Below are 122,469 nucleotides of genomic sequence, written 5' to 3' on the forward strand. Positions count from 1 at the left end.
CTTTAGGCTCATCCTCGGCGCTGTTCTCTCCTCTCTCTCCTTCTCTTTCCCTCTCTCTTTCTGCCTCTCTCACTGCCTCTCACCTCCTCTTTCTTCTTTTTTTTCTTCTAAAGTCGCTGACCGGTACCGCTCATTACCCCGAACGTGCCCGTTTCCCTGGAGATTAGCGCGTCTCTCTCTCTCTCTCTCTCTCTCTCTCTCTCTCTCTCTCTCTCTCTCTCTCTCTCTCTCTCTCTCTCTCTCTCTCTCTCTCTCTCTCTCTCTCTTTAATCCCCCCTCTCTCACTCCCTCCCTCCGGCAAGGTAACTGCTGCGTACTGACGTCACGACATCAATCCGCCCGAGCCAGCCCCACTGTGTATGTGTGTGTGTGTGTGTGTGTATGTGTGTGTGTGTGGTGACACTCCGGCACATGCGCCGTGTGCAGGAGTGTTCAGTGTGGTTTTTAAAGAGTGTCTGGTGAGTCAGGTCTTAGGCAAATCAGGAATGACTGGAACTTGAATACGAAGCGCTTTTATCTGTTCATTTGAGTCTTCATCCAGAGGAGGAGGAGGAGAAGAAGTGGGGGGGGGTTAGTGGTGGGGGCGGGGGGTGGTGTGGGGCGGGTGATGACAGGAAGGGAATCTCCTCTGAGTGGGTGGAACAGGGAAAAATCCTCAGCATGTGTATGTGACTGTGACTGCATGATCTCTGGACTGGTTTGAGCAGCAGTCTGAGTCAGAAATCTGAAATGTGTAGATTTGAAATCTGATGTGTTCTAAACCTCCACCTTTCCCTTCAACCTGTTAACCTGCAGGGTTATGATTCAGCCATAGGAGAGTGAGGAGGTGCGTGGACCCACATCATGCCCCTTGCAGTCTAAGGGGTGGGATTCCCAGTTTGTAACATGTCCTTCTTAAGATGGAATTGAAAGCTGTTTTTTTAGGATGTCCCACAGGTGTCATTTCTGGAGTGTCCTCACAATGTTCCAAGAATGTCCCCCATGCTATTACAGTCAGTGTGCAAAGCACCCCCTTGGTATTCAGGGGTCCCATGTTGGCTGGCTACTCCAGTGCTAGCTGGCTGCTAACATAGTGGCATTGATGTTAGCTTCAATGGCGAAAAAGGTTTGACTTAACAATTCTTCTTCTAGAAATGCTCATTTCTAGATACGTAATGCAGCCTTCCATACGATAACTGAGATCTTACACATATCAGTTTGGGAAATGAGTAACAATTCACTCTTTCCATCAAACTCCTGGGAAGTTTTCCAGGGCATAGTTGCAGTTGCTAAGCTATGAAGGACCAACTGGGTGAACCAGTCTGCTACAATGCCACCCTGAGGAAGAGCAGTCCTGCAGCTCTAGTTAGTCACAAATACACAAAGACAAAAGCTCAAGTGGGTAAAGCAAGCTGAACAACGATAGATTAATGCCATAATTGAATTTTCCAAGGACTTCCAGAATGTGGATTTTTTAACATTCAAAGGGTCCAAGAGGTTAATTAGAGGGTCCCAGACCCCCTTCTTTTTACTTTGATCACAGTAAATCTTTACAGAATGTATTTTGACTCATGCATGTAACTTTAGTTGCATGAAACTAAATTGCGCTTGAGTTGCATAATGTAAAGCATCCTGAAACTCATATCAAACATAGTCAAAATAGTTGCAAGAGTGTAACGGCATAGATTGAATCAAAAAGCTCACGGAAAAAATGAACAAGAAAGGCTTTACTGATGGGGATGTAATCCGAGATCATAGTCACAAAGCAGGCATGGGTCAAAACCCAAAAACTCAGCCAGAAAACAAACATAATCATAAGCAAACAATCCAAAGGGCGAGGCAGAATACAGTGAGATAACCAAAGGCAGACAATCCAAAGGGTTAAGCAAAAAAGGAAATTGGAATAAACAGGCAAAAAGGTCATAAACAAAAAGGCAGAAACAATGAAAATGCTCAGTAGGCTGATAACAATTCAATACTTTGCAATCTGTGTAAGCTAAAGCCTGGGCTTATAAACTATACTAAAGATATCACATCACCTAAGGCACAGGTGGCCCGTATTAGTATTCAGGAGAGTGAGAGCAGTGATTGGAGCGTGAAGGCAGATCAGAGGTTGCAGGAGTCATGTGATCTCCCAGAGGAGTCTGGGAGATGGAGTCCAAGTGAGTTTCAGAGCCAGGACAACCACTACACCCAACCCCGCCAACGGACAGGAAGTGAACCAAGGAGCGCTTTCCATCTTTCCATGGGCAATCCCTAGGGTGAGGAGCAGAGTGTTGACTGTGGAAGTCCAATCACTGCTCTCACTCTCCTGAATACTAATATGGGTCACCTGTGCCTTAGGATGTCTCATGCAGACACCCAACACTGCTCCTCTGGGCCGTATCCCTCCCAGTCTACGAAGTACTGTAGGTTACCTCCTCGTCTCCAGGAGTCCAGCAGTCTGCGAGTCTGGTATAGCCTCATCCAACAGCCCTGTAACGACAGGTTTAAGGAGAGATGCATGAAATGAGTGAGATATTCTGAAACGAGGGGGTAAATCTACTCATTTTACTTCATTTATTCTTTTAAGCGGGCGGCACGGTGGCGTGGTGGGTAGCGCTGTCGCCTCACAGCGAGGAGGGCCTGGGTTCGATTCCCCGGCCGGGTGACCAGGGTCCTCTCTGTGTGGAGTTTGCATGTTCTCCCCGTGTCTGCGTGGGTTTCCTCCGGGTTCTCCGGTTTCCTCCCACAGTCCAAAGACATGCAGTCAGGCCAATTGGACGTGCTAAATTGCCCCTAGGTGTGAGTGTGTGAGTGTGTGAGTGTCTGTCTGTCTGTCTGTCTGTCTGTCTGTCTGCCTGCCCCATCTGTCTGGCGACCCATCCGGGGTGTATCCTGCCTTCCGCCCGAAGACTGCTGGGATAGGCTCCAGCACCCCCCCGCGACCCTGACGGAGAAGCGGCTTAGAATATGGATGGATGGATGGCTGAAAAAAACACTACAGGATAGAGTTTCAGAGGAGAACCGGAGCACTGTGATAGAACAGCACCTACTCCTGTGTCTGAAGCGCCCACCTCTACTACAAATGCCTCTGAAGGGTCAGGGTGTTTTAGAATTGGGGCTGTTCCGTCCAACTTAGTTTCTTAGGAGTACCTTTTAGTAGAGAAGTTAGGGGCACTGCAAGACTACTGAAGTTTCGGATGAATCACTGGACAACTGGACTACTGCTTCTACTTTATGATCATGCATTATGACACCTTGCAAACTTATTATATACCCTAAGAAGAATGCTGATTAAAGGTGAAACTCACACTTTTTACCCTATGATGTATTTACCTAGCATGTCTAAGGACCTCACTAATGAAGGCCTGAAAAACAGAGGGGGTGATAGAGAGGCCGAAAGGCATAAGCAAGTATTCATAGTGCCCCCTAGTGATAACAAACGCAGTCTTCCATTCTTCTCCTTCTCATATACAAATAAAGTTCTATGCACTTCTAAGGTCGAGTTTAGTTGAAGGTCGAGGAATTAATTTAATTGTTCTAAGGCTACGGGCACTATCGGGAGAGGATAAGGGTATGTCTTGGTAAACTGATTAAGGGCTCAATAGTCTATACAAGGGCGTAAACCACCATCTTTTTTTCTTTATGAAGAAAAAACTGGAAGAAATGGGGGATGTTGACGGCCTAATAAACCCCTGTTCAAATGCCTCTTAGATATACGTGTTTAGGGCTTTCTGATCCTCTTGGGTCAGTGGGTAGACTCTTGCTTTGGGCAAAACAGGATTCTCTATAAGGTCAATAGCACAGTCATAGGGTCTGTATGGGGGCAGCTTAGTAGCATTACTCTTACTAAAAACCTCTTAAAGATCTGCATATTCAGGTGGGATGTTACAGGTGTTATCAGTGTTGGGACTCTCAACGAAAGGAGACAGGGCTGAGATAGAGGGGCAAGTAATGAACAAGCTAATGCAAAAGTCTGACCATTTTAATATTTCATGCTCTGACCAAGAAATCAAGGGGTTATCTTTCTCAAGCCAAGGGAGTCCTAAAATTAAATCAAATTCGAAATTTTCAAGTTTTGATGGAGAGCGATGTTCTCCAGATGTACGGGTTTAGTCATCTTGGTAATGGTTCCTGCACCAACTGGTCCTCCGTCCAAGGCAGCCACCCGTAGTGCTGTGGTCAGGGATTCCACTGGAATTTGTAGCTGTTCTACCAGGCATGCATGGATAAAATTTCCTTCGGCACCAGAGTATATGAGAGCTGAAACGAGAGTAGAATCGGGATGACAGCATATATTGACTGGCAACAAAAATGATCTTGAAACCAACCCCTTTGTGGGAACACTCATCACATTAGCGCGTGGAGTATATCTAGGGGTCGGCGCCTTTTGTCTGGGTGGTCGGGCTCGGCATTCACGGAGGCGATGACCAGCATTCCCACAGTACAAACATAAGTTATTTCACAGGTGGCGGAGTCTCTCTTCTTCAGATAAGTGTGAAGAATCACATTGCATCGGTTCTTCGGTTTCTTTGTGTTCAACAGGTTATTGTATAGTTATCGTCACGACAGGCTAGTTTGTTCAAAATGTCCAAATTAAGTCCTCGATGAAACATGATGAGTAACGCAGCTTCATTCCACCCACTGCTGGTGCCTAGTGTATGGAATTCTAGTGAATATTCCACTACTGAGCCATTAGCTTGGCGGATTTTAGAAAGTAACTCCCCACTAACCTTTCCTTCATAAGGATGCTTGAAAACAGTTCTAAATTCTCTAATAAACTGGGAGTAAGTGAGGCCATGTATGTGAGACCAGCTGGCTGTAGCAGTGATTGGATTGTGAAGGCAGGTCAGAGGTTGTAGGAGTCATGTGATCTCCCAGAGGAGTCTGGGAGATGGAGTCCAAGTGAGTGCCAGAGCCTGAGGGATGCCTGACAAAAAGCCACAACTTCGTGAAGTCAATTTCATGAAACAGCCAATCAAGATGGTGCTAATTTGTTACACCATTGCATCGAACGATATACATAATGTTTAGTGGGTGGCTAAAGTTGGTCATTTATTATATCAGTTTTCTGAACCATGAAAACAAATACCAGTTTCCCAAAGCTAACATTTCAGTAACCAGCTGCATTTACTAGCCAGCAAACACCAACATCCATTTAATAGGGTGCATGTGCCACTTTTTATTTTTCTTTCTAGCTTGTTTTTATTGTTACATACATAGCTGCATGAATTTTTTCTTTTCCCGATGCTGCTAATTTTACACAGAGCTCAGATTTATTTGAGGTTCAAAGGATGAAAGTTATTACATGAGGTGAGACTGGGACAAAGTCTATGATGAACCTGATTTAGGACAGAATAAGTGAGACCTCAATGGCTACTTAACACAGTAATTTTCAACAGCTTAACATTTACACTGCAGGTGCATTTCAAATATATGGCCCCATAACTGGAGGATCAGGCAGGATGCCTAGTCCTGGGGATGCTCCAGAAGTAGCCCCCCAAGACCTGACAGACAATCTCCAGCCGGACAGAGAACTTTTCAAGACATTTATCATTTCTTCTTTGACTTTATTGACAACTGAATACGGATTTTGCACTCCAATACTATTCAGCTGGATAAATGTAAATACATGTTGTTTGGTTTACACGTTCCATGTATCTCACGCTTTTTCATATTGGTATGTAGACCTCTGTACCAGAAATGCTCTTGGAGCATATTCTGCCCTTCAGGTATTATGTCTAATCATAAAATAATATACCTGCATGCACTTCTGCACTTTTAACAGGTCAACATTTTTTTGTGAAGTTAAATACTAGGTAACCATCAGTGGTAAGCAGTAGGGGTTGCACAGACTTGTCGACTAGTGAAACATTACTGCTCGGCCATGACATTTTAAACTTGATGTTGACTAGACACTAGCTGGTCACTTTATTATGACACTGACATAACATGGACGCCTCAGAGAGGACAACAAGTGAGGAGCCCGCTGATCTCGGGGTCTGTATCCCTGGGTTCCTGAAGGCTAGCGATGCGATCAAGGGCTCATTGGAAAGAGCACATCTCTCTCTGCTGACCTGTGGAGTTTGGCTTTCTCCACTGATCTACAGTGTTTCAGATACTGAAGAGTGTTTTCTCTGGTGTCCTGAAGACTACAATGTCATGTGTCGTTGGAGAGGGGGCATAACATCCTATAATCCTGTAATATTTGAATTGGTTACTCTTTTTTTCACCAACTTGTGGCACTATAAAGTTCCCTGGCACTCCAGACCTCTGCCAAGTGCAAGGATGTCAGACACAAATTTACAAGATTCTGGTGCCCATCATTGTGGAGTCAAGTTTCATCTCAATTTTAAAACTCGGAATTTTTACATTGCTTGCTGTACATAAAAAAAATCCCTTATCCTGTGGTTTTCCTGTGATAAGTCCTTTTGCATGTCAGTCAAATAGCCTCTTCCTGTCAGTAGGTGGCTGTCAACCTGATCGATGAACCCCACCAGATCCTTGGTCTGTCCCAGAGTCCACACTTGCTTTTTGCTGTTTTGCTTAAATGTAGACTAAATAGACATATCATCTGAACCGATCCAAAGTGAGTAAGCCCTCATTAAGACCACACGGATGCAGATATGTACCATATCTTCATGGCGTTAACATTCTACCATGATACTTCTGAAAGTGTGAGATATAAACGTAGTCCAATACCGCTTTGATGAATCAGGTAAGTGTGAATTTAGCATAGTCACACTGTGCTTTTGGTAAAGGCAGGCCTTCTGGCTTACAAGACTAGGACTGGAGCTACAACCTGTTCAGATGATCTTCAGGAGGTTCTGTGCTTTAGATAAATAGTCCCCATGAGAGTTTGTAAGTCTTGTGTTCTAGGAAGGTGAAGACTTTAGTTCTCCCTCAGTGAATCTATACAGGATGTCCAAGACATACTTTAATGAATGACCGTGACATTCTTCCATTGTCCAGGCATTCATTAAAACAGGTAAAGGAGGGTGAAGTCCCCCCCTTGAGAAACAAGTATGCTGTCTGTCTCACTGGTGGCTGTATTGATTAATGCATGTTGGGGCTAACTGGGCTCTATTTTTAAATGCTATTGATCTGCAATACAAAGAAAAGTTTGAAAAGTCCAACGCCAGCAGTCCTGTTTTAGACCTCCAGTCTGGATCATCGATTCTAAATGCGCTCACACATACACACCCCCCACTTAACTCAGTTTCCAGGCGATGACATTTTGCTGTTTCAAAGGTGTATGAAGATGTCTGTAAACATCATCGAGTTACATATTCTTTCGTAGCAACCGGAGCAAGTTGTAGTTAGTCCTGTCAGTTATGGTTTTAGTCATTTTGTAAAAATGTTCTTTATAATAAAGTATATTTTTAGTCCTAACATACTGATTAACTAACATACTTTAGTCCAACTGGCTCAATTGTCAATTAGCTTTAGACGACAAAAATATTTTTCTAACTGTAACAGAACAAGTCATTTCAACACATTTTCAAATTTTCTCTCACATATATACAGTACTGTCCAAAAGTCAGAGATCACCCTTTCATTTACTTACTATTTCCTGTTACCAGTCAAAACAGTACAAATTGTTCATTATCAGTGTCAGAAAAAAAAAATATATATATACATGTGACAGAAAATTACACAAACATATTGTTTTTTCAGTATTTCGTGTGTCCACTCTGCTTTTATTACAGCTTCCATTCTTTCCATTAGACTTAGATTTTTCCACACCTCCAGAGTTCAGTCTTAGAAGTTGGTTGCATTTTCTGTTTCTCTCAATCCAAGTAATCCCAATTGCAAATTTCAACTCATCAGTCGATCAGCCCTTACTCCAAGATGTGGAAATTGCCATTTATTGCTGGGAGAACTTTTTTGCATCCTAAATGCATCATTAAATGCCTTTTTTTAAATCTAATTGAAAAACAGCATAAATAGTTTTTCTTTGTATAATCAACCAATAAATGCTAAAATTCAGTGCATTTCTTGCTTACAATATAATCAAAGCATTTGAAGACCTGAAAGCTAGACTTGATTTCTTAGAAACTTTATCTTTACTTTACATCAGGGGTCTTAAACTTTAACTAAAAGAATTCAAATTCTGCTTGTTGCAAACAACAGTAGTTGATTGTTGAAAGTAAATCTCAGTCTTCCTTCAGCCTAGGGCTTTTCATTACAGACCTGTTATATTGGGGAAAGCCCTATAGACATTTATACATGTTGATAAAGTACATGTGAAAAACACTGCTGTAATTTTTATTTAAATCATGCTGTTCCTCACTGTTACTGGTTGGCAGTTTTGATCTAAGCCAACAATTTGCCACGTCCCAATAACAAAATCTAGCTAATTTCACTATAAAACGAGTATATCATAAAAATAAATAATAGGTATGTAACTTGCCTTGGAGGTCCAGCACAATGCTAAACCTAAGCTATTCATTTAAGAGCATGTGCACTACTCAGTTCATTCATCCCTCCAAAGAGTTCACTAATTCTCAGACTAATAACTGGTTTATCACAATGATTTATCAGTCTACTCAGGCTATAGCAGGAACTTCAGTGTTTGTGAAGAAGCTGTTTTAAAATTCTTCTTTAGAGGAAGCTTTTACACACTGATTTTAAAATGGTTAATAAACAAGTAGCGATGGTGTTTCTTCATAAGATATTATACGGGTCATTGACATGACATACATTTTTTGTGATCAAGTCCATTATTTATCTGTGGCATAGGTAAAAATGTTCAGCAACATATATTTTATATGAAGCGATTTTCAGTGTCACCCATTCATAATTCATTTAGTGTATTTGTCCTCAAAACTCTAAAAATGTCAGGTGGTGCAACTGTCTAAACATATATGTTGATTAAGTAAACATACATAAGTATATGAATTAAGATTTGAGTCATTGTTAGAATGGTTCAGTTTACCATGTCAGGTGTTGTGACCATGAAAATGTGAAATTATGTTTATTTATTTGAAAAATTTTGAACTCAAGATAAAGGACAAAGGTTTCTATGGGTGTCTAAGCAGATGCCGGCTTGATTTGAAACTAGTCTGAAAAGTCAGGTGGCACAACCAGTAAATATCAAATGGTGCAACCAGACCATAAATGAAATATGCATGACATACATTGTTAAAAATACAAGTATCCATGTCCTTTTTACTAAAATTTCTAAAATTCATCCTTCACTATGTGATCTACACTGTCAAAAAATGTTCAGTTTCTGTGTCTATACTTTTGCATTACATATATTTATATTTAGATAACTAGTTCACAATGATTGGCTGACATTATCAGGCCAGCTATGCGGTCAAGTCGCATTGACCAACATGTTAAACTATAGTGGATATTTTAAACTGAGCCCACTGACTTAATATTTCCAGCAATAAACACACCATCATCAAATCATATAAATGACATTAAGTAGGCTACATATGCAAACGAATCCCAGGTTTATTTAGACAGTGAAACACCGCTTTTATTACAGATTATGGAGTTTCTCTGAAGTTCCAAACACATGACATCCTGACAGCCATTACCACGGAGACAGAGTGAGCAGATCCTGCTGCAGCACCATGACTCTCCATTGGCTGAACAGGTTGTAAGTTGGACTTCAACAAAAACTGTGCACAGTTTTCCTGTAAAAGTAGTTCAGAGTTCTGAACCGTCAACCCCATTTTGTCTCCATGACTCCCAGAACTGGGTCCTGTTTCTCCCCCTGCTTACACCACATCTCAGATGTCCGGTTTTGGTGTTCTAGTGCACAGTTGAGATGTAAACAGAGTTATTCAGAGTGGTTTGGTGTGAAATACTCTGTTCTAGATAAAACTCAGAACTGTTCACAATGGTGGTGATAGGAACCAGACACCCACCTTTCAGTTTCATGTTGGAGGGGTGCATGAAGGGTGTTCTAAGGCGAGATAGTCCCATATGAAAATGTATTTTTTTTAGATTTTCCACTGCTGTACCATCATCCTAGTTACGTAGAAAAACTCAGAAGATGTGTAGTTTCACTGGTGGTTTTGGAAAGTAAACCAAATGGCCACATTTGAGTTGTAGGCATAGCAACCCCTGGTTCTTATCACCACTACTGTAAAGAAATCTGAATCTCTGCGATGAACCCTTTCACACCAAAACACTCTGAACGACTCAGTTTATATCGCAACCACTGAATTATACAGACATTCTGAAAAATGGGTGGAATTCAACCTCAGAAATGGTGGTGCATCACTGGTATTTGGGTTCAGACCAAAATGTCTCTACTTGGCAGAGCATGGATGTGTCAACTGTGCTCCATTTCACCTACCAGTAATCAAAGTACAGAGATTTCAGAAGTGCTCCAAAATGCTATGCTGGTGCTCAACGTGCGTGTCTGTAAGTGAGGCCCCTGCAAGCAGTAGCTAAAGTACAGTACACACTGTACGTGTGTGCAGGGATTGAGGGGTCATAACCTTTGACCATGGCGTATGATCTCAAATCTGGAGCTCAGCAAAGTCCTCCTGAGAGCACACACACACACTCAGCTAGCAGGGAGAGAGGATTTCCTCTGTTTAAACACTCTGAGAGAGCGTATGTGAGAGAGAAACAGTGAAAACAAAACTAAAACACTTGAAAGGGATTTTGGTTTGACCCCCAAACGCAGAAGAAAATCGCGCTCATACATAAACAGTGAAAGAGAAGAGAGACGGGATTCTAAAGGGGAAGTGTAATAAAGCTGGAGAGAGAAAAACAGAGAAAGATATGTACCTAGAAACATAACTAAAAAAAAGCTGCAAGAAAGAAACGGCATCTGTTCTGTACAGTAGAGATAAAACAAATCCCGTGTGTGTGTGTGCGTGTGTGTGTGTGTGTGTGTAGTTAAAGATAAAGGCTTTGTTAGCATAGAATTAGTCTAACAAAGTGTTGGGAACAAAAAGGAGGGTAATTAGTGGATTACAAACAGAGGCCAGCTGCATCCAGAGAATGAGGGAGAAGGAAGAAGAAAAGAGGGACTTGACTAAAAGTAGAAATACTTTTAGTAAAATACACACGAATAAAGTAAATTTGCTCTATTAATATGTTTAGTTGAATTCAAGTTCAAATGTATTTGTTTGCAAATGTACTTAAAGCTGCACTATGTAAGTTTCCGTTAATGTAATGTATGTTTCCATTTAATTTGAAAGAAACACTCATGAGAACAAGATCAAAGTCACGGTGCCTGTGCGCTGCTTTCAGGGGCGTTTTTCGAAACACGTTATCGGCCTTTACGCATTAACGTCACAGGCTCAAATAAGAGGGCCTGGTTCGGTGTTTAGGTCTCAAAAGCAAAATCAAAATTATACTGATGAAGATCTGATGAGTCCAGGACATCCTTCACAAAGTTTTGACTAAGTTCTCTTTGAATTTTCGTTAACCTGCTTGCAATCATCAGGTTCATCAGCTCGGGGAAGGGCTCTGAAGCACAGACAGCTTGCTATTATAATTTCCACCACAGAGGTCTCCAGATCTCCAAGTCTTACATTTCTCCTCTTGTGTCTTCAGTTTAGGAAATATGTAAAATTTCACTCGTCATCCAAAGTCTCCTGGGATATCGGTAGGGCTGGGAAATATGACAGCGTTTATCACTATTGTAATAAATTATGACACAGTATTATTTCCTGAGTATATGGATGAGATCAGTACTTTCCAGCTGCATGTTTAATTGCATAGAGAAAGGAATTAGGCCTGTTTTATTGGATTTAGAGCAATACAGTCTGTGAAATGTTGAATTCAAATCAGCTTTTGATACAAAATATGTACCTGTGACATCATGTATGGTGAAAACATTTTGAAATATTATGATATTACTTTTTGCCGCATTCCCCAGCTCTAGATATCTGGTATCAGATTTTAAAATCCCTGACGTTACAGCTTTTTCTTCAATTCTGAAAGATTGTAAGAGTTGTATCACATTTGTTTGCATGTTATGGAAGAAAACTAGTGTTAACCCCACAAAATGTTGCAGGTAGTGAAGTAGGATACTTTACTGTGGAATGTAATGGAGTAAAAGTAAAATTAGAAGTACTTTAATAAAGTAAATATAGATTGTAAAGATAGAAGTAGTCAAGTGCTCAATACACGTATTTCATTACTGTCCACCACAGGAGAAATTCACTTGCAAGAGAATTTAATTTCTAATCTGATTTAAACCACACAGTCAGCTAATATCAGAGGAGAGCAGAGTGTTCAACACACAGAGTCACCACTCCTTCAGAGAATATGTGTGTGTGTGTGTGTGTGTGTGTGTCAGGAACTGGTGTCTCTTTGAGTCTGTGTCCCTGGCCTTGTGAGATATGTTTCCTCCCTAGGGCAGAGTGGAAGTGCATTATGGCTTGTGTGTATATGTATGTGTGTGTGTGGGTGTGGGTGTTCGTTCATCATTGTTGTTCACACAATTCAATGAATGAAATATTCAACATTCACCCTACATGATCAGTTTTTTAACAATATGGGCACAGATAAATCTAATGTATTGCATATTTAATAGTTTGATGTTAATTGTTTGAGGCTGTCTGGTATTTTTGTAATTGTGATTGCTGTTTGGGAGTAGAACAGAGATAACAGATACATCCCCATGCTTAACAGGTGACAAGGTGTTCTTTTCATCAAATGCTGCTCCTTTTTTGCTAAACATGCTTTGGTGATTATGGGCAAAGAGTCTTGCTCAGTCTTCCTCAAGCTGTGCACCTCAAAGAGAGAGACTGAAAGGAGTCCCACTGTTGCTGCTGCTGCTGCTGTTGGCCCCTGTGGCCCCGGATTTGACACTGTGAAGAGTTCTGCTGTTCCCAGGAGGAGGATGCAGAACTGTTCGGGCAAGAGTTGGGACAGAAATCAGTTTGGACAAACGTGACACTACACGGGCCCACTGCTACCACACCAGCTGGGGCAGCCTCTGGATGACAAGATGCTGTATTGTGTGTGTGAGAAGCCAGTGCCCGGGAAGTGTGTGTGGCAGTTGCTGGTAACCCTGCAGCCTGAGGAAGATGGTGCTGAGTGAATGCAGCGGAGTGACTGGTGTGGTGCACTTCAGCATGGGCAAGATGCTGAAGCAGTTATAGCAGGGGTTCTACTAGCCAGCTTGATGCGCAGATGTGGAGCTATATGTCCGTTGTTGCAACCTGTGCAAAGAAGCACTCCACTCCAGTCACACGCTCAGCTTCAGAGTCTCCGCTGCAGCACACTGATGGAAAGGGTTGCCATGGACGTCCTTGTTTACTGACAAGGGTCTTCTGAAGATCCATTACAAAAGCATGGCGGTTTTAATACAGTGTTGTATGAGGGGTCAAAGAATTTCTCTGAATTCTCTGAATCTTTTAATAATGTTATGGACTGGAGATCATAAAATTCCTATATTCCTTCCTTGTGTGTGTGTGTGTGTGTGTGTGTGTGTGTGTGATGTTTAAACTTCCCACCAACTTCTCTCTATCGCCCATGGTGAAGGTGTGGACTACTCCAGATAAGATAAGGCGAGAGTAGATCGACCCGCTGTAGCTTTGAGGACAGCCAAGTATTTGACAGCGAAGGTGTCCAATCCCAGCCAAAAGGAAGTGGCCCCTCCGAAACAGGAAAAGGAAATGAAGAGTGTTTGTGAACGGATGTAGGAAGGATTGTGACATCTCTGATAGAGCTGCTGTGTATGTGTGAGTGTGTGTGCATTTAGCTCTTTGTGGGGACCAAATGTCCACAAATTGATGGAAAACAAAATTTTGTAGGGACATTTCAAAACTAAGTTCTAAAATAGTTTCTTTTACACGCTGCTGTAAGAGCTGGATTTGCTGGAGCTACAGCAGCATTCAACACAGTAATACAGAAGTCAAAGGAAAAAGCCCAGGAATTCCAATATCTGTGTTTAAATTCACTCAGCCACTGCGGATTTAACTCAGTTACTGCCGTATTTCACTCAGCCACTGCAGATTTAACTCAGTTACTGTCGTATTTCACTCGGCCACTGCGGATTTAACTCAGTTACTGCCGTATTTCACTCAGCCACTGCAGATTTAACTCAGTTACTGCCGTATTTCACTCAGCCACTGCAGATCTAACTCAGTTACTGCCGTATTTCACTCAGCCACTGCAGATTTAACTCAGTTACTGCCGTATTTCACTCAGCCACTGCAGATTTAACTCAGTTACTGCCGTATTTCACTCAGCCACTGCAGATTTAACTCAGTTACTGCCGTATTTCACTCAGCCACTGCAGATTTAACTCAGTTACTGTCGTATTTCACTCAGCCACTGCGGATCTAACTCAGTTACTGCCGTATTTCACTCAGCCACTGCAGATTTAACTCAGTTACTGCCGTATTTCACTCAGCCACTGCAGATTTAACTCAGTTACTGCCGTATTTCTCTCAGCCACTGCAGATTTAACTCAGTTACTGCCGTATTTCACTCAGCCACTGCAGATTTAACTCAGTTACTGTCGTATTTCACTCAGCCACTGCGGATTTAACTCAGTTACTGCCGTATTTCACTCAGCCACTGCGGATTTAACTCAGTTACTGCCGTATTTCACTCAGCCACTGCGGATTTAACTCAGTTACTGTCGTATTTCACTCAGCCACTGCAGATTTAACTCAGTTACTGCCGTATTTCACTCAGCCACTGCGGATTTAACTCAGTTACTGCCGTATTTCACTCAGCCACTGCAGATTTAACTCAGTTACTGCCGTATTTCACTCAGCCACTGCAGATTTAACTCAGTTACTGCCGTATTTCACTCAGCCGCTGCAGATTTAACTCAGTTACTGCCGTATTTCACTCAGCCGCTGCAGATTTAACTCAGTTACTGCCGTATTTCACTCAGCCACTGCAGATTTAACTCAGTTACTGCCGTATTTCACTCAGCCACTGCGGATTTAACTCAGTCACTGCCGTATTTCACTCAGCCACTGCGGATTTAACTCAGTTACTGCCGTATTTCACTCAGCCACTGCGGATTTAACTCAGTTACTGCCGTATTTCACTCAGCCACTGCAGATTTAACTCAGTTACTGCCGTATTTCACTCAGCCACTGCAGATTTAACTCAGTTACTGCCGTATTTCACTCAGCCACTGCAGATTTAACTCAGTTACTGCCGTATTTCTCTCAGCCACTGCAGATTTAACTCAGTTACTGCCGTATTTCACTCAGCCGCTGCAGATTTAACTCAGTCACTGCCGTATTTCACTCAGCCACTGCAGATTTAACTCAGTTACTGCCGTATTTCACTCAGCCGCTGCAGATTTAACTCAGTTACTGCCGTATTTCACTCAGCCACTGCAGATTTAACTCAGTTACTGCCGTATTTCACTCAGCCACTGCGGATTTAACTCAGTTACTGCCGTATTTCACTCAGCCACTGCAGATTTAACTCAGTCACTGCAGATTTAACTCAGTTACTGCCGTATTTCACTCAGCCACTGCAGATCTAACTCAGTTACTGCCGTATTTCACTCAGCCACTGCAGATTTAACTCAGTTACTGCCGTATTTCACTCAGCCACTGCAGATTTAACTCAGTTACTGCCGTATTTCACTCAGCCACTGCAGATTTAACTCAGTTACTGCCGTATTTCACTCAGCCACTGCGGATTTAACTCAGTTACTGCCGTATTTCACTCAGCCGCTGCAGATTTAACTCAGTTACTGCCGTATTTCACTCAGCCACTGCAGATTTAACTCAGTTACTGCCGTATTTCACTCAGCCGCTGCAGATTTAACTCAGTTACTGCCGTATTTCACTCAGCCACTGCGGATTTAACTCAGTTACTGCCGTATTTCACTCAGCCACTGCAGATCTAACTCAGTTACTGCCGTATTTCACTCAGCCACTGCAGATTTAACTCAGTTACTGCCGTATTTCACTCAGCCGCTGCAGATTTAACTCAGTTACTGCCGTATTTCACTCAGCCACTGCGGATTTAACTCAGTTACTGTCGTATTTCACTCAGCCACTGCGGATTTAACTCAGTTACTGCCGTATTTCACTCAGCCATTGCAGATTTAACTCAGTTACTGTCGTATTTCACTCAGCCACTGCAGATTTAACTCAGTTACTGTCGTATTTCACTCAGCCACTGCAGATTTAACTCAGTTACTGTCGTATTTCACTCAGCCACTGCGGATTTAACTCAGTTACTGTCGTATTTCACTCAGCCACTGCAGATTTAACTCAGTTACTGTCGTATTTCACTCAGCCACTGCAGATTTAACTCAGTTACTGTCGTATTTCACTCAGCCACTGCGGATTTAACTCAGTTACTGCCGTATTTCACTCAGCCGCTGCAGATTTAACTCAGTCACTGCCGTATTTCACTCAGCCATTGCAGATCTAACTCAGTTACTGCCGTATTTCACTCAGCCATTGCAGATCTAACTCAGTTACTGTCGTATTTCACTCAGCCATTGCAGATCTAACTCAGTTACTGCCGTATTTCACTCAGCCGCTGCGGATTTAACTCAGTTACTGCCGTATTTCACTCAGCCACTGCAGATTTAACTCAGTTACTGCCGTATTTCACTCAGCCACTGCAGATTTAACTCAGTCACTGCCGTATTTCACTCAGCCACTGCAGATCTAACTCAGTTACTGCCGTATTTCACTCAGCCACTGCAGATCTAACTCAGTTACTGCCGTATTTCACTCAGCCACTGCAGATTTAACTCAGTTACTGCCGTATTTCACTCAGCCACTGCAGATTTAACTCAGTTACTGCCGTATTTCACTCAGCCACTGCAGATTTAACTCAGTTACTGCCGTATTTCACTCAGCCACTGCGGATCTAACTCAGTTACTGCCGTATTTCACTCGGCCACTGCGGATTTAACTCAGTTACTGCCGTATTTCACTCAGCCACTGCGGATCTAACTCAGTTACTGCCGTATTTCACTCGGCCACTGCGGATTTAACTCAGTTACTGCCGTATTTCACTCAGCCACTGCAGATCTAACTTAGTTACTGCCGTATTTCACTCAGCCACTGCAGATCTAACTCAGTTACTGCCGTATTTCACTCAGCCACTGCAGATTTAACTCAGTCACTGCAGATTTAACTCAGTTACTGCCGTATTTCACTCAGCCGCTGCAGATTTAACTCAGTTACTGCCGTATTTCACTCAGCCGCTGCAGATTTAACTCAGTTACTGCCGTATTTCACTCAGCCACTGCGGATTTAACACAGTTACTGCCGTATTTCACTCAGCCACTGCAGATCTAACTCAGTTACTGCCGTATTTCACTCAGCCACTGCAGATTTAACTCAGTTACTGCCGTATTTCACTCAGCCACTGCAGATTTAACTCAGTTACTGCCGTATTTCACTCAGCCACTGCGGATTTAACTCAGTTACTGTCGTATTTCACTCAGCCACTGCAGATTTAACTCAGTTACTGCCGTATTTCACTCAGCCACTGCAGATTTAACTCAGTTACTGCCGTATTTCACTCAGCCACTGCGGATTTAACTCAGTTACTGCCGTATTTCACTCAGCCACTGCAGATTTAACTCAGTTACTGCCGTATTTCACTCAGCCACTGCAGATTTAACTCAGTTACTGTCGTATTTCACTCAGCCACTGCAGATTTAACTCAGTTACTGCCGTATTTCACTCAGCCGCTGCAGATTTAACTCAGTTACTGCCGTATTTCACTCAGCCACTGCAGATTTAACTCAGTCACTGCAGATTTAACTCAGTTACTGCCGTATTTCACTCAGCCACTGCAGATTTAACTCAGTTACTGCCGTATTTCACTCAGCCACTGCAGATTTAACTCAGTTACTGCCGTATTTCACTCAGCCACTGCAGATTTAACTCAGTTACTGCCGTATTTCACTCAGCCACTGCAGATTTAACTCAGTCACTGCAGATTTAACTCAGTTACTGCCGTATTTCACTCAGTCACTGCAGATTTAACTCAGTTACTGCCGTATTTCACTCAGCCACTGCAGATTTAACTCAGTCACTGCAGATTTAACTCGGTTACTGCCGTATTTCACTCAGCCACTGCAGATTTAACTCAGTTACTGCCGTATTTCACTCAGCCACTGCAGATCTAACTCAGTTACTGCCGTATTTCACTCAGCCACTGCGGATTTAACTCAGTTACTGCCGTATTTCACTCAGCCACTGCGGATTTAACTCAGTTACTGCCGTATTTCACTCAGCCACTGCGGATTTAACTCAGTCACTGCCGTATTTCACTCAGCCACTGCAGATTTAACTCAGTTACTGCCGTATTTCACTCAGCCACTGCGGATTTAACTCAGTTACTGCCGTATTTCACTCAGCCACTGCAGATTTAACTCAGTTACTGCCGTATTTCACTCAGCCACTGCAGATTTAACTCAGTTACTGCCGTATTTCACTCAGCCACTGCAGATCTAACTCAGTTACTGCCGTATTTCACTCAGCCACTGCGGATTTAACTCAGTTACTGCCGTATTTCACTCAGCCACTGCGGATTTAACTCAGTTACTGCCGTATTTCACTCAGCCACTGCGGATTTAACTCAGTCACTGCCGTATTTCACTCAGCCACTGCAGATCTAACTCAGTTACTGCCGTATTTCACTCAGCCACTGCAGATTTAACTCAGTTACTGCCGTATTTCACTCAGCCATTGCAGATTTAACTCAGTTACTGCCGTATTTCACTCAGCCATTGCAGATCTAACTCAGTTACTGCCGTATTTCACTCAGCCACTGCAGATTTAACTCAGTTACTGCCGTATTTCACTCAGCCACTGCAGATTTAACTCAGTTACTGCCGTATTTCACTCAGCCACTGCAGATTTAACTCAGTTACTGCCGTATTTCACTCAGCCACTGCAGATTTAACTCAGTTACTGCCGTATTTCACTCAGCCACTGCAGATTTAACTCAGTTACTGCCGTATTTCACTCAGCCACTGCAGATTTAACTCAGTTACTGCCGTATTTCACTCAGCCACTGCAGATTTAACTCAGTTACTGCCGTATTTCACTCAGCCACTGCAGATTTAACTCAGTCACTGCAGATTTAACTCAGTTACTGCCGTATTTCACTCAGCCATTGCAGATCTAACTCAGTTACTGCCGTATTTCACTCAGCCACTGCAGATTTAACTCAGTCACTGCAGATTTAACTCAGTTACTGCCGTATTTCACTCAGCCACTGCAGATCTAACTCAGTTACTGCCGTATTTCACTCAGCCACTGCAGATTTAACTCAGTTACTGCCGTATTTCACTCAGCCACTGCAGATTTAACTCAGTTACTGCAGATTTAACTCAGTTACTGCCGTATTTCACTCAGCCACTGCAGATTTAACTCAGTTACTGTCGTATTTCACTCAGCCACTGCAGATTTAACTCAGTTACTGCCGTATTTCACTCAGCCACTGCAGATTTAACTCAGTTACTGCCGTATTTCACTCAGCCACTGCAGATTTAACTCAGTTACTGCCGTATTTCACTCAGCCACTGCAGATTTAACTCAGTTACTGTCGTATTTCACTCAGCCACTGCGGATTTAACTCAGTTACTGCCGTATTTCACTCAGCCACTGCAGATTTAACTCAGTTACTGCCGTATTTCACTCAGCCACTGCAGATTTAACTCAGTTACTGCCGTATTTCACTCAGCCACTGCAGATTTAACTCAGTCACTGCCGTATTTCACTCAGCCATTGCAGATTTAACTCAGTTACTGCCGTATTTCACTCAGCCACTGCAGATCTAACTCAGTTACTGCCGTATTTCACTCAGCCACTGCAGATTTAACTCAGTTACTGCCGTATTTCACTCAGCCACTGCAGATTTAACTCAGTTACTGCCGTATTTCACTCAGCCACTGCAGATTTAACTCAGTTACTGCAGATTTAACTCAGTTACTGCCGTATTTCACTCAGCCACTGCAGATTTAACTCAGTTACTGCCGTATTTCACTCAGCCACTGCAGATTTAACTCAGCCACTGCAGATTTAACTCAGCCACTGCAGATTTAACTCAGTTACTGCCGTATTTCACTCAGCCACTGCAGATTTAACTCAGTTACTGCCGTATTTCACTCAGCCACTGCAGATTTAACTCAGCCACTGCAGATTTAACTCAGTTACTGCCGTATTTCACTCAGCCACTGCAGATTTAACTCAGCCACTGCAGATCTAACTCAGTTACTGCCGTATTTCACTCAGCCACTGCAGATTTAACTCAGTTACTGCCGTATTTCACTCAGCCACTGCAGATCTAACTCAGTTACTGCCGTATTTCACTCAGCCACTGCAGATTTAACTCAGTTACTGCCGTATTTCACTCAGCCACTGCAGATTTAACTCAGTTACTGCCGTATTTCACTCAGCCACTGCAGATTTAACTCAGTTACTGCCGTATTTCACTCAGCCGCTGCAGATTTAACTCAGTTACTGCCGTATTTCACTCAGCCACTGCAGATTTAACTCAGTTACTGCCGTATTTCACTCAGCCACTGCAGATTTAACTCAGTTACTGCCGTATTTCACTCAGCCACTGCGGATTTAACTCAGTTACTGCCGTATTTCACTCAGCCACTGCAGATTTAACTCAGTTACTGCCGTATTTCACTCAGCCGCTGCAGATTTAACTCAGTTACTGCCGTATTTCACTCAGCCACTGCAGATTTAACTCAGTTACTGCCGTATTTCACTCAGCCACTGCGGATTTAACTCAGTTACTGCCGTATTTCACTCAGCCACTGCAGATTTAACTCAGTTACTGTCGTATTTCACTCAGCCACTGCAGATTTAACTCAGTTACTGCCGTATTTCACTCAGCCACTGCAGATTTAACTCAGTTACTGCCGTATTTCACTCAGCCGCTGCAGATTTAACTCAGTTACTGCCGTATTTCACTCAGCCACTGCAGATTTAACTCAGTTACTGCCGTATTTCACTCAGCCACTGCAGATTTAACTCAGTTACTGCCGTATTTCACTCAGCCGCTGCAGATTTAACTCAGTTACTGCCGTATTTCACTCAGCCACTGCAGATTTAACTCAGTTACTGCCGTATTTCACTCAGCCGCTGCAGATTTAACTCAGTTACTGCCGTATTTCACTCAGCCACTGCGGATTTAACTCAGTTACTGCCGTATTTCACTCAGCCACTGCGGATTTAACTCAGCCACTGCAGATTTAACTCAGTTACTGCCGTATTTCACTCAGCCGCTGCAGATTTAACTCAGTTACTGCCGTATTTCACTCAGCCACTGCAGATTTAACTCAGTTACTGCCGTATTTCACTCAGCCACTGCAGATTTAACTCAGTTACTGCCGTATTTCACTCAGCCGCTGCAGATTTAACTCAGTTACTGCCGTATTTCACTCAGCCACTGCAGATTTAACTCAGTTACTGCCGTATTTCACTCAGCCACTGCAGATTTAACTCAGTTACTGCCGTATTTCACTCAGCCACTGCGGATTTAACTCAGTTACTGCCGTATTTCACTCAGCCACTGCGGATTTAACTCAGTTACTGCCGTATTTCACTCAGCCACTGCAGATTTAACTCAGTTACTGCCGTATTTCACTCAGCCACTGCAGATTTAACTCAGTTACTGCCGTATTTCACTCAGCCACTGCAGATTTAACTCAGTTACTGCCGTATTTCACTCAGCCACTGCAGATTTAACTCAGTTACTGCCGTATTTCACTCAGCCACTGCGGATTTAACCCAGTTGCTGCCATATTTAACTTAGCTGTACTGTATTAAATACTGTATTTTTACTGATTGACAGGGTTGCGGGACAAAAACGATTCTTAGATTCATCGCCATGCAGACGTGAACGATTCTGAATTCATTCAAAAATGTCAAAAATTGATTTTCTAAATATTTAATTTATAATGTAATATTGACCTTTCAACATTAAATCAGACCACCTTGGGAGCCACAACAATTTAATATCCAGTATGTCTCAGTATGTGCTGATGTCCTAATATAGGCTAAAAATATAAACGAAACGTGGACTCACTTTGCTGAGCTTTAAGCTTTAAGCTTTAGCTCTTTCACCCGTCTCTGCTAGAATACCTTTCCTCTGAAGTAGACCAGCTGCTTGTAAAATGTCTCTCAGTGTTCGGCTGTTTTACGAGGCTGAAGTCGCTTCTCATTCTCCAGCTTTCTGTTCGAATTTTCCCATTCCAAATGGTGCCTGAGGCGCTGAATGTAAATGCGGCACCATTTAAGGTGGAACGAGAACATTCGAAAGAGAAGCTTCATCTTCACAACATTTTAGTGTTTGACAGTCTCTCGTTGCCGATTGAACTTACCAGCAAACCAACTGCATCGCTTACGAATGCAAACAACCTGCAGTTGTTCTGCACGCCAGTTTTCAGTCAGTACAGAAACAGGGCTTTCTTGCTGTGTTGCACACGTCCTGTTTCGAAGATATTTACTGACACAGCAATTCCTCCACGCTCTACAACGAGACCAAAACTGATAAAATCACTGAAGAAAGCAGGCAGGACGGCTGTAAGATGCTGCGTGGACACCTATTGCCTCTGGATGTCATTTCACCGTATCTGCGTATTTTATCACAGATCAGTGGCTGCAGCATCTCACGTGCTCCAAACAAGAGCAGTGAATGAGAGCCTGCTAGTTTATATGCCACATCATTTCCATTTGACTTATTAATAAAAGATATTGGAAGTAAATTCATTATGGATCATTACAAATACTTTGCTTTAAAAGGTACCAAGTCCTCACACAATGAGAAAATAGAACTCCTGTATAGAAAAAAAGATGCATCAAGATGCATCGATAATCGTTTTATAATCGCATTGCATCTGAATAGTAATCGAATCGAATCGTGAGGTGGCTAGAGATTCCCACCCCTACTGTTTGCTGTATTAAATAAAAAACAAAAACCCATATTAGATCACCAGTCACACATCTTAGGGTTGTGTGCTGCTGCTCAGCCATGGAAACTCATTTCACCTCCCAACACACAGTTCTAGCAGAAACTGTGGCAAAGGTGGTACCGCCAGCGCTTGTCTTTGGAGAGTGCATGGCTATGTACTTGATTTTAGACACCTGTTAGCAAAAGCTGTGGCCAAAACACCTGAACTCAGTAATTAGGAGTGGAGTGTCTACATACTTTTGGCCATATAATGTATCAGCCAAAAATCAAGGAAAACAGGTAGAAACAACTCATTCATTATTCATTATTCTAAATGAACCCAGACTGATTAGCACTGCCACAGTAATGGTTCACCCATAATGCCCTCAGTAATGACATCACATTCCCGAGCTCTTTAGTAAGAAACAGCTAATGGATGATAAATTCAACAATAACAAAACCGCCTAAATTCTTTCAAAATACTGAATGCTAGTTTTATGCTGGAATGCTCCTTAAGCTTTAGCGTAGCTGCCTTAGCACACCCCAGGGAGCATATGTGTAATAAAAACTAACCCTCATCCAAAATAAATGCACATAGCTGCCAAAGACATGGACCTGGGATACTTGGCCAGAGTAGCAGGCATTGCGGTGGCATAGCTGGAGGTGGGCAGGCTAGCATCATTCTGAATTAGCATCTCACTGACCATGCCCTGAATCAGATCGTTTTACATGCTATGAAATGCAAACATGCTCTGGTAAATGTTTGTTCGCCATCATCTGAGAGAAGCAAATTCCACATGTGAAAATACTTTGAGCTCTACGTGGGCCTCCTTAATTTACAGGTTTAACTTAATTTATTGTTCAGCACCCACCCTGTTGGCCGGTAGCAGTATGAGGTGGTCAGGGAAGGACACAAAAGGCTCAGACATGCCTCTGAGCACTTTCACCACACACACACACACACACACACACACACACACAGACTTTCACTGTCGTTTTGCATTCTTTCAAGTACTGTATCTTCCTTTCCCTCTTCCTATTCCTCTGCCCTGCTTTCTCACTGTCCTTCACTCGTCCCTGTCACTTCTGTTTCTCCACAGGCGATCTATCCATTGATTTACACCACGGAGTGGAATGGAGGGATTGACGGAGGACAAGAAAGGGGGGACACAGCTCCCTGTATCTGGAGAGGAGAGGAAGAGTTGAATCAATATAGTGAGATAGAGGAAGAGAAGTTTAATATCTATACATTGTCTCCTCTATTCATTTCTGTACCATCACTCACTCACCAATGGAAGAAAATGGAAAATATATATAGTATGTATAATGTATTTTCACTTTAAGCATAACGTATATAGTATATCATAAATATCTTCACTTCCATTGTATTGTTTAGAGTATATTGTGTGTATATATATATATATATATATATATATATACACACTTAACTGTGTGTAGTACATTATACAATACTGTGCAGTGTTTACAAATTGTTTACAAATATTTATCTCTGCATTAAGTGTGTTTTTGCTAGTAAAAACATAGTATCTACAGCTACCGCTCAACACCTACTTCAATTAATCAATCCTTCATTAAATTAAGTCAGGTGACCCGCTTTTGGAAATGAACAAATCCAAGCAATGACTGAATGCACCGAGATGCCTGAGGCCTAATTTTATTCTTCTAAGTATTGTAGTATTTTGTATTGTATTAATTCAAATGCATTTTTTGAGGAAAGTGTTGTAAAAACATATAAAATCACTATTTATTCAGTTTTCTTTAGTGTTTTTTTAAACACATACAGTTACTGCCCAGATAAACAGCTTTTTATCTCATTAAATCAGACTTCACAGGACTCTATATTCATTGTAATGGCACAAAATGCACAATAACTGTTTATTTGCTGAATTTAACATGTGTAAGATAACAAAAATGTGTGCGTGTGGACCTCAGGCGCTGACCTCTCGTGCTCAGATTGGCTGTGGCAGAGCACTGGCAGGGTGTGTGTGTGTGTTAGAGCGTGGAGGTGACTGCTTGTCTCTGTGATGCTGTCTGCCCTGCAGCAGCTGCTGCACTGGATAAACCTCAAACTTCTCTGAGCTGACTCACACACTGCAGGATACAGGGAATCACCACCCACCCACCCACACATACACACACACACACACACACACACAGATTGTTTTTTATATAAAGTCAGGACTTGGGGTCACACACATCCCATATTATATACTATATAAGTACCTCGAAATAATAATAATGTCCCATTTGTATTATATGTAAGTACCAATATGTAACAATAACGTCCCTTATACACTTATACAATGCCGTCCACAAATGTCAGCACCCCTGTTAAACATGAGTAAAATGGGATGCAAAAACAAACAAACAGTCTTAATTACTTATTCTTCTGATCTTTGCATCAAAATATTAGCAAAGATCCAACCTTTATTTAGTGTAACTAAATCTTTCCATGAAACAAACAGGGCCACCCCTAGAAATTCTTAAGCATGAAATCTAACAGAAGTATGTTCCCATTCATATTTTATGATTTAAAGTTCATCTGAGCGATTAGGAACTCTTAAATGGTCAGCTGGATGATGTCCTGTTTCACTGGGGAATATATATGAGATGAAACACAAGCCAAATGCCCTCAGTCATTTATCACTATGAGAAAGATCAGCAAACACAGCAGTGATGTGTGAAAAATGGTTGCTGAACTGCACAAATCAGGAACAAGAAAATATATAAACAGTTGAAAATGTCCATCATCAGGGCAATAATTATGAAGCTTAAAACAGCAGGAGATGTTATGAATCTGCTGGGAACATCTACACTGACCCCACGTACAGTGAGGAGGATGATTCAAAAGGACAAAAAATATCCACGGATCAGAAATTAATTAAGTCTTAGGGTCAGAACGTCTCCCAGACCACAAACACCAGCTATATAGCTGGAAGAAAGCCTCTGCTGTCAAGGACCAACAAACTCAAGGCCCTACAGTTTCCCAAATTTTACTGGAACTTTCAGTGGGACTGTGTTCGATGGTCAGATGAGACCAAAATACAGGTTTCTGGCAACAAACACCAGTGCAGCTTGGACACAAAGATAGCCAGGTAAAAAGTACATTTTGGTACATTTAAAGTACATGAAGTACATTTGTTTTTCTTCCAAAGGCCATGAACAATTTATTCCGACTCATGGTATCACAGACTCCATCAAGTGCCAGCAGAAATTAAATCAAAATCTGGCTGCCTCAGCCAGGAAGCTTAAACTGAGCCATAGTTTGGATCTTTCAGCAGGACAATGATCCAAAGCACGTCTTAAAATCAACACAAAAATGGTTCTTTGACAGAAGAATCAAGGTTTTGCCATGGCCATCCCAGTTCCATGACCTAAAGCCCATAGAAATCTATGAGAGAATTGCATTAATAGAATTGAGTATTATTTAACACATCTCTCTCTGATTGCTCTTCCATGCTGTGCCCCCTACTGTAGCCCACCATAACTCATGATTAATAGATTTACTTGAAAGGTGTTCAGTGTATAATTGTTGAAATGCAGTTCACTCTCTCTGATGCACTGACACAAACTACAACAGGTGCAAACGCATGAGCACACACTGCAGAGAATAATGTTATCATTTAGAAAATATTACACCTTCTAAACAGTAAGATCTACAGAGTATGGAGAAAAAAGTAATTATCATATCTGCTATTACAGGAAACAGTGTAAGTGACCTCTTCATTTCTCTTTGTCTCACACACAGTTTTGATTTTATACAATCTCAGGATGTGGGCTCATACATACCTTACTTCTTACATGTCATAATATATTCCATATGTATCATATTTATGTAAGTAACTATATGCAAGGATCAGAGGGGAGCCCTCATGGCCTGTCCTAAAAAATGTAAGTCTGTTCACATTCATTAAATATTATTCAAATAATATTCAATAGAATCAAGCTTTTTAAACTTTGCACCTATTACAGCACTGCTTGTTTAAGTTTTGGATGGAAACAAAAAAGTAAAATTCTCGAAATGCCAAGCAGAAAATAGGCCAACGAGGAATCCACAGTATCGAGATATAGCTTAGTGAGCTCTCCTATTGGCTAGGACTTCAGGAGCCGAGGAGAAGGCCTAATGTTTTAGATTAACCATCAGCATAATTACGAAGTGACAGAGGAATCAACCAATCGTGTTATACTTTCCAAAGGGTGAGTGAAGATGATGTATGAAGGTGATGAATTTTGTAAGAAGGCCTAGGTCTAATAGCCATGTTTCGTCACTTGTAATAATTGTACATTCCATATGTGTTATATATAGACCTGTGCAAAAGCCAAAGACCACCCTTCATTTATTGAATTTCTAAGTTGAAACTATGAGTTATTCATCTTTCAGGCTATATTTCTGAGAATATTAGATATAAGAGAATACACTTGCATTCGAAAAGGGAAAGTCAAAGGAAAATAAGTGAAAAAACTTCTAACTTGACTTCTAAATGAATAAAAGATATTTCAAAGTTATTAAAAGATGTAGTAAAAAATGGCACTGGGCAAGACCAAGTAGACCCCTTATATAAACAACACTCAAAATTTTCATCTGTGAGAGAAAGGAGAAAATTAAGCTCCACTCTTGCTTCAGATGTGAAAAAAATCCTGTCCACCCTTCCAACTCAACACTATGAAATAGAACAATTAAATAGAAAAGAGTAGAAAATTTTGCAAAAAATTGTCGGTGTCCTCAGAACAATGAACTGACCACCCACGAGTCCAGACCTCCAAATCACTGAATGTGTCTGATTAATTGGACTGTCAGAAGCAAAAAGTGCAACCAATTTCTACGCCTGAAACTATCCCTGTAGATTTCTTTCAAAAACTGATGTCAATCAGAATGTTGCAATTAAGACAAACGGTGGACACATAAAATACTGAAAAAATTATATTACATTCAGTTTTTAAAGTGTGGTCTCCTACTTGCACAGTACTATATATATATATATATATATATATATATATATATATATATATATATATATATATATATATATATATATAAGTATTTCTAAATAACAATATTATATCTCATATTAATCACATCCATGTCAGTACCTATGTATTAAGAATTTTGCAGTTTAATCCAAACTTTAATCTCAGTAACTACAAAAAATGGTTTCCCTTTATTAGTCTCAAAAAAAAAAAAAATGCAGCTCTTGTTCACAAAATCAGGCCCATGTTTGTTGGTCCTCACAGTGCAGGTTACTGCTGACATTTTTGTCCTGACAGTGCATGAAACACACACCCACATACACACATGATTACACTAATAAGCTCTAGTGAAATCAACTGTTGCCCCACATCAAAAGAAATAGCCACAGCATGGAACGATAAGGAAGCTCAAGGCACCAGCGCACACAGACACACATACACACACACACACACACACAACTGAGATGGAGTTGGATGGAGGGATGTGAAAGGCGAGGCGAAAGAAGAGAAGGTTAGGCCACCCCGAAGAACAAAAGAGGAACAGAGGAAGAAGGAAGGAGAAAGGAGGAGAGAAAGGGGGGATTTGAAACAGGCCTCCAGTCAAAGCAAAGCTTTCTCCCACACACACACACACACACACACACACACACACACACACACACACACACACACACTCGTAAATTAAAATGTTGAACCAGTGAAAACAAAATTTTCCATAGATACTTACACATTTATAATATGGGTCATATTATTGTCACCTATAGTTACATACATATCACTCACATCTCCATTTTTGTTTTTTCTTTGCTTTGTTTTACTTTTTTGCATAATTTGCATAACTGTAAAAATAATTTCTTCCAAAACTGTATTATTAATTACAACACAATGGGTTGGCTTCCAGGACAGGGATTAGGCTTAGCCCTAAACACCATCACAACAGCTAAGAATGAGCATAATTCTAACTGTCGATTACAATAGCTAACATGTAATGCTAAAGCCAGCTAAGCAGTCACACTCCAGTGAACAACGTCTGGTCTATTTGGTGAAACTCCACATGAATAATATTTTTGGGCAGTATGCTTAAGGCAGCCTTCTGTCCCACTTCTGGGGGGACTTCTTACTTTTCACTTTAAAACAAAAAAAAGTATGTTTTCCACTTAAAACCATGTGTATTGCTGTCTGCAAAACCCCCTCGCCTCAAAATGATGCGTAACTCATTTTCTTTTACAGACAGTTTAGACGCATAGATCACTAAAAAAAAAAAAACGGACCCCATAAAGTTCCCGCAAACGAGGTCATCATGATGAAATTCAGAATTAATTAGACCACAGCCATTCGGTAAATGTGTCGCCATTAGACTTGATCAGGAGAACACGTCCCACCACTGTATAAAAACAACGATGTGTGTGTGTGTGTGTGTGTGCTTAACTGATCCACCTGGCACATATTCTTCCCACAGCAAAAGGATACGTTGGAATGCTTTTGTCAACACTTTGGAAAAGTGAGATTAATCATATGCAGCCTGCATGAACATGATCATTTTTTCAAGCAAGACTTTACTGTTTAATCTATAACAATACACAGCCTTCAAACCAGAGGCGTCAGGCTCAAGACCTTGGCATTAGCTGTTGATTCGAATCAGGTGTATTATGTCAGAGAAAACACTGACTGTCCACTAGGCCCCAAGACGGAATGCAAGCTGGCTAACAAGTGCCCTCAATAATAGTGCCCTCTATTGTCTGTTTCAGAGAAATGGCCTTAAAGCAAATAAAGTTGATAGATTTGTACATCTTTGAGTATTTTTTAAATATTAGTGCTTTTACTTACGTTCTTATGTCTTTGAGGAACGTACTCTACTTTTCTTCTGCTTGGCTTTGGCTGTTCACGCTTCTACTGTTCTCATTTCCTTTGTTTTCTTCATTTCATTCTGTTCTGCTGGTTCAGCACCTAGTCTGCTTGGCTCTTGCTCACATGCCTTGCTCTTGCTCATCATTTTACTTTAGCCCAAAAGGACCCCGATATAAGAATGACAAACTTATGCTGATAGATGCTGAACAAATTTCAGGGCCTTCTAGGCCTTCAAAGAAGATCTCATGATTTCTGTAAAGTAAAATCTTTTGTGGTTCATTTCAATCACAGTTGTATGCAAAGGTTTGAGCAACCCTAGGCAAACTGCAAGTTTTCTTGAATTTCTTAGTGAAAATAACAGATCTTCTTCAGAGAATACAGTTAAATATTGTATCTTCTACTAATTGTAGTGAACAGCTTCTGTTTACTCGCTGAGTTTAACAGTTTTTTTTTTAAGTAACTTTCGCAGGGCCACAAAAAAGGAAACAAACAGTAACTGTGCATTAAGTCTGTTCTGTGTCGAGGATGTGTACTTATTTTCATAAAATCAACAAAATGTAATTCAACCAGGGGCATCCAAACTTTTGCATACAACTGTATTAATATCATGCTTGTTGCATTTAAACCCTGCAAGTATTGTAGTAATACTTATGTCATTTATTAATTTTGTTGGAAACAAAGGGGTTAAATGCCTGAAAGACCCCATGGAAAAAATGTTCAGGTTATTTGTTGTTCTCTAGATAGACATAGCAAAGCAGACTCTCCCATTGGTTAGGCCTGAACTGAAGATTTAATGCATTTATAGTACTTTATTGTACTTGCAAAATCTGTAGAAAAGGGAGGCAATAAGAAAATGTCTCATCCACACTAGTAACATTTCATGTGATCGCAAACCTGTGTAATACTAACACATGAAATACGTAACAACAGATAAGAACATGTGCACCTGCAAGAAAGCATTAAATTACTTCCCCTCACTGTCCACTTTATTAGAAACACCTACCTACCTTTAACTGTCTCTCACTGGCCACTTTATTAGAAACACCTACCTTGTACTTCCACTCACTGTCCACATTATTAGAAACACCTACCTTGTACTTCCTCCGCTCCATTCATCATTGGATGGCTAACATAAGTTGTTCATCAATAGATGAGCTACAGTCTCTTAACTGTACGTGGAAAAGAAATTAAGGAACAAACATGAGTGAGAGCACAAAAATAATAAAGAGAGAACATCAAGCAAGCTCAAACAATAACAAGTACAAAAGAAGCGACTGTAGTCCAAAAATAATTGGCCAGTAAAAACGTCGTACTGTTGTTTAATTCATTTCATTAGAAATGGGGGTCATCACTCGAGGGAGACCGTGGCCCGTGTTTATTTTTATCTTTAATTAAATACATATCAATGCTATTCTTACCATGCTGTGCTTACAGTAATGAGGCAGGCACACCTTGGAGGGACGGTATTGCTGCTTAAGGCATTCTGAAGTCCCGCTAGGCTGACTGTCGAGCTGCACTGGAGCGCTGGCTCCATCTCGATCAATACTATTGATCCGAGCTCTGCTGATAGGCACGGGAAGAATAATGAGAGAGGTTGCTCAGATCTGCTACACAAGCACCCAGTGACAATGGAACCAGACTAACTTTACTTAAGCAAAATGCAGCAGTAGAATATGACTGAAAACTTTAGAACCAACTTTGCCTAGAATTAGAAACTACGTTCATTATGGCTTTGGAAATATCATCGCTGTCCTATCAAAACCTGGTGAACAATTCATGATGAATGGACCAATAGAATTGATCCAAAATCTTACTTGTCCTATGAAGTTTTCATTTTGGAGATGAGATTTTGTTACCACAGCGACATCATTTATGAAAGAGTTCTTCATGTTTTATTTGCTCATTTAGTTTAGGTGAGTTTTAATATTATAATTCTACTAATTGGTTACGGGGAAATGATTGCAATATACAAAGCATGTTGAAACAAAAAAAGTGCAGAATCCCAACACTAACAGTAGAGGCCTGCTATTGTTTGGGGTTACAAAGAACATAAAAAATGAAAAATGTAATGTAAAATGAAAAATCTATGTTAAAAAGTATCAATATCCCTGGTCTAATGATGTTTTGTTGATTTCCTAAGTGAAAATAAGTTAATATAGTAAGAAAACACACTATGACATTTTCTGCACTTTTAATGCAAGAATTCTTTTTGACGAGTTTAACATATCGGGAAAAAGCATAAATTATAAAATGTGCTGTCATTTTAGGACAATTCAGCAGGTGAACAGTAAATGTGTATTAAAATGTGCAGAAGTGTGTTCTCTATAGAGGATGTGTTACTTATTTTCACTTAAAAATCAACAAAACATACGATTTGACCAGTGGTGCCCAAACTTTTACATGCAACTGCAGCTAAGACTAATAATAAGAAAAATAACTATAATATGGGACAAGCTACTTTCAGGTTTAACATTGACCACATATCTAATGTATTATCATAAAGAAAAAGTATTGCTACAGTAGTTCACTAAATGTGTTCTATAGTTTAAAATAGTCCTGGAAACTCGAGTTCTATTCATATGTTCTACAATGACTTTTCAGTTTTAATATGACAAAGAATATAGTGCATTAAATGTATATTATACAACCGTTAGTTCCGGCAAGCGGATTGGTTAAGAGGCGTTCTAACCGTGCTGATATTTCGCCATATCATCATGAGCTATTCACCAACACTGTATCACTCTGCTGAGACACTACTGCTAAGCAACGACTTTGACAGCTGTAGGTGACGCTCAAGCCATTTGCACGTCCAAACTTTTGCATACGTCTGTATGCAGGGCAATGGGGAGATGGGTTGGGGTGTTTGTTTATTACCCACAGTAATGCACAAAAAATAGTGTAAAACCTTATTTGAAGGCTACCTACAAAGTGACTTCATAACACATGCATAAGCATTAATTAACATATATATTAAAAAAATAATACTTTAGTATTTGCCTCCTGAACAGCTTATGTCAGAATTCACAGGATGATGTAATGTTTTGACATAAAAGCTATTGCACTGATAAAAACTCAATAAAACATATCGTTTGACCAGGGGTGCCCAAACTTTTGCATACAACTGTATGTAACAGGTTAATAATAAAAAAAAAAAAAAAATACAAAAGAAACAAATACTTTTATTATGTTACTATATTGCATTTTTTGTACTTTAGCTCAAGCAGAAATACATGCAGCATTCTAGCTATATGTCTCCCATTCCTTGTGAATAATGCTTCATAACAGTGTTATCCATTTAACCATTGTCAGGCACTATAGCTTCAGGCCCCGTATGTCAATACAATGTCAATATAATGAAAATAAGTTAATACATTCTCCATAGAAAGCACTTACATGACTTTTTCTTCATATTTTATTTAATAAAAGCCTTTCTCTAGTTTCTGACCACAGGGCCGCAGTCAACTCAGTAGTCTTACTTGGCAGACTAGTTTGAAGTACAAAATCTTCTCCAGGAATCATCTTGGAATTAATTAGGGATGCCCAATTCACCCCATCTGGGTCCTTTCCCAGTCTTTGTGTCCTTTGTCTACAAGTTACTTTATTTCTAGTATGATGTGCATATTGTGAAACTCTGGACTGATATGTTCAGAAGTTTGGCTTTTTCAAAATAAACATTTCATAGTATTTTTTAGGAGTCAGTTTTCTTGACCACCCTGATGATGTGACTAGCAGTTACTTTAATATATTGCAGTAAAATCTTTGGTTTGTGAAAAATAGTGCTTTAAAGGATGTATTTTTTTACTGTTTATATGAAATAATTTTAGCGCTGTGAATACACTGTTTCTATACTGCTGTAATGTGTGAGCAGTACCTGCTCCTTTCTCTGGAATTGGAACACTAACAAGGGAGGCCGCAGCCAGCAAAACATCTCTGTGATACTTTCTTTTTCAACAAGTCACTTGTGTAAAACGGCAAAAAGCAGGCTAGAACAGCTGCTCACATTGTACATGCTCATGTTTAGATACACAAGCATTGCAGATACTGCACATTCATTTTCCACATTAAAGCAGATCCAGACTATAGATGTTTAAACCACTTTCACTGCTGCAGGTTGTGAATAATGCAGTGGTGAACCATGATTATAACACTGTACAAAAAGGCTCATCAGCTCTACCTAAAAAACATTGCTTCATGTGGTAACAAGCAAATGAATTACCTTTATTCAACTAAAAAAATGACTTTGATTGAAAAAAATCTTTAATCCAAAGTGTTTATTTGGGTTGAATAAAACAAGTCAATTTACACAAAGTAATTTTTAAGTAGATTTGACAAGCCACTTTTTACAGTGTAGAGGTAGGCTTTCAGTTTGGGCCGTAAATGTCAAAAACAACACGCCTCTGTCATAACGTTAATTTTACTAGCGCTATCAGTGGGATTCTGCATGATTGAATGGAGACATTTGAAGTGTCTAAGACATTCAGTGCTTCATTTGAGGCTTCAACACACCTAGAGTAACGTCTTTCTCCCAAAACATGTTAGGCCTTCTGTTCAGCTCCTGAAGTCCTAACCAATGGGAGAGCTCGCTTGACTGGATCTACCTAGATATCACAGTGGAAAAAAATCCTGACTGATTAACTTTCAAGAATTGAACCCTTTTGTTTCTAACCAAAACTTAAAAGCAAATAAGCTTGTTACTACAACACCTGCGGAATTTAAACATTATATGCTTCTATTAAATAACTGATTTATAATTAATTGTAATAATGAAGTTCGATGTGTAGAAATCGGTGGTATAGAAGACCCCACTGGTATAATTTCAGTTTATGCTGTTTCTATGAGCAAAGGATTTGAACTGGATTGAGCTTATTTTAATAAGTACCCTATCTAAAAATAAGCCTGGTCATCCCTAAATTTAATATTCTAATAGTAAAAAAAGTTCTTCAAAAGCCTTTTTTAAGGATCCACAGGAACCCTGATAAATAGAGCAAAGGCAGAAAAGCAGAAAAAAGAGAAAAAGACAGCAGACTGACAACAGAAAGGGAAGTTTAATTTGTGAATTGAATTCAGTTGAAATCATTGTTACATTCATATACAAGACGTACCACTTAAATTTGGAAAGAGAAATAGAAGCATGGGTTTTAAATCATCTTTAGTGCTATGGCTTTGGGTTTAACTCTGATGTGACTGAAACTCTTCATAAAGCTCTGAACGAGAGACAGATATTGAAGCGTTAGAGGTTTAGACAGATTTTATGACGTCATTAATACTTCAGTAGGTTTGTTTGCATTCATGTGTAGTGCTGCTAAGAGCAAAATCCTAGGCATTAAATGAACACCTGCACAGGAGAGTTTCCACTGTTGCTGTAGGTGTTGTTTTAACACAGGACATTTTGCAGTGCAAGTTTAAATATACTTCTAATCTTAATGATACATATAGTGAGATGGTAAACAGACATTTACAGTTGCAGGATTTATATATTACAGAGTGTTCTTTAAATAAAGACCGCCGATTGTTCTCGTTCTCACACAGCTGTGCATTTTGGTATAGTTTATAAAAGCCTACGCACCTTTCTATGTCTCTGTCTTTACAGAAATAACTCTCACGTTTGTGCCGCTTTAAATTCAAAGTGTAACTTTAAGAACATACATAATACAAGCTTATAACTATAATAGAATTATTTAGGTTCCTATAGAGTTCTAATATTAAAGGAGTTCACTGATAACATTCTTCAGCATTCAGAATCAGTTTAAATATTCAATAATATCATTAAAACTACATATGAGACGAGTTATCGATGCAACTCCCTTTCAAAATAGCAAAAAAGAAAAACAAAATCGAACGTTAAAATCCACAGGACAGTGTTTCAACAGAGACGGAGATGCAAAGCATAAATATGATCAGTTGTCTTCTACACTGGCTTCAGTCATAACTGGTCACAATCGTAATCTATAGTGATCGATATGAGTAATTTCAACACGTACATTCGTTCACGACACAGTGCTTTCTGATAGGTTGGTGGAAGTGGTGACCGCGGCCATGGAAGTATCTCACAACAACAACATCAGCACATGGTTCAAAAAGGAAAGATAAATCGATCAATAAAACCACACCATCTGCGTTATTTAATACCTGAATGTGTGTGTGTTGGTACGTGTGTCTATGTGGACACATACGCAGATAGTGGACTATTGATGTTTTGTAGCAACAACACCCATAAGCTAGATGTTTTACGAATATTTGCCAAAAAGAACCCATCAATAAGACAAACAGTGATTCTTTAACGAAGAGCACGACATTAGGACCCTTTATAAAGTGAAACTATAGTCTACGCTTGTGCAGACGTTCACAGGTCTTCTTTCTGGCTGAGAAGAGCCCAACCTGCTTCTGTCTTAATGCAGCACTTATAGTATTGTATATACAAGATATGATTAATATATGACAGTCCACATGTAGTGCCCCTCAAAATAAAACAAAAAAAGAAAAAGCTACCATAATGTGGGCGAGCACACACACAACAATGATTAAATATATTACACCCAGGATGCTCTTGATACCCTCAGTCGATCAGAACCTGACAGTGACTGGTTTGGCCAGTTAGAAGTTGAGTGTCTCTGACATCATCTTCCACCAATCCATGAGCTCCTCCTTCTCTTCCTCCTTCCTTTCCTCCAATGACTCCAACTCAAAGTCAAGCTAAGAGGAAAGATTATAAAAAAGAGATTTTTTTCCATACAAAAAATAACACACACACATACTTACACACTTTAAGAGCTCCTTATAGTGATGCACGTTTGTTGTGATAGTAGTTGATTTATCTTCACACATTTCACACGACACTAAGAGTGAGAATCATTACGTTTGAAGCATTTCTATAGGTTGGGTGTTCTAAGACAGTGATTTTTTAGCTGCGCATCAAAGTTGGGTAACAAAATCTATGTAATGTAATCAGGATACAACAAAAGTAACTGAATTTCATTACAGTTACAGAAAAAAAAGAGTATAGGTATATTATAAAAACGTCAAGGCAGGATTATATTCAAACCGCATACAATCTAGTGAAGTTTTAGTTCTGCCTATTTTTAATGGCAGAGCTACTATCTGCAGCATTTTTCTGAAGATACTACACATTTCTCCTGGTTTTCCACCTTGCCTGATTCTTCATTAGTAAACTCATTTGATGGTGACGCGACTGGCAGAGTTAGTTTCATTTTCACATATATAAGCTCAAGCTCTGACTTGAGTTTTTATGTGAAAATACGCCTTTTTAAGCTCATAGTATACATTGACTTCTGTGCTGAGGAAGTGACTACATATTACATTGCAAATGCAATCATCCCAAGCAGCACACAATGCCTTATGAACCAATACAGGCCTTTTAGCAGATAAAATACAAATCTTTAGATTTAGGTCTTTATTGTCATCGTCACAAGTACAACGAAATTTAAAGTGCTCTGCAGTCAGTGCATCACTCAAGAGTCTCTAAAATAATTTAGGTTAAAAAAGAAAATAAAAACAGCACTGCAGCATAGCTAAACACACACCAGTATTGACTTACATCTACAGATATGCATCGATCCATGTCTTTTTGTCCTTGCATTAATTGATCTGTGATGATGGCCAGTCAGAGTTACTAGCATGGTCTCTTTTTATAATTACTGTTGATGAACTTCATACTATTTTTACTGCTATTTTTATGTTTAAACTCATACTTGTTGAATTTATACTGTACATATTTATGATCTTTGTGTAAGAGATATACATTTTTTTGGGGGGCAGTCGTGGGCTGGAGGTTAGGGAACTGGCCCTGTAACCGGAAGATCGTCGGTTCAATCCCCAGTGCTGACAGTCCATGACTGAGGTGTCCTTGAGTAAGACACCTCACCCCCAATTGCTCCGGGCAAGTGTGTTCACTGCCCCCTAGTGTGTCTGTATTCACTAGTGTGTATGTGGTGTTTCACTTCACGGATGGGTTAAATGCAGAGGTGGAATTTCCCCGTTTGTGGGATTAAAAAGTATCACTTAAACCACTCAGATTTGGCCACATTGCTCAATGCGAGATCAGTGACCTGGTTTGATGCACAAAATGAGCTCCACAGTTTTTCTGAACAGCCAGTTCTCAAATGGAAGTACAAATAGCACAGATAGAGCAGACAAGTCACCTTTAATCTATCATGTTGTTTCATAAAACATTGTAGTTTTTCTGTTTGCCTTGTGTTAAATTTCTTCTAGATTTTTTTTTCTTCTGTTTTGACTTTAATAAGTCAAGTAATCCAAAAGTAATGGAAAGTACTCAGATTACTTAGATCAGTTTACAGATGTAAACGTTTAACATGTAATCAGTATTCTGCTGGCTATTTTGCTGAAAGTTATTTTCTCTCCATGAGGGAGAGCACAGTTCAAGCCCAGCACAGGAAGTACCTTCTAACACTCTTTCCTGACAATGTAATTGCGTCACACTGGCACTGTGCATGTAAATCGATCTGTTCTCTCATCATGTCCCTTAATGGTGTGTTTATTGCAGAAACTCATATCTTCATGCTGATAAAATATGATTCATCAGGCAGCCCTAATTCAAGTGTATTTTTACAAAAGGACTGTACACAAAATAATCTAATCAAACTCAATCATGGTGAAATGCCAGCCTTTATGAATCATCAAACTGCTTCCTAAAGAATGGCAATCAAATTGAGTGCTGTGAGGTCAGTATGGGCGTTTACCCGAGTAGCAGCACTGTTGGGGACGGCCACTTTCTTGATTACAGTGAGGTACCCAGGAGCTGATGCAGAAACTTTATAATTACCAGGAGTCAATAAACGCCAGTAATCACCATCCTTAGCTAGAGAGAGACAAAGAGAGAGCGAGACGTATGTTACCTATAAAACACAGGAATATTATGCAAAACAAAATATATTTACATACATGTTTATTTGTCTGATTTACTTTATTTGTTTTTTTAATTTAAGTCGTTCAGAGTGGGTTAATGTTAAACGGTTACTTTACACTGGTGGTGATAGGAACCAGGGCTTGCAATGTACACAGTACCAATCAAGCAATTTTATTTACTATCCAAAAACACCAGTGAACCTACACAAGTTTTTAAATATGGAATGCAGATAATTTAATATGTAAAATATGATCAAACTGAAAAAAAAAATACATTCTCTTACAACACTGCATAGTGTTATCACCAACACTGTGACTTGGCAAGTTTCTCTATAATCTCTCTGAATGACTTTGTTTACAACTTAACAATTGAACTATACAGATATTTTGGTGAAATTCCCCTTTAACAAGAACATGACTGCAGATTTAGCCAAACAGCTTTTAGTTGCTGTCCCTGTACAGACTGATGTTTTAAAATATGAACAATACATCTCAAATGGGGACACTGATTGAATGGTTTATTGTTGCTGATGTGCTGCTGTAATACCTGAAGTAGCCACCAGGTGGCAGCCTATTCCATCATATTTACTCTCATGTCTAAACAGGTCAATTCTCTGACATCTTCCCCCATTTACCACCTAATCTGTCACAAGTGCACTGGCACACTAAGTGAGCATCAGTTTATATGAAAAAGCAGTGCATGAAACCATGAAAAAGTGCTGCACAATTCATGCCGCTTTAAATCTAGAATCTCATAGATATCTAATGTACTGATTTTAATTAAATGCTTAATTAACATATATAACCCTGTTGTTGGAAGAAAGCCTCGTATTTCCATTTTTGGTGTTTTTCAGTTTCTGACACAATTTAACATGCCTGTTGCCCTTTACACTATGTGTAAATTTCATGAGGAATGGACCAAAAGAAATGACCCAAAACGAAAAATTCTGGTTCCACTGACTTACAGTGCTGTGCGAAAGTTTTAGGCATCTAAGCAAATTTAACAATTTACCTCAGCAGTGAGTTTATCACAATATACATTAGAATAAAGTCGTATTCATAATTCAAATAAACATAAAAACAATAAAAAGTAACAAGAATTTCTTGGGTCCTTTTTTTTCCTTTGACACCTTCACAGCCACCACAGACAATTGTTAATGTCATCAATTACATTATGTGGACAATTTACTGAAGCACTGATTGGTCAAACCAGGAGCTGCTTTTTAACATACATATACACACACACACACACACACACACACACACACACATATATATACACATATATACATACACATACATACATACATATATATATATATATATATTTTGATAATGTGTGTTGCGTGCCTAACACTTTTGAACAGTACTATATATTAAAATGAATGTATGCTGTTCCCTCTCCTGTAACGGTTTTTAGAGACAGTTTTTCTTTTGAAGATACAAGGTTTCCTACTGACAACAGCAATATACTAATAATCTTGTGTATATACTCTTGCATTTGTTTACCACAGTCATAATGTACATTATGAAAATATTTTCTCGATTTTGGAAAAGGTTCTAACATTTACTTATACATATGTTAGCATTCATGAATATTTTGGACCAATTCTATTGGTCCAATCATCATCAATTGTTCACACAACGCAAAGTGCAGCATGTTTCTATTGGTGTAAAAAACTAGGTTTTTGCGCAGTGAACAATATCACTGGAGTAAATACAAACAGATAAGTAACAAATCATTGCGATTTCATGTGCGTTATTGTGTTAGGTTAACCACTTCCAAACTTCATTAAATGAAATTAAGAGTGCTGCTGATGGAACTGAACTGAAGTGATGGCTGGAGTTTAAGTTAGAAAACCAAACCTGTGTTCATCCACCTGGATTCTTCTATCCGACATATAAATGACTTTACTGAAAACAATACTACATTTTTGTTTTGTTGAACTGTATTTATGCTTATTTGTAACTTTATTCTAATATTAAATGGCGTTTTTATCGCTAAGGGTAAACAGTTTTAAACAGTTTGCATGGCTGCCTAAGACTTCTGCACAGCATTTGTACGAGTGTGTTTGTGTGCACACCTGTGGTGATATCGTGGTCGATGCCCTCCACAGAAACAGAAGCATTGGAGATGGGATTGCCCTGAAGATCACGCACAAAACCTGCTACTCCACGATGAACCTGCCAGAAGACAAGAGGGGTCATATATACACACACACACTAACATCCTACAACCAAAAAGTCTACAAATAGGCCTGTACCCATGGAGGGTTGACTGAGGTACCGCAATAACAGCCCCCAATAATGGAAAAAAAAAAAAAAAAACACCAATTACCAGATCGTTTATTGATTCTTTCAGGCAAGACAGTAATATTCCCACACATGAACATAACTGAAATTTTAAACACGCTGGGTGATTTGATATCCTGCATTAATACCAAATTCATTGTACATAGAATGCATGTTATGAGTTATGCTGCAGGCAGATATCATGCCTACAAAAAGCTGCCTATATGGTACAGCGTACATTTTAGCATATCCTCACACAGAGTTGCTACACAATTTTAAAAATCAAATTCAGTGCTATTTTAAGATTCAGTGCTATTTTAAGATTCAGTGCTATTTTTCATTCTGTCTTTAGACATCATATTGCTGTGTAATTAGGGCCTTTCTGTTCATTTTCAGACCCCTGATATGATCAGAGTCCTTTAAAATTAAAACAACAGAAATGAGGAAGCGCTGCAGAGAAAAAAACAGGTGCTACTAGGGCATGGGTGCAGCAAACTCACAATAACAATTCCATACTGGAAATGGCAAAAACCAAAAAATCCATTTGCATCCATGAAGCTTTCACAAACTGAAAAAATGGCTCACAGCTTTTGGAAAATCAGCCATGTTTCTGTTCTACTACAGTAATTACACTTTCAAGGCCAAAATATAAAATGGCAATATACTACCACCGTAACAGTTACTGACCTGTGCTATAATTGTGCTCTTTTATTTAACAAATACGCATCATCTTCAGAGTCACCAGAAGAAAAACTATGTTTATTTTTAGTTGTAGTGTCTCTGTAAGTACATCAGTTAACATCAACTGTAGTTTTTCCATGCAGTTATTTCAATAAGTGCATGGCCTACCTACCAATACAACCAATATGCAAATGCTGGTTATCTGAAATCATAGTTTTAGAATAGGCAACTAGAAACGCAAATAAGCATCACTATAGACAAACACACCCACCTGCTCTACGTAGTTGATGAGGGAGTTGCGGTTCTGGTCCCAGTACATTTTGAGGGTGTTCTCTGGAGGAAACTTATCACAACTCAACTCCAGCGTGATCTCAAAACAGTTACTGCTCAAATAGTTAAAGTCCTGCATGCCTGAGAGACAGATAAGAGAAGAAGGAAAGAAACGTGTTTATACAGTTCATGTGATTTGGTACTGTTATGTTGTGATTGCAGATGTGATTTCATAGTCCTGTAGGGACTACAATCAAGTGATTTATATAGTTAAGTAGGGCTACATGTATTTGCTGGACTGTTGCGTGTGTGAATTAATAGTCATACAGCTGAGCAGTCTTTGTACAAGTGATTTGATTATATACAGTTGTACAGAACTGTATATGTAATTTGACACAGCTGTCAAATGACACAGCTGATATTTTTTGTGATTTTTCTGGATGTGGCATCTCTGAGATTTGCCTCCTGATAAAAGAGTGACGCCTCAGACAGTTATACCACGTAGGAGCCTAATATGAATCGGCGCCCTCCTGTTTAACTACATAACAGCAATACAGGCTTAACTGGTAAACACAAAACATTAAATACATAAAATAACCCATCCATCCATCCATCCTCAACCGCTTATCCGGGTCTGGGTCGCGGGAGCAGCAGCCTAAGCAAAGAGACCCAGGCCTCCCTCTCCCCCGCCATCTCCTCCAGCTCGTCCGGAGAGATACTGAGGCATACCCAAGACAGTTGAGAGATATAATCCTTCCAACATGTCCTGGGTCTTCCCCGGGGCCTCCTCCCCGTCGGACATGTCTGGAACACCTCCCTAGGGAGACGTCCAGAGGCCGCCCTTACCGGATGCCCGAACCACCTCAACTGGCTTCTCTCAACATGGAGGAGCAGCGGCTCTACTCCAAGCCTCTCCCGAATTACTGATCTTCTCACCCTATCTCTAGAGAGACCGGCGACCCTGACAAGAAAGCTCCTTTCGGCCGCTTGTATCCACAATCCCATTCTTTCGGTCACTACTCAAAGCCCGTGGCCATAGGTGAGAGTCAGAATGTAGATTGACCGGTAAATTGACAGCTTCACCTTCTGGCTCAGCTCTCTCTTCACCATGACGGACCGGTATAGGGTCCCCATTACTGCAGACGCCACTCCAATCCGCCTGTCAACCTCTCGCTCCATCTTTCCTTCACTCGTGAACAAATCCCAAGATATTTAAACTCCTCCACTTGGGGCAAGAACTCACTCCCGACCTGGACAGAGCATTCCACCCTTTTCCGACTGAGGACCATGATCTCAGATTTAGAGGTGCTGATTTTCATCCCAGCCGCTTCACACTCGGCTGCAAACTAGTCCAGAGAGAGCTGGAGGTCCTGGCCTGATGGCGCCAACAGGACCACATCATCCGCAAAAAGCAGACGTGAAATCCTGAGGCCACCATACTGGACACCATCCGCCGCTTGGAAAATTCCGGGAAATTCTGTCCATAAAAGTTTTGAACAGAATTGGTGACAACGGACAGCCCTGGCGGAGACCAACCCTGACTGGAAACCAATCTGACTTACTGCTGGCTATCCGAACCAAGCTCCTGCTCATACATAAAATAACAGATACAAATAAAATCTAGATCCAATCTTTAGAATAAAACATTATAACACAAAAGTAATACAATATTTATATTACTTAAGCCTACCAATATAACCAAGAAGCAAATGCTGTTTATCTGAAAACACAATTTTGAACAGGGAGCTAGAAATGCAAATATGCATCCCCACACACACACACACACACACACACACACACACACACGTTAACTGGTGAACTGAGTTTAAGAAATGTGTCAATTGAAAACTCATATTTCACAATTAACAGTGGACAAATTACAATCATGTCAATAAAGCACACCTACCTGAAACTATCGGAAAGTAACATTACAGTCCAAATATATATAAATATAACATTAAATTGACTGATATTATTGTTCATCAGAATTATTAGCCCCTTCAAATTGGTATCCATCATGAACTTATCACATCAGCTGGAGCCCATACATTATCTCTCCAGAACACTTCGTATTACAAAAGTGCTGGTCATTGTAGAAGCAGATCATTTGACAGATCTGTTTGCAAATAATTAATGTATTATTTATCTTTCAATAGTAAGTTAACAGAACAATAAACAGTGTTTTACATTCTGTTAACATATTAATATAAGGTTAATTACATTTTCAAATTGACACATTTGACTATTTTTTTAGTGCTGCTGTTCCTAAAATATTTTAAATATTTAAAACATCTAAAAACATCTTTCTTTGTCTAGTGTATAAAATCTAAATCAACATTGTACAAGTGACTTCAAATTATATTTCAACATGTCAAATGATGCATGTAGGGCTGTACCTCCAGGCACACTGTACCAGGCCCCTCCATTGGTGATGCCCTCTTTGAAACTGGAGTCGTCGTCATTCTTGCGGCATGGCGGCCGCTTGGGGTCTGACATGACGGGGTTGTAGCTGGAGTACGCCTTGGCCAGGTTCTTAAACACCAAGTCATCAGGACTTGCACTGTACTCGTGAGTAGAGCCTAAAAAGAAAAAGGAGAGAAAAGAGACACATTAAGGGTGATAAAGAATCATTACACATTGCAAATCGACCTGGACCATTTGGTAATGAGCATTCAAGGCTGGTTCAATCAAATTAATAAGCCGTCTTAATTTGGTACTAGTGTCAAAAGCGTGAATGTTGAACAGTAGCCTTTAATCCAGTAAACAAAGAGGGAGAACAAGTCTACCCATTTGTGCAGAGGATAGCAGATTTAGCTTGCAAGCTATTTTCAGTGTTGAAATTGTATATTGTAAAAAAGGTTAAGAGTTAGGTGGAAATGTTTTGGAACAAGAAGTGATTGTCACAAAAAAGCCACAGATCTTTTTATCTATATTTATACTGACAGTTGTAAAGGTGTTGATTGTTGACTGCAAAGCCCACAGTTTCAAATATATTTGAACAAAATGTCTCTTAAGAGACCAAAATATTATCCAGACTAAACATTTTAGATTAGGAACATATATCTGTCAGTGCGGAATAACATGGAAGAATTTTATCACGTTATGTTTCCATGTCGTACATCAATATTCGTACACTTACACACATAAACTCCACCTGCTGTAACATCTGCTACTCATTTCAAACCTTCAATTAAACTGCTCTTTCTTTTTCTCCATTCCTCTGGTGCTCTTAACTGAGGCTTATAAACGTGGCTGTTAAACAGGTGTTGTTCTGTGAAGCTAGGACCACATGTACTTTAACAATTACATGTCCTCATACAGGCTTTGTTCCTTCAAACAGAAATAAGGAACTTTCTTATAATAACCTACTGGGGAAAGTCAAACGCCACCAACCACAGGACACAAAACAGACATAGTAAAAACAGAAAGATCCATACGGTTCTCTCAAAAGCTCACCAAAAAGTTTGTCATAAGATCGCGTCAGTCAATTCGATTAAACTTTTTGGCAGCAACAATTACTTACTTAGTGAACACAAGCACTGAAAACGCTGTGAGGTGGAAAGAGTTTCTAGCCCCAAGACAGTCTGCAGTTTTGCCATGTACTTGAGTTAAAGTACCCAAGGTAAAATATCACTCCAGTAAAAGTAGAAGTCCTTACTCTAGACCTCAACTTGAGTAAAAGTTCTAAAGTATTTGCCTTCAAATGTACTTAAGTATCAAAGTAAAAGTACTAAAAGATTAATTCTGGCTCTGATGTCCTGTTATCATTTTTATAACAAGACTCTCTTCATGAACTCATTTTAGGTGAAAGTCCTCCAGCGTCTCTCTTGGTAAACCAGTCTTTTAAAAGAACGTCATTAATTAGTGACGCTGACGTCTGTTAAAATGAACATAAGCACAAAACACTGAAGGGAAACAGTTTCCATCAGGGAGAACCGAGTGGCTCTGAAATCACTTTTACACACAAGCAAAGTTTCAGTTTAAGATTACTTTGTAAATTAGTTACAAGTTTAATAAAAACTGGCTTTAAACTCAGGATCACAGGTGAGCTCCTTTACTGTGTTGATCTGTCGGTCTCTGTTCATAAACATAAACTAACCCAAACTAATTTACTATAAAATGAAAGTGTTTGTATGAATTCAGATAAAAAGAAACACGTCAGTCACGACTGCATGTGGACATATTTCTATATTGTGCTCTATTTACACAAAGTTAGGTTAGTTCATCATTTAGGTGACGTATGTGCTCCCATATTTTTATGCTGCTGCACTGATGTAGAACCAGGTGCTGCACTGGGTCGGTATGACCAACAGGTCAAAACAAGCTCAGAACAAAGTGACCGCTGTGCCCTGATTGGTGCTCTGGCTTTGCGCTTCTTTTGTTTTGACATGTTACGTTTTTATACACACAGAAACTAAAGGAACGACAGATTTCTCAAATGTAGTGGAGTGAAAGTAAAACGTCACCCAAAATGGAAATACTTAAGTAAAGTACAGATACACGAATAAACTACTTAAGTACTGTAACGAATTACATTTACTTAGTTACTGTCCACCACTGGTAATATGATCTTTAAAGAATCAGAGGCTAGACCACTTTTTTTGCCTGCTCTTTAAATCAACATATCAATCTTGTCCCCTCAGCAAAGCACAGTATTAAAGGAGGACACCTGCCACAAAACCCTGGTTAAATAAATCCTACTCAGTCAACTATCTCATAAAGAACAATCTGCACTGGGCTTTCTTAAATGCACAATCATTGTTGTATTTTCAGTTCAATTTGCTATTCAAGTAGACACTGATATACCCTTGTCTCTTAATCACGACTGGATGGACCTCTTGCTTTAAAAAAAAAATCCCAAAAAAATTTGTTTTGAGGCCAATAAGAGCAGAATTGTCTGAAAATTTCGACAGAAAGCAGTTCTTGGCTATGTCTACAATTAACTACAGTGTGGCTATATTCACAATCAACTGCATACAGTGTAAAACGGAAAGGGGACCTGTGGTAATCCTGTTCTGCCTTGAATTTTTTTATTCTAACCAATAAAATAATACGAAGAACTACGACTGTGAAGGCTCCAGTTTTGGGTCAAAATGTGTGTGTGGACCTTGCCACAAACCAATAAATCCTCAGTATTTCTGCTCGTGTTGTGGGTAAAAGGAGTGGGGAAGCTCTGTGCCTGCTTTCTCACCGCTGCGAGTTTCGTCATATGGGTAGTTGGCCACCACGTCTCCTCCGTGAAGGTTGGCTGACAGCACAAACGGAATGTCCATGATCCAGTGAATCACTGCCTTCGTCTCAGGAGCGAGCTGCACACACACACACACACACACACACACACACACACACACACACACACACACACACACACACACACACACACACACACAGAGGTGACGCTTCTCAAACATGATAACACCACACACTTGTCACAGCAAGTCTGAAGCTCTATTCAGGCCGTATTAGCTTTACGCAAGGCGGTGGGGAAATGCAATTTTAACATAATACGTCTATGTTTTTGACCGATTCTCATGGGACAAGAAATCATGCAATGAATTAGAGACGGGAGGGGCTACTCAAAAACCATCCACTGCCATCACGCAACATGCTCTGTTGCTCGTAAGTAGAAAGCATATCCAAACCTTTCATTTAAGCATTATTGTGTTTACCATAACCATCTACCTAGCTGTCTTAAGTGAATGCAGTGCCATTAAGGCCTGTTTTAGACATATCACCTCTGAATGACATGACTGACATGGTAATGGTAGCGTGACTTCTACGGCCCGCATGGTCGAGTGGTGCAGCAAGACAGTTCCACATACGTTCCTTTTCCAAATGGATAAATAGTCAAATCAGCCACTCTGCTCAATACAAATATCATTTGTAAAGGAGCGTGGTACATCTGTTCACCCTTTACAGCATGCTGACATCGTTTCAAGCCTGGTAGACCAACTGTGAAATCTGTGTGCAGCACAAAAAGTTCAACTAATACTTTTTTGATGAATTAAATAATGAATTAAAGAATTCACTAATTTAAAGTTAAAAAGTAAAGTCGTTATTCGGTTTTCTGTTCAATTTTCATTGATTTTAAACTTTTTTCGGTGCGTTTTCTTTTTGCCTGAAGTGTGTTGGCTTAGGAATTTACATTCATAGCTCAACACTGCAGCAAGAATTCAAACTCTTTTCTTTAACTTTACACGTTTTAATGTGCAGAGTCATACAACTGAAATAAGACAATATATTAAGCGTGATCGGGCACACAGAGAATACAAGTATTGTAATGCTTCTTACTTCATACAAAGAACATGCAAACGTATTTTCCACAGGATATGATGGAATATTTAATAATATTATAACTTGCAGATGACTCTTATGACCTGGGGTTCTTCTACAGTTTGGTTTATAATAGGTAAAAGGCAAACGTGGCAGATTCTGACTAAACTAAACTCTATTACAAAAAACAGTACCAATTACTAGGGATCAGTACTGCAAGAACCTGATACATATCACAACAAAGGCGTGATGATTCACTACATTGCGATACTGTAAGCAAGGCAATATATTGTGATTTTTCAAATCTGATTTTAGGAAAATTGTCCTAGTATAAAAAAACACACCATCATATGCATAAAATCTGAGAAGAAAGTTTACTTGTATGCAATCAGAACAGTGGAATCTGCATGTACCACAGTTCCTGTAACATCCAGCATCATAGCACTACTTTTTGCGCAGTCTGAAAAAAAGAATGAATATTTTCCTATATCACAAAAACAAAAAAATAAGAGTGATATCAGTAGTGTGTTGTCAGGAGGGTACGTTATTGTGTATCAAAGCTTTGTTGTATTCGCCATATAATGAAAGCCTTGTTCTGACACACTGTGCTGCCTTGTCGAAAGGTCCTACCGAAGGGCATATTTATAGGCAGCTCCCTACATAAAACCATAAGTAGGGCATTCTGACAGCCTAAATCACGCAAAGCTGTAGTCCGTTCCACCTTAAACGGTGCAGTAGTTACATTCTGACCCCTAAGGCATTGTAATAATAAATGCTGTACAATTTCTGACTTAAGCCTCATCCATACCTCCTTATCAGAAAATGTTAACAGCATTTAAGTAGGATATTTTAAGCAAATCACCTTATCAGGGGTTAGGTAGTAATATTAAGCTAGTCAATACACTAAACTGCACAGTTTGACTTAAAGTTAACTGAGCTAACATTAAACAAAGTTACTACTCTATAGTAATGACATGTACGCTCGATAGGTGGGTCTAATCGTTAGAACACCAGTCTAAGTCTTTCGGATTCAGCCATTGCTGGTAACATTACTAATCAGCTAGGTTTGCTTATGCGAATGTTACTGGTGGAAGAGTCTAATGACATCTTTGAATGTCAATCTTTGCATGTAAACTACTAAGTATAAATTGATACAGTATCACAAAACATAATACTGCGATACTCAAGTGTATCAATATTTTCTTATACCCCAAACAATTACACAACCCCACCTCACCATGAACAGCTAATGCCACTCAAAGAGAACTTCAGGCATCAAAAACTACCAATAGCATGAGCATCATGATTCAACTGCAATTATGATTCTTTAGGAAGTGACTCAATGCATATGAAGTCTCACCATGTTAATTTGATTAGATTCAATATGATCATATTAATGTGGTTTAGAATTATTCTTACAATACACTGAATACACAAATGTGACTGGAAGAATTTCCACAGAAATAGAACAATAAAACAAAAGACACCAAGTCTATTTTTGCAGGGATTTTTACTTTAAAAATTCTGGCTAAAAATAAGAGTGCATTATTATAACCTGCATTATTATAACCGATACTAACATTAATAAGACCACTAAACTTAAATTGCGACCTGAGATACATCAATTCATTTTTACAACCCTATTTTTAAATTCTCCATTATCTAATATTGTATAAAATACAGTACTGTGCAAAAGTCTTACAGTCACAAGTGTTTGCCTGTTCATTATTATGTTGTTTAGTTTAATGCATTTATCTGTATTTATTCTAATGTTAGAGTTGAAATAAATGGTTCCTACTACTACTTTTAAGTAGTCTAAATCGCTCACCTTGGTATTTTCATCTACAGCTTTTTTCATGTTCTTCAGCAAATGGTTGTTAGCTCCTCCCTCTCTCTCGTTCATGTAGACGATGCGGTCCAGGTCTGGAAAGTTCCGGTTCAGGTCGATACCCTGAGCGTTGGTGCGACCCACGAACCAGTCCTTCATCTCACCAGACTGCTTGCACACAGACACAGATTCCCTCCTTCAGAACTGTATGTCTATTGGTGGTAACTCATCCCATTATATGCAAACTGAAACTGTCAATGAAATTACTTTTCGTTCATTAACTGGTACAATCATTTATACAGATGGGTGACAAAGTTAAAATTCTAGAAATTTCTGAAAGGGTGCTGGAGGGGTAGAACACATTCTTCCAAACAATATTCCTTCTATTCTTGTTTCGAGGATGGTGGTGGTTAGCACTTTAAAACACGTTGGTCCAAAATATTTCACAGGTGTTCAACTGGGTTGAGATCTAGTGACTACAAAGCCCATTACATGTTTTAGCACAGGAAAAATAGGAAATGTTTCATCATAGAATAAAGGGAAATAGCCAAAATAACTATATTAACTATATTAATTTGCAGTTACACTTTGCTCTGCGGAGGCAAGTGGACACAAACCATGCCACTAGCCACCCATGGCATAACAGAACCTTTTCACTGTATGGGCCAAGAATTCAGGCCTGTACTGTTCTCTTGTTGTACGCCACACATGCACTTACCCACTTGTAGAGATTATGATGATGGATGACTCATCTCACCATACCTTTATTTCTACAGCTGCCTTTTGACACCAGTCTGTGTACTCCTATGATGAATCCCTGAAGTAGTTGTAGAAAGCCTTCTCTTAATCATCCGAGGAACAGTTGTCCTTCTGTTTTATATACACCCTTACACATTACATATAACCCTAAAGCATGGGCAACACAGTCATTGACCACATTTTCTAACCCTATTCACTGATGTGTTTCCCAGAGATCTAAGTGCAGATGTCATTTTAGTCACTGTTTCTGTAGAAACACTAGCTATTTTGGTGTCTTTGTGACTGAAGCTCAGTCCATGCCCCAATAAAGAACCCTGTTTCAAAGTCACTTAGATGTTTTCTTCTTGTCATCTTTATCCAAAATTGACATCAACTGGGCCTACTCAGCATTTTATACACGTCACAGAGCTTGTTAGAATGTATCGTGCAGCAAACCTGTCTGGAAGTACAGTATGCACTACTTATATTTCTCCATTCATTTACTCAAGTTTTTCCTTTAATTTGTCACTCATCTGTATATTATGCCAGATTTACATATAAGCTTTAGCAAATGAAGGTAATTATTCACAGCAAGCATTTTCATCACGTGCTCATGTGAGCTTGTGTTGAGTACACTACTGGTTATTACCTGTGAGGCTGCTTTCTCAAAGCCATCGGGGTTCATGGAGGGCATGATGTGGATGCGTGTGGAGTGGATCAGGTTGATAATGGTGTCATTGCCCTGCTGGTACTCGTTACAGAGATACTGGGCCAGGTAGATCAGCAGCTCCCTGCCCACAGCTTCATTGCCATGCATGTTTCCAATGTACTTAAACTCCGGCTCACCTACAACAAACACAAAACACAGACAGAGTTAATACCAATTTACTAGTTTGGGCCATGCCTTCAACTTGCCATGCAATGGACTGAATGCCTGGACTGAGCGAAAAACTCCAGTAAAGTGCAGTAAAGGCACTCTGTTTAAAAGTCACACAGGCACACACACTGTCACTAATTGCCATGTTCGAAGCAGATTATCTCATAGGTCAAACACAGGAACAAGTCAGAACAACACTGCTAAGGCATCTGTGTGCATGTCTATGACCAACATCAAGCCTGCCTGCTTACAGCTATAAATGGCAGGTGTGTTTCCTTATAACACAAACAACATTTAGTTCTTAATTCACCAATTTTCTTCGCAAAAATTACAGCTTAATCCATTTGTGGCTGAGCTTGGAAAAGTGGTAACAGACGTTCTGCCAACTAGCAAAAGAGGTTTTTGTAGCTAAAAAGGGCCTAAAGTATATAAATTAAATGACTTGTTCTTGGTTATTACTGACCCAGAGAACCAGCCTTAATACAGACGGCTTGTAAAAACCTCAAACTTCTGAGACAAGCCATTTCATGAACACTCCACAGTTTAAACATATGAGACACTTTGAGGCAGTTTCCTGGATATAGATTAAGTCTAGTTTTGGACTACATTGAAATTCATTTTTATCTAGGATTTGGCTTAATATGGGTCTGGGAAACTTGGTAAAATACATTTATTACTTTGTTGACTAAGTGACCTCACTAGAGTTATATTTAGATTGTGTCAGGCGCACCTAGATGATGGATTAACCTAACCTGTAAATCTTGTCCCGTATGTCAACAACTGACCATATGTCAAGTTCACACACACATCAGCATTTAATTACAATGCCGCGGTATGTTAAAGAACAAACTGTTCACTAGAAGTTAATGAAAGCAAATCATAATCAATACTGAAACTAAAATTAAAATCAACTTTTTATGCTGTCTGATTATGGCTACTGTAAAATGCTAAGGGAATGTCTATGTTAAAACAAAGTCTTACAAACATGACAAAGTTGCTTTTGATTGGTTTGCTTTGTTCTGTTTTTCTCCCTCAAAACACCAAAGACAACCAAGCACTACATGTATAACTGGTCTCACTGTATTTGAATAGCCTCTATTTGGATTATCTAAATATGTTCAATTTAGTAACAAATTATCAGTTGAAAGTTAGTTGTGTTCAGTGTTAGTGTTAGGATTAGGACCAGGGTTTGGCTTAGGACCATGGTGGCGCTTAGGCTAACATTCTGAGTTGAGATTAAGGTTAGGGTTAAAGGATAATTTAATAGCAGATAGTAAGTTAAATGCAAAATAACCATCTACGAGTGGACTATCCAAATATAGTGCTACCATACAACTTTTGTTTACACTGCTGTATGTTCAAAAGTTTGAGTAAACACTTGCCCATCCAGTGTTTTTTTCTGATAAGGGGTACTGATGAGGATTTACACTAGATGTTAGAACATTGCTGTGAGGATCTGATTGCATGGAGCCACAGAAGCAGTGGTGTAATTGTACACTGCTCAAAAAAATAAAGGGAACCCTTAAACAACACAATATAACTCCAAGTAAATCAAACTTCTGTGAAATCAAACTGTCCACTTAGGAAGCAACACTGATTGACAATCAATTTCACAGCTGTTGTGCAAATGGAACAGACAACAGGTGGAAATTATTGGCAATTAGCAAGACACACTCAATAAAGGAGTGGTTCTGCAGGTGGGGACCACAGACCACTTCTCAGTACCTTTCTGCTTTCTGGCTGATTTTTTGGTCACTTTTGAATGTTGGTGGTGCTTTCACACTCGTGGTAGCATGAGACGGACTCTACAACCCACACAAGTGGCTCAGGTAGTGCAGCTCATCCAGGATGGCACATCAATGCGAGCTGTGGCAAGAAGGTTTGCTGTGTCTGTTAGCGTAGTGTCCAGAGGCTGGAGGCGCTACCAGGAGACAGGCCAGTACACCAGGTGACGTGGAGGAGGCCGTAGGAGGGTAACAACCCAGCAGCAGGACCGCTACCTCCGACCTTTGTGCAAGGAGGAACAGGAGGAGCACAATGACCTCCAGCAGGCTACAAATGTGCATGTGTCTGCACAAACGGCTAGAAACCGACTCCATGAGGATGGTATGAGGGCCCAACGTCCACAGATGGGGGTTGTGCTCACAGCCCAATACCGTGCAGGATGCTTGGCATTTGCCAGAGAACACCAGAATTGGCAAATTCCCCACTGGCGCCCTGTGCTCTTCACAGATGAAAGCAGGTTCACACTGAGCACATGTGACAGACGTGACAGAGTCTGGAGACGCCGTGGAGAGCGATCTGCTGCCTGCAACATCCTTCAGGATGACCAGTTTGGCAGTGGGTCAGCAATGGTGTGGAGTGGCATTTTTTGGAGGGTCGCACAGCCCTCCATGTGCTCGCCAGAGGTAGCCTGACTGCCATTAGGTACCGAGATGAGATCCTCAGACCCCTTGTGAGACCATATGCTGGTGCGGTTGGCCCTGGGTTCCTCCTAATGCAGGACAATGCTAGACCTCATGTGGCTGGAGTGTGTCAGCAGTTCCTGCAAGATGAAGGCATTGAAGCTATGGACTGGCCCGCCCGTTCCCCAGACCTGAATCTGATTGAGCACATCTGGGACATCATGTCTCGCTCCATCCACCAACGCCACATTGCACCACAGACTGTCCAGGAGTTGGTGGATGCTTTGTCCAGGTCTGGGAGGAGATCCCTCAGACGACCATCCGCCACCTCATCAGGAGCATGCCCAGGCGTTGTAGGGAGTTCATACAGGCACGTGGAGGCCAAACACAATACTGAGGCTCATTTTGACTTGTTTTAAGGGCATTACATCAAAGTTGGATCAGCCTGTCTTGTGTTTTTCCACTTTAATTTTGTGTGTGACTCCAAATCCAGGCCTCCATTGGTTAATAAACTTGACTTCCATTGATGATTTTTGTGTGATTTTGTTGTCAGTACATTCAACTTTGTACAGAACAAAGTATTCAATGAGAATATTTCATTCATTCAGATCTAGGATGTGTTATTTGAGTGTTCCCTTTATTGTTTTGAGCAGTGTATAATGACTTTGGTTGTGTATAATGACCATAATGAGATTGTGATTGAAAACTCCAGTGAATGTGGATAAACATTAGTGTGAAGTGCTGGTCTATCTTACTAGCAGAACAACATGTTAACTAATCTTGGGTAAGGTTTGCTAACACCAGCTTCTTGAAACTGCACCAGCGCATTAGTGAGGTTATGTACTGATGTTGGATAATGAGCTCTGGATCGCCAAAACAGCACTCCAATTCATCCCAAAGGCATTACATGGTGCTCCAAAGTTTTTATGTGTTCTGAACTAGACTTTGAAAGCAATCTGAAACACTGAACAAATTATATCTATCAGTATCACTAGAGCAAAGTCAATACCTTTTTTTTTTATATATATATATATATATATATATATATATATATATATATATATATATATATATATATATATATATATATATATATATACACACATATACATATATATACATATACATATATATATATATATATATATATATATATACACATATATACATATATATATAGATATATAGATATATAGATATATACACACACACACACACACACACACACACACACACACACACACACACACACACATCAATACTTAGATTTATACAACTGTAAATATATACACACTGCTCAAAAAAATAAAGGGAACACTCAAATAACACATCCTAGATCTGAGTGAATGTTCTCATTGAATACTTTGTTCTGTACAAAGTTGAATGTGCTGACAACAAAAATCACACAAAAACCATCAAAACCATCTCCTGATCTCCAAGAGGACTAAAGCATCCGCAAACTCCTGGACAGTCTGTGGTGCAACGTGGCGTTGGTGGATGGAGCGAGAGATGATGTCCCAGATGTGCTCGATCGGATTCAGGTCTGGGGAACGGGCGGGCCAGTCCATAGCTTCAATGCCTTCATCTTGCAGGAACTGCTGACACTCCAGCCACATGAGGTCTAGCATTGTCCTGCATTAGGAGGAACCCAGGGCCAACCGCACCAGCATATGGTCTCACAAGGGGTCTTTGGATCTCATCTCGGTACCTAATGGCAGTCAGGCTACCTCTGGCGAGCACATGGAGGGCTGTGCAGCCCTCCAAAGAAATGCCAGCCCACACCATTACTGACCCACTGCCAAACCGGTCATGCTGAAGGATGTTGCAGGCAGCAGATCGCTCTCCACGGCGTCTCCAGACTCTGTCACGTCTGTCACATGTGCTCAGTGTAAACCTGCTTTCATCTGTGAAGAGCACAGGGCGCCAGTGGTGAATTTGCCAGTCCTTGTGTTCTCTGGCAAATGCCAAGCATCCTGCACGGTGTTGGGCTGCGAGCACAACCCCCATCTGTGGACGTCGGGCCCTCATACCATCCTCATGTGTCATGCAGACACATGCACATTTGTGGCCTGCTGGAGGTCATTTTGCTCTGGCAGTGCTCCTCCTGTTCCTCCTTGCACAATGGCGGAGGTAGCGGTCCTGCTGCTGGGTTGTTGCCCTCCTACGGCCTCCTCCATATCTCCTGGTGTACTGGTCTGTCTCCTGGTAGCGCCTCCAGCCTATGGCATTGATGTGCCATCCTGGATGAGCTGCACTACCTGAGCCACTTGTGTGGGTTGTAGAGTCCGTCTCATGCTACCACGAGTGTGAAAGCACCACCAACATTCAAAAGTGACCAAAACATCAGCCAGAAAGCAGAAAGGTACTGAGAAGTGGTCTGTGGTCCCCACCTGCAGAACCACTCCTTTATTGAGTGTGTCTTGCTAATCGCCAATAATTTCCACCTGCTGTCTATTCCATTTGCACAACAGCTGTGAAATAGATTGTCAATCAGTGTTGCTTCCTAAGTGGACAGTTTGATTTCACAGAAGTTTGACAACTGTGTAGCTATAAGATAAAATTTTATTACCCCACTGGGGGAAATTTGCATTGTTACAGCAGAATACACAGTAAGCAGACAAAGAGCAGTAAATAGACACGGATGTGCATCATATAAAATACAAAATATACTATAGAAATAAATAAAAATAAACAAGGCATCTGTTAGCAGAAAAATATAAAAAATATAAATAGAATTAAGAAACTATACAAACTTACACATGCAATTGTATGGATGTTGCACATTTCTGAGCAGGTCACTAGACATGACAGAGAATATATAGATATTTTCATGATATTCCCTCAGATATTTTTGAGGTTTGATAAGCTGGAATAGACTGAAAAGTACCAGGAATTTCACATAGGAGCACAACTGTTATTTAAGAAACGAACAGCCACATTTTTCAGCAAAGGATAACTACAGTGTTTTGTAATGCTAAGTGATAAGGCAGCGATGTGTTGTATCACTGTGCATGCCTGTGTAAAATGTTCCAGAAGGTATTGCGCTTGTTCTGGATCACCTGACCCAGTTTCACGCAGCTGGCTAACTGTATGGGCTAACTCTCTTTCTCTCTCTGCCTCTCACAAACACAGATGCACACACACTCAGGCGTCTGTCGCACACACGTACAGAGCAGGTTGAAAACAAACACTCAGCAAGAATACTCAGACAGCAAACAGGAAGACAGCAATCAACACACACAAGCATGCACATAAAGTATGCCTGCCATTCCAGTCCAGTAATGAGCACATAAACCAAATAATGAGCTTCCTTAGAGTAAATGTGATCCAGCTCTATACCTGAGAAAATACCGTGTCACTATATTTACAGATATAACTAGCCCAAACCTAAAAATCATTCCACAATGATCATCCTATTATTTATAAAATCCCACTTCAATGTCAATACTTAGATTTACACACTACAAACCACTCTAAGTAGACATGAGTCTCAAAACATTAGCACATTTTATTGTAGTGTGATAAATTATTTCCTCCAACTTATTAATTATTAATTATGTGATGTGATTATATTTTGGATCATTGAGAACTGTATTGATCCCTGGAATGCATCTATTATTTTGTATGTTTTTATGACCATGTGATACATCTTTGAGCATAAGGAAATGACCCAGGTTCCCCTTTCAGAATTACAAAATCAACCAATCACCTAACCACTCAATCCATGAATCAATCAAACGATCAACAAATCAATCTATCTATCTCTACAAATGTGCAAATTGGCTGTCACGATTGGTTCCTCCGACTCCCCCATGTGCTCGTGTTGTGTTTTCTTCCCGGTAGTCCATGTGCTTCTTTGTTTTGGTTTTCACAATCCTGCCCCCTTGTTTCGTGACTCCGCCCCTGATTGTTTCCACCTGTTTCCCACTTGTCCCTCGTTATCCTGGTTTGTATTTAAACCCTGTGTTTGCTGGTCCTTGTTTGTATGGGCTGTTTGATGTTTCATGTTTGAAGTTTGATGTGTTATGTTGTTTGATCTTCTGGCCCTGTTTGTTTGACCCGTTTATTTTCATTATGTCCGTCCCACCTTATCTTCGTGTTGGCGCTCAGACCATGGACCGTCTGGACCCTGATTTTGGATTTGCCCATAATAAATCTTGCTTTTCTCCGCACATGCGTCCATCTCCTTATCGCTCCGCGTTACACTGGCTAGTTTATATTCATCATAAGCAAATGCACTGTTCTACCGTTATTTCCTACCAGCTATTATCACAAATTATAACAAAAAGATCTGGTTTAATTTTATACAAATGAGTTTGCAAGAACAGCTAATAGCACTAATCTTAACCACTCTTTACATAGAATGCTTTACATCAAAATTCAAGATTGACAGTATCAAATCCAATTTATTTGTAAATACAGATACAATTAGAAAATCTGTTGTGGTCAGTTCTGAACTAATTAACAGGGACATGGATAAGAGCCATTAAATGTGGCTCAAAACAGTGCTGTTTTGAGAAAAATAGCACTGTGCAATTATATTTCAAGATACTGCAATTGCGATAAACCTCGCATTATATTAAAACGAAAAATAAGGTTCATGTTTGGCTTGTGTTATATTTGATCAAAACGGTTTAGGTTTGATTATGTGAATGCCTTGATTTTCATCCAGCCCGGACAGCCTAGATTTTTGCTTTTTTTGCTAGGTTGGACCACTTGGTGGTCCCTTTAAAAATAAACAACAACAAAAAAAAAAAAACTTAAGAACAGCCTCCTGCAACCTCAGTATTGTGAAGGACGACATCACATTAATAAGCAACATATTTTGTAGCTTTATAAGAGAAAAAAAAGCTTTTCAGATACAAATGCGTTCCTCTCCCTCCTGCAAACACAATTAAAAGACTGCTCAGAACATGGAAGGACAGAGCAGAAAATTGGTGGAGATACTGGAAATAGAGAGATGGACCGATCAATGTTTTTCGGACAGATCCCGATAGAGAGCAAAGCAGGACTGGTAAGGCCTATTCACACCAAGTACGATTTTGTCAGACAAAAATAATGGATGTTAAGGACCAAGTCCAAAGCAGATTTTGGATCAAGAACTTTCTCACCGACCGGCCCCAAACTGTGAGACTTGGACCCCCACCTCTCCTCCACTCGTATGCTTAGCACCGGCTCACCACAAGGCTGTGTGCTGAGCCCCCTCCTGTACTGCCTCCACACCCATGACTGCAGTCCGGCCTACGACAGCAACCTCATCGTCAAGTTTGCTGACGATACCACAGTGGTCGGACTCATCTCAGAAGGAGACGAGACAGCCTACAGGAAGGAGGTCCTGAAGTTGGCAGCTTGGTGTTCAGAGAATAACCTGGCTCTGAACACCAAGAAAACAAAAGAGGTCATCGTTGACTTCAGGAAGCACAGCACTGACCCAGACCCCCTGTCCATCAACGGCGAGTGTGTGGAGAGGGTCCGCACCTTCCGGTTCCTCGGAGTCCAAATCTCAACCGACATCACCTGGACAGACAACATCACAGCTGTCATCAAGAAGGCTCAGCAGCGACTACACTTCCTGAGAGTCCTCAGGAAGCACAACCTGGATTCCAACCTGCTGCTGACCTTCTACCGCTCTTCCATCGAGAGCCTGCTGACGTACTGTATCAGTGTGGTACGGCAGCTGCACCATGGCAGACAGGGAGAGGCTTCAGAGGGTAGTAAAGACAGCACAGAAGATTATTGGCTGCCCTCTCCCATCCCTGATGGACATCTACACCTCCCGCTGCGTCAGCAGAGCGAAACGCATCACAATGGACAGCTCGCACCCCGGATCTGTACTGTTTGACCTGTTGCCCTCAGGAAGGCGGTACAGATGCATCAGATCAAGGACAAACAGACTTAAGTACAGTTTTTTTCCCAAAAGCAATAACACTTCTCAACTCACAGATGCACTGATAGTCTATCCCCAGACTTCCATCACCACCTACATACCAGTCTATTCCCAGACTCCATTACCAGCTACTGCGCAATACTCTGCATACGGAAATATGTGCAATATTTAGCAATGTGCAATATTTAGTGACACACAACACAGCTGTAAATATCTCCATATTTATATCTTGTAAATACAGTTTTTTATTTTGTTCTATATTTATTTCACATACATATATACACATATATATACAAACGCATAGAACTGTGCACAACCCCTCCCCATTCTATTCTGTGTCATTTGTTTACATTGTGTGTTTGCACTGAGATGGAGTTGCTTTTAATCTCATTGTACTGTGTATAGTGACAAAGGCATTCTATTCTATTCTATTCTATTCTATTCTATTCTAAACACTAAGAACACAGGGAGTTCCCCCACCTCTTACAAGAGCAAGCTGAAGCTGCATAACAGGCGATTCTGCAGGTATTTCCTCAGGTCAGTAGTGGAATTCAAGGATCTGCTTCTCCTTTTCGCTCCTCTCATTAAAAAGGAGCGAATGAACTCAGGTTAAATACAGTTGATGTAACACACTCACCGCCATTCATAGGCTTTTAGCTCTCGTCCGCCACATATTGTCTTCAACCTTCGCTTTTTTCTCACCAACATTTGCTTGTCATATAAGCTTTTCTGCTCCGCTACAACAGTTTTGCCACCATCTTAATGCACACGTGTTTGTGCTGCAACCATGGATTGATGATTTTATTGCATCCATACGAGTGCAGGAAATACAGCAGACTCTGATTAAATATATTATGCAGTGTTTCAGTCAGTCACGTCTGTTTATCTCCTGAAGTGTGTTTTTCATCCATAAAAATCAGACTCAGAGCGAAGAGGCCCTTAATCCTGCAGTCAAATGCCACAAAGTTTGTAGATTTAAATCTAGCATTTGCCTCATATGTTTTACGTCTCTGATCAGCTCTCAGGATCAGCTAAGCTAAAGAATTATCTGCCAATCGCAGCTGATCGACTGCAGCATATTCTGCACTGTGACTGCATGTGTACATCTGGCCCCTCAGCACCCATAATGCACCTGAGGTGATTTTTTGGCCAATTTAAATAGCAGAGAGTTTGCTTTCTGTTGTGTGCTGTTTCAAGTGTTAAAAAAAAAAAGAGAAAGGTTAAACACACACACACACACACACACACACACACACACACACACAACAAGCACACACAGATGTACATGCACACAGATTGGAACCAGATGGACAAAAAAGCTGTGTAATTCAGCAGTGGGGGGGGGGGGTCCTCAAACTTCTTATAGCCCTCTTTCTCTTTGCCTGCCTTTAATATTTCCATACTCTACATCTAGCACTTAAAAAGCCACAAGCAATACATACTATTACTGCGAGTGTGCGTGAGGGAAGGGCTGTGCATGCACATGTCTGTGTGTTCATATGTCACACAAAAATCTCTGAACTCTGGATTTCTTACATAAATAAATTAATAACTTTACAACCAACCACTTTAGCAGATGTTTAAAGTCAAAGTAAAGTACTCCCAGGCTGGTCCACAGGAAATGTTTGGTGTGTGTGTGATAACAGAGAAAGCAGGAGAGGCTGTTGCCTGATGTGTGGGTTTTTACATGTAGTACGACCAGACAAAACACCAGCAGAGTTATTTTCCATTTCAATAACTGTACTACTAAACTACATTCCCCATGATGCTTAGCACAGAACACTACAGAAATAGCTGAAGCTAGTTTAATACACATGCATAATTCATATGAAGTGCTTTAGGTTCTGTGTTGAGAACTGGAATATAAACGAGAGAGAGAGAGAGAGAGAGAGAGAGAGAGAGAGAGAGAGAGAGAGAGAGAGAGAGAGGTGTAATGATACAGATGGTCATTAAAAGTGCTCATTAACCGAGAATCACAAAACCACATAAAATTATATGAAGACAACATTCCCTCTCTCACTCTCACACAGAGAGAGAGAGTAGATGAGGCAAGGATACTCTCAGATGGTCTCTCAGAGAAAATAAACCTCTGAAGACTCAGCTGGACTGATACACAACATCTGCTGATCTCATTAAAGAAGCTCTAAAACTTCTCTCTACACACACACTCTCATATTTCCATATAGTATTCATCGATCTCAAAACAATATGAATAATGCTGTGTTCACTGTACTCTATTAATTACATGATTCTGCAGTTCACCAGAATAAAGTTGCCAGTTCAATCCTGCAATGTAAAGCTGTGGGGACTGCCACATCCTCAGAATGCAGCATAAATTGTGAGTCCGATCCTGATGTGATGTAGATGGAACATCATTCAAAGAACAGCTGAAGTTAACAGGTCTGTTTTTGCAGCTATATACAAGCGACATTTTGCTGACCGAAGACTTTTTTCCATTTAGTTTTTTTTTTTCTCAAAAAGAAGAAACCAGACTTCGCTCTTGTCCAAGGTGTGCAAATCTGAAGGTTTAAAGTCACCTACAAAACTTCTACTGAAGCTAATTCCTTTATCATATTCCTGCATCCTTTCCCACTTAAGTACATTGCCAAATTTTACTTGCGTTCAGCGTGGGTGCAGCTTCAAGACTATTATAGCAGTAATTCAATGAAAACCCCCTCCTTATTCCAAAAGGAGCTCATCACCCAATTAGTTCTTAAACATTAACTTTTATAATGAAGCTGTGAGACTAATACATTATTTAGCCTGAAGTATGCCCATCTCAAATAGACCTGTTTGTGTGGTTTCAGACACTGTGTTCACACTAATACCTATAAAAATGGACAAAAATACTAGCGCTACTGTCTATGCAGGGGTCTGAACCCCAGTCTTCAGTGTACAGAAATGTAATGTTACCCGCATTGCTAATTAATATGAAGCAGTGAAGTATAACTTTAAATGCTTTACAGAACCTCCACAGAACAACAAAAAACGGTTTAACTACATTACGTTCGTTCGTATGAAATAACCACATTGTTCCCTTAAGAAAAGTGATTAGCGTTTTGTGGGTGCGATTTCCGGAACTGTTATCTAGTTGCCACTTTATTTAACTCCTTAAATGGCCAGAGCCCGCCAGCAGGCCCAAAGATTTATTACACACTTCTATAACCTAAAAACAGCTCAACCAGTTTGCACTGAAGTCCCTTCAGTTACTGAAGAATAAGCCTTAGTATGAGCCTGGGATCTTAAGGGCTAAGAGCTTCACAGAGCCTTGCATAAATCTGTTTACAAAAAACAAAAGAAGAAATTTAATAATTTCCTAACACACAATTCCGGCTGTTTGTTAAAAATAGGGTCTCTGTCACGGTTGGCTCCTCCCACTACTCCATGTGCTCCTTTGTTTTGGTCTTCCATGTGCGTTTTGTTTTGGTTTAGTCCTGCCCCTTGTTTGGTAACTCCTCCCCTGATTGTTTTCACCTGACCCTCCTTATCCCTGTGTATTTAAGCCCTGTGTTTGCCGGTCTTTGATGTTTTCTTCGTTCAACTCTGTTAGTTCTATTCCGGTTTGTGTCATGTCTGAAAAAAATTGCGAATCCCAGAAACCTCTGCAACTCCTTTACTGATTGAGGCCTAGTCCAGTTCTTTACAGAATTTACCTTGGTTTCATCCATTCTCACACCACCCTGCTCAAGTACATAACCTAGAAAAGAAATCTTAGTTTTATGAAATTCACACTTCTCTGATTTGACAAACAAAATGGTTCTCACGCAGCCTTTGAAGAACCAGTCTAACATGTTGATGTTCTTCCAAAGTTTGCGAATATATCAAAATGTCATCTATGTAGACAACAACTCACCGATCAATCATCTCTCTTAACACGTCATTTATAAATGATTGGATGACGGAAGGCGCATTCGCCAGGCCATACGGCAGAACAGAGTTCAACGAAGCAAACAAAGACCGGCAAACACAGGGCTTAAATACACAGGGATCACGAGGGTCAGGTGAAAACAATCAGGGGAGGAGTTACCAAACAAGGGGCAGGACTAAACCAAAACAAAACGCACATGGAAGACCAAAACAAAGGAGCACATGGAGTAGTGGGAGGAGCCAACCGTGACAGTCAGAAACAGGGCTGAAACAATTAATCAACATTATCAATAATATTGACTACACAAATATGTCTGCAAATATTTCTGCTCTTTATTCTTCATTTACTAGGGGCAGTTGTGGGCTGGAGGTTAGGGAGCTGGCCCTGTGACGGGAAGGTTGCCGGTTCAATCCAACAGTCCATGACTGAGCGCCGACAGTCCATGAATGAGGTGTCCTTGAGCAAGACACCTAACCTCCAATTTCTCCCCGAGTGCTGTGGATAGGGCTGCTCACTGCCCCCTAGTGTGTGTGTGTGTGTGTATTCACTAGTGTGTATGTGGTGTTTCACTTCATGGATGGGTTAAATGCGGAGGTGGAATTTCCCCGTTGTGGGATTAAAAAAGAATCACTTAACTTAACATTACTGAAGTATTGTCCGACCTACAGTTAGTTAACTGTCTACCCTTGGACACACAGCTGGTCTGGTGAAGTAGCACATTTAAATGTTGAACTGCTTAATGATGCTGCAGCGTGAAAGGCTACAGTGTCAACCTGTATATTTGGTATTATATCACTTATTTTTAGGTACTGCTCAGTACTTACTGTAGTTCCAAATTACTGTCACCAGTTCAGCTCTTGGTAACACTTGATGGTTTATTACATTTACAGGCCACATTTAAGCCAGTTAATTAATTATTATTCACATTAATAACTGACTGTGAAAAAATACTTGCTTTTTGCAGACCCTAAACCAACTTAGGTAACCAGGTGGAGATTTACACTCACAGTTTGCCCGATGCCAACTGGTGTACTTTAGCTTCTGTTACTTACATTAGCCCCATAAACTAAAACTAAACACCAAACATGTCTTGGCTAACGGTCTACATCTGAATTGTGCAAATCTGATTTTCTGCCGAGCAATCGCTTTTTATTCTCTCTTTCTATCTTTTGAATGCACTTTTGAGTCTGAACCATGTGAGCTCTCCTTGATTTTCTCTCTATCCGCTGTATCTAACGATGAAAACTTGATTGAAAACAGATCACACTCACATACGCACAGCCAGGCACTTACACACCCACACAAACACACACAATGCACACACGCTGTGAAACCACAGATGAAATATCGACAAAATGCTGCCTCGTCTTAAACAGAGACTGAAAAGAAAGCTAGTGAGAGAGAGAGAGAGAGAGAGAGAGAGAGAGAGAGAGAGAGAGAGAGAGATTATTCTTCTGTCCTTATAATGAAAATGGGAAAAAAGATGGATCGTGTTATATAACAGTGAAAAACAATGTCTCTTTCTCTGCAACAACCCCCCGACCCCCCACCCCCCTCGCTCGCTCAAACTCAAATGCTTCCTTCCTCGCACTCGTCCAATGATCTGTCATTTGGAGCTTGCTTCGCTGCAGTTCTGATTGATTTCGAGCTTTGGAAGACTGGCAAAAAACACACAGAGGAGGGAATCAATCCCAGAAATGAAACAGCTACCACGCTTTTAGGCCATCTGTCTTTCCAACCTTCCATCCATCCATCAATCCATCCAGACTTTCATTCATTAAATGGACAGTCTGGTGTGTCCTCTGACGCACTGCCTAAGCAAACAAGAATCATTAAATACACACGCACACACAGAGACATCAGTGATGGCCTGGTTTCTACGGCGACCACGACAAAAGGTGGTCTTCAACGTAAGATAAGTGATTTTATCATGCATGCAAAGGACACTCGCCAAATAGCCTGAATCAGTATGTCCTTTCTTGGATACGTCATCGGTGGCATTTACTGGATCCTCAGAATATAAAGCAAATAACACTGTTTGCATTTGCATTGTGAATTCTGAATTAGAGCGGCTGCACAGAGGTCTGTACAATATAGCACCTCTAGAGCTACTCTAGACCTCTGCAATACAGCTACTACAGAAAACTGCAATATGCAAATCAGTCTAGCTATTCACTGTTTACTGGGTCATGTCAGTGTCGCAGCTTTAAATGAGTGTTTCTGTGGGTGTATGTACAGTAAAGGGTATTCACATTATTTAACAAGTGTACATCATTTGGTAAAAACCATGCAGGTCATCTTTAACCACACTGATGATTAAACGCGTTTTCAGTATATTGCAAGGCAGCTTAACTGTGCAGCCCTAGTATATAACATTTACATTCGGAAGTTAGTTTCTAGATGGGTAATGTGATTCTTGGTCAATTAAATCTATTCACTACTGAGAAAGCTGCCCAGACCAGCTTTACCTACAGAAAATAGCATAATATTAATATACAACAACAGATTTAAACTCATTTTTAAGCCAAAATGAACCTCTGAGGCTGTTTTCAAACATAAAAATCAAATGTACACATTTGTGTGCAGTATATTTCCTAAATCTATCTATATGTAGTAATACTGTACTATTATTATAGATCAAGTACTTAATAAAAACCTATATACACAACAGAAGCAAGAAGCCCTCGCTGGCACAACAGCGCTGTAACCTGTAACATCTGTAACCTCGGTTTTTTTAAATGACCAACAAAATTTAGAAATGACATAAAAAATAGATATATAAATTATTTTAAGCGTTAACCTTCCTTTTCCTGAGCATCTGATCTGCAGTTTCTCTCCCTCATGCCTACGTATTTGAGCGAAAACTGCGCAATTGTATTATATGTGAGTTTTCTAGACCTGACGCTAACCTTAACCTCAGTAACAAGCCTTTTGTACAAGGTCAGGTCGATTATGTTATAAGGCCAGACCTGTTTCCTGTGATTTTCCTACAAATTCAAAACATTTCTGTCATGAAAATGTACAAAAACACACATTCAAGCACGTCTACAGGAGCCTGTTTCAGTGAGGGAGCAGGCAGATGTGAGATCTCGCTTTGATTTATTATTGATGAGCTGAAGCTCACAGGAAGGCATCCCACTCGCTCCCTCTTCCTCCCCCTCTCTCCCTCACACACAAACAGCAAGAAAGTTCAGTTTGTTCTTTTCATTTGGCTCAAAAGAAACTAAAAAGAAAAAAAACTTGCTAAAAAGAAAGAAACTTTCTGAGCTACTCTCTAAACACAGACGTACAGAAAGTCGCTCCCGGAAGATGATGCTCAGAAACTGCTGCTATGTCTTTTAAAAAGCCTCTCATATTAAATTCCAGAGCGACTTTTAATTTAATTATTTTTACACAGGTAGGCAAATGCAGTGCTGGGAGTCTTGCCCAAGGACTCTTACTAGTATAATGCAGGGTTCTTACCCAGGCAGGGATTGAACCCCAGTCTATAGCGTAGAAGGCAGCAGCGTTACCTAGAGACCTTAAGACTAGAGTCAGTTGCATATCTGATCATAAACTCAGACAATAACATTTTATTTATCGAATAAGAATTAGTGGCCAACTCTATTGCAGCATTCAGCAGCTCATGGCAAATTAGTAAGCAAGCCAGCGAGTTGCTGGGGCATCCATCATGATATATGTTCACTCGGTGAGGTTTTCTAATCACAACGACAGTATATTAGCTTGGAAAAACTTGGATTTGAATTCAAAAGCAAAACTGCAGTTCTCAAATTGACCCTGAGCCACATGTAAGGAATTACTACAGATCAGAAACAACCTGATTCTGTTAAAAAGCTGATTCATGGAAATATTGGGACGTCCAACCCTTCTGAAAGCCTGCAATATCACACGTAATGTAGTGTAGTGGGATGATGAATATTACCTGAGTAGGCAAATGTTTAGAAAAACGTTCCCAGCGCTTAGCATAGAATTTTATAAAAGCAAGATTAGATTAAGTACTAGATTCAGAATTAACAGGGATGCAAATTCTGCCAAATTCCTTTAACCGATAACCAAGCCTAAAATCAAGGACACGACCCATCAAAACATGAACCATAAAAGAGTTCTGGTTCTGATATCTGATTGGCTGAACTATGTTTGAAGCCACTGTAAAACATTTATTATACACAAACTAATGATCACATGAATTCTGTATTAACCCACCAAGATATTAAAAAGTAAGTGTTTCTTGCCTGGACCGTAGAACGCAGTACTAACAGGCAGACCCCAGCATAAGCCTGTACATAAAGTAAACGACCCAAAACCGACAATTATATGTTCATGATTACATGAATTAAATGTCTGCCATGCCCTTCTTTATCATTTTACACTGTCATGGGTAAAACTCACATCTCTGCAAAAGTTGTCCTTCAGAGAACATGCATGCTAGCAGATGTTCCACATGTAATATTGCTGTAGTTGTGCTATTATCCTCTCGAAAAGTGGTCCTGAACATGATTTCTAGCTGTGAGCTATAGATTTTTAATGGTTTTTCTAGTGGAACCAACTACCTTTTGCGTCCTTATGACAGCAGTTCAAAACCAGGCATGATACTTTACTGAAAATTACATTTTAACCAATGAAACAATTTAGTCAAATCAAACAATTTAATCAAATAATTGTTTATCTGTCAGTTAACAGTGGCTCGGTCAGTCATTTACATTACGAATCACTAGCAATACCAATGTTTTGTATACACTGATGCTGGAGTGGTTAGCCATTCACTGCCACTCTGAATTAAACTGTGTAGTGGATGATTTGATGTGCAGTGGGTTCTAGGATATGAACGCCTTTACAGGATGTTATTAGGGGACGAGTGTTCGAGTGCCTTGGAGAGGTCCACATTGCGACAGCTGTAGGAATGGCCAGTTAATTTACTACACAAAGAATAAGACGTTGAATTAGACCCACAGCCCCTTATAACCTAATCATTCCCTAGACAGTAACTGCCTACACATTGAACCAGCGGCTGATTTGAGACACACCCTTAATGGCTTGCTATGCTCCGCTGGGCTGTAAGTACACACTCTTCTTCTGAGCCAGGCTGCTGTAGCGCACCAGATGGCACTGCTTCTGAACGCGCCCTGCACAAGGCGACACGCGCTAATTCTTCCTCATCCTCTCTCTCTCTATCTCTCTCTTTCTCTCTCTCTGTCTGGGCCGAGCGGCAGCACGCAGCTCATCGTGCTAAGCCGATCTATCGCCACGGCAACGGCTATTTCTGCCTCGCCTTAACGAAAGACAGAGAGAGCGACAGACTGAGAGAGACGGAGTGAGACAGAGAAACAAGGGAGAGATGGATAGAGAGAAAGACCCTGAACGTGAAAGAGAGAAAAGAAAAAAGGCCAGAGAGAGAGAAAAAAGAAAGACAGGCAGAGAACATGCAGACTGAGAGACAAAAAGAGACAAAGAGAGAGAGGTAGAGAGGAATTAAGGGAAAGGTGGAGGGAGACAGGTGCAGAGGGAGAGAAATAGATACAGAGGGATAAAAAGCAAAAGAAAAGAAAGCCAGGGAGAGACAAATGGAGGAGAAATAGGGAAGAGATAAAAAAGACAGAGGAACAAAAAATGAGAGACAGAAGGAGCAAGTGAAAGAAACAAAGAAAGGGAGAGAGAGAGAGAGAGAGAGAGAGAGATGGGGAGATGGAAAGGGTAGGAGAGTTAAAAAAGGAAAAAAGAAGAAACAAGAGAGACAGATGGAGGGAGAGAAAGACAGAACGGGAGTGCAAGAGAGAGACGAAGTAAAAGAGAAAGATGGAGATAGAAAGGGATAAAAGGGACAGAGAAAAAGAAAAAGGAGAGATGGAGAAGACAGACAGAGAGAGAGAGAGAGAGAGAGAGAGAGAGCGCAGAGAGGTAGGTTCGAGTGGGATTCATGGGGAGACGCTGGTTGCCCTTGGTAACGGGGCGGTAGTGGAAACTCATCTGGCAGCAATAAAAGGCTCGAGTGAGTGACTCATATCTTACGTACAGCACACACACACACACACACACACACACACACACACACACACACACACAGGGGCGAGGAGAATTAATGATGGCACTATTTGGGGAACAGGCGCGCTTTAGGATTGAAAGTCTCTCCCTCACAACACGCGATTAGCTCCAGACGCACTCTGAACACAGATTTCCTCAGTTCGGACTGAAACTCCAGTGAGGGGTTAACACAGAAACGCGGCGGTGGAGTCAACGGATATACACCTACGAACTGCTATCAAAGTCTTCCCGACACAAGACTGGCTTTGCGTAATGTTATGTGTAGATTATTTGTTACCGTAATACCAATGACCCTCAAACAGATGTACATAATTCACTCTAAAGGTAAAGTATCCCGCAACCACAATTATACACCACAATCCTAAAGGAAATCACAGTGCAGTCACTCCTTTTACCGCCTTTACACGTGCTCTACATAATCCATGTGAAGTACGAGGCAAATTCAGCCCGTTTGTGAAACCCATCAAGTTACCTGGTACTCAGGTTAAGCTGCAAACAAAGTCATTCAGGGCGGTTGGATGGGAAAAATGCCATTTTAGAGGAACGACTGTGCGCAACTGTAGTGATAAGAACTGAGAGTCTGAAGAGTTTAATGCCATCACAGAAAGTTACTACATTAAATAGCTATGTTTATGCTTCCTGATGATCCTCAAACACTCTTCACGCTAGATCTGGGATCTGATTTTGAGACACATACGTAAGGCAAAACTGAAAATGATTTATTTTAGATTTACTACTATTTCACCATCATCAGCTCTGCATATAAAACTCTTTGTAGTGTGGTGGGTGCGCTGGTGCTTTTGGATAGTAAATAAAACGGCTTTATTAGTGTTGTAGAACCCCAGAACCCCTGGTTCCCATCACCACTGTGAAGAAATCTCAGCCAGTTGCTCTGCAGTGAACCACTTCACACCAAACCTTTCTCAGTGGTTGTGTTTACATTCCAACTATTAGGCCTAAATTCTGAAAAGATCCCATTTTAATGTTATACTTGATCAAATCCTACAGAAAAAGGAAGATGTACGTCTCAATCATCTCCTCGTATCTACACGTTGTCCATTCTATCAGCTCCATTAACCATACAGGTGCACTTCTACAACTACAGACCATAGTCCACCTGTTCCTTTGTATACATGCTAGACCCCTTTCATCCTGTTCTTCAGTGCTCAGGACCCCCGCAGGACCACCACAGAGCAGGTATTATTTGGGCGGTGGATCATTCTCAGCACTGCGGTGATACTGACGTGGTGCGTTAGTGTGTGCTGCGCTGGTCTGAGTGGATCAGGCACAGCAGTGCTACTGGAGCTTTTACACCCTGTTCCCACCTCGCTGATCAACCTCGTAGATGTGAAGTCAGAGAAGCAGCTTGTCTTTCGCTGCCCACTCTGTGTTGGTCATCCTCCAGTGCTTCATCAGCGGCCACAGGACGAGTGTGCTGGGTTTGCAGTCCAGCAGCGAAACTGAGGCGTTTAAAATCTCCAGCAACACTGCTGTGTCTGATCCACTCAGACCAGCACCACGCACACTGACACGCCACCACCACGCCAGCGTCAACTGCAGTGCTGAGAATGATCCACCACCCAAATGCCACCTGCTCTACATGGGGGTCCTGACCACTGAGGAACAGGGTAGAAGGGGGTAACAAAGTCTCAGAGAAACAGATGGACTACAGTCAGTCTGTAGCTGTAGAACTACAAGGTGGAGCTGATCAAATGGACAATGAGCGGAGAAACAGGGAGGCACTGGTCAGTGTGTCGGTCACAGCGCGCGCGCACGCGCACACACACAGTACGTGTCTCACACTTAATAAATATTGCAACAGATATCAGATATCACCCCCATCACCCCATCAACGATAAACCAACACAGCCCCGCGCAGCTGAAGCAGCGCACCAGCCCGTCTGCTGGACCAGCTCCTCACACGTTAGTCCGTTAAACCGGCCAGACGCCGTTTCTGTTTCCCTTAAATTTTACTTTCATTTGACTCGTTTACTTCTCCAATAACGGCTTCGACATCCTGGTATCCTCCTTAATGTTCTGCTAGGAAGACTGCTTATCCCCTCAAAAGACATTTTATGAGTTCAAATGTCTTTAAATCTGTGTTTAACCCGAGCCTCGGCTGAGACAGCCATTCTCCTCACACCTCGCAAAATGGCGCCCTCGACCCAACGGCACATCTCGTTAAGGCTCTCACACACACACACGCACACAGTGTGTGTATTTCTGTCTTTGTGGGCCTTTTGCGTGCCTTGCATGGGTAATTCTCTTGTACCTAGACCTCCAACATAAAACACGCACTTCTGTCTGTTTATCGTTTGCAGACAAAGGTGGAATTTGTAGTAAAAAGATAAAAAAACATCGGTCCCAAAATGCCAAATGTCCCCACAACGTCGCCCATTTTACTGTTCGCATCTCCACAACGGCTCACCTGCGCGTCACGCGTCACTCGTTTCCACACCGTTTGGCGTCGTCACTTAACGTTGATTATTTTCTTTTCATTTCAATTTGATTTAATATTCATTAACAGTGCTTCTTCTTCGCCAGTTGCTTGTTTGAACTTTCCCGTTCCACCTTAAACAGCGCAGCAGTTCCATTCCAGCGCCTGAGGCATAACATTAATAGGAATAACCGCTGCACCATTTAAGGTGGAACGGAACGAGACGCTGGCGAATAGGAAGCCAACTTCAGCCTCGCTCCGCACGTTCAGTAACGCTGCGAGTCTGCCCGTCACCGCGATGACAACCGAACCGGACAGACCCTCACGGTTTAAAGACCACACGGGTTAAAATCCGAATTAATCCGCATTTCCAGCTAAAATAACAACTCTAAAATGTGTAAGAGTGTATATCTGACACAGCCGAACCGAATGTAACTGTACAAACCTATTTATTTACAACGGACTAGCATGTCGCTCCGGCTCTATTTTTAAACAGCCTAGTTAACGTTACTTTAACGGTTCTCGGCCGACCGGCTGCTGACGGGGCTCTTACCGGGCTCGTGGATCCCGGGGTTGTCGCTCAGCTCCAGCACCAGAAGCTCTCGGCCCTCGTAGCTCTCCCCCACCGTGTAGATGCGGCTGATGGAGGGGCACTGCAGCCATACGGCCACCAGCGCTTTGCGCATCTCCTCGTAGCGGTGATACTCGAAAGAGATGCCGCCGTCGCCGCCTCGCTCCGCCGAAGACGCTGCGTGTCCACCCGGAGCTGCCAGCAGCAGCAGCGCCGCCGCGCAGCTCAGTACCACCGCCACCGCCGACATTACTGACCGCAGTTCGCCCGTGTGTCTCTCTGCGCTTGTCTCACCTCCTCAGTCGCTAAAGGCTCCGTGACTATGGTAGCTAGTTAGCGTTTCACCGTCTCTCTCTTTCTCTCTCTCCCCCTCTCCCTCCTTCCTCTCAGCCGTGTCCCCGTATGCAAATTGCAGAGGAATCATTCGTGTGTATCGATTCTTTCTTGTCACTCGTTTTACTGATTCGAATCCATTTATCCGCGTTTGCGTCAGTGAAGCTGTGCATTTCTAATCAGGAGCCGCTTTAGTGATTCTGGGCGCCGCGAATAGAGGCAGGAATCGGCGCCCCAGACACACGTTTCTAAGATTAATGGACGTGGGAGTGAGACACTGCGAATAAAATGCTGTCTTGGCGTGTGAACTCGTTTTAAATCTAGCTGACATGTCTGACGCTTCAAAATCGCTGTAACACTATTTAAAGGGCCCATATGCGGTGTTGTCCAATGTTCCTATACACCTTATGATGTTTGTGTACGTTTATATAATTTCTACAGGCCATTTCCCAACCACTCTTCATCCCTTAAATAGGTTGTTTGTGTGTAAATGAGCTCTTTTCTGATTGGCTGCTTTGGTTTGTTCCTCATTCAAAAACAGTCTGTGCCGAAACATTCCTTACAACTTCAGTGGTGGAGCTAAACTGCTGCTGTCTAACAATTCTTACATGCTATATAAGTCATTTTAGTTAATCGTTGTTGTTAAAAAGGCAAGGAAAAGTTTTTTTTTCCTTATTTGGACCCTTTAGCTTATTTTTACCTGGTTATTTAATGAAGAAATGTGCTTGAAACATGCAACTCTTTTATTTAAAAGGGGTCAAACCCTGTTAAAAACAATAGAGGGGAAATGTAGTATATTTTCCATGAAATGGGCTCTTTAACTTGACCGTGTTGGTAAGGAAATTAATCATTCCTTACGAAGCTCCGTTTATTGAATCGGACAGAATCGGTTCCGTGAACTGAATCGAACTTCCCATCACGACCGCGGGGGATACCTGTTGTTTTCTCTCCACCCGTATTCAGTCAAGCCCCGCCTCCTGCGCCAGGGTCTGCAGACCGGCTGTGAGAATGAACCGCCATCCAATCCCAGCACAGGAGGGCGGGGCTTTGCGGAATACGGGTGGGGAAATACATTACCTGTTGTTTTCCGCAGAGTTGTGGATAGAGAGATGGGAGAACCCTTGAAGAACCATATTTTTTTGTGTAGTGTGTAGAACCAGATCATGCGTAAATGGTTCTTTGCATAATGAAAAGGTTCTTCACTGATTGAGAATGCTTTGTACATGGTTCTAAAGAGAATGCGTTTAAAAATGGTTCTTACCAAAAAGATTATTTCTACTGTTACGAGCTGAGCATTGTAACGATAAGAGAACCCTTTTTGATGCTATAGAGAACCATATTCAAAAAGGGTCTATGTAGAATCATATAGCCACACATTCTCCATCGATCTCGAGAACCATCTCCCCATGCAAAGAACCATTAAGCATGAACTTGTTCTACACTTGTACAAATATACACTATTTAAAAACAAAGTGCTTTGAGGGTTCTTTAGTAAAGAAAAGTAGAGAACCCCTTTGCGTGATTAAAGGGTCTGTGCATCATGAAAGTGTTCTTTGTATGACTGGAAAATGTGCATGATTCTGCTGTAGATGGTTCTATATAGAACGTTTTTGAAAAGGGTTCTAAATTGCAGCCAAAACGGTTCTTCTATTGATACAAACTTGACATCGTAACAATAAGAAGAACCACTTTTGGGTGCTATATAGAGCCATTTCAGAAAGGTTCTTTATAGATATTTTAATCATGTTCTCTGCATAGAACCATTGTCTTTACTGAAGAACCCTTGAAGAAGCAGCTTTTTAAGTGTGTAGGTTTTCATCCACATATTTCATGCATACTTTGACATCAGGAATATTGAATAACGAACAGCAAACATCTAATCAAAGGGATTTTATTCAAAAAGCTTTTCCCTGAATAAGTAAAGTGAAGGCAGAGAGTCTGAAGTGATGTGACTGGTCAGCTGTTTGTGCGTCATGACCGAAGGCAGCAGGTAGCAGGTTTACTGAAGCAGACATGAAGCTGTAGCTTTATCTTATCAGAGACAAAAGCACAGCACCAGTATGAGGCAGTAAACAGACACGATATCCTGTCCTGTTGCGTTTGACAGTGTCTTCTGTCTCCATGTCTCAATTAAAATACAGCTGTATAAACAAACGAAACAGCAGCGAGAAGCTGATTGGTACACAAGCCACCTCTTAAAAACATAAAGCCATTTAGTCATAATAATGAGAATGTTTCCAATCATTTTGACTTAGTGTCTCATAAAAATGACCTGCTATCTTATAAAAATGAGCTTATATCTGCTAATTATGACTTCCTGTACAATAATAATAATAATGAGCTACAATCTCATAGTTATTCTTATTTTGCCATAATAGTGAGATCCTCTCTCATACTTATTACTTATAATCTAATAATTATGATTCTCTTGTAAGGCTTACTTTGCTCATTAAGAATTATGACTTAGTATCTCAAAATAAAGACTTAGCATCTCATAATAATGATTTAGTATGTCAATTATGACTTAGTATCTCAAAATAAAGACTTAGCATCTCATAATAATGATTTAGTATGTCAATTATGACTTAGTATCTCATAATAATGACTTAGTATCTCATAATAATGATTTAGTATGTCAATTATGACTTAGTATCTCATAATAATGACTTAGTATGTCAATTATGACTTAGTATCTCATAATAATGACTTCGTATCTCATAATAATGATTTGGTATGCCAATTATGACTTAGTATCTCATAATAATGATTTGGTATGCCAATTATGACTTAGTATCTCATAATAATGATTTAGTATGTCAATTATGACTTAGTATCTCATAATAATGATTTAGTATGTCAATTATGACTTAGTATCTCATAATAATGGCCTAGTATGTCAATTATGACTTAATATCTCATGATAATGACTTAGTATATCATTTATTACTTAGCTTCTCATAATAATAACGGCATCTCATAATTATAAGATAATGATCTCATTATCATGAGATGGTAAGTCATTATTATGAAATATTAAGTCATGAGAGTATGTGAAACTTTCAGATTATTGTGAGAGAGTACGTCCTTATTAAGGCGTTAATAGTGGTGGGCTTCCATAGATCAGTCTGTGGTCTCGCTCCATATTTCCCTGAAATGTTTTAATGAATGTGGCGTAGCGTTTTTGTTCTCTTGTACAGGGTTAAGAGAAACTCAGCCTGGCTTGCTGAGTGCATGTTTATTCAAGGCGAAACACACAAGAGGCGGCAGGTGGCCGATTTTCAGTATTAAGCACTCTAGAATGGAATCTGTAGCAGCTGAGCTAACAGACTAAAGTCCAGTTGCTCAAACAGGAGTTAATTTGCATTTTAAAACATTTTATTATTATTTAAAAAAAAGCCGAGTTTGTAACATTTTCTCTGCTGACGTACGTCTGAGAATTGAGAAAATATAAGCCAGTTTAAAGCAAAACAAAACGTGTAAACCGTGTTAACATTAATGAAACCAGGACGTTAGCACGCTGGATGAGGGGCTTTAAATGCTGGAGACTGCTTCTTAACGTGAGCAAATGCCAGGGATGTGTTACTGACTGGGCCACTGGGGCCAGTGTCCAGGGGTCTCTGACTGCCAGGGGCCTCAGGGGGCCTTACACTACAAAGCCTGAGACAGTGGAAGGAATGGGCACAGCACATTGGAGGTGCCAACATTAGAGGAACCAGTAGCCTAAGCACTAAAATAATGCCCCCTCAGCCCAAATCCAGACACAAATCCAAAAACTGGGAAGGAAGGATTGGCTCGATTTTTTTCCGTTATTTCTAATGTTGTCGTTAGAGTGGGTGTGAGGGGGGGCTTCCAAAGACCCTGCTGCCCAGGGTGCTCGTGTGACCATGATCCATCTCTGGTTAATGCTAAAGCTAACACTAGAGACCTCCAGCGCAGCCTGACAGGCATTTTATACTCCAGGTCTTTTATCAGCCCTCAGTCAGCAGCTAGGCTAAGAAAAGCTAATGTAGCTAACTGAGCTTGACATTGTTCTGTCATCAAGAGAGTCTAATCAGGGTTAGCAGATACAGTGAGCTAGAATAAGTTTGGTTTACCTTAGAGCTGCACGTTCTAGCCGTGTTGAGCTGCGAGTGATTGATAAGATAAGAGATACTTTTTTGATCCCACAACAGGGAAATTCCACCTCCGCATTTAACCCATCCATGAAGTGAAACACCACATACACACTAGTGAATACACACACACTAGGGGGCAATGAGCACACTTACCTCCGGGTGGGCAGCCCTATCCACGGCGCCCGGGGAGCAGTTGGGGGTTAGGTGTCTTGCTCAAGGACACCTCAGTCATGGACTGTCGGCCCTGGGGATCGAACCGGCAACCTTCCGGTCACAGGGCCAGATCCCTAACCTCCAGCCCTCGACTGATTTTCCAGTTTAATCAAAACTTTTTCAGTTGATCCAGATGGTCACAGTTTCAAACAAATGGTCCCCAGTAACACATTTTCACCATTTCATAGCCTGAAGGCCTTTATTGGTTTTGTTTGTGCCATTTATTCAGACTGCGCCCACATTTGGTGTGAATAGTTTTGATGTGAAAACATTGAAACATGAATATTTCTGACTTTCACGTCGTTTTATCGCGTTGAGCTCGGGGTGTACCAGCCTTAATAATCCTGACTAGTTTATTCATTTATTTACTATGTTGCAAACAGTCAATTGGCCTAACATTGTTAAGCAACTTACAAAGAGGAGGGTCTAAGATGTCCAACTGTCCAATCAGAGTCCTCAAATGTACTTTCTGGAATTAAACTATTAAACTACACCACTGAATTGCTTTGCCGAGGCAAACAACACTTTTCTTAAAACCGTTGTAGCCATAAAACCGTTCACAAACGTTTTACAGACAAATACCACGACGTGACATTAGAGCGAAGAACAACACAGCTGTGTTACTGACGTTAGCCAGGCTGCGGATTAGCAAACTAGTACAATTGCTGCTATAAAGCTAATCAGTTGCTGTGACAAACGTTAGCAAACAGGACAAAACAATACTGACCTGTTAGTTTTCACTTCGCTTTCGCCAGCTTCTGGTTCAAAGTTCCCCGTTCCACCTTAAGAGCTGCAGCAGCTAGACTACATTCAGGCGCCTCAGGTTACGGTTTGAATTTTGCCGTTCCACCTTAAGTGGTCTATGCACAATGTTGCTTGCTGCTACATTCATGGTTAGTATTTTGTGTATATATATATATATATATATATATAAAGTGTTTATTGTGTCCTATAAAGTGACCTTTCTGGAGATACAAGGTTTTCTTTCAACAGAGACGACATATTATTTGTATTAGTTAAATGGTATTTTTATAATCCCACAAACGGGGAAATTCCACCTCCGCATTTAACCCATCCGTGAAGTGAAACACCACATACACACCAGTGAATATACACACACACACACACACACACACACACACACACTAGGGGGCAGTGAGCACACTTGCCCGGAGCAGTGGGCAGCCCTATCCACGGCACCCGGGGAGCAGTTGGGGGTTAGGTGTCTTGCTCAAGGACACCTCAGTCATGTGCTGTCGGCTCTGGGGACCAAACCGGCGACAAGGCTGGTTTCCTAACCTCCAGCCCACGACTGCCCCAAATATACACGTATACACGTATGTATACCTGGGGTGAGCAATATGACAGTATATCAATATTACTGATATTGTGCTAATTTCTGAGCATATTGTGGACATTATCAGTACGTAAGGAACACTGATCATGTATGTCTCACTACACAGAGAGCATATTTAGTCTTGGTTTATTGGATTTCGTGCAGTAAAGTATGTGAAGCATCAAACAAAAATCATTTAACTCATAGGTTTTGATAGTATTTTATTAAATATGGCACTGCTGGTCCTATTTCTGTGTTACAGCTCATCAAACCTCCAAAAAACAAAATATCAAGATGCATATTGTGGCTGTAAGTATTGATGCATTTCCGCTGCTTTGCCCAACCCAGATGTATAAATACCACAGTATTTAAATGTGCACGAGAACTTTCACTGAAAGTGACATACACACAAAACATAATGCGAATGAGGCCAAACGGTCAGAAAATGGATATTTCTCACCAGTTTATTCAGTCTGCCTTATCAGATGTAATGTCATACAGCCTATAGGATAACACACCGCATATCCTGTCGCACTTCAGAAAGAGTAAACGTTTTCTTTTTTTTAAAAAATGATAATATCTTTAGCTATGAATTTCCACAAAGGGTTTCAGTGTACGCAGCATTCCACCTGAAAGCATCGTATCCTCTGTGAGATCTCCAGCAGGGACTCGGTTAAGAGAAAAACCTTTAACAAAACATTCAAAAGACAAAGCATTTCATACGAGGGAAATGTAAAGTGCTCTGAGGAATGACGTCGTTATTATTTAACAGCGATTTCTGCAGTACTGAATAATGACACTGAAGGAAGCCAATCCTGACGGTCCCTTCAGATCACAACAGCCACTCTCATATTGTGTGAGTGAGGTACAGACACAGCAAAGCAGTCACCCTACTATGTATGTGAGTGTCTTCCCTTTAAAAGGCACAAGGGGTGAAATCTAGGATGCGGCTATTAATTCACCGACATCCGTTCAGTCCGCTCTGTAACACACTCGCGAACGTGTTACTCGTCTTTCTTCACAGCCTGTTTGTCTGAGTATTTGTTGTACTGGGAGTCGGTGTTAAAGAGTCTGTCCCACCAGGTGAATGTCGAGCCGTAGTTGCCCACAAAGTTCATATGGTGGAAGTCATGGAAGCGCGCGCCAGCGTAGAACGGGATCAGGTGCAGCGGGTTCAGAGGGATATCATATCCACTGGACAGAGAGACAGAGAGAGAGAGAGAAATATTAAATAATATAAAATATCAACATGTATCCAACACATAATGCTGTACTTGAAATGGTACAGAACTGTGCTACCCTTCATTTCACCCTTTCATTTCAAAAGCAGAAAACATTATTTATTTATTTGATTTCTTTAGAAAAGCAGAAAACCTACAGTACTGGGCAACAGTTTTAAATAGCTTCAATTATTTTTTAAACTTTAATTTAAAAAGCTCTTTATTTGGGCTGTAAGCATTTATTTGCTCCAAAAAAACATGAGTATCACAAATAAACCCAAATAAAAAAAACTGATGAATTAGTAGTGACTTGATGTTTGTCTATGTGAAGTTGTCATCCAGTACCAGGTTTGGTTAATCAATATTTCTTTATCTTAAATCAAATGTGCTGGTGATGAAATTGAAAAGATCTATGTGACAGATGTGATGATACTTAGTGTTGGAGGTTTCTGTTTAATTTTCTGTTAAATATGTTTCCTGATTTTTCCCCTTTAAGCGTGTATATATATATATATATATACACATACACACACACACACACACACACACACACACACACACACACACACACACACACACACACACAATGGCCACTAATAAAAAACAGCAAAAGTCCAAAAAGCGCCCTCTGGTGTTCAGGTGTCTTCACAGCCATTAGACTGGAGTTCAGTATTTCATGTTTTTTATGAGTGATGTAGCTGCTCAATCCGTCTGTTCATAGTCATGAGTCTGTATTTCTGTGCCTGAATGTGTTATCAGCATGTCCTTACAAGGCAATACATAATAAAAATAAACTGTTTTCAGAATGTAAGTAATAAAGAAAATCATCGTAATGATCTTAGAATTTGCACAAAACCAAATATTGAAAATTAAATCAATGTTTTAAATTTAAAATATTTAAAAATGAAAATCATAAACCAAGTAATGATTGTGTGTGTGTGTGTGTGTGTGTGTGTGAGTGTACCTATGCACGTCGATGGTCTCCAGCAAGCGGACAGTGACCCACGCCCAAAGGAGAGCCACATGATTGCAGAACACCATGATGCCGATGAAGAACCCTGCCCCCAGGATAATGGTCTCGAGAGGGTGAGCGTATTCAGCCTGCATCCCAAACGGCGACTAAATACACACAAAAAACATGTCTTTATATTTTCAAGTCACAGAATAATTCCACACCGTCAGAAACGAAGGTCTGTAGCTTTTGTAGATGTTCTAAGTGAACATCCTCTTTAGAGAACAGTGGTAAATATGGCATTTTTCTGCTAATTTTATGTGTGTGGCTGAGGATGAGGGTGTAAAACTGACCGTGAACTCGTGGTGGACTTTGTGGATGTATTTGTAGATTCTGCGGTGGTGCAGAGCTCTGTGGAGGAAGTAGTGCCACGTATCCTCAATCACTGCACAGCCAAAACACTGAGCCAGCAGATACGGCCTGAGAAAGAGACGAATAAGTGTGTGAGAGAAAAGAACTTCTAAATAAAGATGCAGTTTTTATGTCTGTACTGTTTATTCCTTAAGATATTCCTGAGCAACTGGATCCGTCACACTCATAAAAATGGATATAATCCCAATTGAATCACAACAGACCAGATAAAAGAAGACAAAAACATTCTCCACTTTTATTATACAGTCATATGCAAAAGTCTGTTTGTGCCAAAAAGTGGCACAATAAATCTTGTTCTTTTTAGAGGATGTTTTAACCTATTTCCACTCCTATATACTTAAAACTACTATAGTATAAATACTATATACTTAAAGTAAGTTTGGAGCATTTATATTGCTAAGTGCTGATTTGTAAATTGCACCTCACAGATTACAGAGAGGTGGTGTATGAAAAATACAAGCTGTACTTTAGCGAACTAACTGCTTTTTTAACTGTCAAGTTAAATATTAATACTATTAATATTAGTAGTAAAATCACTTGTAGGTAGTTTGACCAGAGGAGGATGGGTCCCCCCTGGTGAGCCTGGTTCCTCCCAAGGTTTCTTCCTCAGTTCTGAGGGAGTTTTTCCTTGCCACTGTTGCCCCTGGCTTGCCCACCGGGGGGTTTCTGTACATTCTTACAGTCCTGTTAAAACTTTGTCTTTTCCCAAATTCTGTAATTCTGTAAAGCCAATCTAAGAAAGTCCTGGGCAACTTGATTCTATTACATTCATAAAAATCACATAAAATCCGATCAAATCACAAACAACAACATTAGCCTGTCGTCACAGCCTGAATCACAACGTGTACCTCCAAACTTACAAAAGATGAAAAAACGTTCTTCATTTTAAGAACGTTTAATGTAAAAAACGGTTATTTTGGTTATTTCTATTGGTCCAGTCAACATGAAATGCTAAAACAATATAAAGGGTAAAAAATTTTAAATTGGGATAAACGGCTTTGATATGAATGCGACAGAATACTACAGGACTGATGGCAAACTACCAATAGTTGTCTTTCCAACTTGAAACCAGGACACTTAATTATTACTTAAGTGTAAGATCTTAAAGAGAGTTCAGTCCAATGATCTAAACGGATAAACGCCACATCTGCAGGACAAAGTGCTCGATCAAACAAACTGCAAGGTGTGAGACCGAATACGTCCCCCAACAAAAAATGTCCCTGCTTGATTAACTGTCTGGTTAATCATGTTGTACTGCTGTGGGTCGTCAAGAGCACACAACTGTACGACTGTCCAAATATCATTAGAAACGATAACACCCTCTCAAAAACGATCAGAAGGTGCAAAACAATCAAAACTGTGTGATTCTGTTTGATTTAGAGGTGCTTTATTTAGAGGAGCTCACCAGCGGGGCATGGACTCCCAGTCATAAGGGATGCTGAAGAATTCAGTAAAGTAGTATGTGCCACAGATGAGCGGCAGCTGGATGAAGAAGTGATTGAAGAGGAGCATCTTAAAGCACTTCCACTGCAACTCCCATGTCTCTGGTTTATCCTGAACACAGACCAACAGAAATACACCAAACTTAAGGCAAGGTGGTCAGAGGCTGGAGTTCGTAACTCGGCACTGCTGCAGTATGAGATACCAGCATTAACAACACCGGCTGTGTTTACATCCGATTGAATACACTCCGATTGCAGATTCCCGACTGAGGTGTTTATCCGCTCACTCTATTCAACAGTCTGATGAAAATCTTCGTTTATAGCCCACTGCAAGTAATCCCATCCTAAATGCCACGCATGCATGGAGAACCGCTGAGAGTACACGTTACCATGACAGCGAACATCCCGTGAGGTCCAGTCAGAGTGAGAGGAGTTTCCAGGTGGGCCGCTTGAGTTTTTAATTGTTTTAAACTGACGTCAGACTCAGAAAAACGTCCATGTACTTATTAAAGAAGGCCGAGAGGAAGACGTCGTGCTCTGAGACACAGAAGCTGGACGTCCGTCCCACCGCCGTCTTTTAAAGCTCCGAGTATAAACCTCGTCTCCTCTGCAGACCAGCTTCACCTCCGCCTGCTGACCGGTATAAACTCTCGCTATATCTCACTGTTGTCAGGAGAAAACCTCGTATCTCAGCATTTGTCAGTTTTTAACATAATTTGTAAGTGTCTGTTATATTTTGTGTAACTTTTATAAGGAATGGACCAAAACAAACGACTCAATGTCTTTGAAAGGAGTCTGGCTCCACCGACGTACAGTAAAAGTACAATGTTTTTCTCCTGTAAAGTCACCATTTTGGAGATACGAGGTTTTCTTCATATTTTTTGCGCTTTGCTTTTGTTCTTTTTATGCATTTTTTCGTAAGAAAAACACAGTAAAACACTGCACTGTGTAACGGTTCAGGCACCCTTGTCAGATAACATTTCGTTTGCTATTTTAAATGAAAATAAGTTGAACATCCTCCACAGAGAAAATACTTCTGCACCTTTTCCTCCACAATGACTGTTTATTTACTGAATGTACTGGAAAAATTAAACACAATGTGGCCTGAACGCATATTATATATATATATATGATTTTACTTTTAAATAATTGGCAGCCTAATAAATCTCACCTAACCCGCACGGGTTTTACTAGCTTTAACGTAAGCGTGCACTGTGCAGCTACATCATCTACAAAAAAAAACCAAATATTTGGTCAGACTCATCATAAAATACATATTACATACGGTTCTGTGCAAAAGTCCCAGGCACCCGAGGAAATTCTGTTTAAGGAGTTACTTATATAGTCGTATGCAAAGGTTTGGACACCCCTGGTCAGCACTTAAATGAGCATTGAACTATAAGCTGCACTTGTTTTTATTGTATTGTATTGTATCTTATTGTTACTGTATTGCATTGAATGGCACAGAGTTCTGCGTTCAACTCTGTTTCTTTTTCTCTTGGTGTCTGCAGTGACATTTGTTTCTAGCAGTATCTGAGCTCAGGACTGTCTTTCTCTCTAAGCTGTTGGTAACTAGCAAAGATACTTTCTCTAGATTGACAAAGCACTTCTTGTAAGTCGCTCTGGATAACAGTGTCTGCTAAATGCTGTAAATGTAAATGTCAGACTAATAGACATTTTTAGATTTTCTAGGTGAAAATACGTTAACACATCTACAGAGAACACAATTCTGCACATTTTCATACACAGTAACTGTTTATTTACTGAAATTAAAATACTGGAAAAAAGCATATTTCAGAATTTTTTTGTCGATTTTGCATGTTTTAACTTATTTTCTGTTGTGGAAAAAGTAAAACATAAAATGTGGCCTGTGCCAACTTTGACACATATTATTATATTATTATCAGTACTATCATATCATTATTAGCATTATATTTTACATAGACATAGACATATAAATATATATATATGTATGTTTTATATTTTATGTAGCACAAAAATAGAAATTAGGGTTATATTAGGGTCCTAATTTGCATATTTGAGCAAGTTCTCTGTAGGAGATGTGTTAAATTATTTGCACTCTTAGAAAACCAAACGTTGATAAGGGCAATAAAACTGAAAAACCTTAATATTAGAAAAAGTACGAACGTTCCTACGAAACATGCCGATTTTATGGATCACAATGATTATAATAATCATCTAACCAGTTCCAGTCCCATGCACTGCTGGGAGAGTTCAGGACAAATCTGGAACCAAACTTCTAACTAGCTCACAACATGTTACCTGCATTACCTGTAACATGTACAAGTTATTACTGTTACATCTTTATTTATATTTATTACCACGTTACATGTTGTACAAAAACACCGTGATTGCCAAGACAGATACTTTTAATCCATTTTCTTGGCCGACTTTCACACAGGACTGCATTTCAGATATTCTACACTAGGACTGGCTGGATCGGGTTAATAGACAACATCCCTGATTGAGACCTTCCTACTGACATCTGTCTCCCGCCGCTAAAACCCCTGGCTGGTCAGTCTGTCGCCCACCTGCTGAATCTTGTACTTCTGCATGAACGGCAGGAACTGGAAGATGAAGCCCGGCAGGCAGAAAAGGAAGTAGATGAGCTCGTGGACGATGAGGGAGCCCCACGTTGCGATCTGAAACTTGCTGTAGTTCTGAAGCATGTGGTTCCACGCCGCTTTCACCGGCACCTGCAGAGGGTTCTCCGGCAGCAGCGAGTCCACGTACTCCACGGCCAGGTACGCAGAGGACAAAATGTTGGTCGTGCCGTTCACCTCCATGCCTGCGGGTCAGTGGGGCCCCTTTGAGTAAACAAACAAACAAACAAACAAACAAACCAATGTACATAATTAACCGATTTATTCATTGACGCATTATCAGCATCAATAACAAGAGCACCGTACAAGTTTTACACTCCATACGTCTCACTCAGCTCACTGAACCCGTACAACACTCACCCCTGCAGACTGGCTGGCCGCCACTAACAACACGGCGGGAAGCACGCTGGTTTATTTTCCTTTAGAAACACCTTCCGGCCGTCTGCCAGCACAGATTACTTCAGTGATGTCTGTAAATAATGGGAATTATCAGACTCACTCCAGTGGCTGGATCACACGCCAGGTACCGAGAGGTTTTACTGAACTGGGGAAATCTGCCTTTAACTACAGGAAACACTAAAGCTCAGCTCGCTGGGTCACTCAGTCACTTCAAACTACTACTCTCTACCCACGTCCAACTGGTTCAGCTGGTTTTTTACCATCGTTGTCTTATTTTCATTATTTTATTGTATTATTTTAGTCATTATTTTTTGTTTCCTTTCGGATGTTATCCTCCTTTTGTTTGATCTTTTTTTATTTTATTCACTTTCATATTTTATATTGTATTTTTGTTCTTAACGGTTCATGTTACCTGATTTGAGCCTTTTTACTATTAAATTTACTTGTACTATTTGACAAGTTCTTACACATCATCAGTCCCTTTTTCTGTATCAGCTCGGCAACACTGTAAATAAGGGTCACCCTCAATGTTCTCCGAGGTTAAATAAAGGTCGACTGATTGACTGAAACAGGCACTGAAAATCTGTTTCAACAGGTGTTTCTAAATACAAAAGGAACTTTTTTTGTCATTTATTTCTCATTTTTTGTAACGTTTCGATGGTCAAACGGGGAAAAAAAAGAATGCAAATAATGTAAATCAATGCAAATGTAATTATAATGTAATTCACTGAATAACTAATCATGTGACTCCACTTAAACGCTGCACCAAAATGACCCAATTTCTAAGGTCAAATCAAGCGAACTGTAATGCAGTGAAAGCTCAGAGGTGACCAGGTGGGTCGTTTGGACTTGAACCAAGTTCAAAGGCAGCAGTTCGATCTCCCTCTCGGACTTGATACGGACACGGACTCCCTCATGCACTCACGCCTAACTCTGCTGACACTAAAGCTGCCAAATAGGTTTGAGACTGTTACCAAACCCCTGCCACACACTCCGTAAACAGGGCACGTAAAAAAGCGCTTCTGTTTGGTTAACAGTGGGAAGAAGAGCTTGAAATTCATAAAGAGGCCCAAAACTACCATTTAATGCAGGGTCCATCAACTGGTATGACATTGAGAGATGCAGCAGCGCATCTCTCAGCTTCCTCTGATTGGTAGAATTCAGGATTTTAGATCCTTTTTGTGCTTTTATCCCCACGTATTGTTCACTACAATTCCCAGCATGCACTACGCAAATACACGGTCACAGCTTTTGAGCATTCACCCAGAGTTATACAGAAATACTGACTGCTAGGAGCGCCTCTGACGTAGAGACTGCACAGATGTGTCCCTCCCCAAAGGGCTTGTGGCGTTCCAGACGTCCCTCCCACCTCCTAAAGACGTCAGGGGGAGTTTCAGTATTTAAACGTGAGGATCTCCCTCCAGACACCACTGTGGGAGGCCGGTGGGCAGGTGTATAACAGATATAGTGACGGTGAATCTTCACTACTCCACCAAAACAAAGGCCGAGGACGTCAAAGCGGCTACATCCGGTGTCTGTCAGCAGAGCAGATGAGGTCGGAGTCCTGTTATCCTCCTATATGTGATTTCAGGGGCTGAATCCTCAGAGCAGAACGAGATGAACCCCAGTTACAGGAGTTAGAGGTGAATGAGAGCGACTCCCACGGAACTGAGTTAAAGGTGGAGTCACGTCCCCACAAATATACTGCAGCAGAAGTAGGAATAATTTGGGCACACTGAGGAAAACGGTCCATAAATCCAGCTCAACTCGACTTCTTGCACAGGTATCTGAGTAGAAGTGCCCACCTGTGACTGACAGCTCGTTGTGTAGAACCTCATTGTTTTCTAGAACCTTCAGTTGAAGAGGAACTCCACCGGATTCTCACATTTCTGCATTATTTAATGGTTAGGATGTAAACAAAGTCACTCAGGACGGTTTTTGCTGTGAAACGTGGTCTAGTCAAACTGACGGAACCAGCATCGTTCACAGTGGAGGTGATAGGAACCAGACGTCCAGCTCTAACAGCCTCCTCACAGAAAGCTCCTACATAGTTACCCTGGGTATGAACACACTGCCTGATGTCTGGGGCTTTGTTTTACAAAGGCTTTGCAGAAAGGATCTGACCTAAAAGACATGCTTTAAACTGCCATTCATGGCGGAAGGATACATGAAGGGTGTTCTAAGGTAAAATAGTCCACAAAGAAATCCCCTTTCTCCAGATTGTCCACTATTTTAGCACCATTAACGTATTTAAATACATATTTCTTACAGATTTAAACTCAGAAGACATCGGGACCCCTGGTTCCTACCACCACCACTGTAAGGAAATCCGAGTCAGTAAGTCAACTAGCTGAGCTATTTCGCATCAGACCCCTCTGAATGGCTGTTTACATCTCGAGCACTGAACTACGGAGGGCTTCTGAAAAGTGGCTGGGACTCCCTTGAAGAGATATTTACTGTAGCATGCACTGGACGGAGACTGGTACCGTTTAATGGCACAGCCATACGCTTGGGCTACATCCAGCCCTCGTTACGACGCAACGTTACACGTTTTAAGACAGTCGGGCCTGGAAGTTTCCACCGCACCGCGCGTAGAGCAGAGCTCAGCCCATCGACACCAGCGGGTCTGTCAACAGCCAGTATCACCAGACTCCTCCACTCAGCCTTCCTATTCGCTTGGTCTATGCTCGAATTCTCCCGTTCCACCTTAAATGGTGCAGCAGTTCCATCCTGAGGCAGGTAACTACTGCACCACTTAAGGTGGAACGGGGGAATTCGAACCTGAAGCTGGCGAATAGGAAAGCTCGACTCCCGCTTCGCCGAGGTACCGCGCTGTCAGTGTCAGAGGGTCTGGGACGTGTCGCGGATTAAAGCGTATTTCTACAGTCCTGGGCGGAACGAGGCGGTATGACGGGCTCTCCCGGGCGGTACGGGCGCTGTGGTCTGCGGTAAAAGCTGAGCGAAGCGGAGTCTCTTACCTGTGAGAAGCGTCTCTTCTACCTGCTCGAACCCGACCGGCTTTAATGTAGAGGCGCTTCGGCTGCGCCCATTGGCCGAGACAAGACGACAATGACGTAGGAGCGCGGTAACGGCGCGCTGATTGGCTGACGGTATGGAGTGATGATAGTGAGACGGGAGAAACTATTGCGGCAGCCAATCAGGAGCGAGGAACGGGAAAGAGTGGACGAGCGAACGGTGGGGTGGTCCAGCGGAGTGGAGAGGGGAGGGACATCGTCTGACGCACGCGTGTAAACACACGTATTGCATCATATTACATTATATTACATGAAGCATCAGTATGTCTCAAATCTGCACGCTTACAATAGACGGTTATTTAAAGGTTCTTTTGGAAAGGCAACGGTTCTGTTTAGAAGAACCTTGGTTCTTGGCATGATGAACCGGTTCTTCAGACTGAAGCAGAATGTGTTGTGCACCTCCGCATTTAACCCATCCTACACCTACATATAACTAGAACAGGATTTATTCTCAGGATGTGAAGCTTAATCACAGCAACTAAAAAGAAATGCTTTGCCTTTCCAATTGAAGCATTAAACACTGCACTTTTATAAAGAGCACTTCACAAAGTGAGGACTGTTTTGTTGATGCTGGAGGTTTTTCGCAGGACCTTTAAGTCCTGAAACCGTATGAAATCAAACACTCTTGAACTTGAAGGTTCAGTTTAAATACAAGAAGCATGTTTATTATTTATGATATAAAACAATTTATGAAACATTTCAAGTACACAGCATTCCTCTTGACCAACACGTAGTACTAGTTAGATATAATATTTATCATAATTATTATTATTGATAAATACTAAAGAGAGAGAAAGACAGAGACAGAGACAGATAAAGAGAGAGGGAGAGAGACAGAGAGGGAGAGAGAGAAAGGGACAGAGAAAGAGAGAGGGAGAGAGACAGAGAGGGAGAGAGAGAGAGAGAGAGAGAGAGAGAGAGAGAGAGAGAGAGAGAGAGAAAATCAAGATCAGACAGGTTAGAGGTAAAGAAAAAAAGAAAGAAGAAAGAAAGGAAGAAAGAAGAAAGGAAGGAAGAAAGAAGAAAGGAAGGAAGAAAGAAGAAACGAAGGAAGAAAGAAGAAACGAAGGAAGAAAGAAGAAACGAAGGAAGAAAGAAGAAAGGAAGGAAGAAAGAAGAAAGGAAGGAAGAAAGAAGAAAGAAAGCACAAGAGGGATTTGTTTTTTTTTTTCCCCCACACATTTGGTCAGTGTTCAGAACAGTTGGTAGAGAAAGCGCGCGTGTCACATTCTTAACTGAACGGACTACAGCAGTAGTTTAAAAACAGTACGCACACGGAAAAAAAACACGAGAACCGAGATCCATGCAAAGTGCTTCCATGTCCAAGCAGCCGGCAGCAGTCCGCAGCGTCGCGCATGCCCAGACACACGCAGCAATAGATCAGCGCATCACTAATATATCAATAACCGCAATTCACACGCAATTGGATCACAATTAAAAGACATATTCCATACGAAATCAACAAATGCAAATACTCAGCGTTAAGACTCTTCAAACATAGTTTGGCACACAAACTCGAGAAATGTGCAAGTTGACCTCAAAAGTTGACTTTGTTCGCTTGAGGCCGCAGTCATTTGTAGGCAAACAGCACCTGTTTCTAGCAGTAAAATCAGAACTAGTCCATCCTTCGATCGTAAAAAGCTTCTCTTCAGTCCAGTGACGTTGCGAGGTCCAGAGCTTCAGACAGGCCAGAAAGTGCTGGTCCATTTCATCATGATGCGTTCATCTGCAATGAGCAAAAACAGTTCACCAAGAGGTTCCTTCCTGTCTCCACATCGACCACCACCCCCACGATCAGACTCGACGTCACGTCAGTGTTTTACGATGCATTTCCGCTCATGTCTGATCTCACAAGCTAAAACGGTTGTGTTAGGGTTCAAAACCTTCCCTCCAGCTTGGTTAGTACTTCACTGCAAAAGTGCAATAATCTTCATCATACTGTTAGCTACTCTCAGAGGAGAGAGAGAGAGAGAGAGAGGGAGAGAGAGGGAGAGAGAGGGAGAGAGAGAGAGAGAGAGAGAGAGAGAGAGATTATGAATGCGTAAATGAGAGTGCATATGTAAGACTGTGTGTATGTCAGAGAGAGAGAGAGAGAGAGAGAGAGAGAGAGAGAGAGAGAGAGAGAAGAGAGAGAGAAGAGAGAGAGAAGAGAGAGAGAGAGAGAGAGAGAGAGAGAGAGAGAGAGAGAGAGAGAGAGAGAGAAGAGAAGAGAGAGAGAGAAGAGAGAGAGTAGTGTTCCTCAGGCCATCTCTGTGGTGAAGCAGCTTCAGGGCGAAGCTTCAGCCTCGTCAAGAGCTTCAGCGTGAGCCACTCTTCAGCATCACAACAGCTTAACAGCTTCCACTTCAACAGGGTTCAACTCCAACCACTCAAAGAGGTTTATCAATGACCGTCACTCCTACACAGACAAACACAGAGACACAGTCAGTACAATCTGACAACATAATGCTTTAACTAGGGATGCACTGACGACTATATACACACACAACTAGATTTGCCTAGTCTTGGTTGATCATTCCAACTTATCAAACCTCGCATAAACTAAATACCCTACATATCAATAAACGGGGTGAAACATCGTGAAGTATCGTGATGTTCAATCTTGGCCTAGTCAGAAACCACACAAAAAAGTCAACTGGCCATTTGAATTGATAACTGGGTGGTATAAGCTTCCACAGCTTGTTAATTCCATTAGCTTTGGAGCTTCAGTGCAAAACTAAAGAAGTAAATGTCAGACACCAGACTCAAGCTGATGGACTACATCTGAGAGGAGATGAAGAACGTTTTTTTTAGCCTACTATTAATGACAACAATTCCACCATAAACTATTCCCTCTAACCTGCGTAGCTGCGCCCAGTACTCATGCAGGAGGGTAGTATGGTCCACTTATCCGTGCTGGGGTTATAATACTCCACTGACGCCAGGTTACAGGAGCCGTCATCACCTCCGATCACATACAGCAGATTATTGACCGCGCACACACCTAGAAACACACAGACATGCATATGCACCTTCACTGATTTAAGCACTGCTAAACCAAGATGGACACAAATGAACATAACAATGGATGTTTATTATTTTATGACTGTATGTTGCTAAAACGGTTACAGTCAGGCTATGAAGTTATCTGGGGCGATAAAACATGCTGTGACTTTACATGAATTCTTTCCCTCTTGTGAGGTCGTGAAACAAGCAGAGAAATTCTGGGCACGTTTTAGACTGTCATAAGCAGAAGATCATCTTTTATTACGATTTCAGTTTGATGAAAATTAACGGCTTGTGTACAGTGTAGGCCTGTGACAATTACATGTTTGTCTAATCTCAATTATTTGAAATGATGGCAGTTATTTGAGATGATCTCTATTTAAGCTGACTGCCATCATTTGATCCAGTCTTTAGATTTCACAATATTGAAATTTATACAACAGTCTGGTGCGGCCACGCAAGCTGATTGGTTGCTGAGAAATTGCCATAACATCACAGGCTTTTCACAAACACTGTATCACTCCCCTGAGACTCTGTTGCTAAGCAACGACTTTGACAGCTGTAGGAGACGCTCAAGCCATTTGAACATTTTTACTTCTTACTTTGCCACAAACAGAAAACGGACACTTTTAACATCACATTTGACCGACAGCTGATTTGGTCAGACTCTGCAGATGGGATGACACTAAATTCCCAAACTGTCAGCTGGTTTGTGTGGAGCTGGAGAACGAACTGCGGGCTGTGCAGTGAGTGAGCGGAGCTCGTTACTCTGACGTAGCAACAAGCTGCTTGTTAAGGACCTTTGATTTGGAGGAAGGAAATGAACATTAAAACATTAAACGCCGCGTTCACGGCCAGTTTATTCATTTCTTACTGTATTTATTTCACTGTGGTATAAAAGCAATAGAATTATATTATTGTGTATCATCACGACAACATCACGACTGTGATTTGGTCACAGGCACGAGCCATGTTATTTTGAGATAACACAATCCCTCTCCTGTTCTAGTATATAATGCTACAGCAAGCAAATGTTAGTGTGTTGGGTCGCCTCAAAAAAAAAAGAAAGCAGTAAATGCATTCATTGTGACACCATGGGTTTGTTTAAATGTTAGTGGCTAATTCTAACATTGATCAGATTCAGTCTTAAGAAAGAAAAATATAAGCTCGGTTTGATGCTACATGATTCTACATGATTCTATATATCTGTATGGCATTTATGGGACTGTACACATTTACATTTACAGCATTTAGCAGACGCTCTTCTCCAGAGCGACTTACAAGAAGTGCTTTGTCTGTCTAGAGAAAGTATCTTTGCTAGTTACCAATAGAGAAAAAGACAGTCCTGAGCTCAGATACTGCTAGAAACAACAGTCACTGTAGATACAGAGAGAAAAAGGTTGAACTGAACTCGTAAAATACAATACAGTAAACTACAATACACAGTGCAATACAATAAAAAGTGCAGCACAATATATTGCAAACAATACTACACCGGTGGTATAGAACATCAGTGTGCCAGTACAAACAGTCTAAGCTACTGCATAAACAGAATATGGAAAACTTTAGACAACCCTGGTAAAATGATGGTTTGTCGTTAACACACCCTCCACTGCATATTTTAACGCACAACTACGATTAATTTAATAGTTTTTTCTGGGGCATTTTTAGCCTTAGAACACAATGTACTCTTCCATCATGAAAGGCTTGAAATAAACTGATTCAAATATGTTTTAGTAACACAGAAAACTTTCTCAATTACCTTAAAAAATGACAGTGTATTTATAACCGTATCATAAAATAAGTTACATGAAGAAATTTTTTAGAGGTGGACATCTGGTTCCTTTTACCACCACTGGGAACAATTCCGGCTCAGCACGTTCTTGTAGAACGAAGCACATCATACCAAACCACTCTGAATGACTGTTTACAGAAATCTGGAGAATTACTGAAGTTCCCCTTTTACTTCTACCAGGCTGATGTTTGCTACTTTTTCGGCCGCCTTTTGCACAAACTTCTACGTACGGTTCTAGCCTGCATTGAACCATCTTGAGCATAATTTTACTGGCATGCGATGAAGGACCATTCTTTTAGCATTAGCTGACCAAGAAAACATCAACGTTGCGGTTAAAACGTTATTCAAATGTTCTCTCTTTCACCTGCGTTCCGACGGCACATGTTCATGTCAGCCACCTGTTTCCAGGTATTGGAGGCGGGGTCGTACACCTCACAGCTCTTCCTGACCAATGGGCCATCATGTCCTCCCACTGCATACAGCAGCCCTTTTAGCACACCCACACCTGCCCGTCACAAACGTACAGAAAACAGAAACAAAACAGGTGCAATGCTTGATAATATCCATGTGTTTGTGTTGTGTGGGTAATAGTAAATAATATTGATACTCGAGTACCACAGTATTATATATTTTGTGACACTGTATAGATTCTCAGAAATACAGTGTCAGTTTTTAACTAATATTTTACAAGTGATGATTTGTGGCAGACAGTGGTTCATTTTGTGTTGTATTTAAAGCCCCAGCCACTAGAGGGCAGTGTTGCGATCCATCATCGGCTATTAAGACTTCTTTTACTCAGATTTTATGCAAATTGTGCATTTTTTATACTAGAACAGTCATCATAAAATTAGATTAAAAACAGTATTGCAATGTAATATACTATCTCTTGTGCCTATACAAAGTCCTAGTGGGTAACCTGCTCCACTGCGCCGAGTGCCCATCTCTGCTATGTAGGTCCACTCATTAGTGTTCGGGTTATACGCCTCCACAGTGCTCAGACACTGACGCGTCGCTCCATCATATCCACCAACAGCATACAGTATACCTACACATGCACACACAACACAGTGCATCAGCGTGGCTGGACGCCTGTCTGTGTATTAAAGTCTAAACTCTACAACAGCAGAATAAAGTTACACCTTTTTGAAGTGCAACAAATATACAGCACAATAAACATTCAACAACTTAAGGGCCCATATTATGGAAAACTAAACATTCTGTTCATTTAGTCTCTATATGAAAACCCATTTACACATATACCTATTGAGCCTGCAGCAGTTCATCCCCACCCACTCGCGCTGAAGTTAGAAGGGTTTCGGTTCAGAGTCCTTTTAAATGAGTAACTATGCAGGGCAGCCAATAATAACATTACCTATATTTACACACATCAGTCTTAAAGGCACAGTAACAAAAACAGTGTGTTAAAGTCTAGGGGATAAAAAGAGGTTGAAAATGATTACTTAAAATGATTTTGCTACATAAAACCACATAAATGTTTGAAATGCCAAACTTAAGATATAGAAGAAGAAGGATATAGGCCCTTTAAATTATTCCCATTTTTTAGAATTGTTTCAAATCAAATATTTTTTCAGTTTTATGGAACTAACAAGACTTTACATTTTTCAGTTTGAGCAAGTTATACGTATGGTTAAAAAAAAATATATATATTATGGAATAATACATTTATTAAATAAATAATAATTTATTATTAATAATATATGTTTGCATAGCATATTGTCACATTCTCATTTTCAGCATTTTTATTTAAATTTGAAAAAAAAAAAAACATTTTTATTAAAAAAAAAATTTTCCCTTGGACATTCAAAACTGTCTGAACTTTGTTTTACATTAACTTACTTTTACTGTCTATTCTGACTGCAACAATATTTAAGGCAAGTTCCACTAATATCACATCTCTGTGTACTTTTCTTTGTGAATTCTAAATGCACTGGGCGGATGTTAAGGACTCTGATTGGCCACACTCACCTCCGACCACTCCCACTCCCACACTGCTGCGCCGGGTGTTCATGGGAGCTATATGGAACCATTCATTGGTCTTGGCGTTGTACGCCTCAACAGTAGCCAAGCCTGCATAACAGTGAATTAAAGAGAACACAAAATTAAACAGTTATTTAAACAATTTCTCCTCCAATTAATGACCAATGTTGACACCATAAAGCCTCAAGACGTGACCTCATAATGAGAATATATATCTGGGAAGAACTGAAATGCTATCAGCAGCTAACGGAACTGTTGCCCTGGCGCGAGGTACTTTTTTTTTTTTTTTCCCCTAGTGGGAGGAACTGTTTTTCCCTGGTGGGAGGAACTGTTTTTCCCTGGTGGGAGGAACTGTTTTTCCCTGGTGGGAGGAACTGTTTTTCCCTGGGGGGGTACTGTTTTTCCCTGGTGGCAGGAACTGTTTTTCCCTGGTGGGAGGAACTGTTTTTCCCGGATGGGAGGGACTGTTTTTCCCTGGTGGGAGGAACTGTTTTTCCCTGGTGGGAGGAACCGTTTTTCGCTGGTGGGAGGTACCGTTTTTCCCGGATGGGAGGAACTGTTTTTCCCTGGTGGGAGGAACTGTTTTTCCCTGGTGGGAGGAACTGTTTTTCCCTAGGGGGAGGTACCGTTTTTCCCTAGGGGGGGGGGACTGTTTTTCCCTGGGGGGGGGGACTGTTTTTCCCTGGTGGGAGGAACTGTTTTTCCCTGGTGGGAGGAACCGTTTTTCCCCTGGTGGGAGGAACTGTTTTTCCCTGGTGGGAGGTACCGTTTTTCCCCTGGTGGGAGGAACTGTTTTTCCCTGGTGGGAGGAACCGTTTTTCCCTAGGGGGGGTACTGTTTTTCCCCTGGTGGGAGGTACTGCGGACCTACCACATGACAAAAGGTAAGAGTGCAGCATTAAGCACGTCACTGCTGTGTAATGACATGAGTGGCTGCTACATGAGCATGACTATGTGACTGTATGTGGTCTCTCCATCAACTACAGTTCAGTAAAACACCACTGCACAAAAGTCCCCCCTTTCCCAACCTCTCGGAGACAGCCAATGAGAGCAGTTATCCTTGATAAACAGAATCAGCTACATGTTTTTCCACAGAGGAATAAATGACAGGATAAAACACAAGACTGAATTAAAGAGTTCGGTTTTTTCTTTCACGAATCACCAAGAAATATAATGAATTATAAAATGAGTAAAAGATGTTTATTTATTAAAACCACCGTCAGGATTGCTATTAAACCTGGAGGTGGAGGTAGCCTTCCCCTCTCTCTAGCAGGTAGGGCACAGTGCATCAAGATAAATGTCCTCCCTAAATTTTTACTTTTATATCAATGTCTTCCTATTTTTCTCCCCAAATCCCTCTTTGTTTCTATAGATAAGGCCATGACTGGGTTTATTTGGGGTGGCCATGTCCCTCATATCAGGAAAGGAATTCTTCAGTGTCTCCGTTCTTCTGGTGGCTTGGCCCTCCCTAATTTTACGTATTACTATTTTGCAGCCAAAATACAAAAAAAAAAATGGCCTTTTGGTTTAAACACCCAGAGGCTGCATGTTATCATGGAATCCTTTTCCTGTTACTCATCTTCTATTCGTGCTTTGGTTTATACCTCTCTTCCCATATTCCCTTCTCATTTCTCCTCCAATCCATTTGTAGTGTCTACTCTAAAGATTGGGACCCAGTTTCGTAGAATGTTTCACTTTACTGAGGTGTCTGTCTCGAGTCCATTATGTAAACATGATTTATTTACATTTTAAATTAAATTAAAGACCCTTATTCGTCCCACAATGGGGAAATTCCACCTCCGCATTTAACCCATCCGTGAAGTGAAACACCACATACACTCTAGTGAGCACACACACACACACACTAGGGAGCAGTGAGCACACTTGCCCGGAGTGGTGGGCAGCCCAATCCGCAGCGCCTGGGGGGCAGTTTGGGGTTAGGTGTCTTGCTCAAGGACACCTCAGTCATGTGCTGTCGGCTCTGGGGATCACGGCGACCTTCCGGTCACGAGGCTGGTTCCCTAACCTCCAGCCCACGACTGCCTGCAACCCTGAACTCTAGGTTTATAAGTTGGGAGGGGAGAGGCATTACCACCTGTAGGGATTTCTTTGATGGCACATTTAACAGCTTCTCCTCAATAGTTTCATAATTTAATCTTCCTAGAACAAACCTTTTCCGATTCTTCCAAGTTCATCACTGTGCAGAATCCCCTTTTCCCATGTTTCCTGAATGTCCCCCAGCTCTTCCCTGGGAGGACTGTTTGTTCCCTGGGAGGACTGTTTGTTCCCTGGGAGGACTGTTTGGGCAAACCGAGGGAACGCTTAGTTCAATTTTTTATACTAGGATTTTGTCTTTTAATAAGACAAAGATTTCTGAGGCCAAGTCTAGATGGGAGGTGGAGCTGGTGTTAAGTCGGAGGAGAGATGATGGACTGAAGCTTTAGCTAGAGTTAACTCTTCGTCCTCTTTCGCAAGGCTGAACATAATGCAACTGAAAGTTGTCCATAGAGCTCATCTGTGCAATGCTAAATTAGCACAAATCTATCCAGAGACTAAGTCTGCCTGTTCTCGCTGTGATGAGTACCCAGCAACCCTTTTCATATGTTTTGGTCTTGTCTGGGACTTTTTATACTCTACACTCAATAAACATCCAACTCTCTGCCCTCGACTAGCTATTTTTAGTATTTACATCGGTACTACCAGTTGAAGTCCTGAGAACTGAACTACATTTTACGTTTATGCCATTTGGCTGACGTGCTTATCCAGAGCGACTTACAATGTGATCATTTTTCACACAGGTAGGCCAAGGTGGTGTTAGGAGTCTTGCCCAAGGACTCTTATTGGTATAGTGTAGGGTGCTTGCCCTGGTGGGGGATTGAACCCCAGTCTACAGTGTAGAAGGCAGAGGTGTTACCCACTACACTATCCTTGAGAAGATCAAGTTTAGTTTGAGGGGTTCTGTGGACTTTTATAGGTGCTGGTCACCCCTCTTGAACTCCCTGTACCCCCCTCATACATATTTCATTAATTTATGTTATTAATTTATTTTTTCCTGGTATTTTTTTGTGCATTGATTCATGATTATATGGCTTGATTTTGCCATTTTTGTTTTAGTACTTTTCCTGTTTGGAAATGATCTGTAAATGCTTGAATTTGTGTGTAAGACTTTAAAAAGCAATAATAAAAATAACAAACAAACAAAACAGGATTGCCATTAAACAGCGTCTCGATGTGCAAAACGCATGTTACCTGTGCTGCCATCGAAACCACCCACAGCGTAGAGGAGCCCATTAAGAACAGCAGCCCCTAGTGTTGACCTCCGGTCCTGCATGCTGCTCACACAGCACCACTCATCCTTTACAGGGTCATATGCATCCACTGTCCTCACCCTCAGAGAGCCATTAAAGCCTCCAACAGCATACACTGTGCCACCCATATACACCACACCTACACACATATACACACAAAGAATGAAGAAATGCATTGGGACTGACAAGGAGGCCGTTCAGCTTTGAAAACAGTCATTTCAGCTTCCAGCTGACTCTCGCCTCTTTTCCACTGTAGATCCAAGTGGTTCACAGGCCCATACAGTGCGGTTTAAAGCTGGTGTGGACCAATTTTTTCCATCAGCTGTGCAGCTAAATCAGAACTTAAGGTGATACATGCTAAATACTACAGAACGTGCCTGATTCCTGCGCTCACTCCAACACCAGTAACTAAAGTTTGTGCTCTCTGAGACTTTATCCTCTAAATGAGTGTTATGTGAGCATCAGTTAGCTAGAACCAAGCCAGTACTGTGGCTCTGCTGAGCGTAGCCCACACTACTGACTTTCTGGCACTTCAACATCAGCCACTCGTCTCTATCGTGTAATGATAAGAATATGATCGTCTAGGCTTGTAACAGCAGATGGAATCGAACCCGTACTGTGGCATTTGAATGTGTGGGCCGCTACATAAGCCAACTTGGCTAGAGGAGCTGGTTAACATTAGCCTAGCTAGGAAGCTACATATCTGAACACCACAGAGCAGGTTTAATTTCAGCCAGAGAAAGGCTGAAAGTGTTGAACCGCCACTGGAACAGTTACTCTCCGTACTCAGGACCACTCAGCACTACTGCGGAAAAGAGGACTCTTCTCGTTTTCTAGGCAAAACACCACCACTGCTTCCTACTGAAGCCCACCTAACATGCATTACAGAACAGACAGATATCAGAAAATAAATCAGCAAAATTTGTCAAACAGTGTGCGCACCTGCTCGGCATCGTCTGGAAGGTAGTTCAGCTACCTGGAACCATCTCTCCTCTTCAAAGTCATAGCACTCGACACTGCGGATAGCTTTAGGAGCCTGTCCCCCTACGACCACCATCACCTGCAAAGCAGACCCACGTTATGACAACACCTCAAAGAGATTCAGGCCGCAACCTGAGGCACAACTTATATACTTCCATGTCTTCTCAGTTAATTAAGAAGTCACTTTCGAATACAGGAGGGAAATTTATTACAGGGTGAATAAATCATGTCCTCAGTCCTCCCCTACATTGATCTGTCAATGGTTTGCAGTCACAGTAGCAGCTGGGGTGGGCAATATGATGATATTTTGTTGTTATCGTGATCTGCTTTTCTAAGCACACAGTGAATACTGACAATACTTAAAGAACAACAATCAGCGGCATGTTCCATTATAAAGAGGAAAGCCCTGTCTAATTGGATTTGGTGCAGTACATTATAGTATCAGTTTTTAAACGAGGCACTACTGGCACATGTCAAAATATCATAATTCTTAAGTAAGTACTAAGTAAAATTATACTGTATAATACGGTTATAAGTTACCGAGCCATGGAGCGCTTTCTAAATTCCTAACAAACTGAATAAACGGTCATGGCATGAAGTAAAGAAGCAGAGTTGGAGTCACCTACAGTGCAACAGGCTGCTATGTACTGTAGTGAGTCAGCATCTCTTATTTATTTATTTATTGTGACAATTCTTCACAGATGTACTGGCAAAAAATACCAGCAAAAAACAATGTTTACCTTTCCAAGACCGACTGGCAAATACTAATCTACTGCGATGTCTAATAAAGGCTTTGTCCAAAATTTAAGATATAAGGGTTTGGTAAGAGAAAGGAATCAGGTTACAATTCCTGCAGCTGACGTTGACCCTTCCATGCGCTCTGTATCTCGCTCATTAGACGGCTCATCGAACATGCTTCACTTCAGCTAATGATATAAAGGAAGAGTCCTTAAAGTGGTGAGGGGATATGGTGAGGCCAAGTGAACAAAATTCATGTTAATACTGGTATTGAAACAGACAGCAACACTGCAGATGCTGTGATCTGCAGATTTTCCACAAGCACTACTCTATAGTGCCTTAAAAAAAATACATCCATCAGGCCAAAGTGACTCTCAGAGTACCGAAAGCCTGCACACACTCACCTTTGGGTAACTGGCGGGTGTGCGCACCCTGGTGCGGACGGTCTTCATCATAGAGCGCTGGTCTGCTGGCAGCAGGTGGTACTTCATGGCTTCAATCAGGTAGTCTTTACAGGCACTGCTGTTCTTTACCAGCGATTCTTCCTCCACCCTCTGCACAATCACACACAGTTGTGATGTATTGTATTGTCACTGTTACATTAGAGCGTTTTGAAGCCTCACAAATCACACGTATGCAGACTAGGACTGGCTCAAATCATTTGAATTCTCCAGCATTCATTAGGCCACAGAAATGTAGTGAGTAAATTATTATTATGGAGCTAAATGAATACTGTGTCTCTTTGGTCACTGACACATAAGGACACATAGCTAGTTATCCAAGCAGACAAAAGTGAGCTGCCCAACACAAGAACACAGCTAGAAAGTTTTTGTTGAAGCCTCAAACTATTTTCTGATAGGTCTGTTTGTTTACAAACGTACATTTGCTGTTTCAATCCTAAAGGCTTTGCGATGTGATGCTACATTTGAACACTTGCTCGCTTTCAGGATGCAGTGTTAGGCTTCCAGTTTGTACATGTACTGAATGACTAGCTGCAGCTGGTTTCCCCAGAGTACGACAACCTGTCTGAGGAAAATTCTCACCATTTTCAGCACAGCTTCAGTGCCTAGATGGTTCTAAAAAGTTGTACAATTATTAAAATATATAATGGTTTCCCACTCACATAGCTGATTTCAACTCTGCGGTTATGATGGAAAACACCTTATTTTTTTAGATGTAAAGCATGTGGACACATCTTTGGAACTCAAGTAGAGCCCATGTAGCAGTCTAGAGTTTCTCCACCGGGAGTGCTATTAGTCATTTAAAGTACAAGAGGAGAAATAGCTCTTAAATTAGTTACTCAGCATTACAGTATTTAATTAAATTATTAAAATAATTTTAAAAAAATTTTCAGCATTAAAGTATTTTTTTCAGTTGCTAACGTGAGAAATCTCGTGGTTGCGAGAGTGTTGCGAGATGGTTGCTATGACATCTCGTGGTTGCGAGAGTGTTGTGAGGTGGTTGCTATGACATCTCGTGGTTGCGAGAGTGTTGTGAGGTGGTTGCTATGACATCTCGTGGTTGCGAGAGTGTTGTGAGGTGGTTGCTATGACATCTCGTGGTTGCTAGAGTGTTGTGAGGTGGTTGCTATGACATCTCGTGGTTGCTAGAGTGTTGTGAGGTGGTTGCTATGACATCTCGTGGTTGCGAGAGTGTTGTGAGATGGTTGCTATGACATCTCGTGGTTGCGAGAGTGTTGTGAGATGGTTGCTATGACATCTCGTGGTTGCGAGAGTGTTGTGAGGTGGTTGCTATGACATCTCGTGGTTGCGAGAGTGTTGTGAGGTGGTTGCTATGACATCTCGTGGTTGCTAGAGTGTTGTGAGGTGGTTGCTATGACATCTCGTGGTTGCGAGAGTGTTGTGAGGTGGTTGCTATGACATCTCGTGGTTGCGAGAGTGTTGTGAGATGGTTGCTATGACATCTCGTGGTTGCGAGAGTGTTGTGAGGTGGTTGATATGAAATCTCCTGGTTGCTAGAGTGTTGTGAGGTGGTTGCTATGACATCTCATGGTTGCTAGAGTGTTGTGAGGTGGTTGCTATGACATCTCGTGGTTGCGAGAGTGTTGTGAGGTGGTTGCTATGACATCTCGTGGTTGCGAGAGTGTTGTGAGGTGGTTGCTATGACATCTCGTGGTTGCTAGAGTGTTGTGAGGTGGTTGCTATGACATCTCGTGGTTGCGAGAGTGTTGTGAGATGGTTGCTATGACATCTCGTGGTTGCGAGAGTGTTGTGAGGTGGTTGCTATGAAATCTCGTGGTTGCTAGAGTGTTGTGAGGTGGTTGCAATGACATCTCGTGGTTGCTAGAGTGTTGTGAGGTGGTTGCTATGACATCTCGTGGTTGCGAGAGTGTTGTGAGGTGGTTGCTATGACATCTCGTGGTTGCGAGAGTGTTGTGAGGTGGTTGCTATGACATCTCATGGTTGCTAGAGTGTTGTGAGGTGGTTGCTATGACATCTCGTGGTTGCTAGAGTGTTGTGAGGTGGTTGCTATGACATCTCGTGGTTGCTAGAGTGTTGTGAGGTGGTTGCTATGACATCTCGCGGTTGCTAGAGTGTTGTGAGGTGGTTGCTATGACATCTCGCGGTTGCGAGAGTGTTGTGAGATGGTTGCTATGACATCTCGCGGTTGCGAGAGTGTTGTGAGGTGGTTGCTATGACATCTCGCGGTTGCGAGAGTGTTGTGAGGTGGTTGCTATGACATCTCGCGGTTGCGAGAGTGTTGTGAGGTGGTTGCTATGAAATCTCGTGGTTGCTAGAGTGTTGTGAGGTGGTTGCAATGACATCTCGTGGTTGCTAGAGTGTTGTGAGGTGGTTGCTATGACATCTCGCGGTTGCGAGAGTGTTGTGAGGTGGTTGCTATGACATCTCGTGGTTGCGAGAGTGTTGTGAGGTGGTTGCTATGACATCTCGTGGTTGCTAGAGTGTTGTGAGGTGGTTGCTATGACATCTCGTGGTTGCGAGAGTGTTGTGAGGTGGTTGCTATGACATCTCGTGGTTGCGAGAGTGTTGTGAGGTGGTTCCTATGACATCTCGTGGTTGCTAGAGTGTTGTGAGGTGGTTGCTATGACATCTCGTGGTTGCGAGAGTGTTGTGAGGTGGTTGCTATGACATCTCGTGGTTGCGAGAGTGTTGTGAGGTGGTTGCTATGACATCTCGTGGTTGCTAGAGTGTTGTGAGGTGGTTGCTATGACATCTCGTGGTTGCTAGAGTGTTGTGAGGTGGTTGCTATGACATCACGTGATGCCTTGGTGTTGCAAGGTGGTTCCTATTCTATTCGAGGTGGCAACAGGGTGTTGCCAGGCAGACGCTATGGTATTCCAGGTGGTGGCTAGGTCACTCACTGTTCGAGGTGGCCCCTAGGGTGGTGCTAGATGATTGCAGTGGTGCGCCAAATGATGTTAGCATGTGGCTCTGTGTATGTGCTGTGGTACTGTAGGTGGCTGCTATGGTATTGTTCTAGGTAAGAGTTTCTGCTCAATGCTGTAATTGTAAAAATAAATGTAAAATGTAAATGTATTCCAGGTGGTTGCTAGGGTGTTGCTATTGTACTAGTATCATCGCGATATAAGTGAGGTGCTCAAATGTTTGCCAAAATAGTTCTGTCATTCTTTTCTATAGGACAAATAAATGTTCTTCAACACTGTAAGAAATCTGTACACCTACAATGCTCTTTGCCCAGAAGCACACCTTTCCTAATCAGAATCAAATATTCTGGACTTGTCAGTATCTTAAAAATGGTGCCAATAACTAGAACTGCAGGACGAGATAGAGGACAAAAATCAGGTAGAATATAAGTATTTATGATGTTCATGAAATATAATGAAACCATATAAAGTGAAAACAGGATAGAAAGTAGGTCTAAGCTGCAGTGAACTGCATTAATGACAATTACAGGAGACAATCATAATGTAGGCCTTAGAAATATAAAATGGAGAAACATCAACATGCATCCAGAAGCATGAAGAATGGTTTTATAATCGCACCCTGAATAGAAACCGAATCATGAGGTTCCACAAGATTCCCACTCCTAAAGCACACACATACAAACACATACATACGCACCTGAACAAGATACTCCCGAGAGAGGAGAGGCAGGCGCACATGTTCCATCAGATGAGCCATATGTTCCTGCCGCACGTCCTTATCATGTTTGACCCAGGCGATGACGGCCTCAAACACCTTCACACAAACACATGCATGTACGTCACAGGTCTGTAAAGGTGGCATCAGGACCCAGATATGGCTTGTAAGTGAAACACTGTGTACTTAGACACAAATCATTTTAACTTTAAAACACTGCATTACTACAGTTTCCATGGCAACCAACACAGCCTGGAGGCTTCTTCTCATCTCCACCGGCTCCTGTTGCCAAGACAACCAACAAGCCTTCGCTTGCCAACCATACTGAATAATTAGATGTTACTATCACATGCTGCAGGTTGCTATAGCGACAAATCTGCAAGTCAGCATGGCACAGTCAGGTGTGGCCCTATGCATGTGCCGTAGTAAACAAATTCAGGAGCGGTTCAGACATTATCCCGCTTCGCGCCTCATCACACGTCTGCTCAGTGACTCACTGCTTGAGGGTGCATGTGCTGTACCTTCTCTTCAGATGGTATGGTGAGTTTGTCACTCGCGATGAGGCTGCACACCTGCTCCATGCCCAGGTTCAGGAACTCCTCACACTGCACCACCTCGGAGAAGTGCTGTTCTGTGGAGAAAGATGGAAAGAGACAGAGAGACAGAGAGACAGAGACAGAGACAGAGACAGAGAGAGTATGATTGAAAGAACAACAAAAAGAAAAAGTCAAATAAAGGTTTAAATAATTTCAAGGAACAGTTTGGTGGAAAATCTATTTAACATGATTCATCACTTACTCTAGATGCAGTCAATTGGCCAAGACATGTTGACTTTTCTTTAGTTTACAATGTTAGATGTTTATTTCATGGCACTAACAAACACTATCTGATTAAAAAAGGCTACTGAAAGCAATGTAAAATTATTATTATTTTTTAATGATTTAGTATAAAGTGCATGAAGAACTTTGATCCTGCATTCCTTGGATTCTTCTTTCAAGTTTATTTTAGGAATATGGAAAACTGTCTGTAGAACAGCAGGATTAAAATGCAAGAGGTGAGAATTCGTCTTTTTCGGTCACACGTTTTCTGACCGTCTTTACCACTGATTGGTTCAAGCGCTGGCATCAGTAGCTCCCCCTCCCCACAGCAGAGACACTCTACCTTAGTTGGCAACAACTGGCACTCGACACAAGTAAACCCATTTTCTGTTGTACAAGGAGTCATAGTTATGTCCAGCGAGTCACTGGTGGGTTCGGCATTGGCTCCTGATGTCATAAAGTTCAAACATATGCAGCTGAGGGTCATTGACACTGAAAATGTGGTCATCAAAATCGATACTGGACATTGTTTAGATTTTTTGAGTAGCTTAGCTTCTCTGCCAAGTTACCTTACTGTGTATTTAGCAATTCCAGCAGCCCCGCCTTTGGTCGCCTTGCACAGAATCATCCCACAGATTGTGCTGAGGTCAAAGCAGCTCCTTTACCCATAATGGCTGCCCCACCATTCACTTATGAGAAGTTGTTTTCAGACACCGAATTTGGCTGATCGACTGCATCCGAGGAATTTCCAAATTTCCATTTAAATTGGAAATAGTCCGGAACACGCTGCCATATTAAAAGAAGACATGTTATAGATCTGAAAAGTCACTGATGGGACCATGACTGCTGCCTGTAGTACCTTGGTTTAAGTTCAGTAATAAAACGTTGTCTGGCTGGTTCTGTCGACCGAACGTCAACACACTAGAATTCTAAATGCATTCCATTTGTTGACGTAGACGGAGTACACAGAGACAAGACAGAACTTACTACATGATGTTAAAAGTTTTATTCCATTAAATCTATTTTAGTGGAGTGTTGTACTTGATGAACTATCCAGCACCAGAGACTCTCCATCTACCAGTGTGGGGCAGTAGTCTTTCTATGCTTCCTTCTTTGGACTATCCAAATAAGAAACTCTGACCAAAATGTAGGATGCAGTCTCTTCATTGCCCTCTGATGGAGTACAGAGTTGTTCTCATGGTACCTGAGCTCTCACTTGTGCATCAAAAATAAAATAAAATAAATAAATAAATAATAATAAATGAAAACACACCAGAAAAGATAGAATATGGGACCTGATATTGGATGCTTGATGGATACCTGAAATCTGGGAACCCTTACAAGGACACAAGTGCGCGCACACACCTGCGTAAGTGTTGGCCAGGTTGAGAAGGTCGCAGCAGGCGTGCAGGTCAGCGAAGGCACGGATGCCGAGGCAGTTGGTGGGGTGAAGCTGAGTGGACAGAAATTCACAGCATGCTCTCTTCACTTCCTGCAGCTGGAGGAGACCAGCAGCAGGCAAGAGCACCTACACACACACACACACACACACACACACAGGATAAACATGAATGTTTATATCAGTCATATCTACGCATCAACCTTTTGAACCTTTTATATATACACACATATATACACACACACACACACACACACACACACACACACACACACACACACACATGAGGTCGTGGAATAAGGTGCAGAGATATTTAACATGCTGTGATCTGTGAGTCACGCAGTCAGATGACAGACAAACACAGCAGTTACTGAGGTGGAAAAACCTGAGTAAAACAGTGAAAACACAGTGTTAGCAGCAATGTTCCAGATAGTGCATCCAAGTAGAGCATCAAAAGTGTTGTGTATGTGGAGTATGTTTGTGTGAAAGGGGGTGGGGGGTTGTTAGCTCGGTCCTTGTGAGTTTAAAAACCTGATTGCTTGAGGAACAAAGCTTTTGCAGAGTCTGGCAGTGATGGCACAGATACTCCGGTACCTTCTGCCAGATGGCAGCAGTGAAAAAAGTCAGCGTGAGGGATGGATGGGTTCGGCCAATGCTGGTGGCTTTGCGGATGCAGCATGTGGTGTAGTTGTCCATAATGGAGGGGAGAGAGACCCCGATGATCTTCTCAACTGTCCTCACTGTACACTGTAGGGTCTTGCGGTCTGAGGCGGTGCAATTCCCAAACCAGGCGATGATGCAGCTGCTCAGGATGCTCTCCACAGTCCCCCTGTAGAACATGGTGAGGATGGGAGGGGGAGATGAGCCTTCTTCAGTCTCCACAGGAAGTAGAGGCACTGCTGGGCTCTCTTGGCTATGGAGTCGGTGTTGAGGGACCAGGTGAGGTTCTCTGTGATGTGGACACCAAGGAACTTGGTGCTCCTGACGATTTCCACAGCAGAGCCCGTGATAAGTGGGGGGTGGTCACCTCGCACTCTTCAGAAGTCAACAACCATCTCCTTAGTTTTGTCTACATTCAGAGACAGGTTGTTGGCTCCACACCAGTCCGTTAGCTGCTGCACCTCCTCTCTGTATGCTGACTCGTCGTTCTTGCTGATCAGACCCAGCACAGTCGTGTCATCAGCGAACTTGATGATGTGGTTTGAGCTGTACTTTGCAGTACAGTCATGAGACAGTAGAGTAAACAGCAGCGAACAAGTACACAGCCCTGAGGGGCACCGGTGCTCAGTATGGTGGTGCTGGAGATATTACCTATCCTGACTAACTGAGGTCTCTCAGTCAGGAAATCCAGGACCCAGCTACAGAGGGAGGCATTCAGGCCCAGCAGACTCAGTTTTCCAATAAGCCGCTGAGGAATGATGGTGTTGAATGCTGAACTGAAGTCTATGAACAGCATTCTGACATTGGTGTCTTTATTTTCTAGGTGGGGGAGAGCCAGGTGGAGTGTGGTGGAGATGGATCATCTGCTGAGCAGTTGGGGCGATATGCAAATTGCAATGGGTCCAGTGAAGGAGGAAGCTGGTCTTTAATGTGCCTCATGACAAGCCTATCAAAGAACTTCATGATGATGGGAGTGAAACGGGACGGTAGTCATTGAGGCAGGACACTGGAGACTTCTTCAGCACAGGGATGATGATGGTGGACTTGAAGCACATTGGAGTGACTGCAGTTCTCAGAGAGATGTTGAATATGCGCCGTGTGTCGGTGTTTTGAAAATGATCATGGATTTTCTTTGAGTAGGCACGCTTAGCCTCTTTGATGGCCCGGGACCCAGAGCTTGGCTCTTGCCACCCTGAGGCTTGCTTTGTCCCTTGACTTGAAAGCCTTGTCGCGGGTTCTCAGGAGCATGCGCACCTCTGCAGCCATCCATCCATGGTATCTGGTTGGGGTGAGTTGAGACGGGTTTGGAGACAGTAACACCATCAATGCACTTGCTGATGTAGCCTGTCACTGATTCTGAGTACTCCTTCAGGTTGTTTGAGTCACCGGTAGTTGCTGCTTCTCTGAGCATCTCCCAGTCAGTGTGCTCAAAACAGTCCTGAAGAGCAGAGGTAGCTCCGGGCAGCCAGGTTCTCACTTGTTTCTGGTCTGGTTTGGCACGTCTGATGAGCGTTCTGTATGCTGGAATGAGTATCACAGAGATGTGGTCTGAGTAGCCATAGTGAGGGCGGGGCTCAGCCCAGTATGCGCCGGGGATATTTGTGTAAACAAGATCCAGCACGTTAGCCTCCCAGGTTGCAAATTCCACATAATGGTGAAATTTGGGGATTACTGACTTCAGATTACCATCGGTTTGAGGTCAGGACTCTGAGCAGGCAAGTCAAGTTATTCAAACTTGCTCATCCATGTCTTTATGGTCCTTGCTTTGCGCACTGGTGTGCAGTCACGTCGGAACAGGAAGGGGCCGTCCCTAAACTGTTCCCACAAAGTTGGGAGCATGAAATTGTCCAAAATCTCCTGGTCTGCTGAAGCATTAAGAGTTCCTTTCACTGAAACTAAGGGCTGAGCTCAACTCCTGAAAAACAACCCCACACCATAATCCCACCTCCACCAAACTTTACACTTGGCACAATGCAGTCAGACAAGTACCGTTCTCCTGGCAACCGCCAAACCCAGATTCATCCATCAGATTACCAGATGGAGAAGCACGTTGCTGTCATAGAGTTGTTGTCGTTCCCAATCACTTCCACTTTGTTATAATACCACTGAGAGTTGACTGGAATATTTAGTAGTGAGGAAATTTCACAGCTGAACTTGTTGCACAGGTGGCGTCCGATCATGGTACCATGCTGGAATTCACTCCTGAGAGCAACCAATTCTTTCACTAATGTTTGTAGAAGCAGTCTGCAGGCCTAGGTGCTTGGTTTTATACACCTGTGGCCATGGAAATGATTGGACCACCTGAATTCAGTGATTTGGATGGGTTAGTGAATACTTTTGGAAATATAGTGTATATAAAAAGCAAATTCTAAGAAAAATATGTTCAATGTCACTGAACGTCACACACACTGTAGATTATTGTGTGGATTTATTAAGCTGTAAAAAGCTTAGTTTATTCACATCATTGAACTGTTGCTGAGAATTCAACCTAAAGAGTAAAACCTTAGTAGGGTTGAGGGAAAAATAGGGTTGTAATTACTGGTGACACAATTTGCTTGTTAATATTTTTTTATGTCATCTGAGAAAATTATTTGTACTAGTTATCCTTTCAACAAGTATTCTTTTAGGGACATGGCGGAAATAAATGTTTGGGATTTTGGCAATTATAAATAATAAATACAAAAATAAAGGTTTTGTTAGCATTTCTTTCTAATTCTGCATGGAAACATGACGCAAAAGTGACAATAGGTATATCATGAAACCTGCAGACTGGTACACTTGTAGTCGTAATGCCACAAATCGCTATCTCACACAAATGGTATTGACAAAAAAAAACGGCTGTTACATTACAGTGCTTTGTCAATACGTACACAAGAATAATTATATCATGATGTGGAGAACTCTTTAGAAAAATAACTAAATTTTCATACCGGTCAGGCCCTTGAAAAACACTAACACGCTGCATAAGCCCCAAACTTTACATATGAACTGTATGTGTATTAACTCACTGTAACATAGACGCTTTGTACTGGAGGAGGGACAGGAATACCCCGACAATGCTATGGAGGTGATGAGAAAGCAACAGCCACAGAATAAGAAGCTTTTGTTTTCCATAGGCGCATTAAATTCCCTCACATCACAAATTTGCTGAACTATTTCAATTAGCTGAAATCAGCTTTAGGTTTAGCAAATGTACGCCAAACTGTAAAACACAGACTGTTAAGATTCTGAGGCCTTAAGTGTTATTCAGTAGACAAATGCGCACACACACACACACACACACACACACACACACACACACACACACACACACACACACACACACACACACACACACACACACACACACACCACCCACTCACTCACACATACTCACCACCCACACAAATGCTCACATTTCCTGAAGATTTCATTAAGGGCTGTTATTGCAGCCTTGAGCCAAAAGCACAAGATTTAGAACATAAAGAACAGAAGAAATATGGAGAGATGAACTAGGAAAAACAAGTGAAAGAAAAGCAGAGAATTCGTCGATTATTTGGTTGCTAGCTAGTTTAGAAAAACTTCCAACAAAATCAAATAACAATAAAAATGAGCGCAACCATTTTTATTAAGTGTTCCACTAACAACATCCACAATACGCTCAGAAAAGCACACCGTGACATAATTTATCATGATAACGATAAAATAACGGTATATTTTCCACCCCTACCTTCGAGACTGCGTATGAGAGGGACAAGTCAATAGCAGAGAAAGAGTAGAGAGAGAAGTGTGTGAATGTTTATATTACCTGTACATTCTCTTCAGTGACCTGTATCTCGGCAGTGTAAACGTAGTCAATCAGCATCCCCAGCGTCCAGCCATCTATCTCCTTTATCCGGACCTTCTTCTGTCTGCTTTCACTCATCTCACCTAAACACCCACCCACAGACACACTGTCATCAGTTACACACACACAAATTACCATCCAGACGACACATCAGCCCCATACATGCCGCATGCTCATAAACATTTAACGCAAATACACACCCACAACTTGTGATCTCTGTACACAGAATACAGGCAAGAACAGCTGCACATGACATCACAGAGAATGTAAATTATTATTATTATTGTTGTTGTTCCATATACATATTAGGATGTTGCTAAGATTGCTATGTTATCTCACGTCATTGTTTAGGTGTTGCTAGGTGGTTGCTGTGGTGTCGCAGGTGGTTGCTAGGGTGCTGTTTAGACTGACTTTGTTTGTTTTAAATTTTACTGTAATTTCCTATCACTGATCTACTTTATTTAGGCTGTTCGTTTTTACAACTTTTACAATTATTTTTAGTCAATTTTAATGCACAGTCAATTGACTCATTAGGACTCGTTAGGCAGGTCAGGAAGTGTCATTAGGAATTGTCAGCTGATGATAATTCCAGAGTGGGATAACTTCTCTGATTCTTAAAACCTTCAAACCATGCTAGCACTTAACAACCATGGATTCCTCTAAACAGCTGGATGAGGTTCTGAAAATGAAGCCAAATGAAACCTACAAAGCAGGTGAACGCAAGAGAAAGATATCAAAGAGCATCCAGCTCACTTGTTCTACAGTTAGAAAGGTCATGAAGGAATGGCAGTTAAGGGGAACTGTGGAAGTCAAGGCAAGATCTGGAAGAAAAAGAAAAAAAACTCCCAGATGGAATTACTTGCATGCTAGACAGAAATGCAAAGCAAAACCCCCACAGGACAGCAAAGAACCGGAAGGAAAGTTTTAGCCGACACAGAAGTGATGAGCAAGAAAGCGTCATCAGGAGGAAACTCCAACTGCAACCTGTAATAACATGCAACACGTGGAAGAACACTGTGTAATGTCGCCTTTGCTTTGGACACCTTCCCTGAGCGGATTAATCTGATTATTGCGAGCACCTTGAAAGAGTATTTCAAAAGAGAACTCAGTGAAAAAGGATGCGTCTTCCGAAGATAAGCAAATTATTTTCCATTATCATTTTTTTAGCATTTTATGGTTGACTCTGCATCTGAGAACTAAACACTGAGCTGGAATTATTTTGTGTTTTTTCCTTCTAACTCAGTAATGCAATGTCTTTAAATCAAATACACAGTAGCTGCGCAAGTCATATATATTACTCACTCTATGGTGTGTTTACTTCTGTCCAATTCAAAAAACAACAAATTGTGATTTGGCCTGTGGTGCCCAAACCTTTGCATACAACCATCTATACCTGACTGTACCTGAGACTGTAATGTGTCCTTACCTGTAAACATGGCATGGAAATACGGGCTTCCAGCAGCCAAAACCACTCTATGTGCTGCAATCTCCACGTCCTCCGCAACGATGGTCACATCACACAAGACACTTTGACTGGCAAAAACAAAGAAAAACCTCTAAAGATTCTAATCGGTTTTCTTAAAGATGGTTAAATGCGAGCAGTTCTGTTTTTTTGCAGACACAAAAGTCCCACACTCACAAAAACGTTAGTGTTGGAGCTCCTCTAACACAGCAAATAAAACACAGTATAATTTGCTGCACCAACAAAAAGGAACAGGGGCCGAATGTTGCTCTGAAAACAAAGAGTCTCAAACTCTCCGATACTGTAGTTTTCATTGTTTTGTTCCTCTGTATAATAAACACAAACAAGCCGCTTCTGGCGGCCTCAGACAAACAGCGAATGCCCACACACCTGCGCAGCTCGTTCATAATCCTGAAGGCTTTCCTCATGTGCCGTGGGTTAATGGTGACCGCGCTCTGCTTCTCGCACACATCATCCTTCAGCTCCACGGCTTTATGATGGCAAAGTTTAGTGCATCTGGAAAACACAGCACACATGCAAACAGAATTATGAGATGCACATATATGATTTTCTTGTTTTTGTTAATGTATTTGTGTCAACAATTATCTACTTGAACATTTCCAACCTCGCTTTCTCACTAAGACTTAAAGGAAAAGTAAGAAAAGCAGTGTGTTTAAGAGTGATGATTAAAAGGGCTCCGTTTTCATTGGTCGCCCTGTATTGTACCATAGGCAAGCAGTCAGAGACGAAACCCACTTTATTACTTCAACGTCATCATGAATGAGGGGGCTAAACTTCTGTAGGCTCAATAGGCAAATGGGTGTCAACGGGTTGTTTTTGGTAACTTCATATTCAAACTAGCCTATTTGTAGCTCGGTTTGTAAATATGGACCGTATGGACGACGGTGGGCAGTCGTGGGCTGGAGGTTAGGGATCTGGCCCTGTGACCGGAAGGTTGCCGGTTCGATCCCCAGGGCCGACAGTCCATGACTGAGGTGTCCTTGAGCAAGACACCTAACCCCCAACTGCTCCCCGGGCGCCATGGATAGGGCTGCCCACCGCGCCGGGCAAGTGTGCTCACTGCCCCCTAGTGTGTGTGTTCACTGGTGTGTATGTGGTGTTTCACTTCACGGATGGGTTAAATGCGGAGGTGGAATTTCCCCGTTTGTGGGATCAAAAAAGTATCACTTAATCTTAACCTTAATAATGAACGTACACTTTAAAACTTTAATGGTGACGTAGCACATCAACCTCTTAAATTATAAAAGGAAAAATAGCTGTTCCATTATTTGAGCCAGTACATAAAGTAAAAGTGTCCTGAGAGGAGTTTGCCTTACATATACATAATTCAATTTTACATAGAAACATTACAGTGAAGGCGTGCACACATTAGAGCTACAGTGGAGACCATAATTGTCCAAGATTCTAGACCAGAGGTCGGAAACCCAACTGTTAAGAAGAGCCAGTTTCTCCTTTTAACAGAAAAAAAAAATGTTGTGGCTCCCAAGGTTTTATGTCCATTTTACCATCTTGGCTGCAAATATGTCTCAGTATGTGCTACTAGCATAGGCCAAAAATATAAATGAAAAGACTTACTTTGCTCTGCTTTAAGCTTTAGCTCAGCTGTAGCTGCTTTTCTCACATCTCTGACAGGAAACTTTTCCACAAAAGTAGAATAGTTTCTTGTAAAATGTCACTCAGTGCTCAATTTTTTACGAGGCCAAAGTCAGCTGGTCATCCGGCAGCTTCAATTTCCCGTTCCACCTTAAATGGTACCCGAGGCACCAGAATGTAACTGCTGCACCATTTAAGGTGGAACGGGAAAATCTGAACAAGAACCTGACTTCAGCTTTGCAACATTTTAGTGTTTGACAGTTTCTTGTTGGAGATTAAATGGATGAGGAAAAGAGCTGGACTGACTGTATTTTCATTAGCTACCTGCTAGGCAAGACTGCTGTCTGCGTTGCTATGGTGACCAGCAGTCTGCGCAGCCAGCTTCAGGGTTAAAGGGTAAATCAGATGTTATAGGCCACTTTAACTACAGCGTTTAAGACCATTTATTACTAAAACTGTTAGAACAGTGTGTTAGAATGATCAGCAGAGCTTTATTTTACTGCAAAATAAGGTTTATTTTATAACAAATTAAAGATTAATCATCCTACGTTTAGCCCAATTAAAATATGGTACAGGCCGATATGGGCCATACTATTCAACACAGTTCTGGACACGTAAACATTCAGACTGCTCAACTTTCAAGCAGTATTTTATGACAATTTGCGGCCCTTTCTGTAGTACCACATGTGTGGAGACAGCTTTACATCACCAAAACAAACACAAGTGGCAAAAGCAACGGCTATGAATATATGACTCATTTATAGAGTCACTGGACAAAACGTGAAAAGGCTCACACTTTCGGAGAGAGGAGATCACAAACAGAACGATACATAAAGAAATACATGAGCCTACATGAAAGGAAAAAAGGAACACTGATCATTTTAAACTTGTCATGATGGGGGTGTTTCACACCATAAAGTCAGTGTTGCCACTGGCTAGAGACAGTGTTAACTAGGGCATCAAGTTCTTGTTGGCTGTTTCCAACTTGACGAGGGGTCAAAATATGCTGTTTTTGTTTGATTTCTCAGAATACGTTCAATAAACACATAAGGGGCCGTCACTTTACAAACGCAATTACCCTGCTGTGTCATATTTAGTACACAGCCTACTACGCCAACCTAATTTTCTTAAATGGAGTCCTGCTACTCAGACTCAGGATAAGACCTCCTGACTCGTTTATTGCCTCGTCAAGTTTGTGTGATACAGCCCAGAAAATATTTAAATTGTTTTAAATACGGATGAGAGAAGACTACGGGTAAAAATCAGTCTGGGTGATTCAGGGCAACAGTAGATGGAACCCTGGGTATTGGGAAATGCAGGTAGATCTCCAGGGATCAGAGTTAGGAAATACTAACTCAAATAACTCCAGACTCCCAAAATGCAGGGTTTACTGCAGTGGTTTGTAATGAACACAACCAATCAAGCTCAAGCCCCTCAATTCCACGGTGGCAGTCCCTAGGAAATGTAAGCCACAGCAAACTCCAGTGACATAGAAAAGAATGTGATACTGATATATTTTTGCAGTTTGAGGTATTTTAAACCTGGGTGCCCATTCCTGGTCCTGGAGATCTCACACCCTGCAGAGTTTAGCTCCTGTTAAGTATAAGAGTGGCACCTGAATGTCACAGCCTGACGTGTTGGATCTGAACTCTCCAAGGTGGTAGATCAGCTATGACCAGGACTGAGCACTGAGCATCAGCCTGAAAGACACTGTGTGTTCAAATGAAGGCACGGAGACCTGCTGCCTTGAATGTAAAAGATCTGCTCTATGGAGAGGAATCTGCTGCCAAATTGAAAAACAAAACCTTTATTACACTGTTTTCATGAGCCTTGATCTCTTTTACTGAAAAAATAATGCATGTGCGTTTAAAATTCATACAGGTGACCTCGACATGTAATAAAGGCACGGCCACACTACTTTCCACCGTACAGACAAACAGCAGTGCACACGACATTTTCCACAGATGACGTGTGAAACAATCGAGAAATGAAAAGCAAAACATCTACAACAATGTTTACTAGAAGTGTTGGCTGTGTTTACACGATTTTTGCCAATCCGATTGAATATATTACAATTGCGGATTAAGACTGAGGTGTTTATCTGCTCACTCTACTCAACACTCCGTTGAAAACTCCCATGCAAAGTACAAGTAATCTGATCCAAAATTACCACTTAATTTTAATCGTTACCATGACAGAGAGCATCACGTCAGTCCAGAGCGAGATGAGCAGCAGTGAGCAGTGCTTGTGTTTTTAATGACTTTAAAATGATGTCAGACTCAGGAAAATGTACTTAACATATCCTTACTAAGAAGGCCGGGAGGATTACGTCATGTTCCGAGACACATAAGCTGGACGCCCGTCTTTTAAAGTTTAAAGTTCTGCCATGTTGAATATTACAAACTTTCACTACGACGCAAATGAACATGCGCACAACAGACTTAAACTTTCCGATTGGGAATGTAATCGGATACAGATTATTTACAGGATTACCCACCTCATTAAACTGGATAGGAATTGTGTTCCAAATGGCCTTAATCGGACTAGGCTATTCTGACAGAGGTGTATACATGGATGCATCCTATTTTGATTGAGCCATTGGTTGGATTATTAATGGATTAGGATGCATGTAAATGCGGCTAATGAAACGCAATCAAAATAGTCAAACGCAAAGCAAAACAGTTGTGCTTTCATTACATTTCACAGTGGATTGTATACAATTCTGAAGTCTTGTGAAAACGATGTAAGTTGGTTTTTAAATTTTGGCATCTCCTCAAGGGAAAGTGATGCCATGCTTTGCTTTTTATGTTTTTTCACTGTAGTGACCGCTTTTCAATTAGGCCTCTCCATACTGCTATAAGGATGGAAAAACAAACTAGAAATACACAAGATATGCTCTTTTTCGAGGTGTCTATTGATTCCTATATTGCTGTAGCTGTACCTCACGTGGCCCCAGGGCTGAGCGATTCAGGGAAAAAATTAAATTGTGATGTTTTTGACTAATATTACGATTGCAATTAAAATGCACTTATATTATCTGAAATAACTTCCAGAACTGTTTTTCTGGTCACAAACACCAGATAATGCACTTTTTTTTTGGCTTGAGGTACAAACGCTGAACGTGCCAGGCTATTTAGTGTGCCATTTAGTTGTGGTTGTGATCTCACAACCACAGACATCATTTCCAGGCAGAACCATAAACACTCAATAAACAAACTGCTTGCTTAAAGGGTTCTTTGTAAGGTGAAATGTTTCCTCAGACTGATGGAGAATGTGTTGTATATGATTCTATATAGAACCTTTGTATCCTACATAGCACCAAAAAAAGGTATTCTATTATTACGATGTCAGGCTTGGGTTCTATATAGCACCAAAAAGGGTTCTTCCATTGAAAAATCAGTGTCAGCCTTATAACAGTGGAAGAACCCTTTCTGGTGCTATATAGAACCCTTCTCATATACAACACATTCTCCAACACTCTATATAAGTTCACCAAGCAAATAACTATTTAAGCACGCAAATGGTTCTTTGAGTCTTCATGGTTCTATAGAGAACAGTTTTCTTTCCTAACAAACTCGACGCACCATCTATTTTAAGATGGTACAGACAGGTGGACTAGCTTGCTCGCTTTTGGTTATGTTGGGTTTGCTTCAGCTCGTGAAGTTCCTCTGACTCTGGCTGTGTTCGGAATAGTCTACTACATACTGCTCATGTCCTGATTGTGCGCAAAAAAAGTACTAAGTAGTAAGCAGTATGTGACCAACATGGATTTCTCCAGTACGCCAAGGATACCCTGAAGACGTACTGCTCCAGCAATTTTTGCAACAGCTGTCTCGATGATACACCACAGCCCAAAATGCAACTCGGCCATTCTGGCAGGACATAACCACTGACGCAACTGCCTGGACATTTTAACAGCTCTAGAATTAGCCTTTCTTCTATATCTATAATAAAAAGGGAAAAATGAAAGAAATATGACCAAAAGCGGCTTCATTACTGAAGCCACATCAGCTCTCTCTGCTGCTCTTGAGGTGAGTGTGCTTACTTTGTCTATTCTATAAAGACTAATTTTTAGCATAATGCGGGTAAAACAGTAACTCAGCGTGGGCTTTTCAGGCTCCCATGTGGAGTCACGCTGTTTACATTGTCAGACTAGCTCAGATTACCAATTTATTTCATTTAAAAGTCACATCTCCCGACCGAAACATAAACGTAAAAGCTGAAAAGCGTCTAGCAATGGTTGCTAAGCAGTAATTGGTGGGCTGAGGAAAGTGGGGCGGGCATTTAGAAAATCCAGTTGACTCAATGCCAGTCCTGCGGTTCGGCAAACCGCTTGTGTCATATACTGGATACTGTACTGTACAGTGCTGATAAAGAACAGCATGATGTATACAGTACATACTGATGCATTATGCAGTACATGCTGATGATGTACGCAGTGTACAGTATATACTGATGCAGTATGCAGTACATACTGTTGCAGTATACTGTACATGCTGATGTATACAGTATGATGATGCATTATACACTGATGCAGTATGCAGTATGTACTGATACAGTATGCAGTATATAGTACACATTGATGCAATATGCACTATATAGTACACACTGATGCAGTATATAGTATATATTGATGCAGTATGCAGTACACACTGATGCAGCATGCAGTATGCAGTATATAGTATATACTGATGCAGTATGCAGTATATAGTACACATTGATGCAGTACGCAGTATATAGTATATACTGATGCAGTATGCAGTACACACTGATGCAGCATGCAGTATATAGTATATACTGATGCAGTATGCAGTATATAGTACACATTGATGCAATATGCACTATATAGTACACACTGATGCAGTATATAGTATATACTGATGCAGTATGCAGTACACACTGATGCAGCATGCAGTATGCAGTATATAGTATATACTGATGCAGTATGCAGTATATAGTATATACTGATGCAGTACGCAGTATATAGTACACATTGATGCAGTACGCAGTATATAGTATATACTGATGCAGTATGCAGTATATAGTATATACTGATGCAGTATGCAGTATATAGTATATACTGATGCAGTATGCAGTATATAGTACACATTGATGCAATATATAGTATATACTGATGCAGTATGCAGTATATAGTATATACTGATGCAGTATGCAGTATATAGTATATACTGATGCAGTACGCAGTATATAGTACACATTGATGCAGTACGCAGTATATAGTATATACTGATGCAGTATGCAGTATATACTGATGCAGTATGAAGTATACAGTAAACACTGATGCAGTATACACGGATGCAGCATGCAGTATACAGTATATAGTATATAATATGAGGCAGTATGATGTATACAGTACACACTGATGCAGTATGAAGTATACAGTAAACACTGATGCAGTATACACTGATGCAGCATGCAGTATACAGTATATACTATATACTGAGGCAGTATGATGTACACAGTAAACACTGATGCAGCATGCAGTATACAGTATATATTGATGCAGTATGAAGTATACAGTATATATTGATGCAGTATGAAGTATACAGTATATACTGATGCAGTATGAAGTATACAGTATATATTGATGCAGTATGATTGATGCAGCCTCTAAACTGTTTTGTGCGGGTGGAGCAAGAGACATCTGCCCTGTGATTGGTCAGGGGAACGCTTATAGAAGCCTTACCCAATATTAGGACCACCCAGTTTACATGGAGAGGAGAAAACATGGTGACATACGTGGTCATTTGTTGGTCACTGGAGCATTATTAAAGTGTACACTTGGCACATGTCCGCCGTTTGCCTGATACAGATTCATCTAATTAGAAAGAAAAGGCAGATTCAGGCTCCCTGCGTCTTCACCATCATTAACTAACCTAAGGAGACCTTTGGGCTTCTTCACATGTTCAGATAAGAACTCCCAAAGCATCTGTCCCTGAAAAGCTGCATGTCCCCAAAGGTTGCACGTTCACATGTTTATGTACCAATCCGGATCCATGTGGTCTCCACACGGACTTAAATACACACACACACACACACAGACACAGCAGGCAGGCAGGCAGACAGACGGACGGTGAGTGTGTGTGTCAGTGTTGGTGCTCTTACAGTGGATGTATGTCCATGGCGGTCACTATGTTGAGGCTGTTCGGGCCGCTGTCTCGGACACCATCAGCTCCGCTCCATCTCTCTCCCTTTCAGTGAAGCCAAGGCCTTAGCGGATGAGGACCGCCGCCGTGTTGTCTGTGTCTGTGTCTGTGTCCACACCGCAGCAGCAGAGCTTCACTCCTCACTGCTCACTCCTCACTGCTCACTCTCTAACACACACTCAGCACCTTCACAGCAGAGTCGCTGATGTAGCCGGAGAGCGGCCGTTAGCCATGTCCCCGAAAGACGGAGGTAGACACCGGCCACACACACACACCAACCCAAACACCAGCCCAAAGCTCGTATTTATTGTAGTTTTTCACCTCCGTGGACGATAGGGGGAGAAAACAACAAGAAACACGCTCCTTTCCCCACCGAGCTGGACGCTAGCGCCCTCTCGCCCGTGGAGGTTAGAAGCAGGGTTGCCAGATAGCTCCACAACCCGCCAAAATGCTTTAAAGAGGTCTCTTAAAAAGTCAAACCGTTTTAGTCATATTACTGCAGCATTAAGGGGATTTCTGCGTGCTGAAATGGTCACGATGTAAACAAAGTCTTTCAGAGTGGTTTCCTGCGAAATCAGAGGGGACGAAGTACACAAACCATGGACTTGAGTTAAAGTAGAGATACCCAAGGTAAAATATTCGTCCAGTTAAAGTAGAAGTTCCTCCCTTTAGACCTCCACTTGTGTAAAAGTACTAAAGGATTTGCCTTCAAATGTACTTAAGTATCCAAGTAAATGTACTAAAGTATTTGTCTTCAAATGTACTTAAGTATCCAAGTAAATGTACTAAAGTATTTGTCTTCAAATGTACTTAAGTATCACAGTAAAGTACTAAAGTATTTGTCTTCAAATGTACTTAAGTATCACAGTAAAGTACTAAAGTATTTGCTTTCAAATGTAATTAAGTATCAAAGGAAAAGTAATAAAGTATTTGCCTTCAAATGTACTTAGGTATCAAAGGAAAAGAAATAAGGTATTTGCCTTCAAATGTATTTAAGTATAAAGTAAAAGTACTAAAAGATTCATTATGGCTCTGATGTCCTGTTATCATTTTTATAACCAGACTGGCTTCATGAACTCATTTCAGGTGAAAGTCCTCCAGCGTCTCTCTTGGTAAACCAGTCTTTTAATAGAACGTCATTAATTAGTGACGCTGACGTCTATTAAAATGATCAGAAGCACAAAACACTGAAGGTAAACAGTTTCCATCAGGGAGAACCGAGTGGCTCTGTAATCACTTTTTACACACAAGCAAAGTTTCAGTTTCAGATTTATTTACAACTTCGTTCCAAGTTTAAGTTGAATAAAAACTGGCTTTAAACTCAGGATCACAGGTGAGCTCCTTTACTGTGTTGATCTGTCGGCATCTGTTCATAAACATAAACCAGCCCAAACTAATTTACTATAAAATGAAAGTGTTTGTATAAATTCAGATAAAAAGAAACACGTCAGTCTCGACTGCATATGGACATATTTCTATATTGTGCTCTATTTACACAAAGTTAGGTTAGTTCATCATTTATGTTGAATAGACACTCCCACAATAATACACTGCTGCGCTGCCGTTGAACCGCGCGCTGCACTGGAAGCAGCTTTTTTGACCATGATGTCTTCAGTGCAACAAACCAAGACGAGGACTATAAATACACAGACAAATAATGGTTGAGACACTAAACAGACAACAAAGAAGACAAAGCAAGCTGAGGAGAGGCTGGGACAGGACACAGGTTTAGACGGCAAAAAAAAACAGTACTAATTATTTGAGACTTTATGCCATAGTGTTAAAATCCTGCCTCAGGACCTTCACTGTAGTCTTCTTTGAAGTTTTGGAGCTCT

The 122,469-nt window shown here is 41.2% G+C and overlaps 4 protein-coding genes across 7 annotated transcripts in view; all 4 read right to left on the reverse strand.

Moving 5' to 3' along the window:
- The window catches only part of tll1 (tolloid-like 1), a 76,176-nt gene extending 76,010 nt beyond the window's left edge, over positions 1–166 (reverse strand). For both annotated transcript variants that reach the window (XM_037532767.1, XM_017717438.2), the window contains exon 1: positions 1–166. This exon is cut by the window's left edge and continues 51 nt beyond it. The gene's annotated coding sequence lies outside the window, so the exon portion shown is untranslated.
- Positions 167–34,678: 34,512 nt separating this feature from the next.
- On the reverse strand, positions 34,679–73,110 carry cpe (carboxypeptidase E). 2 transcript variants are annotated; one of them, XM_017717443.2, is made up of 9 exons: positions 72,684–73,110; positions 51,267–51,463; positions 49,880–50,050; positions 46,970–47,087; positions 44,175–44,357; positions 41,780–41,919; positions 40,620–40,719; positions 38,370–38,488; positions 34,679–36,345 (listed from the first exon to the last, which is right to left on the reverse strand). In XM_017717443.2, exons 1-9 carry the CDS (start codon positions 72,949–72,951, stop codon positions 36,247–36,249), a joined length of 1,395 nt encoding a protein of 464 aa, XP_017572932.1. In that variant the 5' UTR covers positions 72,952–73,110; the 3' UTR covers positions 34,679–36,246. The 2 variants fall into 2 exon arrangements, with proteins under 2 accessions (XP_017572932.1, XP_017572933.1); XM_017717444.2 differs by having other exon boundaries at positions 49,880–50,047; positions 72,684–73,108.
- Positions 73,111–78,904: 5,794 nt separating this feature from the next.
- msmo1 (methylsterol monooxygenase 1) lies at positions 78,905–88,800 on the reverse strand. Of its 2 annotated transcripts, none has more exons than XM_017717445.2 (6): positions 88,746–88,800; positions 85,297–85,572; positions 82,708–82,856; positions 81,224–81,350; positions 80,883–81,037; positions 78,905–79,892 (listed from the first exon to the last, which is right to left on the reverse strand). In XM_017717445.2, exons 2-6 carry the CDS (start codon positions 85,549–85,551, stop codon positions 79,703–79,705), a joined length of 876 nt encoding a protein of 291 aa, XP_017572934.1. In that variant the 5' UTR covers positions 85,552–85,572; positions 88,746–88,800; the 3' UTR covers positions 78,905–79,702. The 2 variants fall into 2 exon arrangements, with proteins under 2 accessions (XP_017572934.1, XP_017572935.1); XM_017717446.2 differs by lacking the exon at positions 88,746–88,800 and adding an exon at positions 85,729–86,015.
- Positions 88,801–89,857: 1,057 nt separating this feature from the next.
- klhl2 (kelch-like family member 2) lies at positions 89,858–120,965 on the reverse strand. Its single transcript, XM_017717447.2, has 15 exons — positions 120,594–120,965; positions 113,244–113,369; positions 112,818–112,924; positions 111,353–111,474; positions 106,872–107,034; positions 105,210–105,319; positions 104,671–104,787; positions 101,011–101,160; positions 99,830–99,947; positions 98,829–99,026; positions 95,569–95,670; positions 94,499–94,627; positions 93,947–94,087; positions 91,642–91,785; positions 89,858–91,200 (listed from the first exon to the last, which is right to left on the reverse strand). Exons 1-15 carry the CDS (start codon positions 120,608–120,610, stop codon positions 91,172–91,174), a joined length of 1,773 nt encoding a protein of 590 aa, XP_017572936.1. The 5' UTR covers positions 120,611–120,965; the 3' UTR covers positions 89,858–91,171.
- Positions 120,966–122,469: the final 1,504 nt, after the last annotated feature.

The sequence above is a fragment of the Pygocentrus nattereri genome, chromosome 22, assembly GCF_015220715.1.
Source record: "Pygocentrus nattereri isolate fPygNat1 chromosome 22, fPygNat1.pri, whole genome shotgun sequence".
NCBI classification, from domain to species: Eukaryota; Metazoa; Chordata; class Actinopteri; order Characiformes; family Serrasalmidae; genus Pygocentrus; species Pygocentrus nattereri.

Excerpts from the sequence above, each read along its gene's own strand:
- cpe (XM_017717443.2), bottom strand. The coding sequence starts at position 72,951 with ATGTCGGCGGTGGCGGTGGTACTGAGCTGCGCGGCGGCGCTGCTGCTG. Across the intron at positions 44,358-46,969 it reads ATATGACGAAACTCGCAGCG|GCTCTACTCACGAGTACAGT; the intron begins GTGAGAAAGCAG and ends TTTTCTTTTTAG. Across the intron at positions 40,720-41,779 it reads TCATCAACTACGTAGAGCAG|GTTCATCGTGGAGTAGCAGG; the intron begins GTGGGTGTGTTT and ends GTCTTCTGGCAG.
- msmo1 (XM_017717445.2), bottom strand. The coding sequence starts at position 85,551 with ATGGAGGTGAACGGCACGACCAACATTTTGTCCTCTGCGTACCTGGCC. Across the intron at positions 81,038-81,223 it reads AAGTCCACCACGAGTTCACG|TCGCCGTTTGGGATGCAGGC; the intron begins GTCAGTTTTACA and ends GTGTGTATTTAG. Across the intron at positions 79,893-80,882 it reads GAGACCATCGACGTGCATAG|TGGATATGATATCCCTCTGA; the intron begins GTACACTCACAC and ends CTCTCTGTCCAG.
- klhl2 (XM_017717447.2), bottom strand. Across the intron at positions 99,948-101,010 it reads CACCCGCCAGTTACCCAAAG|GTGATGGTGGTCGTAGGGGG; the intron begins GTGAGTGTGTGC and ends TCTGCTTTGCAG. Across the intron at positions 94,628-95,568 it reads GGGAGTGGGAGTGGTCGGAG|GTATACTGTATGCTGTTGGT; the intron begins GTGAGTGTGGCC and ends GTGCATGTGTAG.